We start from the raw sequence: 144179 nt of genomic DNA on the forward strand, positions 1-144179 counted from the left end.
CGCCTCCTTTTCACCCCGGGCTCCTCCCCGCGGGCGAGATCCGCCCCCTGCCTCGCTTTCCTTCTGCAGGGTTCGCGGCCCTCCGGCCCGCGGCGGCCTCCAGCCCGCCGCCTCCGCTTTTTCGTTTCGGACGGGAAGCCGAGTAACAGCCCCGCCGCAAGTGGGGAGCCCGACCTCTTTGTAAGGGGCGGGGGAAAGACGACGACGACCAGGAGGAGGAGGAGGAAGAGGAGGACGAGGAGAAGGAAGGGGGCGGGGGGAGGGGAGAGGAAGGGGGAGGAGGGTGGAGCGCCACTCCCGGGAGGAAAGTATTTCACCTACAAGGGAAAAGCTGCTGCTGCCGCCAGTTGCGTAAAAGCAGCAGCCGGAGCAGCCCCCGCCGCTCAGCTCTTGCCGCCCAGCGTTTTTCCATTGCCATGGAAAGTGGAGCCGGAGGGAGAGAGAGGAGGACAAGCCCAGCTCTTCTGGCCGCCGTTTAGACAGCCGACCGTCCCGCCACCGACTCGGGGAGGAGGAAGGTAGGGAGCTTACCCCACTCCCCTCCGGGTCTTTCCCAAGGGAGCGGTAGCGACTGCGCTCCTCCCCCCCCCCCCCAAGTCCTCCTCCTCCTCTGCGGCTCTCCCGATTACCTTCCCATCTCCAGCCCGCGATTTCCCCTCCCACTCCTCCTGGGTTCTGGAGCCCCGTCTTCTACTGTTCGCCTGCTTCTGGATTTCCCACCCCCGGCGCTGTTGTTTGTCCCCCGAAGCTGCAGTTAGTAGAGGTGCGACCGGGGCGGTGCCACCGCCCCCCCGTCTCTTCTTCCTTTCTGCATTACTAGGAAGGGCATTCCCTAGACGTACAATACGAGAGAGGCTAGTTGGTAAACCCGTCTTGGTCTCCAGTTCTCATTTGGTTTGCGGGGCAGGAAACAAAAGATCTCAAAGTTTGGGGACAAGGAGAGGGGGGAAGCCCCCCCACCCCAGGAAGCAGTCTGCACCGAAAGGCTCTGGTGGTGTGCAGTACTGAACCTCAGTCCTCTGTGTGCGTGCGTGCACATCGATCGATCGTATTTCCTGAAGGCTTGCTGTGTGCAGAGCGCTATACTGAGCGCTGGTAACAGCCTCTGACACCACCGATGAGTTTGACGTCCTTTGTTCAGTTTTAGTTAGCGAAGAAGGTAAGGTGGCCCGGGTTTTAAAGTGATCGCTGTAGCTTTAAAACTTCCAACACTTTCCCAAATTCTATAACTCAGTTTCTTTGGGGGATGTCAGCACCAAAAGGTTCTTTTGGGCCAGTCATTGGTAATTATTGACCTCTGCGTTTAGCGCTTGGGAGAGTGAGATAAAGTAGCGTTGGTAGACGTGATCCCTGCCCTCAAGGAGTTTACAGTCTAGTAGACAAGGGTGGGGACTTCCCTGTGAGGGATCCAAGGAATTACTTTCACCCAATTGCTCCCCTTCAGTGTAAACCAAGGGTCTGATATTGACCTGTACACTCAGAGCACTGGAAGTCTTGTGGGGAAATAAGTGTGTAATCATTCCACGTGCATACCACAGAGCTTCGATTTCCAAAACCCCTATTTTTGTTTGTCTCATGCGCACATGATTAGGGCAGACGTTGGCATGCACCTCAGCTCATAAATAGGGTGAGTTAAGGACAGAGTAACAGGCTTTTAAAAAAAGGGTTCTAGATCCAGTGCGCTCCTGTGCTTCCAAGCTCCATATATACTGTAGAGTACAGGTGTGCATAGGTGTGAATAACATCAGCATGATAGGCCATCGACAGTACTCTGGGGAGGAAGAGGATGGAGCACATTATGTACCCATATGGTAAATCCACTAGGTAAAAGTGAGCAATCTTATATTGCTCTTTTGCTCTGCACATAAGCGCTCAATAAATATGATTGATTCTTTTTTTACTGTGTCTTCTGGCCATTCACCAAGTAAAATGAATCACCATGCTTGTTTCTATGAAGTTTTCTGTTTTCCTTCAGCTCATGGTTCTTTATATGTTCCTTTTTGTCATAGGATAGAATGGAATTATGATTTTTTTCCCACTAACTTATGCCCCCATATTTGCCCTTTTTCAGAGTTTTGCCCCCGTCAATACCAGACTTACTCAATTTGTTTTTAAATTTGTTACCACTTAACTGTTATCGCAGTCATGCCATGTAATGGCTTTCAGAAGGTACACTTCATTTCACAAAGTTTTCTCACTGTGTATATAGCATATTTCCTGTGGTTGGTAAAAAATTTAATAAGTGTAAGGTTGTTCTTAATCTGCCTTTTTAAGGACTTTCTTGTGCTTAGCTCACATAACAGGCAAATGTTTCCCAAGATTAAGGGGGGCAAAATTGTAGTTAATAACTTAATATCTTGACCAAAGAAGTTAGTGGCAAAGGTTGGAACAGACTTGCCCACTCCAGCATCAAGTCCACTAAGGTTTTCTTTGAAACTCTTCTATGTATAGGACTAGAAACATATTTGAAGGGACCACCTGAGGTTATCTAGCCTATACACATGCACACATGACCAGTTTTTCTATCCATGACTTAGATATAGTGGTTAAAATCACCAAATCATTTGCACATGGCCAAAAACCTGTATGCCAAGAGCATCTGATTCAAATAAGAGGCTAAAAGTAAATATCAGCAGAACCCTACTTCTACTTTGTTAAATCTGATAGTACACTATGAACTTTAGGTTCAAAATCCAGAAAGGTATATTTTTCAGCCAAAGGTTTTCCAGGAAATAATGAATCAGAGTCAGTTGATAATCTCTGGGATGAAAGCTAATTTAATAAAATGTATTTTACATCCTGCATGTTTGGTTAATGTTGGAGAGGGCTTAGGCTACAGCACACTCTTGCTAAAGCCATTAATATTAGTTGTCAGTAGTTAAGTCCATTCTCCTCTGGGATGAGGTGTTATTTGTTACAAATGCCTGTTGGAAGGAGGATGATAGATCAGTTTGGGAAATAGTGTAAATTTTAAAACACAACAGTACTATACCAGTACTTTGATGGTTTGGATATCAGGTCTGTCTTTGAAGTAACTACAGTTGATGGTGCTTTGAAAGCCTTTGGATAATTCTGTAAATTCCTTCGTCACAAGGTCCCTCATTTGGTGAATGGGAAAGAAGGACAAGCTATTTTTGAATCAGGACAGGGGTGTGTCCATTTCTCAATATATCTTAGAAGAGTTGCAAATATAAAAACCGGTCTTTCAGAAGTTGAGGTCCTGGGAAGGTTGTAGCATCACTAATGTATTCAAAAGTAGCCTCAACACTGAACTCACCTCCCAGGAGGGAGTTAGGTGATTATTAAACCAGCTCAGGTATACTGGAAGGGCATAAGTCCAAAGGTTCCTCAAAGCATAATTCTACTGTTTTTGTATTTGTTTGCATAATGACCCCACTTTTGCAGATTTTGCAACCCCATAGCAGGAAAGCTATTATATGGGGAATTAAGTCCAGCCATGATTAGTCAATGGTATTTGAGCGCTTACCATGTGCTATAAGCATTAGGCAAAGTACAAATAGAACAGAGTTGGTAGACACAGTCCCTCCCCATCCATCCTGCAGATTGTAAGCTTCTTGTGGGGTAATAGTAGAGTAGAAGAATATTTTCATAAGTATTGTGAGGCTGGGGTGAATGACAAGGTGCTTAAGGAGTACATAGCCAAGATCATAGTTGGCACAGAGGGGAGGGCCCGTAGGGGAAATAAAGGGCTTAGTCTGCAAAGGCCTTTTGAAAGAAATATGATTTTAGGAGGGTTTTGAAGGTGGGGAGAGTGGTGGACTGTCAGATATGAAGGGGGAGGGAGTTCCAGGCCCGAGGGAGAACATAGGCAAGAGGTCGGTGGCGAGATAGATGTATGGAGAATAGTTGGACATTAGAGGAGCAGAGTATGTGGGTTGAGTTGTAGTAGGAAGTCAGCAAGGTTAGGCAGGAGTGAGAGAGCTGATTGAGTGTCTTAAAGATGGTAGTGAGGCGTTTCTGTTTTAATACAGAGGTGGATGGGCAACCATTGGAGGTTTTTGAAGAGTAAGGGGAGATATGGACTGAATGATATTTCAGAAAAATGATCCAGGCAACAGAGTGAAGTCGGGACTGGAGAGAGGAGAGATATCCCCCCACCTCCCCCCCCCCATCCCCCCCACCTTACCTCCTTCCCCTCCCCACAGCACCTGTATATATATGTATATATGTTTGTACATATTTATTACTCTATTTTACTTGTACATATTTATTCTATTTAGTTAATATGTTGTCTGTCTCCCCCTTCTAGACTGTGAGCCCGCTGTTGGGTAGGGACCATCTCTATATGTTGCCAACTTGTACTTCCCAAGCGCTTAGTACAGTGCTCTGCACACAGTAAGTGCTCAATAAATATGATTGAATGAATAGGATGCAGGGAGGTGAGCGAGCAGGCTGATGGGATGGCTGAGTCAAAGTGGGAAATGATGAGTGTGGTATAGTTTGGAGAGGAAAGGGCAGATTTTAGAGATGTTGTGAGGGTAGAACTGATGGGATTCTGTGACAGATTGAATGTGTGGGTTGAATGAAAGAGGTGACTTGAGGATAATGCCAGGGTTACGGGCTGGTGAGACAAGGAGGCTGGTGGTGCTGTCAACAGGGATGAGAAAATCAGGGGGTGGAGAGGGTTTGGGTGGGAAGATGAGGAGTTCTGTTTAGCACGTGTTAAATTTGAGGTGTGGGTGGGACATCCAAGTAGAGATGCCCTGAATGCAGGAGGAAATGTGAGACTGCAGAGAGGGAGAGGTCAGGGCTGGACAGGTAGATTTGGCAATCATCTGTGTAGAGATGGTAAATTGAAGCTATGGAAGTGAATGAGTTATCCAAGGGAGTTGGTGTAGATGAAGAATAGATGAGGACCCAGACCTGAGCCTTGAGGGACTCACACTGTTAAAGGGTGGGAGGCAGAGAAGGAGCCCATGAAAGAGACTGAAAAGGAGCAGTCAGCATGATAGGAGGAGAACTGGGAGAGGACAGTTTTGATGAAGCCAAGGTTAATTATGGTACTTGTTAAGTGCTTACTGTGTTCCAAGAACCATACTAAGCGCTGGGGTAGATACAAGTTAATCAGATTGGACATGATCCCTTTCACATGCTAACTAGGAGGGAGTAGGATTTAATCCTCATTTTAAATCTGAGGTAACTGAGGAAGAGAGACATTAAGTGACTTGCCCAAGGTCACACAGCAGATGTGTGGAGAGTTGGGATTAGAACCCAGGTCCTCTGACTCCCAGACACATGCTCTTTCCACGAGGCCATGCTGCTTCACTGAGGAGACTAGATTAGGTAATATTTCCAGGAGAAGGGGGTGGTCCATTGCGTTAAGGCAGCAGAAAGGTTGAGGAGGATGAGGATGGAGTAATGACCATTGGATTTGGCAAGAAGGAGGTCATTGGTGACCTTAAAGAAGGCTGTTTCTGTGGGGTGGTGGGGGCAGAAATAAGATTTGCAGGGGCTCAAGGAGAGGAGCAGGAGTAAAAAGAAGAAAGGGGAGAAGAAAGAGAAAGAAAGGTAAGGGACTTCTATGTACTCTCCCAAGTGCTCCATACAATAGGCATTCAGTGAATTATGGTAGTTCACCCCACCCCCCCAATCTCTTTTCCTTTTCCAGCTCCAGGTACACGTTTCAAAGAAGAAACTTAAGAGGCAGCCTGTACCTCTCTTTTGTGAACTGCTATCACGGTTAACAAAAGTAATCTTTTATTCCCTCCTCAAATTTTGTGGTGATGGTGTGGGGAGGAGTTTATGCAGTGGAGGGAATTATGCAAGTAAATATGGTATTTACAAATTTAAATCTGTAATCATTGTACGTTACTCATCAACTGTCTGGCTCTAATGAACCTAGACTCTTCAATATAACCTAGTTCCCACTTTCTCTACTTGCCGGATTTAAGTTAGGGTGGGAATTATTTTTGGTGGGTGTTGAGAAGAAAGGGACCAACTTGGCCACCTGTTCCATCTCTCCACCCCCTTGGTTGTGTGTCTTTTTGGACGTTGTAACTGAGGATAGGGTTTTATTGGGATATAAAACAATGTTGTGGGCTTTTTCCCTCCTGTGCTTATTCTAACTATAAAGGTAGTTTTAGGAATGCTTTGAAAGGCAGACTGGACTAAAACTTCACTAGAATTTGTTTTAAATTAACCTCCCTGGCCTATATGACTTGTTTGTTACCCCTGTCTGGGTTGTTACTCCAGCCTTCTTGGGTTAGACATGATGACTGTGAGCCCACTGTTGGGTAGGGACTGTCTCTATATGTTGCCAACTTGTACTTCCCAAGCGCTTAGTACAGTGCTCTGCACACAGTAAGTGCTCAATAAATACGATTGATTGATTGATTGAAGTGGTCATTGCAAAGTCCTAGTTGAGATTGTGGGTAAACAGTAATGAACTGCTTCAGTCAATCAAGCCATCAATTGTATTTATTGATCGCTTACTATCTCAACATTATATCACTGTAGACAGCACCACCATCCTTCCTGTCTCCCATGCCTGGAACCTTGGTGTTATCCTTGACTCCACTCTCATTCAACCCACATATTCAGTCTATTACTAAATTCTGTTGGTTCAGCCTTCACAACATAGCTAAAATCTGCCTTTTCCTCTCCATTCAAACTGCTACCAAGTTAATCCAAGCACTTATCCTATCCCGCCTTGATTACTGAATCAGCCTCCTTGCTGACCTTCCTGCCTCCCATCTCTCTCCACTCCAGTCCATATTTCCCTCTGTTGCCCAGATAATTTTTCTACAGAAACGTTCGGCCCATGTTTCCTCACTCTTCAAGAACCTCCAGTGGTTGCCCATCCACCTACGCATCAAACAGAAACTCCTTACCATTGGCTTTAAAACACTCAATCACTTTTCCCCCTCCTACCTCACCTCACTACTCTCCTACTACAACCCAACCTGCATACGTCGCTCCTCTATGCCAACCTACTCCCTGTACCACGATCTCATCTATATCACCGCCGACCTCGCCCACATCCTGCCTCTGGCCTGGAAAGCCCTCCCTCTTCATATCCAACAGACAATTACTCCCCTCTCCCAAGAGACCTTCCCTGACTAAGCCCTCATTTCCTCTTTTTCCACTCGTTCTGCGTCATCCTGACTCGCTCCTTTTATTCACCGCCCCCCAGCCCCACAGCACTTATGGATACATAAGTGCACATATCCATAATTTACTTATATTAATGTCTGTCTCCCCTTCCAGACTGTAAGCTCATTGTGGGTAAGGAATGTGCCTGTTGTTGTGTTGTACTTTCTCAAATGCTTAGTAGAGTGCTCTGCACACAGAAAGCAGTCAGTAGATATGATTGATAACAGATGGTAGACACAGTCCCTGCCTACAATGAGCTTACAGTCTAGAGGACTTCCCTCCAGTAGTAAAAGCCTCCACCAGTGAGACCAGAGTCACCCTAGATTCAAGTAAGACTATTTTGTGGCTCTCTCACTAGCATGAAGGATAAACAGGATGGCCAAACACTGTAGAGTTGGCAGGAAATAATGTTAGCTTTTCAGATGGAAAAAAAGTGATGAATTGGAGAAGTAAGAAAAACAGCTTGTTTAGTGGGACTGATAATTTTTTCAGTCAAACGGAAAAAGTGAACCTCTTTCTGATATCATGGTACCCCATCTAAAATACTCAATTTCTGTGAGGACTATAAAATATCAAGGCAAGTTATATAAGCTACTTGCATGTTTAGCATGCTTAAATAAGGGAGACGATGCTATTTATGGTTGATGGAAATTAGGATTCCTTTTTACTTTGAAGCCCATTCTCTTGCACCAGCTTCATCGGCAAATGCACTTAAAAATGTAACAGATTTCTCTCTGCTCTTCAGGAGAATATCAGCACAACCCTCTGCTCTGACCTTAGCTAAATCTGCCTTGCACAGGGCATCAGAGCTCCTGCCTTTACTTTCCTTATAGGGGCCAGCTTCAATGCTGATTAGATTCAAGAACCGACAGAGTAGGCTTCAGCATGCCCATCATTCACTGGGTTGGAGGGGGCCTCTGGAGTCATACCAACTCAGCACAGTCTGCTTTCTGTAGAGTGATTAATGAGGAGTGAGGAGTGGGGCTGGGGCGGGGGGGAGAGGAATAAGGAGGCTTGCCATGGGGGGAGCGTTGGGGGAGAGGAGGAGTGGATGAACAGAAGAAAAGAGCAGCAATTGCTCTGAAATAGAACTATGGATGGAGAGAAAGGCAAACAGAAGAAAGGGAGGGGAAAAAAGGCAGGATAAGAGAAAGATTGTCCACAAAATTCATCAAAAAGATATTCCAGGTTTTAAAAAAAATCCTACAGAAACTTTTGGTCTTAGTCTTCTTTGCCGTCTTTCCGCTTTTGGCTTTACGTGTTTTGTGTTTTTTGTTTAGGATGATGGGGCAAAAAGTTTTAGGTGTTCCTTTATTACTCAGTCTTCAGCCACTGCATTTTTTCATATGACTTTCCTTTCATTGAGAACGGTAGTGACCAGTAACCTCATATTTGACAGTGTTGGTCAGATATCTTGGCTTTTGAGCCAAGCCTGACATTTAATGCATATATTTAGGAGTGAAGGAGGAAGGAAGGTTTGGGAAATATGGTGCAAGCAGTGATCTAGTAACCAGCCTTTCTCTTCATAGGCACTTCATAAATGGGAAAGGTGTAAGAGGAGGAAATAAAACATTTCTGCAGGCCAATTACCTTGTCACTTCGAGAGGGAATGTTCAGCTTTCTCTGGGACTATCTGATGTCACTAGGTTCCGCTGATGCCTGGCTTACAGGCCTACGGTTTTAATAGGTAACACAAATATGCCTTGTATAAGCATGTCCAAAATTTTCTGAAACTGTTGCTGACATGTTGTGCTTATATCCGTTCCCTGAGGACAAGGCCACATCTGTTTAGTCTCTTCTTTTATGCCCAAGATAAGCAAAGGGGTTTGGTTTTATTGTTTGCTTCCAGGGATTTTCTTCTCAGCAAGTAATATTTATCAACAAGCACCTTTATATTTCTCTCCACCAAAGAACATGAAGTGCAACCAAAAAACATTTTCTAGCAGGAAAAACCAAATTGGGATGGTGTTATGGTGCCTTATGTACTTTTTATATGTCTTGGGTGGGCGGTCACGCTTATTTCTTTCAGCAGCGTGGATTCCTTAATTCGTTGCTGCCATTTTTTTCAGTTTGAATTTTCCATTAAAAAAAATAACATAATTTAGTAAAGTCCGAGCACATGCAGGGTGGTGTTTTATGGGGTTCTAAGACAGTAATTCTGTTCAACACCCCTTGCTCATGTGGAACATTTGAATAACTTTATGTGTATTGAGTGACCAAGAGGTTAAGTAAATTCAAACACCTAAGAAGTCTAACAACATTATGGTAGTGGCTTATTCTCTTTCCCTACCAAATGCTGTTTTAAATTCTGGTAGCATATTAGGTTTGATATTGTACCCTTGCTTTGAACATCCTGATAGAATTCTTAATCATTCTGGAACCTTACCAGATATAGGTGTTCATTTGGTTAGCAGTTCAGAAAACATCTATGTAAGATTATAAAACAGATTATGACAGTTCTTCTGACTGTAAGCTTGATATGGGCAGGGAATGTGGTAGATGGTTATATTCTTTCCCAAGCACTTAGTATAGTGCTCTGCACACAGTAAGTGCTCAATAAATACGACTGACTTACAGTTCCTCTTTTTATGGGCTGCCAGATTTCTAAGGCACTGAACTTTACAGGGTGATATGGTGATTCTGTGAAACAGAATGAGCTCTTCTGTCTTCCTTTATCAGCAGCAATCACTAATTGTAATAATACCTTACATCTATGGCTTGGGAAGCATTTTGCAAGCATTAATTAAAGCTGGTAAAGCTTTATATCTTTTTCTTGGGGTGCTAAGTGGTCTTATCCTCATTTGTACAAGTCAAGGAAATTTAGATGTGGGAAAGTAAACCTCTTGCCCAGTAGGATTAGAATTTGATGGTTCCTATTCCTTGTCTCCGTCCTGCATTCTAAATAATTTATTCCTCCAACTAGTTATTTGAAACTAGGTTTAGAAGAGGCAAATGTCTTACTGCACTTTTTGCATTCAGACTTTTTGAAAGACAAGGAAATTGCCCAAAAGACAGTAGACCAAGGCCCTCATTTTTGAATCTTTAGGGCCTAATTTATCGCAGATGAGAAATAAGGGAATTAATCAGTGCTATTTATTGAGGATGTAGTGTGCAGAGCACTGTACTAAGCACTTGGGAGAGGACAATAGAGTCAATAGGTAACAATCTCTGCCCTCAGAATCTTACAACCTAGAAGGATTGCTCAAAGTATTCTTCATCTAGCATTTTTTGAGTTTGTGGGGCATTTTATGTAGCCAGAATTTTATTGAAGTTGTTAATTGAAATAGAGGTATGATTATGTTATGCCAGGCTGGCACAAAGTAGCTGAAATATCTCAGTTCAAATTTAAAGAGGAGGATTCTTAAATGAAGGTATCAATTCTTAAAATATCAAGTCTTCAGTTGCTTTAATCCTTGCATTGGAGTGTTCTGTATAACAGTCTCAGCTATTCAGAGTTCTCCAACTTATGTCTAATTCTAAGGTATGAATTTAGAACAAAATTTACCTCCAAGCTGATTTACATAGAGTTCAGTGTTGGCTTGAAAATAATGTTTTAAAGATTTCTGGTTAGATTGGGTCTTAATGAAAAAGTGTTGATGTTACTCTTGCCTATATGCCAGTAAAGGGGCTACTTACACTTTTTTTCTCCTTTTTTTATATTCAGTAAAATCACATTAGATCAGAAAGAAACATACCACTGACTCTGATGGGATTTTGGTGAAGTTATTTAGCGTCTTGATATCTGAATTCTCCCATTTATGAAAATTACTTGTGATTGATAATTCTCCCAAAGGGATGTTGTAATTTTGATGGAACAGGCTATACCATCTTATAATTTTATTTTACATGTCAAGTTTATCTACTGACAGTCACCTCACACTTCCCTCCAGGGGGTCCATTGCCTGAAAGGAAGGAACATGGAGAGAAGCAGTATGGTATAGTGGATAGAGCATGGGCCTGGGTGTCAGAAGATCATGGGTTCTAATCCTGGCTCCACCACTTGTCTGCTGTGTGACCTTGGGCAAGTCACTTAAATTCTCTGTGCCTCAGTTGCCCCACGTGGGACAAGGGACTTTGTCCGACCCAATTTTCTTGTATCCACTCCAGTGCCTAGTACAGTGCCTGGCACATAGTAGGCACTTAACAAATACCATGATCATTATTATTATTATTATTAAGGAATTCCAGCTCTAGGAACAAGCAATTGCTTTGGCCTCCAGCTATTTGGGGCAGATTCCCAGGCTTCCCCACCCCAGGTCTCTAACAAGGCCCAGGAATTCATCACTGTTCAGGAAAAAAGTCTTCAAATTGGATCTTCCTGATCTTTTAGTTCATTCATTTTGAAGCTCCTCATCTCCCCCCACCTCCCAAATCCCTACTCAAAATGAAAAGCTGGTACCTTAGTTCCCCTCAAACCTAACACCATCTTCAAATAAGAACTACAGAAACAGAACATGTCATGGGGTTTCTTTTTGGTCTTCACAAAATTTGATTCCACCAGATGTAATGGAGTCTCCTGCTCAGAATGATTGACTGGCGTGAGACTTCAGCACCGAGAACGTGTCTGAAGGAATTGATTTGAGTTCTTTGGTGCCCCAAATATTCTCGTGCCTGCCAATCATGTTACTGCTGGTGTACGGAGTACAGCAAGTGAGTAGGTGGGAAGGCATGCAACATGTTGTAATAATTATAGTATTTGTTCAGTGCTTACTATGTGCTGAGGTAAACGCTGGGGTAGATACAAGATAGTAAGGTTGTCCCTCGTGGGGCTCACAGTTTTAATCTGAAACGAATGAGGTAACTGAGGCACAGAGAAGTTAAGCAGCTTGCCCAAGGTCACACAGCAGACAGGTGGTGGAGCCGGGGTTAGAACCCATGACCTTCTGACTCTCAGGTCTGTGCTCTATCCAGTACGCCATGCTGCTTCTGTGAAGTTTTGTAAATGATGTGAAGTGCATACAAAGTTTTTTTGTTTTGTTTTTTGTTATTTTTTATGGACCAGACCTATTTAGGTTCAAATTGACCACAGCATAGTGCTAGGAATGATAATAATTGTGTATGTTTCTGTGTTCCAAGCATTGTACTAAGTGCTGAGGTAGGTAAAAGGTAATCAGGTCAGACACAGTCCTTGTCCCTCATGGGGTTCCTTGTAGGCAGGGAATGTGTCTACCAACTTTGTTATATTCTAACAAGCACAAAGTACAGTGCTCTGCTCACAGTAAGTGCTCACTAAATATGATTGATTGGGGCTCAAAGTCCAAGTTAGGAGGGAGAGCAGATATTGATGCTGTGCCGTAGTGCCATGACCCATGGAGGCATTTGCCACAGCCTTCACCACCCCTAATAGCCAGCCATTTTTCAAGATTCCTTCTGGGCCCAGCCAACCCCGTGGAGCACCCCAAGTGGAGAACCACCTTCAATCAGTGGTATTTATTGAGTGTTTACTATGTGCAGAGCACTACTAAATACTTGGGAGAGTACAGTACAACAGAATTAGCAGACAAGGTTCCTTCAGTCAGTAACCTTCACCACTTATGGCAAAGGCCCCACAGGCATGCACCTACATGCAGAAGTGGAACTAGATTCCTCATCTCCTGAAACCCAGAGCTGTGATCCTTCCACTAGACCAACAGCAAGGCTACTAGCTATAAGGTAGTAATAGCGGTGTTTATTTAGCTTCCTCAGGGTACACTGCACTGTACTTACTGAGTAATTGGGAAAGAACAACAGAAACACAAGATAAATTCCCTGACCACATGGAGCTTGCACTGTAATGGGAGAGATGAACAGCAGGGCTATTGGATATAAGGTGTTTGTGTTTTTGGGGTTTTTTTTTTTGTTAAGCAAGAACAAAAAACAAACTGCTGTGGTATGCAATTGTTGGGAGAAAGTTTACCACCTTTATCTTTTAGCAATCTGAAATGATCAGAGAACATTTAAAATAATGTTTACTTATGTATGAATAGCAAGTACAGCTTGGAAAAGGAACATTTGAGGGCATATCCTCCACTGAACAGGGATTGTATTTCTGGTATTTTTTTTTTTTTTTTGGTCTAGACAGTATATTTCAGGGTGAGGCAATGTGGTCTGACTTCAGACAGATAATAAGTTTCAGGGATTGTATCATGTAGATATAGGATGCCATTTAAAAGGACAAAGTATTTGTACAGATCTCTGCCTTACGTTAAAAATGTCAGTGGTCTGAGAATTATATTGAGGGATAAATTAAACACAGACTTTAAAGCCAAGATTTCAGACAGGTCATCAATATTCTTCCATGTCAGCATTTGTGAAAACAGAAAGCAGCCCGAAAAATATATCTGAGCTGAAGGAACAAAACCTACCTTTCAATAGAGATTTTGAAGTAACACAGGCCATCCATATGATGCTGTAATTTTTATTGTGTGTTAAAGACAAAAAGCAAGATTATAATCAGTCTGTACCTCTCATACATGTTTATTTAGAGTTTAAATTTGTAGGGGAACATTGAATTACCAATCAATTGTATTCATTGAGTGCTTACTCTGTGCAGAGCACCGTACTAAGCGCTTGGGAGAGGACAATACAACAGAATTAGCAGACATGTTCCCTGCCCATGATGAACTTTCAGTCTAGATGGAGTGACAGATATTCATATGAATAGATAATTTATAATACATAAGGCTTTACACTTTAGTTTTTTTTAAAAGTTGGAGTTTGTGTTTTAGGTCAGAGTTTTCTTAAAATAAAGAGGAAACTAAATACATCAATTTGTCCTTGATTGTGAAACCTTTTGTTTCATTATTTGTTTTTCAAAAACCCGTAAGGCAATATGGGAAGATTTTATCCACTGATTCTTATTGCATCACACAGCATCTACTCCACCAAGACTATATAACACTCTTAGAATTTAGAAGTGTAACTGTTATCCAAAATCTACTCCCAAGCAGATGCTCTACACAGATGAGACAATTGGAAAAAGAAAATAATATTCCAATTGTGGTTGTCCCACTGAAAATTCAAAATATTACAACATAGAAAATTCCTAAGCTTTGGCTGGATCAGAGATCTTTGTGGGGGACATATCTCCCCCTCACAGCCTCTATTCTCTGCTGGCATTAGTAAGGTCTGGATCAGAATTCTCATTGTGGGAAGCTTCATGAAACTGAGGTCCCTTCAACAGGAAACGTTTTTCACTGTAATCAGTTTTAATAATAGGCAGTATTTGCACTCTGAGGCCTTTTTTTTCCCCTCACCACATCCAGAAGAGGTAGGGATGGGTTTTCTGCCTGGCTCACTGTTGAGAGCAACCACATACAGTTTTTGTAGCCTGTATTTAAAAATTGCTTATGGTGTTCTTTCTGAAAAGCAGTGCCTCAAACTATGACTACTTCCACTGAGGGAGATCGACAATATAATTATCCCTGTAGGTTGCAATGTGCATTCTGACTGAAGCCTTTATACCACTACATTTCCTGCATTGGTAAGATCTTGAACTATTGTTTCAAGTCTCCCAGGTTCTGGATATAATCAAATTCACAATTCTGTCTTCATAGACTGCAAGAAATGAATTTGGGGGAGTGAGAAGAATCTGTTTTGTCACTGCCTCAGGACCGATAAAGGCAAGAGAAAAAAGTCCCGTTGTGACGACAGTCATGTCACAATTGGGTTACTCTGTAGTGATGTTGGTCCAAGGCAAAAATACTCACTAGTCGGTTGAGACTCCATTTAGCATTTCATTGCCTTTTGCTTTGTGTGCACATCTGGTGACATATATTATCTCCAACAAAAGGCTACTCCAGTCTATTCAGTGATAACAACCGTTCTCACCAGAACAATGAGGTATCAGATTATTGCAGCCTTAGAAACAAAAGTTCCCCACTTCTTTTCAAAAGAAGATTACAGTCCCTATTTCCCTCCATCACTGGTGAGGCTGGCACTCCAGAATCTATAGTTTTGTCCCTCCTTTGTTGGCAAAGGAGAATAAAGAGTCTTTTGTTGTTGTAATTTCGTGTTTATTCTAGTAGGGCGTATTTTTATTTCTACTACTGGGCTTACAATTGTATTTCATCTTGAGGCTATGTATTGTGAGGGATCTTGAATTGTGGTTCCCCCTTGTTTTTAAATTTATATCCAGACTGATGTAGAAATAACTATTCTTGTTCAGTTTTTCAGTATAGTTAAAAGAAGTGTAATCATAGTGGTATTAAGCACTTACTATGTGCCAAACACTATACTAAGCCCTGGATAATACAAGATAACTAGGTCGCTCACAGTCTAAGGGGAAGGGTGAACAGGTATTTAATCTCCACTGTACAGGTGAGGAAACAGACGTGCAAAAGTTAAGTGACTTGCCTAAGGTCGCACAGAAGGCAAGTGGTGAAGCCAGGATTTTAATCCAGGTTCCCTGATTTCCAGGCCCATTCCTTTTGATAATAATAATAATAGTAATGATACTTGTTAAGCACTTACCACGTGCCAAGCATTGTTCAGAGCTCTGAACAAACTTGTAGATACAAGTTTGGACCCAATCCCTTTCCCACATAGGGCTCACACTCTTAATCCCCCTTTTATAGAGGAGGTAACTGAGGCACAGTGAAGTTAAGTGACTTGCCTGAGGTCACACAACACAGACATGTGGCTGAGCCAGGATTAGTTGGAACCCAGGTCCTTCTGACTCCCAGGCAGTTTAGCCTATCCACTCAACCATACTGCTTCTCAGCTTTTCTACTAGGCCATGCTGCTTTGTGGGACCAGGACTGGAAGAAGGGGAGAGGCTGCCCAGAGGAACTCGCCCCAAACAGAGCAGCGGTGATACTGCCTCTCCCCCTTCTCTACCCCACCACAGATGACCACTCTTTCTCAGACCAGGGCTTTTGCCAGTGCCCAGCTGTCAGGGCAGGGGTTGGACCTGGAGCTCTCTCCTTCCTACCTCACCTTGCTGATCTCCTACTACCACCTAACCTGCATGCTTCTTTCCTCCATCAATCAGTAGTGTTTACTGAACACTTATTGTGTGCAAAAGCACTGTACTAAGTGCTTGGAAGAGTACAATATATCAGAATTGATAGACAAATTCCCTGCCCACAAGGCGCTTTACAGTCTACAAGGAAAGACAGACATTAAAATCAATTAAAGATAGGAGAAATAGTAGAGTAACACCAACTTACTCTCTCTTACCTCAATCTCATTTCTCCCATGACTGACCCTTTGTTTATTTTCTACCTCAGGAACAGAGTGGGTTCTGGAGGTGGTGATGGTGGCCTGGTGCTGGAAGCAAAGCCTCTCCAGGGCACATGTTAATTCATTCAATTGTATTTATTGAGCGCTTACTGTGTGCAGAGCACTGTACTAAGCACTTGGGAAGCACAATTTGGTAACAGATAGAAACACTCCCTACCCAACAACGGGCTCACAGTGTAGAAGACGGGCTCACAGTCATGTGACCACAGTGTTGTGGAGTCACACCATTCTGACTGACATGGCATTTCCTCCTGCCTTCAAGGCAATTCTACTTGGATGATGTCCCACCGACACCTCAAACTTAACACATCCAAAACAGAATTTCTTATTTTCCCACCCAAACCCTGGCCTCCCCCTGACTTTCCTGTCACTGTAAAGACCTCCACCATCCTTCTTGTCTTGGCATTATTTTGGTGGTGTCTCTCTCTCTAATTCAACCCACGTATTCAATCTGTCATTAAATCCTCTCAGTTCAACCTTCACAACATCTTTAAAATCGGTCCTTTCCTTTCTATCCAAGCTGCTACCATGTTAGTCCAAGCATTTATCATATCCTGCCTTGATTTCTGCATCAGCTTCCTTGCTGACCTCCTTGCCTTCTCTCTCCCCACTCCAGTCCATACTTCACTCTGCTGCCCAGATCATTTTTCTACGAAACCACTCAGTCCCTGTTTCCTGACTCCTCAAGAACCTCCGGTTGTTGTCCGTCCACCTTGGTATCAAGCAGGAATGCCTTACCTTTGGCTTTAAGGCACTCAATCTCCTTGCCCACTCCTACCTCACCTTACTGCTCTCTTATTACAACCCTGCCCACACACTTCGCTCCTCTAATGCCAACCTACTCACCATACCTCAATTTTTTCTATCTCACCGCTGACCTTTTGCCCACGTCCTGCCTCTGGTCTCAAACATCCACCCTCTTCATATCCAACAGACATTAACTCTCTCCACCCTCAAAATCTTATTGAAGGTATACCTCCTTCAAGAGGCCTTCTCTGATTAATCCCTCATTTCATCTTTTCTCACTCTCTTCTGCATCACCCATATTTGCTTCCCTTATTCATCCGTCCCTCAGCCCTACAGCACTTATGTATATAGCTGTAATTAATCTATATTAATGTCTGTCTCCTCCTTTAGACCGTGAGCTCATTGTGAGCAGGGAATGTGTCTACCAACTCTGTTATATTGTACTCTCCCAAGTGCTTAGTACAGTGCTCGGCACACAGTAAGCACTCACTAGATACGATTGATTGGACACAGTCCATGTCCTACATCAATCTGATTTAGGTTGTGTCTACCCAGCGTTTAGTACGGTGCCTGGCACATAGTAAGCGCTTAACAAATACCATTAAAGAAAAATGACCACCGCTTTTTAATGAGGAATTTTTTTTAAAAAAAAGTTAATAAACTTAAATTGGAGAACATAATATAATGAAAAGAGCTTTCCTCTTTTTGCCCCACTATCTCCGCTCCACCCCACCTACCAGGAAAGGACGAATGTGCAGTTTGTTTTGCTTCTGCATAATGTGAGGATGAATGAGAGATCCATCACATAGTCACTCACCATTCACACGCTTTCTGTTCCTCTTTTAATCAGAAAACACAAAGTACTTGCACTAGGCCTAGCTGTTTTGGCACCAATACGTGGTTTGTAATTATTTTGAAACGTCCTTTCCGAATACCGCATACCCACCTTCTTGGTAAATTACTCCCTGTGCTTAGAAGGCAATTGGGAATAAAGGCACAGGGTTTCTCCTGTAGTCTAAACTGACCTTTGATTTTTATAGTTGTTTTTTTTCTGCTTTTCATTCCTTTTGTTTCTGTTGGCATGGGCTAGTGGAAAGAGAGCACAGGATTGGGAGTCAGGAGGCCTGGGTTCTAATCCTGGCTCTGCCAGGTGCCTGCTGTGTGACCTTGGGCAAGTTACTGGAACTTCTGTGTGCCTCACTCTCCTCATCTGTAAAATGGGGTTACAATACCTAGTTTCCTTCCTTGTTAGAATGAGGGCCCCAAGTGGGATAGGAACAGTGTCTGGTTTGATTATCTTGCTTCTACCTCAGCACTTAGCAGAGTGCTTGGCACATAGTAAGTGCTTAACAACTAGCACTGTTGCTGAACTACAATTTCTTCTTTTTCTCTCTTCCTGCAGTGCCATTGTACCATGCACGCCACGGACCCCAGGGGGAATACCCCTGCTTTCCATCAACCCCAGAATGGAAACAGCCATCGATCTTCTGGTTATGTTCCAGGGAAAGTTGTCCCATTGCGGCCACCCCCACCTCCAAAGAGCCAAGCTTCAGCCAAATTTACCTCGGTCAGACAAGAAGCCCGTGCCACATTTGCATTCTCACCTGAGGAGCAGCGCTCACAGAGAGAAGATAGAAAGCAGAAGAGGCACAAAAATACTTTCATTTGCTTTGCAATTTCTAGCTTTTCATTTTTCATTGCACTTGGCATCATTTTAGGAATATCCTCAAAATATGCACCAGATGGTAAGGTTATGGGGCAGTTTGGGTGGTTTTTTTTTTTGTGTGTGTGTGTATTGGTTAAGGGAGGGAGTCAGAAGAGATAGTAGAGAGAATTAATAAGGCTCCCTACCACTTCTGGAGGAGGGGGCCGGGGGTAGGGGGGATAAATCAAGCACTGGTCTTGATTAGCACAGGATTCTCCTTCTTCCTTTCTCCCTGCCCCTCGACTCTAGACCTGTGTAATTAGGTAGCCAAATTTTGGTCTCTGTTGTAGAAGACGGGAGCACCCTATTGGTGCCTGAGCTGCCCTATATAGGAATGCACTACTCATCCCAGTCAGTGCCCTACTGTTTTCATATATACAGGGTGGAAAAGACGATCTTTTTGGCCACTTTCACACGCTTGGATTAGATTTCACCTTCAGTAGCCTCATCTTTGAATATGAAGCATAACTAGATCTAGGAGAGAATGGAAGACACCTTTTCTTAAAAGTGAGGTATTTGGGTTTTTCAGCCCCAGCAATTTCAGGCTAATATGGTTATTCCAATCTATGCCCTCTGAAATCTGTATTTTAGGATGCATTGCTTTGTATTTTGAATCCTCTTAGTTTTCACATTGTCTGACTGACTGACTTCGGGTTCCCTCCTGTCTAATTCTGCGATTTGTTCTGCTCAGCATCAGTACTATACGTCCATCATCAACTCCCAAGCCCACAGGCCTCCCTCTGTCCTGTCGTTTCCCACTGTTCCAAACCTTTAACTCTCTCATGGAGCCTCCATTGTCCCTATCACCTCTCTTTCTAACCCTTTGACCTCACCAACAACTTTGTTGGTCAAATGAAACAGTCAGGTATGAATTCCCCAAAGAACCTCCTTTGCTTTGTCACTGCTCCCCCATCCCTTCCTCAGCTGTCCCTCCAGAAGAGGTCTCCTGACTTCTCTCATATTGTATCCCCTCTCACTTTTTAAAAACCTTGCTCCTACTTTTTCCTTATTGCCACCCTCAACCTCTGACACACTTATGGCTCCCTCCCCTCTGCCTTCAAACATAATCAAGTCTCTCCTAAACTAAAATGCCCTTCCTAGATCTCACTGCACCTTCTAGCTACTGCCCCATTTTCCTGCTCCCATTCTTGCCCTAAATCCTCCAACAAATTGTCAAAACCCACTGCCTTCACTTTCTCTCCATCAACTCTCTTGGAACACCTTACAATCTAGTTTTAGCACTCTCCATTCCCCTGAGATCAGGCTCTCAGGAGTACCCAATGATCTTTTTGCTTTTACCAATTTTATCTTGTATTTTTTTTGTATCTGTTTCCTCCCATTAGATTGTAAGCTCCCTGAGGGCAGGGACTCTGGCTTCTTGTTTTATGGTACACTTCCAAGGGCTCTGTTCGCTGTAAGCCCTCAGTAATGCCATTTGGTATTTCAGCCACCTCTGCATTGAACAGAAATTCCTTACCGTCAGCTCTAAAGCACTCGACCAACTTGCCCCCTCCTTCCTACCTTATCTCACTAATTTCCTACTACCGTCCAGCCCACACACTTGGCTTCTCTAGCACCAACCGACTCACTGTACCTCAGTCTCTCCTGTCTCACTGCCAATCCCTTGCCACATCCTCTGTCTGTCCTGTAACTCCCTTCCCCTTCATCACCAATGGACCACCGCCCTCCCTATCTTCAAAGCCTTAAATCATTTACCTTCCAGGAGGCCTTCCCCAGCTAAGCCCTCATTTCCTCTGTGTTTTCTCCCTTCTGGATCACCTGTACACTTGGATTTGTACCCTTAAATACTTGATAGTCACCCCACCCTCAGCCCCACAGCGCTTATGCACATATCTCTAATTTATTTCAGTGTCTGTCTCTAGACCAGAAGTTCCTCGTGGGCAGGGAACATGTCTACCAAGTCTGTTATATTCTCCTAAGCTGTTTCTTAGTACAGTGCTCTGCATACAGTAAGTGCTGAATAAATTCATTCAATCGTATTTATTGAGCACTTACTGTGTGCAGAGCAGCACTGTACTAAGCACTTGGGAAGTACAAGTTGGCAACATATAGAGATGGTCCCTACCCAACAGTGGGCTCACAGTCTAGAAGGGGGAGACAGAGAACAAAACAAAGCATATTAAAATAAAATAAATAGAATAAATATGTACAAATAAAATAAATAGATTAATAAATACATACAAACACATACGCACATACAGGTGCTGTGGGGAGGGGAAGGAGGTAAGGGGGAGATGGAGAGGGGGAGGAGGGGGCTCAGTCTGGGAAGGCCTCCTGGAAGAGGTGAGCTCTCAGTAGGGCCTTGAAGGGAGGAAGAGAGCCAGCTTGGCGGATGTGCGGAGGGAGGGCATTCCAGGCCAGGGGGATAATGTGGGCCGGGGGTCGATGGCGGGACAGGTGAGAACGAGGCACAGTGATGAGATTAGCGGCAGATTGATTGTTTCTGGTACTGCAGCTCTGGTCAGCACTGAGATCTCTGCCGTGGCCTCCTCTATCATGGCTGCCATAACTGTAAGCAGATCTTCTTGCACTTTCAAGCCCTGAATGCCTTCATAAGCCTGCCTCTGTGAGAGCCCATGGTGGTTACCAGTTGGCTGAAGGGGAAAGGACAATATGGCGCCTCCTCAGGACACACTAACCCAGGTCCCAGGCCTTCCAGCCAATTTTCACTTGGGAGCTGAGCCAAGAGAATTAAGAGACAGTTGCCCAGATGGTAGTTCAACGTGAGGGTCATGTTGTACTGAGACTTGTAAAACTTGCAGTGAGAGAAGGCTGTCCTCATAATAATAATGCTAATAATAGTATTTGTTAGGCACCTACTCAGTGTCAAGCACTGTACTAAACACTGGGGTAGATACAAGATAATCAGGTTGGATACAGTCCCTGACCCACGTGGGGCTCACAGTCTAAGGGGGAGAGAGAAAACAGGTATTTAATCCAAAAATCTCTGAGCAAGTCACTTACCCAAATTAAGGGTTTTAAGCCTTTTGGTGCTCACTCATGGTGGGGGTGGGTCAGTAACTCATTCAGTGTTGCTGACTCATTCTTTCCAAAATGATATAAAAGGGGTTGATGATGAGTGGTAAGGAATTAGCTGAGATCTGCACACTCTCCCTGTGGCATTTAACATTTTGTATTATATTTTGCCTGACTGGTGGCTCCACATTCTTCAGTTTTAGATTTTGGTAAAACTAATGCAGAACATGAGTGGAAAAATCTGTTAATCTGCAGCATTTCATGGTCAAATTTCTCTGGTTATTGCGATTATGAAATATTTATATTCCCTGCTATTAATCCCACTGAATGGGTGACATTGAAGTGGAGGGTCCTGTTCATTAGGTTTCCATTGGCTTCTGTGAAACATGCTTGTTTCTCCAGTAAAAGCAGCCTGCTTAATTGAGGTTTTATAGTTTATTTTTTTGCTGGTGGAGAATAATAAAAAATTGAGGATTTGGGGGAGCATTTTGATGATCAAATTGCAAATAATCAATGGTATTTATTGAGCACTTACTACGTGCAGAGCATAATACTAAGCGTTTGGGAGAGTAAAATACAACAGAGTTGGTAGACACATTCCCTGCCCTCAATGAACTTCCAATCTAGAGGGTATAATTCATGTAACATGACATGGACTCTCCTTGATCAGTGAACTCTTTGCCACTCTGCTGAATCCATTACTGTCCTTGTTGTTATCAAGGAAAAACAAATTGCAACATATTTCCCCACTGAAGAACTGAAACATTTTCTGGAACTGTTTTTGTTGCACTTCAGACATTCATGACCTTTTCTCTAGCTTTTCCTCCCATAAAATTGCCTAAACTCTTTCACCAGGCTTTTCTAGAAGCAAATCAGATCTCTGCTCTCTATATGAAATCTTGAGAAGAAGAGTTAATGTTGCAAAAACTGCCTGTGTGGTCACTTTCTGTCAACTCTGGTATGACTGCACCTATCATCACTTTTGGATAAACGGGTCTACTGCTCAGAAATGGAAGAATCTAGAATTGGTGGAATGCAAGCGTAGGGAGAAGTCAAAATGTTTTGACCATGTTTGATGATAACTCTATGCTTCACTGACTTAGAAAAATTAGAGTAATCATTGCCATTGGAATGGGGTGTAAATAAAAAAAATGGCATGGGTCAAGTAGATTTCTTGCACTCAACACTCTTTTTAATGAGCACAGAAAGCAATTATTCTTTTAAAGGAACATCTTTTGATCATTCCTCAGCCACATGTGTTTGTGTGTGTGTGTGTGTGTGTGTGTGTGTGTGTGTGTGTGTGTGTGTGTGTGTGTCTGCTGGATGAGCAAAGAATCAGTGTGGCATAATGGAAAAAGCACGGGCTTGGGAGTCAGAAGTCATGGGTTCTAATCCCAGCTCTGCCACTTGTCAGCTGTGTGACCATGGGCAAGTCACTTAACTTCTCTGCACCTCAGTTACCTCATCTGCAAAATGGGGATGAAGACTGTAAGCCCCATGTGGGACAACCTGATTACCTTGTATCTACACCAGTGCTAAAAACAGTGCTTGGCATATAGTAAGCACTTAACAAATACCAATATTATGATTATTACTATAACAGTGCTTGGCACATAGTAAGCGCTTAACAAATACCATAATTATTATTATATAGGCTACCATTATTGATACCATTTGCTTGGTTAATTTGTAGATGTTTAATTTGGCTAGTTAGGCCTTCTTACTCCCTAGAAGATTGACTCAGTTATTTTGAGAGAGTGCTGATTCTGTAATTCTTGGAAGAGGAAGGAATTGAAATGAACTAAAAGCATAGTGCAACACTGCAACTCCATTTTGTGTCATCCTCATCAGATATTGAAAAGGCAAGTGGTGCGCGGTGGAACAAATACCATTCATGGGAGCTGGAGATCCCTTCCACCATCTGGGAAATACCCAGCTCTCCCTCTAATTTTCTGAGGGAGCTTGGGCCAGAGAAGTCCATGAACTTCTCTGGGCCTCAGTTGCATCAGCTGAAAACTGTTAATGGTATTTGCCACCTGCCCTGCAGACATCTTGAGTAGTTTAGAGTGATGTCGTGAAAAGTGCTGATTAAAAGATCTGCACTCACTGCTGAATCAATCAATCAGTGGTATTTATTTAGTGCTTACTGTGGGCAGAGCAATGTATTAAGCGCTTGGGAGAGCACAGTTTAATGGAGTGGGTAGACACACTCCCTGCTCACAAGGAGCTGGAGCCTCTTCCTTTGAAACTGCTGGCAGTGAAGTCACAGCTTTTAATGATCAACTACTTTTGGAAGTAGCATGGCATAGTGGGTAGAGCACGGAGCTGGGAGTCAGAGGTTCGTGGGTTCTAATCCCGGCTCTGCCACTTGTCTGCTGTGTGACCTTGGGCAAGTCACTTCTCTGTGCCTCACTTAACTCATCTGTAAATTGGGGATTGATATTGTGAGCCCCACGTGGAACAGGGACTGTGTCCAATCTGATTTGCTTGTATCCACCTCAGCACTTAGTACAGTGCCTGGCACAAAGTAAGCACTTAAATGCCACAGTAATAATAATAATAAATAATAATATTATTATTTTTGTTCACAGGCTTTCTGTGGGAAGAGATTTGTGATGTCTTCCAATTCTCTGCGCTGGGGATTCTTGTCATGTTTTCCTTAGCATTTGTTCACTGCTTGGCTCAGTGTATTTTTTAAAGACTCAAGTAATGGAGTTTTGACCACTTCCTCGGGGAAGCTATTCAATAGTAGTAGATTTCAACGTTATAAAATGTTTCCTGATATCCAACGTAAAGGCTTTTCTAGCTTCAGTTTTGTCCTTATTTTCCTCTATCCTCTGCTAGCCCTTCAGAGCCATTTCTCTCTCTGTTGAATGTTTATATGCTTGAATTGTCTGTTGGCAGTATCACAGGCACACTTGTTATGGCTTGGTCAACTAGTAGGTGTTTTAATTTAGTCAATCATCATTTGTTAGCCATTATTCCTTTGAGATTGACTGTGGTATTTTGAGGAAGAGCATGCTGATTCTTTAGTTCCTGGAAGAGGAAGGAATTGGAATGAACCCAAACCATCGGAAACTTTAAAAAAAAAAAGTACAGCATTTCACACAAGTATCGTAATGATTGTACTGACAGAAGACAAATGTTTTTTGTTGAATGACACTTTTGATGTCTGTAGGAAGCCGTCTTCAAAAGGGATGGCTGACCACTTTGTAGTTTTAGAATCCAAACTGGTTATTTCGTGCTGTGTACTTTTATTATCTCAGACTTCATGGACTTTGCCTAGAGATTCTCTCTCTTAATGGACCTTGCTAAATGATTAGACTCTATTTGTATGGAATGCTGCCAAATCTGAACGTTGCTTTAACGGTCAGTACTGGCTTGGTGATCTTGAGGTCTTGGCATCTGTTCAGTTGTTCTATCCATTTATTTGTCCTTTTCCAGTTTGCCTCTCCCCCACAGACAGAGAAATAATTTTCACTGTCAAGGCACCTATACTGGAGCCCTAAAGTTGATTTTTATTGATAACTAGACTTTGCCCTAGAGTTCAAATTTACCCAGAGGAATTTTTAAGCACTGTGTTCATGTTAAGGGAGAGAGGACAATACAACATAGCAAATTGACTTTCTACATGTCCAAAAAAAAAAAAAAAACCATTCAGGGTATAGTCTTGTGACACATGATCATTAAAAGTGATCTAGTTGGGACTGTGATTTCAATGGAAAAGAAAAAGAAGTTTCTTGTTCCCTGTCGACTGAAGATTCCTTTTAGAAAGCCTTTCCACCCCTAAAGGCCCAAACAGGAACCAATCACACATCTTAGGTAAGATTTCCCGACTTAAACCCCGAGGTCTATGCTATTGGTAAATCAATCATTGGTATTTATTGAGCTATTACTGTGTGCTGTACACTGTACTAAGTGCTTGGGAGAGTACAATATGAAGATATAGGAAAGTTGCTAGGCATATTCCCCACCCACAATGAGCTTATAGTCTAGAGGGGGACTCTAACAACTTCGGGCCTATGGGACTGCTGGTAAACATTTGCTGTTCAAGTTGAATGAGGGGCCTAAACTGTTCCTCATAGGGAGAATCCTGCACATCAGCTACCCTGGGTAATAATAATAATAATGATCGTATTAAGCACATACTATGTGCAAAGCACCATTCTAAGCCCTGGTAGCACTTCCAACTTAGTTGTGTATTGGCCAGTACCAAGATGACCCCAGCCAGCCCTGGAAGGGCCCGCCCCAGGCTCCCAGTGTCCTGTTGGGACAAGGCTCAGCCCTGGAGTGCGTATTCCCAGTCAGAGCCCAACAAGTGCCAGCTTTGTTCACTGGTCAAACAAAATTACCCTTGTCAGATTCACTCTGTTTTTGCCCCTGAAAGCAACTTTGGCTTATCTTGTTTTAGTTTGTGTAATGTTTTATCTCGATCTGTTTCTTGTGCTAATCAACTTTGATATTTTTTTTCTATTGCTTACTAAGGAGGAGAGTATATTTGTTGAACCCCGGTTCCAGCCTATGTCATTCTTGTTGAGAATGAAAAAGATAGCACATTGGGAACAACCATTGCAATGAATGTGTGGGCAAGGCAGATAGTCAATCATATTTACTGAGCACTTACTGTGTGCAGAGCACTGTACTAAGAGCTTGGGAGAGTACAGTATAACAGACACATTCCTTGCCCACAATGAGCTTACAGTCTAGAGGGGGAGACAGACATTAATAGTTACAGATATGTACATAAGTGCTGTGGGGAAGCACCTTATTATTCTGTGGCAGCCATCTGTCCCTAGGTTGACCTCCTTTTTAGATTGTGAGCCCTCAGAGGGAAAGGAATCGTGTTTAACCCACCTGTGTATTGTTCCCCCAGCACTTAATACAGTGCTTTGTATAAGTAAGCGCTTAATACCATTTCTTCTACCAAGTCCTGTATGTGTAATAGTACGTCTCCTATATTCATTCACTGACAGACTCCCCCCGCTACATCTGGCTAAAGCCCAGTACTGACAAAACTAGAGGTTGATAATTTTCCCCCTGCCACAATTGCTAAACCTCATTAAAGAGGGGAAAACTTTTCTATGTTAACAAAGGTAAGTTCCAGGGAATGGCCTCTCCTATTTTGTGGGATGGGGTTGGCAATGTAGTGTTGTCTCTACACTGATGACACCCAGATCTACATCTCTGCCCCTGCTCTCTCCCCCTCCCTCCAGGCTCGCATCTCCTCCTGCCTTCAGGACATCTCCATCTGGATGTCCGCCCGCCACCTAAAGCTCAACATGTCGAAGACTGAGCTCCTTGTCTTCCCTCCCAAACCTTGTCCTCTCCCTGACTTTCCCATCTCTGTTGACGGCACTACCATCCTTCCCGTCTCACAAGCCCGCAACCTTGGTGTCATCCTCGACTCCGCTCTCTCATTCACCCCTCACATCCAAGCCGTCACCAAAACCTGCCGGTCTCAGCTCCGCAACATTGCCAAGATCCGCCCTTTCCTCTCCATCCAAACTGCTACCCTGCTCATTCAAGCTCTCATCCTATCCCGTCTGGACTACTGCACTAGCCTTCTCTCTGATCTCCCATCCTCGTGTCTCTCTCCACTTCAATCCATACTTCATGCTGCTGCCCGGATTATCTTTGTCCAGAAACGCTCTGGACATATTACTCCCCTCCTCAAAAACCTCCAATGGCTACCGATCAATCTGCGCATCAGGCAGAAACTCCTCACCCTGGGCTTCAAGGCTGTCCATCACCTCGCCCCCTCCTACCTCACCTCCCTTCTCTCCTTCTACTGCCCAGCCCGCACCCTCCGCTCCTCCACCACTAATCTCCTCACTGTACCTCGCTCTCGCCTGTCCCGCCATCGACCCCCGGCCCACGTCATCCCCCGGGCCTGGAATGCCCTCCCTCTGCCCATCCGCCAAGCTAGCTCTCTTCCTCCCTTCAAGGCCCTGCTGAGAGCTCACCTCCTCCAGGAGGCCTTCCCAGACTGAGCCCCTTCTTTCCTCTCCCCCTCGTCCCCCTCTCCATCCCCCCGTCTTACCTCCTTCCCTTCCCCACAGCACCTGTATATATGTATATATGGTTGTACATATTTATTACTCTATTTATTTATTTATTTATTTATTTTACTTGTACATTTCTATCCTACTTATTTTATTTTGTTGGTATGTTTGGTTCTGTTCTCTGTCTCCCCCTTTTAGACTGTGAGCCCACTGTTGGGTAGGGACTGTCTCTATGTGATGCCAATTTGTACTTCCCAAGCGCTTAGTACAGTGCTCTGCACATAGTAAGCGCTCAATAAATACGATTGATTGATTGATTGATTGATTGTTGTCCTTTAGTTTGAAGATAATGCTGCTGATGGTGAGATTATACCCATTGGTTATGAGTAGCCCCTTGAGAGTTCTTATTACTTGTTTCTTAGGCAAGTAGAAACGAGTTGTCTCCCAGGATGCACGCGTTCATCAAATTTCAAATAGTGTATTGCTGGACAAATTTGTCTCATTGTATTTTTGCATTTTGTTGATTCTTATTGGGTTTTATTGTTGAATTGTAGAGAACTGCCCAGATCAAAACCCCCGTCTCAGGAACTGGGATCCAGAACAAGATACAGAAAAACAAGTCATTATCAAGAAAGGAGATTGGCTTCGACTGAACTCGGATGTTACCGTGAATTCCATAGTCATACAGGATGGAGGTAAGGTATTGCCAAATAACCAAGATAGCACAGAAGTGATAATCTTTGATCTATTGTCTTAAGTTGATCATCTTTTGTGCCTAAAACATTTATTGAAAAAGTCAATGCACTTCTCTATCTATCCTGTGATTTTTTTTTTTTCTCTGTGTTGTTGAAAATGTCCTTTGTATGCTCTGGTTTATTGTGTAGTTGGAAGCGCACATGAACACTGACACATAGTGTAGGCTGTTCTGTATGACGCTTAGACCAATTTTTTTTTATAACTGCCTAATTTAGCAGCATAGCAGAAACATCTCAAACCCCAGAAAGGCAGATGGGACTTGAGAATGTATTACCAAATCTAAAGGGACTGTTGGCTGTTAGTGAAGATGAAAAGGGCTGTATCTAGGCACTGATTATTATTATTTTATTATTATTATTATTGTGTTTAAGTGCTTACTATGTGCCAAACACTGTTCTGAGTACTAGGATAGATACAAGATCATCAGGTCGGACAGTCCCCATCCCACATGGGGCTCACAGTCCAAGTGGGAGGGCAAATGAGTATTGAATCTCCATTTTACAGATGAAGAAACTGAGGGCCAAAGTGAAGTGACTTGCCAGAGGTCATACAGCAGGCAAGTGGCAGAACCAGAATTAGAACCCAGGTCCCCTGACTCCCTGGCCCATAGTCTTTTTCCCTAGGTCATGCTCCTACTCTTTGCCTCTCTTTAGAACAATGATAGCAGAAGAGCCTTTTTATACCATAAAGCGAGTGGCTAACATCACTTTTGCCATATCATCAGGGAGGCTGACAGAAAAACATTAGAAATGTGGGTTTGAAAGGGACTTGAAAACGGGAAGAGAAAAATAAGCAGTAGTATATTATGAAAGACTAAGGATGAGTTCTAAACCATAACATTGTGAAAGGGAGGAAAAAAGATTTTTAATATATGTTCTTTAAAGAAACTATGTAAAACAAATGAAGAGATAAAATTATTGTCACCCAAATGGCCCTGAGTAGAGCTACATTAAAATCAGGCCCTGGGTTTTAGAATATCTCTAAATGGTGGGTTTTTACCCAACTCTTATCTTCCAAATTCCATACCGTGTTTCTCATTTCTTTAAAGTGAGTGTTAGGATGTCTGACTCCTTGCCGCTATCTCTGGGATATATCAATATTACATTTAAAAGAATTGTATCTTGGGGAATGCCTGCTTTCTCCTCAGCTCAAAGCCATTTTCTTGGGAGTGGCAATCATTTTTTTTTTTTAATTTTGCAGTTGCTCTTTATTACCCTGGTAAGTCTGAACCTGCTGCAAGTTCCCTGGACTTGCTTGCAATTACTATCAAAGAGATCCCCATGGTGTTTCGTCATTCTGACAGGCAGGAAGCAGAGAAGTCTCAAAGGTTAGGTCTTTGTTGGAATCTGTGATGTAGCTAATGGATTGGAATGAGATCAGGCCTGTAGGACCATGCAATGGAAAAGTACAGTATGTATGGGTGTATCAAAATAACTTTCAAGAGATTTGGAATTAGCCTCGAGGATTGAAGGAACACTGTAAACTCTTCTCCAATTAAGGCAATTTCAATTCATGCAAAAACCTCATTATACAGGTTCACAAAACACGGTTATCTACTTTGTGAGAATCCCTATTAAAGGTGAGTAACCAGAGTATATCTGAACATTACTTGAACTGAATGCCTATCTACATTGGTCAGTTGACCTTTTTTCTATATGTTCATGGGAAGCCTGGTTTAAAATTTCAAACCTATTTCTTGTAGCAGCTTTACCCTTCTTCCTCCCTCCCAAAATGTGGAAGTGGCTTTGTTGTATTTTTCCCCACTCTTAAAGGTAAAATCCATGTCCTTACGGCTCGGAGAGGTACCTTGCCAGTTGCTTCATAGAAGTGTGATTCCTTACAGGATTACTTGTCTTTGGAGATGAAAAAGATGGATCCAGAAATATTACTCTAAGAACTCGTTACATCCTGATCAAGGATGGTGGAGCGCTTCATATTGGAGCAGACAAATGCCGCTACAGATCCAAAGCGACGATTGCCTTGTATGGCAAGTCAGATGAAGGTGACAGTAGGCCAACATTTGGCAAAAAGTTTATTGGCGTGGAGGCTGGGGGGTCGCTGGAACTGCATGGGGCTTGGAAAATGTCTTGGACCTTCTTGGCAAAGACGCTGCATTCCTCAGGGCTGGCCTCTGGTTCTTACACCTTCGAAAAGCCTTTTCTCCGTGGCCTCAACTTGAGAGTGATCGATCAAGACACGGCAGAAGTTTTGGTGATTGATAGGTTTGATACACACGAGTACCAGAATGAGAGCAGGCGACTTCAAGATTTTTTAAAAGCCCAAGATCCTGGTCGTATCATTGCTATAGCTGTAGGAGATTCAGCGGTCAAAAACTTACAGATTGAAACCAAGCAAACCATCCAGAATCTTCTGGGAAGTAATCTGATCGAAGGATTGAGTTACAGGTAAAAACAACTTGGTTCTAAGCTCCTTCTCTTTGATTTAGACTATGAGCCCCATGTAGGGCAGGGACTGTGTCCAGCCTATCTTGTGTTCACCCCAGTGCTTAGTACTATGCTTGGCACAGAATAAGCACTTAACAAATGCCACAGTTCTCATTCTTCCTCATCTCCTCCCTCGCCCCTCTTTCCGGCCCCCCTCATCCTGAATCCTCCTGTCTTCAAAACTTCCAGGTGCAGATTGACAACTGTCCTGTGAGGGGCAAGAGGGGAGGGGCCGGGGTCATACAGTTTCACAGAAAAGATCCTGTGAGAGCGAGCCACCCTTATCCACTGGAACAGAATAAAAAATCACACTTGAGTCATCTTTGGGTAATTTGTGAGTGGAAAGGTCAGAGGAGTGTTTCTATTGAAATCTATTTTTACTTTTCAGGCTGAGCTAGGTAAAGTCATCTTGAAAGCAACACAGTTTATCAGAGTGGTCTAAAGGGGTGGGGAGAAGGGTGTGCAAGGAAAGGGAATGTAATTTTGTTTTTGAACTCTTACATTCTGCAAGTACTTCTTGCCTCAAACCTCCCAAAACAGAAACAGGTACTTGGCTCTGGTTCTTATTAATGCTGGCATCTTTGGGGGTAGGAAGTGACAGTAAACCTGAAACTTCAGCCAGTAAATGGGGTCCAACTCATTGGGGGAATGAGGATTGAAGTGGGGGTAGGGGGGAAGTGGACACATGATATCGATCTTATGACACGACCTAATTAGCCACGATCGAATGTCTGTGTGCAAACCGAAGCTGGGAATCACTCTGGCTACTTGGCTCAATGTTGGTCAAAAATTTAACCGATAGATCTGGCAAATTCCTTTCATGTCAGGGTAGAGAAGCACCCTTGGTTCGGGAAGGCTGAAAATGGCCAGTATTTCTTTCCCGAGTGGGGCCATGGTACCAAATTATCCGTTGGAAGCTTAAAGTGAATAATACATAGTGGCAAAGTAGTGCAAGTAACATTTCTATAGCTCCTTCCAGTTGGAAAGGTGTAATGACTATTTTCTTATCCCACAATTTGGCTGCAGCTCTGAAACTTCTGCTTACTGACTCTGTTTCTTGAAATCAATTACTTTGAGGTGTCTGAAACCGTGTAATCCAACAGTAATGCCTTTTTGGTGTAATAACTGGATTGTGACATTCCCCCGCCCTCTGAACATCCACTCATTTTCCAGAATTGATGGAGAAATAGAACAGTCATGAACCGTTGCCAGTGTTCCATTCCATTGGCATTATCTCCAACACACATAAACACTCCCTTTTTTGAAGATAATGTTATCTTCCATTGAAATTTTCTTCCAGAGGAGGAGGAAAGTGGGAGGGGGTGATGGAGATAATGCCAGTGGAATAGAACATTGTCACTGCTAATTGCTGAGGCAGTTCTGGTAAATAAGTGGAAGTTCTTTCATTGCTTTCCTCTTCCTTCCTTCCAATCAGGAGGCCTTAATTCTGGAACAATTTTCTCTTGATTCTTCTTATTGCATCGTGATATAAATAGAAATATGGTCCTTTGCCAGCCAAAGACCAGTTAATCCAGGGTAGGAGAGTGTGGGTGTGGTGTGTATATGGTTATGCATGCCTGTGCTTTTTTTTTTTTTCACTTTTATCAGTGAATAGTAAGCCATCTGGCTGGCACAGACAAATTCTGTTTGGCCTCTTATTAATAGGAAGTGATCTTTTTCTTTTCAATCATTGACTGGGTTGTCTTTACTTTTTCTTGTTCCCTGCTTGAGTGAACTGCAGCTGAGATATTTGTTACCAGTTATGTGTTCAAGAACTCTGAGATTAATGCTAAAACACTCACTTATATTGAAAGAATAGTAACTGTGAAGCTGAGAAGCAGCATGGCTCAGTGGAAAGAGCACGGGCTTTGGAGTCAGAGGTCAGGGCTTCAAATCCCGGCTCCACCAATTGTCAGCTGTGTGACTTTGGGCAAGTCACTTAACTTCTCTGTGCCTCAATTCCCTCATTTGTAAAATGGGGATTAAGACTGTGAGCCCCACGTGGGACAACCTGATCACCTTGTATTCCCCCAGTGCTTAGAACAGTTCTTTGCACATAGTAAGCGCTTAATAAATACCATTAAAAAAAACTGTGCTTAAACAAACCTTCATTATTAGCATTTTAACATCTTTTTTAGCTATTTTGGAGACTACAAAGAGGAAAATGATTAGAATGACCCAAAACCTCTAATCTGCAGGTAAAAGAGTCTAAAACTTACTTTTAGTAAAAAGGTGAGAACCACTTCATTTGAAAAGGGGGAAAAAAGTTAACTTACTTCCAGAAGAGGGTTTGTTTGGGTGTGGATAGGTGTGTCTGAGGACAGGAAAAATTCATTAATTTAGGGGAAAATGCCCAGGGTGTCTCACCTCCTGCAGAGCTGGATGGACAAGTAACTTGCTCAAGTGTGTATTTTCTTCCATGAGACATTTCTTTTCTTTAATTACAGTTTGGAATTACAACCCCAAGGGAGTTTGGAAGAAGCATGAAGACTTGGGTGGTGAATTTTTTTTAAGAGGGTTAAAATGGCTCAGAGTAAACAGTCCCAATAAAGGACATGGTTCATTTGGGATGACAAAGGTTCAAAGCATGCTTTTCTCTTTCTAGGCAAGCTTGGGCTCTAGTTGGTGTCATTGGAACTGCTTCTTGCAACGAATCAGTGAGAAACTATGAAAACCACAGTACCGGAGGGAAAGCCTTGGCTCAAAGAGAATTTTCCACAGTGGATGGTCAGAGGTTTTCTGTGACCGCTTGTAGCGAATGGAATGAAGGTAGGAATGTGCATCTCAAAAGTATTAACACTGCATCACTCATTTGAAAGTCAGGGCCATTTTCTTAGTTGGATGCTTCAAGGTTCTGTTCTTGTAGGGTGCTTTCAGTAATAGTATTGTGTAAGCACTTACTGTGCACAGAGCATTGTGCTTAGTGCTGGGAGGGAATAAACAGGTGGGATTTAGACTTGGTCCCTGTCCTTTGGGGGGCTCACAATCTGAGTATAAGTGGGGAGAAGGAACTGGAGACAGACACATCAAGAGTGATAAAACACTGACACAACCCAGACAAAAGCACAGTGATGGTCAGCAGGGTGCCGTGACTAGAGGAGCAGAATTTCAGGCTCCTCCCCGTTCGGAGTCCCAGGTGTACCTGTAGCTACAGCAACTGCTACGGCAGCCTCCAGCTTCCCCGAGATTATGTGGCCTCATGCCCTCATGCAGTAGGTGCTGTTCTCTTTCCCACTGGGTGGGGGAAGACAGGATGGGCTGGAATCTCCTCGATGATGTGGAGGAAGAGAGCCGGTGGTGGTTCTCGGGGAGGCAGCGTGGTTGACTGTCGTGTGTGGGCGGGGGGGCGGTGTAGCAGGAGGGGGTTGTTGAGAATGGCAGCAGCTTTTGTTCCCATTTAGTCCAGTGGAGCAGGGACCTTCAGCGGAAAGGAAGGCTGCAGTTACCGTGGAAGCTTTTTTCAGACACAGTGGAGGGGTCTGAGAACATACAGCAAAAAATGCTATCATTATACAGCAGCAGTAACAAAGGACTGAAGTACAATTGTGTGGCTGGTTAGTATAGGATTCTGGGACCCAGAAGAACTCATGGGATCAGGCCTGGCTCTCCTAGTCGGGTTAGGATCTTGAAACATAGTAGGTCATGATAAGTAAATGGAAATATAATACACCTGATGGCAAGATCTGATTTTTTGAGTTCCAAATCCTCTTCCAGTCTGTAAGGTTTTTACCAGCCCTACCTTAAGACCCCAAATTTTGCACCAGGGCTAAGATCCAGAACAGCATCTCAATCTTCAACCTAAACTTACTGAAGGTAAACTGATGACAGATTGTAATTGTTCATTTAATAATAAGTAATAACAATGGTATTTGTTAAGCGCTTACTATGTGCAAAGCAGTGTTCTAAGCGCTGGGGGGGAATACAAGGTGATCAGGTTGTCCCACATGGGGCTCACAGTCTTAATCTCCATTTTACAGATGAGGTAACTGAGGCACAGAGAAGTTAAGTGACTTGCCCAAAGTCAACAGCTGACAAGCAGGGGTGCCGGGATTAGAACCCATGACCTCTGACTTCCAAACCCGTGCTGTTTCCACTGGGCCACACTGCTAATTATTTATTTATCTATCTATCTCCATCCACTTGCTCATGCCACTTTCCAGGCCTGGAACTCTTTCTCCCCCGACCCCTCCAGTCCAAATCTGCCAGAGTAGCCCTCCTCCCCATCTTCCAAGCCCTCCTGAAATCACATCTCCAGGAAGACTTTCCTAATTGATTCCAACACCTCAAGTCACATCAAGCCAGTAGCCACCTTTAGCAATTATTCTGTATTTATACCCATCCTCAGCACTTATGGATGTAGCTTCTTTGGTTCTGCTGTTTCATCCTGACATAGTCATATTACTGCCTAGTGTATCTTTTTAATTCCTCTGGCTCCCACTATTTGTAAATGCTTCTTGTCTGTATCTTCCTCCTCACAACACCCATTACACTTTAAGCTCTTTGAGGGAGGAGAATGTGTATTCTGCTTCTGATGTACTATCCCAAGAGCTTAATATAATGCTCTGCACTCAGTATGGGCTCCACAACACCATTGATTGATTGCTTTTATTTAAGTATATCAGAAAATGATATTGCAAAGCATGAGTTCTACTTTTTTTCTTCCCTAAAATCAGATGAAGGCAAAGTGGAGTAAAAATGTACTAGCCCCAATTTTTTAGGCCCCAAGGAGGGTGAATTCCTGCTTCTTTACAAGGCCAGGTCACCATGCCTAGTATGAAATTGAGCCTTGATTTTTGAGGAATTTAACTAGGGAAGGCATTTCAACACACTTAATTGGGATGTAGCAATTACTCTAGTGGGTCTGAAGAGATACTTCAGATGGGGTGGCAATCCCAAAGTGGCTTGGTTTTCTCAAAGGGGACGTATGCATCTCCCTGTGAAACCAGTACTACTACTTCTGATTAAAAATAGATTTGAATGAACAGGGAGACAATCATGAAAGTTCAGCCTCGGGATATGTGACTGTGTGGTAGGTCGAAGCATCCTAACTGTTATTTAGAGAGTTCAGTCCCAAAGTGAAAGCTGAAGCAATACCTCCTCTTGTCTAAGCAGCTACTCTAGGATATTGCTTGTTTTTCACATTTTCTGGAATACCACCTCTCTGGAAAGAATGGAAGTTCTTTTCAGAGAGGAAGTAGAGAGGATGACTTGATTTCCTTTCTTCCTTCCTCTGTTGTGCTGCTTATTGGAGATAATAACCCAGCACTGGGTTGCGTTTTCTCCAGAGGGAAGAAGAGTGAAGAATTAAGGAATCAAACTCTGTCGTCTTCTGGGCTTAGTTTCTGAACATTTTCCTTCTTCCCAAATGCCTGTTCAAGTGTGGTTACTCACCCGGAGGTTGTAAAATGTAGAGCCTCGTTGAAATTGGGGGAGATGTCACGTGTAACTCCATGAATCTTGGAAAGTTTCCAGTTCCTAGTCTGGATATAAAGCTGTTGAGATTTTTGCAGCTGCTGGTGATGTTATCATTGAGCTTCTAACCACCTTTTTGTTTTTATCTTATACTTGAGGCATATAGCAGCGTGACTCAGTGGAAAGAGCCTGGGCTTTGGAGTCAGTGGTCATGGGTTCAAATCCCAGCTCCACCAATTGTCAGCTATGTGACTTGGGGCAAGTCACTTAACTTCTCTGTGCCTCAGTTGCCTCATTTGTAAAATGGGGATTGACTGTGAGCCTACCGTGGGACAACCTGATCACCTTGTTGCCTCCCCAGCGCTTAGAACAGTGCTTTGCACATAGTAAGCACTTAATAAATGCCATCATTATTATTATTATTATTATTATTGTTGAGGGGTGGCAGGAGAGCATTCTGAATTTTGTTTACCTGATGAGAAGCAGATAAATAGAATAATGTGAATCCCCAAACTGAGCTTAAATGTGAGGAATCATGGAGACCTTTGATTCAAGAATACCTAGTACAACATTTATGTCTTATCAAGTGGTTTCCATTGTTTCAGTAAATTTGCCCTGATGATGATAATTATGGTATTTAAGTGCTTACTATGTGCCAGGCTATAATAATAGTAATAATAATAATAATGGTATTTGTTAAGCACTTACTATGTGCCAAGCAGTATTCTAAGCGCTCGGGTAGATACAAGTTCATCAGGTTGTCCCACGTGGGGCTCACAGTCTTCATCCCCATTTTACAGATGAGGGAACTGAGGCACAGAGAAGTGAAGTGACTTGCCCACAGTCACACAGCTGACAAGTGGCGGAGCCGGGATTAGAACCCACAACCTCTGACTCCCAAGCCTGGGCTCTTTCCTCTAAGCCACACTGCTTCTCAGGCTATATTGTACTAAGCACTAGGGTGAATACAAGCAAATCGGGTTGGACACAGTCCCTGTCGCACATTGGGCTCACAGTCTCATTCCCCATTTTACAAATGAGGTAACTGAGGCACCGAGAGGTGAAGTGACTTGCCCAAGGTCACACAGCAGACAAGTAGTGGAACCAGGATTAGAACCCATGACCTTCTGACTCCCAGGGCCATGGTCTATCCATTATGCCATGTGATCCAGAAAATGTGAGAAGGAGAGAGATGCAGAAGTTTTGGAAAAAATCAATCAATCAATCAATTGTATTTATTGAGCACTTACTGTGTGCAGAGCACTGTACTAAGCGTTTGGGAAGTACAAGTTGGCAACATATAGAGACAGTCCCTACCCAACAGTGGGCTCACAGTCTAGAAGGGGGAGACAGAGAACAAAACCAAACATATTAACAAAATAAAATAAATAGAGTAGATATGTACAAGTAAAATAAATAAATAAATAGAGTAATAAATATGTACAAACATATATACATATATACAGGTGCTGTGGGGAAGGGAAGGAGGTAAGACGGGGGGATGGAGATGGGGACGAGGGGGAGAGGAGGGAGGGGGCTCAGTCTGGGAAGGCCTCCTGGAGGAGGTGAGCTCTCAGTAGGGCCTTGAAGGGAGGAAGAGAGCTAGCTTGGTGGATGTTTGGAGCAAGGGCATTCCAGGCCAGGGGGATGACGTGGGCCGGGGGTCGATGGCGGGACAGGCGAGAACGAGGCACGGTGAGGAGATTAGCGGCAGAGGAGTGGAGGGTGCGGGCTGGGCTGTAGAAGGATAGAAGGGAGGTGAGGTAGGAGGGGGGAGGTGATGGAGAGCCTTGAAGCCGAGGGTGAGGAGTTTCTGCCGGATGCGCAGGTTGATTGGTAGCCACTGGAGATTTTTGAGGAGGGGAGTAACATGCCCAGAGCGTTTCTGGACAAAGACAATCTGGGCAGCGGCATGAAGTATGGATTGACGTGGGGAGAGACACGAGGATGGGAGATCGGAGAGGAGGCTGATGCAGCCCAGACGGGATAGGATGAGAGCTTGAATGAGCAGGGTAGCAGTTTGGATGGAGAGGAAAGGGCTGATCTTGGCAATGTTGCGGAGCTGAGACCGGCAGGTTTTGGTGACGGCTTGGATGTGAGGGGTGAATGAGAGAGCGGAGTCGAGGATGACACCAAGGTTGCGGGCTTGTGAGATGGGAAGGAAGGATGGTAGCGCCATCAACAGTGATGGGAAAGTCAGGGAGAGGGCAGGGTTTAGGAGGGAAGACAAGGAGTTCAGTCTTGGACATGTTGAGTTTTAGGTGGCGGGCAGACATCCAGATGGAGATGTCTTGAAGGCAGGAGGAGATGCAAGCCTGGAGGGAGGGGGAGAGAGCAGGGGCAGAGATGTAGATTTGGGTGTCATCAGCATAGAGATGATAGTTGAAGCCGTGGGAGCGAATGAGGTCACCAAGGGAGTGAGTGTAAAAATCCCCCATCAATGACAGCAGCAGCAGCATCTATGCCTTTGATAGAGATTTCTTAATACACCAGTTACACTAGAGCTCCAGCCCCATCAGGTCTGCAATTGTAGTGTAATCAGCTAGTAATATGTAGAGGTGCCAGCTTCATATTTGGGGTGCTGGGGCAAAAAGAGGGAAGGGATTTAAGGGATGAAGGGAGCCCACAGGACTAGCAAGCCAAAATGCCATTACTGGGGGATTAGTTCAAGCCCCACTGGAAAACTTGCAAGTCATTAGAAACCTGGGATGAATGAGGCTGAGTCCAGCTCAGAAAGCTGTGGGGGCCTTTGCCTCTGAGGAGTGGGCACTTATGGTAGCGCAACAGGTTCAGTTGGGGGATCAGCTGCCACTTTCAGACTATTGGGGACATGAAGTGTTCCCGATTCAAGGTTAAGCTGACAAATCTTCCTAGGGGTTTGATCCACGTTTTAGTGCCTAAGCTACATGGTGAAGAACAAACTTTTTTGTTTTATAAGGAAGGAGCAGATATCCCATGAAGCCAGAACCTCCCAGCAATTGGCTCACATTCTCTGAGTCTCCAGGAGGGTAGGGTGTCTGGGCCCAGACGCACAGCTGTCACGTCTGCCTTGCCACAGTGAACATTCTGGTAGATCGTAGCAGATGGTGGTATCTGAGGAGGGTGTGGTTCAAAAAATCAAGATACATTTCAGGATTCTGTTGATAGATAGGGATATCTGACCGTCAAACAGAACGTCCTCACCATTGGTTTTAAGGCACTTCATCAGTTCTCACCCTTGTATCTACCCTTGCTCATCTCCTGCTACAACCCAGCCCACACACTCTGTCATGTAAAGCTAACAATCTCATCTCGTTCATTGCCCACTCCCAGCTCCCATCCTCCCTCTGGCCTGACACTCCCTCCTACTTTATATGTGGCGGACCACCCTTCAAAGCCTTTCTAAAATCACATCTCCTCCAAGAGGCCTTCCTTGACTGACCCCTCATTTCCCCAGCCTATTCACCCTCCCTTCTGCATAGCCTCTGCATTTGGGTCTGAATGCGTTAAGCACTTTGATTCTTTCCCCACCCCCAGCCACATATCACCTTTAAGCACATTGATACTCACCCCACCCCACAGCACATTTACCCTCTTTGTAATGTATTTTAATGTCTTCCCCACTAGACTGTAAGCTCCTCGAGGGCAGGGATTGTGTCTAGGGAATGGTATTCTCCCAAGCGCTTAGTACAGTACTCTGCACAAGCACAGTAAACTGGCAAATACCATTGATTGATTGTCCCTTGCGTCCAGTGGGTTCAATCACATCATTAGAAATCAGCTGATTCAATCTTTATTTAGAATTTCAGTTGAGGTCAGAAAAGGAATTTAAAATATCCTAACTGCAAGCTTCTTATAGGCAGGGATTGTGTCTTTTTACCTGTTCTCCAAATTCCTATTATGGGGCTGTTGATAGCAAAAGATGTTGATTTAGTGGGGTTGTGGATTTGTTAGAGTTTCCCTTGGTTGGATCACTTTTGCCTCCTAGTTTTAAGGTAACATTTTGGGAGGTATTTTAGTGTGCAGAATAGGGCTGTTTACCAACTAGCAGATGGCTTGTCTGTTCAATCAGAGCGTTCAGAATATTTGGAAAGAATTTATGAAGCCTAGTCTACCCTAATTTCAGAGCCTAAGTACCAGCCATTAGAGTCCCAATTGCGTACAACAGTACAACAGCATTTAAATTGACAGGTGACTTTTGTTTGACTGTTTAGGGGTGCCTCTTTCGAGCTTTCAAGTAGAGGCCATAGATGGAGTGAAGTTGCATCTGGTGGATGATGCGAGTGGCTGGAAACCTGGAGACCAGATTGTGGTTGCCAGCACAGACTACTCAATGTACCAAGCGGAGGAATTTACTCTCCTTCCCTGCCCTGAATGCAACAATTATCAGGTCAAAGTCAAAGGTACCGAATTGATGCTTTGTCTTTGTAAATGTATTCTCACTACTTTGTAACTGAAGGCTTTCTTGGTAACAAGAACTCCCATCTTCGCCACTTGATAATAATAGCAATAATAGTTATGGTATTGATTAAGCACTATGTGCTAAACTCTGGGGTGGAGGCAAGGCTATAAGATTGGATACGGTAACTGTGCCACACATGCTCACAATTTATTTTATCCCTATTTTGCAAAAGAGGAAACTGAGGCCCAGAGAGGTTGTGACTTGCCCAAGATCACACAGCAGGCCAGTGGCCAAGCTGGGACTCTACACTCACTCCCTTGGTGACCTCATTCGCTCCCACGGCTTCAACTATCATCTCTACGCTGATGACACCCAAATCTACATCTCTGCCCCTGCTCTCTCCCCCTCCCTCCAGGCTCGCATCTCCTCCTGCCTTCAGGACATCTCCATCTGGATGTCTGCCCGCTACCTAAAACTCAACATGTCCAAGACTGAACTCCTTGTCTTCCCTCCTAAACCCTGCCCTCTCCCTGACTTTCCCATCACTGTTGACGGCGCTACCATCCTTTCTTCCCATCTCACAAGCCCGCAACCTTGGTGTCATCCTCGACTCCGCTCTCTCATTCACCCCTCACATCCAAGCTGTCACCAAAACCTGCCGGTCTCAGCTCCGCAGCATTGCCAAGATCAGCCCTTTCCTCTCCATCCAAACTGCTACCCTGCTCGTTCAAGCTCTCCTATCCCGTCTGGGCTGCATCAGCCTCCTCTCCGATCTCCCATCCTCGTGTCTCTCCCCACGTCAATCCATACTTCATGCCGCTGCCCGGATTGTCTTTGTCCAGAAACGCTCTGGGCATGTTACTCCCCTCCTCAAAAATCTCCAGTGGCTACCAATCAACCTGCGCATCAGGCAGAAACTCCTCACCCTCGGCTTCAAGACTCTCCATCACCTCGCCCCCTCCTACCTCACCTCCCTTCTCTCCTTCTACAGCCCAGCCCGCACCCTCCACTCCTTTGCCGCTAATCTCCTCACCGTGCCTCGCTTTCGCCTGTCCCGCCGTCGACCCCCAGCCCACGTCATCCCCCTGGCCTGGAATGCCCTCCCTCCAAACATCCGCCAAGCTAGCTCTCTTCCTCCCTTCAAGGCCCTACTGAGAGCTCACCTCCTCCAGGAGGCCTTCCCAGACTGAGCCCCCTTTTTCCTCTCCCCCTCATCCCCCTCTCCATCCCCCCGTCTTACCTCCTTCCCTTCCCCACAGCACCTGTATATATGTATATATGTTTGTACGTATTTATTACTCTATTTTACTTGTACATATCTATTCTATTTATTTTATTTTGTTAATATGTTTGGTTTTGTTCTCTGTCTCCCCCTTCTAGACTGTGAGCCCACTGTTGAGTAGGGACTGTCTCTATATTTTGCCAACTTGTACTTCTGAAGCGCTTAGTACAGTGCTCTGCACACAGTAAGCGCTCAATAAATATGATTGATTGATTGACTCAAACCCCAATCTCCTGATTCCCAGTCAGATGCTCTTTCCACTGGGACCTGCTGACACCTGTGGGGAGAGTCTTAAAAGCAGAGCACATCGAGGTCTAATGTCACAAACAGTCCTCTCCAGTTCTAAGATACCCTATAAAATGAAAGCAAACCAAACTGGTCAGCACCAGTGTGTTTTGTGTTGGTAGCCTCCATTTTTTTTTAACTGTTTCTGATTCAGCTCCAGCTCTTTAGCCTTCTAAGAAGAGGAAATTCAAATTGGTTTTCCTTCTTGAAATGTGCTGAAAGTGAATTTCCATAAACTAAGCCTGCTTTCTGAGAGGGATTCTTACTTAGGCTGTTTTGTAGAGAAAGCAATACATAACAGGTTGTGTTTTTTTGAAATCGGCTTCATTTTACATTATAAAGATTCATTCATTCAATTGTATGTATTGAGCGCTTACTATGTGCAGAGCACTGTACTAAGCACTTGGGAAGTACAAATCGGCAACATATAGAGATGGTCCGTACCCAACAATGGGCTCACAGTCTAGAAGGGGGAGACAGACAACAAAACAAGTAGACAGGTATCAATACCATCAGAATAGATAAATAGAATTATAGCACTATACACATCATTAATAAAAAATAAAGAGTAATAAATATGTACAAATATACACAAGTGCTGTGGGGGGGGGGAAGGGCAGAGGGAGGGAGTGGGGGTGATGGGGAGGGGAAGAAGAGCAGAGGAAAAAGGAGGGGGGCTCAGTCTGGGAAGGCCTCCTGGAGGAGGTGAGCTCTCAGCAGGGCTTTGAAGGGAGGAAGAGAGCTAGTTTGGCAGATGTGTGGAGGGAGGGCATTCCAGGCCAGGGGTCGACGGCAGGACAGGCAAGAACAAGGCACAGTGAGGAGGTTAGCACAGAGAAGCAGAGTGTGCGGGCTGGGCTGTAGAAGGAGAGAAGGGAGGTGAGTTAGGAGGGGGCGAGGTGATGAAGAGCTTTGAAGCTGATAGTGGGGAGTTTTTGCTTCATGCGAAGGTTGATAGGCAACCACTGAAGATTTTTGAGTAGGGGAGTGACATGCCCAGAGCATTTCTATACAAAGATAATCCAGGCAGCAGAGTGAAGAATAGACTGAAGCGAGGAGAGACAGGAGGATGGGAGATCAGGAAGAAGGCCGATGCAGTAATACAGTCGGGATAGGACGAGAGACTGAACCAACAAAGTAGCGGTTTGGATGGAGAATCTCTTAGCTGTATGAGTAGCTCCTTCTATAGTTCAGGTTATTCGTTGGTGAACTCAGAGTGCAGTGTGCACTTATTTGGAAAGAAGGGGGATTGAAACCTTAAGGTGATCTGAAGTCCTCCTGCTAGTTTTTGAAAAAAGAAAAATAAAATCACCAAACCATGAATGGGTGAATCCCTGCATTTTTAACATGTTGTACATCAACGTGTTGATATACAACAAAAGAGTTGTACTTTTCCTACTTTTTTGCTTCAAGCAGGACAGAGTACACAAAGAGAGATTTAACCAGGCCATTGGGCATGGATTCTCTGGAAATTCCCACTCATTAACGAGTCAGAGTCTTTCCAACTTCATATGATTTATATTCTTCCTTCCTGGTTTTGAAAAATGAACAGTGCAAGTTAACCCCTTAGTAAAAATGATTTAGGAGCCAAATTAAGGATGCATTAAAAGCACGAGCAGATGGCCGGGGACCATACATGCCTGGTATAGGTAGGTGCCTTTTCCCAGAGCAGAACTAGGTGGCAGAAATGCAATGATATGTGAGTTTAACGGGCAGATGGAAACACAAACAACTTCTGGCTATAGAGTCTGAGAGAATTTCTGTCATGCTGAAATCACCTTGCCTCTGGCCTTCTGCCTCTCCATATAACTGGTGTAGTGTTAGAGAAGTGGGGGAGGGAGGGGAGGACAAGGAATGTGTGTGGTGTTGCTGAGTACTTTGGATTATATAAGGGAAAGAGCTACATTTGTTGATTTGTCCATGATAAATTTCAGGTTTACTTGTTTTCTCTTGAATTTTTTTTTGTTTTTTTCCTCTACAGAAACCCCTCAGTTCCTTCACATGGGAGAGATCGTGGACGGTGTGGACATGAGGGCAGAAGTTGGGGTTCTAACCCGGAATGTCATAATCAAGGGAGAGATGGAAACAGCTTGCTATGGTGACAACCAATGTCAGTTCTTCAATTATGACACCTTTGGGGGACACATCATGGTATGCACAGTATTGAAGTATTTTCTAAAATACTTTCCTGCTACGTAAAGGCAGGTTGGTTGATAGACCCAGTTCTTCCATAAGAAATGTTTTCACCACACATTTTGGATAGAATATTTTTCTGGCTGTCATCTATTAGGAAAGAATGCGATGCAGTGTTAGATGCATGTCCTTGACATGCCAACTATAACACATATTTCCCTCATTGTGAGGTGCATCAATCAATCATATTGAGGACTTACTATGTACAGAGCACTGTACTGAACCCTTGGGTGAGTACAATACAAGAGTTGGTAGACATTTCCTGCCCACAAGGAGCTTATAGTTTAGAGGGGGAGACAGAACTAAAATAAATTACAGATATCAATCAATCGTATTTGAGAGTGTACTGTGTGCAGAGCACTGTACTAAGCACTTGGGAGAGTACAATATAAGAGTTGGTAGATGTGTTCCCTGCTCACAGTGAGCTTACAGTCTAGAGGGCGAGATAGATGTTACTATATAAATAAATTTACAGATATATACATAAGTGCTGTGGGGCTAAAGTTGGGGTGAATAAAGGGTACAAATCAAAATGCAAGGGTGACATAGAAGGGAGAGGAAATAGGGGGAAGGAGGGCTTAGTTGGGGCAAGCCTCTTGGAAGAGATGTGATTTTAATCAAGAACACACTCCTCTTCCCCCACGTTTTAAGGAGAATGACTTAATGCCATCTCTTTACCATCCATCATACTTTAAGCTCCTAAAGGACAGAGCTTATGTCTACCAGCTCTGTTGTATTATATTCTACTGAGAACTTAGTACAATGCTGTGCACACAGTAAACACTCAATAAATACCATTTATTGACCACTCCATTAAAATGATGGAGAAATAGGTGTTCAAGCCCCTGGAATAGGAGTCATTTCCACCTGACCTCTTCTTGGGAATTTAAACTACTATCAGTACTGCTACTACTACTAATAATAATGGTATTTGCTAAGCACTTACTATGTGCCAAGCACTGTTCTAAGTACTGGGGTAGATAGATACATGGTAATCAGGTTGTCCCACATGGGACAGTCCCCATTTTACAGATGAGATAACTGAGGCCCAGAGAAGTGAAGTGACTTGTCCAAAGTCACACAGCTGATAAGTGGCAGAGCCGGATTAGAACCCACGACCTCCTACTCCCAAACCTGTGTTCTTTCCACTAAGCCACGTGAGGCATTAGGAACAAGTTGTCCATGCTAGAGAATAAGTAGTTCTGAGGTTTTTGGGTTTTTTTTCTTTCTAAGCATGAAATCCTATAATCATTTGACTAGGTACAGAACAATTTGTATTTGGTTGTACTAATAGATAATGCATTGGGTTCATGGGTGAGTAGAAATGTACTGGGAAGGCAGTGGAGTTTTTATACACTCCACTGAACAAGCCCTAGTGTTTTGGATATTGTTCTTCCACTCCATTCTGAAGTCTTGGTCAATTTTATTTTGTTAGTGTGATAACTGACGCAGACCTCCCTAACATTCATGAATGAAAGGGTATGTTAGGGGAATATTTGGGTTGTAATTGATTCAAGAGCTGGTAAAAAGGATTTTTTGGAGGGCTCTGTAATACGGTGAAGGCAAAAGTAATTTTCAGATATTAAAAAACATAGCAGCATGACCTAGTGGAAAGAACATGGGCCTTGGAGTCAGAGGACCTGGGTTCTAATTCTAGCTCCACCACTTGTTTGCTATGTGATTTTGGGCAAGTCACTTGACTTCTCTAAGTCTCAGGTTCCTCATCTGTAAAATAGGGATTAAACCCCACTCTGAACTACTCAGACTGTTAGTCCCACGTTTGGACAGGGAGTGTATCCAACCTGATTATCTGTACCCCAGTGCTTTAGTACAGTGCTCAGCACACAGTAGGCACTTAGTGAGTGCCATAATCATCATCATCATCATTGTAAAATATTCTGATTATTACCTGTCGACTTTTGTGTAAGTGTGGCCGTGGAAACCAACTGGTACTGAAACAGAAAGGATTAACTGATTACAACTGATGTACTGGAAGGAGTAATTTCTGTGTCATTCCACAGTTACTAGGGTAGAGTAGATTTTCAATCAACTGGCAAGGACTCTTGAGTCTTACTATCCTGCATCTATGAAATTATGACAAGAAGTGGTCTGCATAGTTACTAAGCAGGCCTGTGATCCAGAGAAACGAAATGTGAATTGGGTGTATTTGCAAATGCCCTAAGTGATATATTTTGGTTCTGGCAATAAGGAATCAATTAACTGTGGATGCTTTGTGTTACAGATAAAGAAAAATTTCTCCTCTGTCCATCTTTCTCATGTGGAACTGAAGCATATGGGCCAGCAGCAGACTGGTAGCTACCCTGTTCATTTTCACCACTGTGGAGATGTGGATGACAAAGGAGGGTACAGACCCCAGACATATGTGGACGGCCTCTCTATCCATCACTGCTTTTCTCGATGCATTTCTATTCATGCCACTAACGGTTTGCTGGTAGGTAGTCTCAAATTAGTGTTCAAAAGTGGAGGCCCGGGCCCATTATCAAATCAATTTCCTTTGTGCCCTGTTTTGTTGATGACCTTTTAATCATGCTTAAATAGTTGGTTTCGCACTACGTGTCTGCCTGTTTTCGGTGTAACGAGCCTTCAAATAAACTTCTCTTACTGCATTTAGCCAAATCCTCCGGCCAAGGAAATGACATTACCGGGGGATAAATAAAACTTGACATTTGACTTTGCCATCACGGCTAAGGCAGAGACTTCCTTTTGCAATTGTGTCGAGCATGTTAAACTGAATAGCACTTGTTGCTTGAATCTCAATAAATCCTCTTACTAATGACATAATGAACTTTCTACAGATAAAAGACACCATTGGCTTTGACACACTAGGTCATTGTTTCTTCTTGGAAGATGGTATTGAACAGAGGAATATTCTGTTTCGCAACCTTGGACTTGTCACCAAACCAGGCACTCTCCTTCCCACTGACAGAAATAATACCATGTGCACTGCCATTAGAGATAAAGTGTTTGGAAGTTACATTCCCGTGCCTGCCACAGATTGCATGTGAGTACTGGGCCAACATGCTAACTGATTTGGGGTGGGTTGCCATTTTGAAGCAGCTTTTGGAGTGTATGTGATGAGCAAAATCCTTTAGACAGCCTGGATTTCCCTAAGGTATTTGTTCTATGGTATAAGGTCAACCACTTGACTTAATAACCTCTTCTGCCAAACAACCATGCTAAGACACGTTTTTGTGTGTTTTAAAGGAATGTATGCAGTGTTCTTTGGTATCCTGTCAGGTATCTTAATATAAGCAAACAGTGGGTTTTTTTTGTGTAAACCAGATCTCTCAGTCAGCTACTTTGGCACTCTCCAGATTACTCACCTGTGTATTCCAATTTTAGATTTCATTGACCAGCCATTTGGCCAAACCTGGATTTATTGCTGTTACTGTAACTCAGAAGGCCAATTTTCTTTTACAGAAACTCACTGGGGATCTAGGAGCTAGTAGAGCTTGGGTTGCTCAGCTGCCTGAAATTTGGGGAGGTCTACCACAGGTGCACCTCCCCCCCCCCCAACACACATACCTAAGTCTAGAAAAACCCACAGCTGTCCTTTTTAGCTTGCCACCCAAGTGGACACACCCTCTGCCACATTTTAAAAACCTAAAAAGAGGACACGGAGCTTCTCTCTCCCTTCTCTCTCTCCCCTCTCTCCCCTCTCTCCCCTCTCTCCCCTCTCTCCCCTCTCTCCCCTCTCTCCCTCTCCCCCTCTCCCTCTCCCTCTCCCTCTCCCTCTCCCCCCCCTCTCCCCCTCTCCCCCCTCCCCCTCTCTCCCTCCCTCCCTCCCTCTCTCCCTCCCTCTCTCCCTCTCTCTCTCCCTCCCTCTCTCCCTCCCTCTCTCCCTCCCTCTCTCCCTCTCCCCCTCCCTCTCTCTCTCCCTCTCTCTCTCCCCCTCCCTCTCTCTCTCCCCCTCCCTCTCTCTCTCCCCCTCCCTCTCTCTCTCTCTCCCTCCCCTTGGAGGCCATGGCTAAACCAATTAGACAAGAGATAGTTGGTCTTTGTTTAGAATATCCTGTTTTAACCTATCATATACTTGGGGCATGCTATAGTTTTGTAGAGACTTTTAGAGTGTTTTTAAAGAGCAACTCTTTAGATAGCCTATGGAAATGCAGGCATATATGGGATCCATCACACACAAATGCAGTGGTTTCAGAGTTATCACAGGGTTGTTGGCAAAAATATAATCTCAAATGGAAGATTCACATTTCTCCTCAGAAGCACTAACTTCATGACCAGAGGGAAGAAACTGGATAAACCAGTTCAGCACACCACCTTGACCCTTCCTAATGATGGGCTGAGTAATGATGATTTGCCATTCAAATAGGAAGGCTATGAAGTCATGACTTTATTTTTGAACAATGCATTGCAGGGCTGTTTCAACTTTCTGGATTGCTCACCCCAACAATCATCTGATTAATAATGCAGCTGCAGGCTCACAGGTGAGTCACATGCTTGCTCCCCCTTTCTCCTCCCTTCCCCCTCCCCCAATCATCTTGCCAAATAATGCATGCTATAAATCCCAGTTGTACTTTTATGTAGACGATCTCTTCTGTGTCCTGGGTTGGTATGAATACCAACTGCCTCCAGAATACTGAGCTGCTTTGTTCAGGCAAGAACAGAAGATAATTCTTGACTTATTTCTAGATCATTAATCCCTATATAAGGATTAGTGTATATAATAAGTCAGCTGTGAACAATAGGTCTTCGGAGCACAGCCATACTGATATCAAGACTTCTTTTGACCCTCCTCCAGTGTGTATTGTTAGTGTGCTGTGTCCAGGATTTCTTACAGCTTCCCTGGTTTTAACTGTCACATTTGAGTCTCGAGTTTGGATCAAAATGGGTCAAAAGCTTGAGCAGGGAGGCCGAGTAGTAGTATTACCATTTATTGGACACCCATTTGGTGTGGTGCACTGTACTAGGTGCTTAGGAAGTACAGAATAATGAAGTGCTATGTTCTCTGTCCACAAGGAGCTTAACTTTTCTTTCTTGAACAGATTGACTTATAAAATGCCGTCACAAATGTCAGCTCTGCTAGTGTTGCACCTTTGTTTCTTTGTTTAGGAAATGGTTTTCCAAATCTCTACAACCCAATACAGAGTTCATAAATCTTAAGCTATGTTTGGTCAGTGTAGATATCGTCTGATTGGCACAGGACCTCTAATATGCCCTTTTAACATTTCCTCATTTTTCCCAAAGAGAAGGGCAGGGTCCAGTTTTTAAAAAATGAAAGAAAAGGGTGGGGAAGAGCACTACAAAGAAGGGAAAAGCCTTGTTTCCCCCCCCCCCCCCCAGAAGATTTAAATATATCTTAAAATATTCTAGCTTACTATAAAAGGTCAACTAAAGAGCAGAGTCATCTTTGGCAAACTAACAGCACAAAGAGAATGTCTGTAGTTCCTCTTATAAAGATAATGTCACTCAAGAAAATCAATTTTAAGTAAATCTCAGGCATTCTGTAGAATAATTGAATTTGCTAATATGGCAACAAGATCCTGTTTCTTTTTGTTGTGCCTAGTAGCATCTTAAACCCTGAACTGTCTACAGGGAAGATACATCTCTCTCCATAGATGAAATAAAAAGTCTAAAGGCACCTATCTTTTGACCTACCTCACTTCTGGGTAAAATAATTTTTCATATGTGTTTGGAGAACCATGGAGGAGAGTGCACAACCCATTGGAAACAGTTCTTGAAAATTGTGAGGAAAGGTTATATATATTGTGATATGGGGTGCGTTCACCTGGGGTAAATGTAATACAAGTATTTTATGGTATTTAAGTGCCTACTATGTGCAGGGCACTGTACATAGGGGTACATTGGGGTAGGTACAGGCTGATCAGGTTGGACACAGTTCATGTCCCACATTTGGATCACAATCTCAATCCCCATTTTACAGATGAGGTAACTCAGGCATAGAGAAGTGAAATGACTTGCCCAAGGTCACACAGCAGTAAGTAACAGAGACAGGATTGGAACCCAGGTCCTTCCAACTTCCAGACCTATGCTCTACCCAGCAGGCCATGCTCTTCTCTGGCTCTTTCATTCTTGTGCCACTGTGCTTTTCTCTCTCCCTAGAGAAACCATTCCAGAAAAGGCAGTTTTTCAGCAGAATCTTTATTAGCAAAAGTAAATGAAGCCCTTTCTTCGTTGTGCACCTTTTCACTGACCTTGTACGAAGTTCCCCTTTACCTGTTATAGAGCGACAGGAAACAGCTGTGGGCTACTGAATCCCAGCTTGCTACAGTTGCTCCTCTTGGTTTTTTCAGTCTACAAGATCTGCCTGCAGCTGTATAAAGCTCCACCTCCTCCCACTGCTCCCCTCAAATGTCCTTTTTCTGTACTACCAACTTTGTACTTCCAAACAGGATTAAAGACAAACATTTCCCAAAATAAACTATCAGCAAAGTCTAATTTGGGGCTTTTCAAATGGAAAACTATGCCTACTTTCTCCATTTGCTTTCCAGATTCTTCAGGACAATATTCTTAAATTTCCTCTTTTTTTTCCCAAACTTGGATTATAAATGTTCTCTCCTGCACATCAATGGTAAATAAATAAGGCCATGGCTTTCTTCCAAGAGTAAATGATTTCCTTTGTCACACATGATATTTATCATTTTCTGCACTCAAAATTCTCCAGCTCCTGTTAGAGACAGTTACTCTCTTCTTAAATGAATAAGATTTCAAGGCCAGCTAAGATCTAACTGGTGGTTTTACTTGAGGGAAGATTTTCTTTCAGGCAGGAAGGACATCAGGGTTGTAGTGAAACAAGGGATTAGAGGGCACACTGCTTGTCAGAACAACAGCCAATAGGACTTGAACATCCACTGATATTGCATCATTCATTTTTGGTGCCCTGATTGTTGTTGTGGGAAGAATTATTTTCAGATTTTAAAATGTAGGGGAAAAATGGTATTGCTCAAATGCAAAGAGTAAAGGTCCACTCCTTCCTTTCCACTGAAACAGCTGTCACCTTACTTCAGTTGCTCTCCTCATATCCCAACTAAAGCACAGCCTCAGCCTCCTTACTAGTCTGCCAGCCTTGTGCCTCTCCCACTTCAGTCTGTACTGCTCAGCTGGCCGGACCACCTTTCTAACATATGGCTTGGCACACATCTCTTCTCTCCTCCAAAGCCTCCAGTGGCCACATATTTCCCTCCTAATCAAGCAGAAACTCCTTACCATGGACCTCAAGGATTTCTGCTAGCTTTCTCTATCTTACATTTCAGCCTCTCTTCACCCGCTACTCCCCAGCTTGCACCCTTCGTTCCTCCCAAGCTCACCTTCCAACCGGTCTCCGTCTTGACTTTCCCTCCTTCGACCCTTTGCTCACTCTGTCCCCCCACATCTGCAGCGCCTTTCCCCTTCAAATCCATCATACTGTAGCTCTTGCCATCTTCAAAACCCTCTTAAAAAAAATCCCACCCCCTTCAAGAGGTTTTCTCCTGGTTTAATTCCCAGCACCCAAATTGCGTCACCGCAATGGCCTCCCTCAAGCACTTTTGTGTATATGTTCCACATTGTGCACCAACGGGAATGTGACTGGTAGGGAAGAGAGAGAGCATGTGTGGCACAGCGCAAACAACTAGCACTACTAGCACATCAGTTCCTGTCCTGAAGGCTCAGGGCCTGGGTTCTAATCCCATCTCCACCACTTGTCTGCTCTGTGACCTTGTGCACGTCATTTAACTTCTCTAGGCCTCAGTTACTGCATCTGTGAAATGGGGATTAATATTGTGAATCCCAAGTGGGACATGGACTGCACTGAACCTGATTAGCTTGTATCTACCCCAGTACTTAGTACAGTGCCTGGCACACAGTAAGTGCTTAACAAATGCCATAAAAATAAAGATTCAGAACTGAGGCTCATCCATTGTTCCTGACAGGGAAAAGCCATCATCATAATATATGTAGAAACATTTGTACATTCAGTTCAGCTGTTTCGTCCTGATAGGTTCATGCTACCTGTAATAGTCTTGTTCTTTCTCCTGCTCCCTCATTTTGTCAGTAAATTATGTCTCCTTGACTCTCCCACTAGACAGAGACCATAACTTTGGACTTCTGGTGTACTCACCCAAGTGCTTAATAGAGTGCCATGGTGGTTATTGAATACCGTTGATTTGACATTTATAACCGTCTAGGTGAAATGATCCTTTCCTAAATGTGCCAGAGAGAGGTACTACGTTAGAGTGATGAGTAAACATTTTGGTAGCATAATCCAACCATTTCCCTCTTCCCCATTTCAGAGCCCAAAATGACATTCATTTTAATAGTCTGGTGTAACTAATTAAATGTGCTATGAGTTTTTTCCCCCACCCCCTCACCTTTTCTTACACCGAATCATAAATTTTTAAAAAATCGTTTAACAAAGTAGACAATGTCTTGAGGAAATGTCACATGAAGCCAAGCCAAAAAGGAATAATATTTTAATGATCTCTTCCTTTGATTATAGGATGCTGGAATATGGTATTTATTCCACAAGGTACCTACAGGAGAATCCAGTAAACTGCTTGGACTGACCAAAGCTGAGCTTACACCTTTAGGCATTTTTTATAACAACAGAGTTCATTCAAATTTTAAGGTAGGCCCTACTGTTTTCAATACCAAGACTACATTTTGCAGAAGAACAGGTGAATTCATGTGAGGAACGCAATTCAGAAAATGGGATAAAGTTTACCTTTAAATGTCTCATTGTGTATATTTTGCATGAAGAAGGAACAATCATGAGAAAAGAATGATCTATAGAGAGGTCTAGATGCCACCAAAATACTACCCAACCACTGTCTTCCTTCCCTGGTGTGTGGTTCTGTATTTAGTCAGTACTGTGCTTTGACTACTTCATCCTCTTACTGTTTGTTGTCTGCCAGTCGTCTCTGATTAGGTCATAAGCATCTTGACGAGAGTGAACATGCCATCTTTAGTTTTTATGATGCCACTTAATCTAGTGCCTTGAAAATTTATTAATATTTGAATGAAAGACTGAATGAATAAAGTATTGCCTTGGCAATTTTGACCTGGAAAATTTTTGTCTCATAGATTAAAAAGTGTTTACCAGGCCCGTCAATTTTATAGGCATTTGAATTGCCACAGTCTTTCACAAATCATATGCTGATACATAAATCTGCTTGCAATCAATATTCATCCCCGTGGCTTTCAAAAATACTGCCTTGTGGTGGGGACTTCTGTCTGCCTGTGTATAATGGACATGAATGGTAGTTCTTTAGGCTTTAAGCTCCTTGTGAGCAGGGCATGTGTCTAGCAACTCTGTTATATTGTACTCTCCCAAGCACTTAGTATGCAGTAAGTACTCAATAAATACCATTGATGGATTGTTTTAAAATTGTATTTGTGTTGAATTATTCAGAGCACCCATTAAAATTCACAGCATGTTGCAATTTGAACTGTTTATCCTCATCACTCAGGGGAAAAAAAGCAATTGGAGAAAAGCAATTGCCTCCAGATATGAAGTTCTGTTGCATCTTTGTGAGGTGAATGTTGATCAAGTTAATAGCATTTGAAAGTAGCTGTTCAAAGTGGAAATCCTCAGGTTCCCAATTGTGTGGCAGGGCAAAAAATGGCATTTGTTGATAAGGCACTCTGAAAGTTCATTGGCGTGATACTATGCCCTGGGTATTTATCCCTTTTAAAGTTTTCATTCTCTAAAATCTAGGATTATATTTTTTGAGGTAAAATGATTGGAATGATTGAGTAGGTTTCATTTTGGCATATTTATAGAATGGCAGTCTCCAAAATTAGTTAATTGAGCCTATGGTGGGTAGAAATCACAAATAGTCTATTTTCCACTGAGGGTAATGTCAATAGAAATGTGTACTGCTTTCAGGGGACTCCTGAGTGGAGCAAAAACTCTGGGCCTTTCCATTTGTGTACTATAGAGTCTTATTTCCTTTTCTAAAAGCTACAGCTGAACCCTCCGTCAATCAGATACTGAGCCCACTGTTGGGTAGGGACTGTCTCTGTATGTTGCCAACTTGTACTTCCTAAGCGCTTAGTACAGTGCTCTGCACACAGTAAACGCTCAATAAATATGATTGATTGATTAGTGATTACAGTCAGTTAGGACTACAGTTCTTAGAAGAAAAAAGAACTACACACATACCAAGCCCTTATGTATGTCTGCATCAAACACTGTTTAGGGACTAAGTGAGCTTTCCCAGGTTCTATCTTTTTGGGCCTCCTTGGAAAAAAAGGCATTGAAATTTCAGGGAATGAAGGGCTAAATTAGATTAAAATACCAAACCCCGAAAAAGCACAAAAGTCTTTTCAGAGTACCCCTGGGAGTTCTAGGATTATTGTGGAAAAAAAGCTGGGCTAGAATTTTGCTTGTTTGGATTTATATGTGTGTCGGCATGGATTTTTATGCTCATGAATCTTAATTATGTCTTCTAGGCTGGATTATTTGTGGACAAAGGTGTGAAAACATCCAATGCTAGCGCTTCTGATCCCAGGGAATATCTCTGTTTGGATAACAGTGCAAGGTAGATCGCAGAACTCATCTGTTTAGTCATGTTTCATGTATGTTAAGCAAAGGAAAAGGCACTTTCCAAATTAGGCCAACGAGTTCTCTCTGGGTTTTAAGAAGTCTTGAGTTCCTTATTTTTATCAGGGAAACACGAGACCTTCTACCTAACAGCTGTCTGGTGCCATGCATCCTGTTCAGATGTGGCTTTCACATACTTCACTCACAGCCTGTGATGCTAAATCGACGTTTTAAAATGCCCTTGTTTTTATCTGGTTCGGTGTACATTGAAAAACACCAGTGAACTCTTAACAGTGCATCAGGAATTGCCAACTTACTGACTTAGAATGGTACAAATATTTTTGACATTTCTTGAGTGTAATAACCCTTACAATCCCAATCATATATGGGGCCCTTAGTATAGCATGGCCTCATGAAGAGAGCATGGGCCTGGGAGTTGGGGCCCTGGGTTCTGATCCCACCTTTGCCTCTTACCTACTGTGTGTGACTTTGGGCAAGTGACTTCACTTCTCTGTGCCTCAGTTCCCTCATCTGCAAAATGGGGATTCAATATCTGTTCTCTGACTTACACTGGAGATGATCATGTTTCTACTCCAGCGCTTAATACAGTGCTTGGCACGTAGTAAGTGCTTAACACATACCACAATTAATTATCATTATTATTATAGATGTGTTGACTGAGTCACAGAAAGACTAAGTGATTTGCCTTAGGTCCATACACATGGCAAGTGCCAGAGGTAGAACCTGGGTTTTCTGACTCTCACTAAACCACATTTACTTCATGCCAAACACTGTACTAAACCCAGGAGGGCTCATAATCTAAAAGGGTTGGAAGACATACATATAAAGAAAGAAATACAGGTGAAATCCAGTAAGAAATTCAATTTTTAAAAAAAAAGTAGTTCACTGCTAGGAGTCAGTAGTCCAAAGCCTCTTCTCCACTTGTGGTTTAAACCATCTCAACCCTCCCAGTGTTCCAAATTTTGGGGAGGTAGCTTAAGCAAGCAATCAATCAGTCAATCAAACAATGGTATTTATTGAGCATTTACTGTGTGCAGAGCGCTGTACTAAGTGCTTGGGAGAGTAAAATACAACTGAGTTGGTAGATACGTTCCCTGCCTACAATGAGTTTACAATCTAGATAGGGAGATAGACATTACTATAAATAATTAAATTACAGATATGTACGTAAGTAAGTGGAGCTGAGGGCGGGGTGACTATCAAGTGCCCGAAGAGAAGTACGTAGATGATGCAGTTGGAAAATCTAGTTTAATATGGTTCAGTGTCTTCCCCCCACCGCCCCTCACGGTTTAGGATGAAGTCTGGGAAGTGGAGCTGGGATTGGGGTGAGAACATGAAGAGGAAATTAAAAGATTTCAACTCTGGAAATGAGTGTACTGCTTAGAAATGATTACAGGAGGTGAAGGGTCAGACTAAGGAGGATGACTAAGAATGTTCAAAAAGTTGAGGCTGAAAGTATATGACCTTTTTCTAGAACTGTGGAATGAATTATGAAAACTTTCTTAGCTCTGTGTCATGTGAAAACTGGCGATTCTAGGTGAACATTGTTTCCCTCGCTCAATTAGACCTGCTTGGACACGGTTAACTATGAGTTAAAGGCAAGGGCCCACCATCTTAATGTCCAGAACGGCCCAGGCCACTTCCCAAGGAACAGTCCACCCCACCTAACTTAAGATGGCTGTCCTCTAACTAGCCAGCCTCCTCCTCCTTTTCCCTACTGCCCTTCTCTGATTTTCTTCCAGGTGATGGTGTCCTTGGGTAAGTGAATGAGTTTCCCTTTGGGAGGGAGTATTCATTCACTCAATTATATTTATTGAGCGCTTACTGTGCGCAGAGCACTATACTGGGGGACTTGCTATCTCCTGTGTGTGGGGCCAGCTATAGGTTGACAAGACACACAAGTTCTTCAGTGTTGATCAATAATATCTATAATAAGATACCAAAAATAGGGAAAGCATTTCTGAGGAGAGTGAAAAAATTAAGAGGTTGTCCAGTTATGTTTGAGGTTTTCTGCAGAGCACTTTGAGATGTGTTGATTTTTCTCCTAAAGGTTGCTTTTTTTTTTAAATGGCATTCTTAAGTGCTTACTATGTGTCAAGCATTGTTTTAAGCGCTGGGGTAGTTTGAAGTTTATCAGGTCAGACATAGTCTCTGGTCCCTATAGGACTCATAGTCTAAGTAGGAAGGAGTAGGATTTAATCTTCATTTTACAGTTGAGGAAACTGAGGCACAGAGAAGTTAAGTAACTTGCCCAGGATCACACAGCAGGTAAGTGACAGAACTGTGCTCGTTCCACTAGACTATGCTGCTTTTAAAGGATGTTGTTGTTTGACAGACTTGCAAGAAAGCAAACCTGTCCCTTCAGTGCTGGAATTAAGCAGGAACTAGGCAGTAAATCAGGAAGTCTGACTAATATGTGAGGGAAGGTCCTGGAGACAATAAAGCATAAAGCATGAGATCAAATGGCAGTTGGGAAGTATGAATTGGTAAAATTAGTCAGCAACATTCCATTCAGGTCACATCTAGGCTAGAAAATACTTTGAAGAAATGATCAAGTAGGGATATACAGGAATACATGATCAAAAGCATAAGTTCGTTGAGAATCACACAGATGATCTTAATTTAAGACCAGCAGGTATGGTATAGCATAATTTCAAAAAAATGCAGTGGTGGCAACAAAGAAGTCAAAAGAAGAGTGTTCTAGCTGGGTTGTCAAGGATTTTGTACTTTTTTTTGAACTTCTAAATAATTTATTACTAAAAGAGATAGCAGTCTCTGTGTTACTAGGAGAAAGACCCAAAACCAGTAAAACCACAGCAAACAATTAATAGAGGTGACAAGGAAAAGGTATTAAATTCAGAGAAGTTTTCTATAGATCTGGAAAAATGAAGTCATGTCACCTCATGAGAACATCTTATTTGCCCAGGTGATTTGGTGACAAAGGAAGGGTTATGGATTCTTTATTGTCCTTATCCCCTTTTATTTTGCCCTTGCACAGGTTTGGAATTGACCAGTGGTAAGCCTATGTAGAAATAGCAAATACAGCAACTGAGGTCAAGTGGTTTTGGGATGAGACATCCATCACACAAAGCCAAAGGCAGAGAGCATCTGACAAGTAGCATTTTTGTTTGCCTGGTAATCTAAACCAACATTTGTTGAGCCCTGCATATGTATACACGCACACTGGTAATATATAAGTGATGGAATGGGCTTCCATTTGGAAGTAATTATTGAGTGTAACAGATTGTAGAAGAAAAGTTACAACATGTTTGGACCACTGCCAGTGCATTTCATTTTACACAAACTAATGTTCATATGCACCCACAAACATCATGTTCAAGCACAGACATGTACAAATGAGGAAAAGTACAACATAAATGAGTAATGTGCCAAGTCCAGGATTAAGCATCAGGTACATAAATTCCAGAAGATGCTTAATATGTTCATCAAAAGTTAGTCACTTAACAGTAAATGTGAGGATTTGCTGTGCGTCAATGGAATCCCAAGGTGGATACTTCCAAATTGAAAAGTCTTCAGGATTGATGAAGACTTTTTGTTTGTTTTAAACCTGAGAAGACATTAAATGAACAAGTTCTATATGTGTAGCAAGAATTAAGGGAGAAAAAGGGTTGGCGATTCTGTCCTTGCTCCAAAAATGCTCTTCTAGATGACCTGGGCAAGATGCCCAAAAAGGGAGAACAAGAATATGTGACTAAATTCTGAACGGGTTCTGAAAGAAAACAGCAGCAGATTCCACCGTATGCTCACAGAGTCTTGAATTGGTGGGGCATCTCATAGGCAGCAGAGGAATCGACTTGCATAAATAACCACGTTTCAGAAAGGTCCAGAGAGATACTCACCAGGATAATATGTTGTGTTAGTGGGGGTGCTTTCCCCCCCCTTCTACTTTATTGGCTTTCCATAAAAACATTGCCATTTCCTTTCCAGGAATCCTCCATCTGCTTGATATTATGTGACTGGGAGGCTGTTCAGCTAGAATCATGAGCCAGAGTGGGTTTTGAAGAGGCAGCATATGTATATTGAAGAGCTCTGGTCTGGGTTGGGGTTTGCAGAAGGAGATGAGGGCAATAAGTCTGAATTAATGCCTATCTCAGGAAGAAGCCAGCAATCAGGTATACAGAGTGAAAATGTAACCATTGTCAGGACACAGTTGAGAAGAGAGGTAAAGACATTTGCAGAGAATAGATTTTGTGCAAATGAAGAGGAGGAGAAAGATAGATCAAGAGAAATTAGAAACTCAAACTGTTTTTTTTCCCCTGGAGTGAACTACGAACTGTTGAAAATTGTATTTGGCCTCTTAGCACCATGTCCTGAGGATGTTTTGGTCCCTAGTGCTCTCAGGCTATCTCTTTCTTGCCTGTCACATAGTTAAACAAAATTCTTTTTGACACAAGAAAAGAAGGACATACTTTTGCTGTCTGGCAGATGACTGTGCCTCACAAACTCTTGCAATCAAATGAGGATTCAGCGACATTTACCGTGGAATATGGAATAGGTCTCTCTTCTGGCCACCATAGCTGAGATGGGGAAAGGGGGTGTGGGACATGTGAGGAAGGCAAGAAAGAAGACAGATCTCCTCTGAAGGTGGTGCTGGGAACGGTAGTCTGCCCAAGTGTTGACCAGGAGATGGAGATTTTCGAGAGGCATATTGATGAGGTTGTGAGTGCTGTCTGAACACGGGCTGGGGGGCTGTTTGAATGATTGGGAGGACTAGTGCCCAGGTATGGGGTGGAGAAAAGTGGCAGCACTCATTGATGTTTGGGAAAACTATTCATTTGGGATGGGGTTTGGGGGTGATTCCTTGCCTCAGATCTCTGCCACCTCCAGGCTGTGCCCAATGCTGCTCCCAAACTTGGAGCTTCATGACATTACCTGGATCCTCTGCCTCTAAATCCACTCCTGGTTTTGGGTTGAAGCTACTGTATTTAAGGTTTATATGGAAGGGGCTTAGCACAGTGCTTTGCACACAGTAATCACTCAATAAATACGATTGAATGAATGAAAGGGACCCGGACAGTTTCTCGGCCTTGATTATGGTATTTGTTAAGCATTTACTATGTGCCAAGCACTGTTCTAAGTACTGGGGTAGATACAAATGAATCAGGTCAGACACAGTCCCTGTCCCATGTGGGGCTCACAGTCTAAATAGGAGGTAGTAGGATTTAATCCCAATTTTACAGTTGAGGAAACTGAGGCACAGAGAAGTCAAGTGACTTGCACAAGGGCACACAACAGGCAAGTGGTAATGTTGGGATTAGAACCCAGGTCCTCTGACTCTTGCCCATGCTTTTTCCACTAGGCCATGCTGCCTTCATTAAAGCCCATTTGGGTAGTTTTGTTGGGGAGTTATGGAAAAGAGAAAGATATGGAAAAGAGGAAGTGGCTCATACGTAATGCATAAAGAAAACAATTACAGTCCCCTTTCATATCTAGGCTTTTCAGGGCAATGAAAACAGTTTGGTCCCTGAATTATAGAACATTTCCCTAAATCAAGTCAGCCAAATAAAAATACCAATTCAAACCTATGTAGACACTTTTCATTTTATTCTATTTTGATTGATTGCACTTTCAGTTTAAGTATTAGTTATATGGGATATTCTTTGTTTTCTCTCTTTTTTCCCCCCCGTTGTTTTTCCTGTCTTGTACTTTTCTGGTAAAAAATGTGTAAATAAGTTGAATGTTTTTATTTTTGAAATGAGATGTTTGAAATAGGATAAGGTTTTTGAAAATGCACTCATTCATTCATTCAATCGTATTTATTGAGTGCTTACTGTGTGCAGAGCACTGTACTAAGCTCAGTGCTTAGAACAGTACTTTGCACATAGTAAGCGCTTAATAAATGCCATTATTATTATAATTCAGCATCCTCAGAGAAAATGGAACTCGGGAGGGTGGGAAGGGAGTTGTGCAGATGAGGATGAAGTGCCTGTTCTTCCTCCCCTTTAGACTGTGTGCTCCATGTGGGACAGGGACTGTGTCCAATCTGATTATCCTGTATCTATCCTGGGGCTTAGCATAGTGCTTGGCACATAGTAAGTGCTTAACAAACACCACAGTACTTACCACTCTCAAATGCAAATAACTTTCCAAAACATAGCTATGACCCTGTCACTTGGCTATTCCCAGCCCACTGGTGGTTGCTGACAGCGACTTTCAAACACCTCCAACAACTGCATCTATCTTACTTAACTATTCTCAGCTCTCACTGGATCTTGGCCTCTGTCTTCCAATTCTGCATACCATGCAGACCTCTCTCATGCTCTCCTCAAAGAGAATATTCTTTTTGAGGGCAGAGACCAATCCTGTTCTTCCCACTGTACCCCAAGAACTTAAAACAGGTAAGGCGCCTGTGGGTGTCCAATCAATAATTGTTGACTATTGAGTAATTGAGCCAACAAGTATATTGTAGATGAATGCTCACGGTTTGTATCTATGATAAGCAATCCATTTAAGTGGCATTTTTAGTAATTTGATTTTGTCTTTTTTTTTCTCTTTTTCCTCAAGGTTTCGACCTCACCAGGATGCAGACCCTGAGAAGCCCCGCGTTGCTGCTCTTATGGACAGACTTATCACTTTTAAAAATAACGATCATGGAGCTTGGGTCAGAGGAGGAGACATTATCATTAAGAATTCAGCGTAGGTTCCCCTAATCAGTCTAATTGATAACAAAGATGTTTCTGTGTTTCATGATGAGTGAAATGGTAGTGTAATATCCTGGATCAATGGTGTAATATTTGTTCTTCAGAATACACGGAGAATGGGGTTATTAGGAAGCATGTTAGAGTTAGTGTACTGTGAGTTTTAATAGCTGTCTCATTCTGCTGCTTGTATTGGAACTGAATTTGTCTGGTCTAAAATTGAGCTAAAATTGGAGAGAAACTGGGAACCAATTCTGACTCATAAACAGATCCATATCCAAAACCTGGCTTTTTCTCTTGACTTTTGTGAAGCTGTTGCTTTGCCTGTTGAAAACCAACAGCAATGTGCAACATCATATTTACAATTTTTAGTGTATTTTAACTTGGAGCAATATTGTAATTTGGAGTAATAGGCAAATTCATTTTCCCCAGTGCTTTTTAATTTTATTTGTAAAAAGAGAAGTTGAGTCCAGGACTGAGTACAGAATTCTTGACTCTGACCTTGATTTTTCTCCATAGTTTTAGGCAAACCAAATACCTTTCTCACTTATTTTTTTATATATTATCAAGAACGAAAGAGGTTTAGCGATGATAGTGCTTAACCCAGCAACTGTGATGTGAAGATTAATATGAAATTCTAGTTCTTAGAATTCTTAATTCCAAACAGAAGCAATATTCTTTGAAAGATGAATCCAAGTGAAATCTCAGCTGCATTTATTTATTTTAAAGAATAAGTTTTTTATGTAGTTGGGTGAATTTTGATGGGTTCCATCCTTACTGTTTTCTCTTGCAGATTTGCTGACAATGGAGTAGGTTTGACATTTGCCAGGTGAGAACATTTAATTGACTGAAAGTTTTTCCGTCTGCAGATATGTCAATTATTTTCTAAAACAAATACAAAGTTGGAGAGTAATTGCATGAGTGCTGCTCATCAAAATGCCTAGTGAAAGTCAGAATATGTTGGGCTGAATGCAAGTCACTTCCCTGTGCCTCAGTTTCCTCATCTATAAAATGGAGATAAAATAACTGTCTTTCCTCCCCCATAGATTCTGGAACTTGTGTGGGCAAGGGACTGTACCCAATCTGATTATCTTGTATCTACCTTACTGCTTAGCATGGCACTTGGCACATACTAAGCACCTGAATAAGTACTGTCTTTATTATTATCTCTGTGGAGAAAGTGTTGCATCACTATATTACCTTTGCTAGATTCACCATGTATCCCATTTTAACCAGGACAGTCCTGGCTTTTGGTAGACTGTCCTGGACAATTTTAGAAAAACATACATATGTCCTGGAATTGGGATTGTGTCTACTAACTCTGCTGTATTGTCCTTTCTCCAGCGCTTACTATTGGGTTCCACACACAGTAAGCTCTCATTGAATACCATTAATTGATTGATTATCAAAATGCTTAAGGGATGCAGACCTAAATGCATAGGCAAAGCAGAGGGGAAGGTGAATAATAATAATAATGGCATTTGTTAAGCGCTTACTATGTGCAAAGCACTGTTCTAAGTGCTGGGGAGGACACAAGGTGATCAGGTTATTCCACAATCTTCATCCCCATTTTACAGATGAGGTAACTGAAGCACAGAAAGTTAAGTGACTTGCCCAAAGTCACACAGCTGACAGTTGGCGGAGCCGGGATTTGAACCCATGACCTCTGACTCCCAAGCCCATGCTCTTTCCACTGAGCCATGATGCTTCTCTTAGGCAGGGGCTGGGGAAATGTAGGCCTAGTCAGGGAAGGCCTCCTGGAGGAGGTATTTGGCAGTCCTTCAGTGAGCTGGAAATACTCTCAATTAGAGCTTTAAAAAGGAAGGACAGAAGACCAAAAAGAAAGAATTTGTTAATTTTTAACAATCTAGCCTTGCTTAGAAGCTCCCCTCACTTAATGGCTTCACCTATTGTGGGTATTACTTCCAATAAAAGTTACTCTGGAAACTTTAATTTAATTTGGTACACCACCGAATAATTAATTTTAATGGAATTTGATTTTCTCACTTTGGTGTAGGGAGTTAAATGTGTTTGGGGCAGGGAGAATCAGAATGAAGCTGTTGTAGTAGTTGAACCTGTTTTTATTTATAATACTTTACATTTCCATATCTTAAGTTTTCAAGTCTTGAAGTGTTTTTCTATTTTAAAAAGAAGTGAATCCTTGTACTTTGAAGTAATGCATTTCAATATAAGACATCCTTGGCTATAGTTTAATTTGATGGATTTTCATTTTTTTCTCCTCATTTAACGTTTCCTAGATATCCAGGCCTAACAACTGGTCTCCTTTTCTTTCAATATACTGACAATGCCCAACTTCCTTTTGACAGTGATGGAAGCTTCCCCAAAGATGAAGGCTCCAGCCAGGAAGTATCAGAATCCCTCTTTGTTGGAGAGAGCAGAAACTATGGCTTCCAGGGGGGTCAAAACAAGTACATGGGCACAGGAGGGGTAGACAAGAAGCTTCGCACTTTGCCTCGGAACCGGTAAGAATTGTTCTATACAAATACAGGGAGGCCCAAGATTGAGACCTCATTTGGTTTATCATTGCCTAGTGGTCAGCTACACAGTGAAACAAATACAACCCAGAAAAATGCCAAGTACCAGGTTTCCAACTGTCTAGACTTCTTAAAGCAGTTTGCCTTAGTTCAGCACTTAATAAATGCCATAATTAGTTTAAACTTCATATTTTTGTTTTTTTAAAAAAAACTGAATGAGGCCTCAGTCTTGAGTCACTCTACATCTCACTCAATTTATAGAATTCATTTTATAGAATCATGTTAGTATCGAATTTTTAAAAGAGGACTACCTCAGAAGTCTTCCATAGCATTTCAAATAAGGGGAAATGTTAATTTCCTACTACTATGTTATTCTGTTTTCTCCTCTGATTCCTTTTTACTGTCTCCTAACAAAGAAAAAGTATTGGAGTACTGCATACAATTCATAAATGACAAAGTTTCATTAAACTACATCGAGGGAGAAGTTTTTACCATTCCTGTGTGGATTCTTGGGTGTTTTTTTCCTGAGTTTTTGAAAAGCTTTAAAAGCCTTAGCATTATATTAGTTCTCTCTCTTTGTATGGAGAGAGGTGGCAACAGAGAAAACTGAGCCCTTAGGGGAGAGTACAATACAATAGCATTGGTAGTCATGATACCTGTCCTCAGAGTTTACAGTATAGTGGTAACAGAGAAAACTGAGCCCTTAGGGGAGAGTACAATACAATAGCATTGGTAGTCATGATACCTGTCCTCAGAGTTTACAGTATAGTGGTAAACTTTTCCATCAGTGCTGTCTTTAAATATCTCTAATTCTATTTATCTATTTTGATGCTATTGATGCCTGTCTATTTGTTTTGTTGTCTGTCTCCCCCTTCTAGACTGTGAGCCCGTTGTTGGGTAGGGATTGTCTCTGTTGCCAAATTGTACTTTCCAAGTGTTTAGTACAGTGCTCTGCGCACAGTAAGTGCTCAATAAATACAATTGAATGCATGAATGATTGAAGGACAACTATATAATTTTCTCTTGGTTTTAATGGTCAGACTTTAGAAAGTGCTGGTTTTAAAAAATATGAGAAAAGGAGAAGAAATTGATATGGTGTATGATTTTTATAAAGCATCTCTCAGCAATTAGGTTCCTATTGTGGAATTTTTTTTCTTTTATAATCACATAATTATAAATGTAGCTGTCCTGCATTTGTGAAGGTGATACCACTGATGATGAAGTTTACCTGTAGGTGCAGATAAGGCTGCAATGGCCATTTTGGAACTGACAGTCCTAAACACACAGTATACACAAAAAATTTCTTTGCTGTCATGTCACGTTTGTTGTAGCCAGCCCCTGATACTTTTGTGTCTTGGTCTCACAAACCCCTCAAAGTTGCTCCATTATTGATCATAGCATGCTCTGCACAGTTATTTTTGAACTTTCATCTGAGCAGGGAATGTGTCCACCAACTCTGTGTTGCACTCTCCCAAGCACAGTGCTCAGCATACAGTAAGTGCTCAATAAAAAATGATAAATTGATTTCAGCTGTGACTCCCTATGTTCAGGCATGCATTATACTGTTTTCTCAGAATGTCTCTTCTGTCACCCTTATTGTTGGCCGCCTAAATTTCAACACACTGTACGGCAGCTGTTTCGGTATCCTACAGTCATTCATTCTCCTCACGTCTCCCCGCCCCCCCCCACCCCTCCCCAGCACAACTGTGTTGAAGTAAGCATAGTTTTAATGTTAGGAAACTGAGTTCAGTCCAGGACTTCCTTGTTCATGTTCCTGTCTTGATTCTTGATGTTGCTTATGGTCTGTTAGTGATAAGGAGTCTCATGTGACATTTGTGCTAGTTCCAGGTTTCATGGTTATCAGTATTCAAGCGCCTGCCATGTGCAGAGCACTGTAGCCTGTTGAATTGGAAGAGTTTCATGGAAGTTTTGGGTTTTTTTTTTAAGGTATTAAGCACTTCCAGTCAATCATATTTATTGAGCGCTTACTGTGTTTTGAGCACTGTGCTAAGTGCCTTGGGAGAGAAGCAGTGTAGCTCAGTGGAAAGAGCACGGGCTCTGGAGTCAGCGGTCACGGGTTCAAATCCCGGCTCTGCCAATTGCCAGCTGTGTGACTTTGGGCAAGTCGCTTAACTTCTCTGTTCCTCAGTTACCTCATCTGTAAAATGGGGATTAAGATTGTGAGCTCCCCATGGGACAACCTGATCACCTTGTAACCTCCCCAGTGCTTAGAACAGTGCTTTGCACATAGTAAGTGCTTAATAAATGCCATCATTATTATTATTATTACAGTATACACATTCCCTGCCTACAACGAACTTACACTCTAGAGGAGTTAAGTGATTTGCCCAAAGTCACACAGCAAGCAATTGGTAGAGCTGGGATTAGAACCTAGATCCTTCTGACTCCGAAGCCCATCTCTCTCCACTAGGCTATGCTGCTTTTTGTTCAGGAGCATATTCTAATGCTAGTCCCTTTTATCCTCTAGCATGGTCATATGGAATAAATTGAAATGGCCTAAACCTACTATGTGACCCTGCTTTACCTCTCTGGAAATGGGGAATGGATCAAGCAAGGCACCCCCAGCTTTGCCACGGCTAGCCATGTCACTGTGGTGAAAGCTCAGAATCTTGTTAAATTTCTCAGGGCAACAACATTTACTAAGCAATTGCCGGAATCCAAATTGACTGACAGAGTGTGACTCTCTTTGTGATCTATGAAAATTGCCTGGAGATCTTGGTGCTGCTTACCGCACTTCTCTTACCTTGCACTCTGCAAAAATCATTTCTGCTATGCCACACTGTGGTCTTAAACTACATTGCTGTTTAGGGAATACGTGGGCAACAGTATTCTACTAAGTACTCTGGGGATGATTTTGTCAGCAGTGGAGAACCATGAGATGTTATGACAGTTGCTGCAGTTTGATCATTCACCTTCCTTGAAGATTTTGATGATAGTGGCATCTTTGCGATCTGTAGCATGTCTTGAGCATTCCATATGTTGAGGAAGAGGTTGTGGAAATGTCCCCTCCATTTTTTTTTGTTTGTATGGTATTTGTTAAGCGCTTATTATGTGCCAAGCACTGTTCTAACCGCTGGGGTAGATACAAGGTAGCCAGTTTGGACACAGTCCCGGTCCCACATGGGGCTCACAGCCTAAGTAGGAGGGAGAACAGGTACTTAATACACGTTTTGCAGGTGAGGAAACTGAAGCACAGAAAAGTTAAGTGACTTGCTCAAGGTCCCACAGCAGACAAGTAGCAGAGCTGGGATTTCAGCAGGTATGTCAGTAACTCAAATGCTCTGCATACAATAAGTGCTCAATATGATTGACTGACTGACTCTGCCAGTTTTCATGGTGACTTCCTCAATAGTTGAGACAAATACCATGCCTTTGCACATTACTCGTTTTTGTTTTCTAAGCTTTGCAGGGTCTCATCTTCAGGAGGCAATGGTGTGTTCAGGAGAATAAGGAAGCTTTGTTGCTATCTCCTCATGATTCCTTCCTCACATGCGATGATGCTTCACTTTGAAGCATCACTTATGATGGTGCCTGTGGGGCCAGAACTTCCTTAGTGAATACATAGTTATAGTCACACTATTTAGCACATCTTCAAAGATTCCATGAAAATTAATCCACAACCTCAGTCTTGAAAGGCAGGCTGGAACTTCTTTATGTGTAAAGAAACCAGCTGTGGAGAAGCAATGTAGGCTTCCCAGTAGAGCCTGGAGCAGAACTCGGCAGCAGGATCTCCTCAGTACAAAGTGAAGTGGAAAGTTTTCATTTAGTACGATCAACATATTCCATTTAGACAGCCCAAACAGATCGTTCAAGCTCCAGGGGAGGTTGTTTTGGCTTGGATGACCTGGTTGTGGTGTCTGCATAGAGCAAGTGCACCAGATATTTGACAGTCCTCCACTAAACATTGTGCTGTGTCAACCCAGCACAACACATTTCAACACTCACTGAGGCTATGCTACCCCTCCAGATCAGGAGCTAGGAACTATGCATTCATTCATTCATTCATTCATTCGTATTTTATTGAGCGCATACTATGTGCAGAGCACTGCACTAAGCACTTGGAAAGTACAATTCGGCAACATGTAGAGACAGTCCGTACCCAACAATGGGCTAACAGTCTAGAAGGGAAAGGTCATTCTGGCATCAAAAGGTCAAATTTCCCACTCCCTTCCCTCCTCCGACAGCTTTCAACTTTCCAGAACCCAGAAATGGCTGGAGAGATGATGGCATTTTCAAGTGTTTACTGTGTGCTGAATATTGTGCTAAGAGCTGGGATCTATACAAATAAAAAGTGCCGACTCTAGGGGTCAGTCATCGAAGTGGAGGCAGACAGGCATGTAGAAAAACCAGAGTATCTGGGAAACAATGTGGAAATCAAGTCCGTAACATGGGAAAACCATCTGTGGAGGAGGATCTTCAGGAGCCTCACCACCGTAAGCCATAGTCAACTTTTGTTGCCAGCTTGTACTTCCCAAGCGCTTAGTACAGTGCTCTGCACACAGTAAGCGCTCAATAAATACGATTGATTGATTGATAGTCTTTGGTCAGTCAGTCAAATTTATTGAGCGCTTAATGTGTGCAGAGCACGGTACTAAGCACTTGAGAGAGTGCAATACAACAATAAACAGATACATTCCCTGCCCACAACAAGTTTACAGTCTAGAGCGGGAAATGAATGACTCAGCCTTACCAACATTCTATCAGTTACCGCTCTTCTCAAAGTGGCATCAAATAGTAAACAATCTTATGTGAAGAGCGTTGTACCGGGCACTCTTTGGCCAGATAGCTAAAATACCTCAAGGAGAAAGGAGACACATCATGGCTATTGCCTGTATCAAATTTGAGATCTGAATATTGCATTACCCAGTGACCTTTTCTTGCTGGTAAGTGTCTTTAAATTCAGAAGTGGGAAGTGATTTTTACGTGTTCCCAGTAAAGTAGCAAATTAGTTCATAGAAGGAAAAAAAAATACAGACTCTTCCATTTTTCAAAAATCATTGATGATTAAAATGCATATTTATATCCATTTACTATATAAAGGGTTCTGGATTTCTTTCTCGGGGAGAGAAACCTTCAGTGTTTTACAATGTAGAGCCGGGCACAATTTCAGGATTGTTGAATCTTGTATAGGAAGTAACCTCACTTGACCTTTCTGGCCCAGTTTCCTCATCTATATCATGGGGATAAAATATTTGCTCTCCAACCTTTAGATGATGAGTCTGTGTGGAACAGGAGCTCTGTCTGATCTCGACTGTCTGGCATCTACCACAATATTTAGCACAGTGCTTGACACATAGTAGGTGCTTAATAAATATGGTAATTGTCAGCTTGAAGTTCAAAAGGAAACCCTTTCACCTCAAGGTTTCTCTTCAAGGATATTATGGATGCTCTACCAACTCTGCTATATTGCACTCTCCCAAGTGCTTAGTACAGTGCTCTGAACACAGTAATAGCTCAATAAATAAAATTAATTATAGTTTTATTTTTTAAAAATCAAAGGGTTTGGCTTTGTGTGAACTTTCCTTCTTCACATATTCTTTTCTGGAAGTTCAGATATTTTTGTACTGGTCTTTCTTAGATGTAAACCCCCTTAAGATTTGGGAATTATTTGAGGAATCTGCAGTGCCCACAGGTGAAGACCCATGTCTTATTAAACTGGGATTTGTGTTTCAACAGGACATATCCTATCCGAGGTTTTCAGATTTATGATGGACCTATTCACCTCACCAAGAGTACGTTTAAAAACTTCATGCCAACGCCAGATAGGTACAGCAGTGCTGTTGGATTCCTCTTGAAGAACTCCTGGCAGATAACACCTAAGAATAACATTTCCCTTGTGAAGTTTGGGGCACATGTAAGTGTATTCTCATAGTTCTCATTTAGTGCCTTGCACGGGAGAAAAACGAAAAAGCATCTTGGAGATGGGGTGGGGAGGAGGAGAGAAATGAGAACCAAGCCAAGTTGTGGCTGGGGGGGAAAAAAGACACACAAAATGAGCTTCTGATTTCATAGACCTCTGTCCTGAACTTTGGCTGAGAGCAGAAGTGTCAAAGGCCTTATAGTATTTTTGACATCCAACTGAATTTCTAGAAGAGGACGGGATCCTTTTCTTAAATTTCCAACACAAAAAGAGGTTTGGATATTTTGGCTTTTATATCTGAATGTGGATGTTTTAGCCAACGCACTGGGCTAGTCGGTTCATGGAGAGTTGCTATAAGCTCTCTTTCATTCGATGAAAGGTGCAAGAGTCACTTGGCTTTTTATTGGTTTGGAAATTCTTTTCCTTCGTTAGAGAAGTGGAAGTGTGGAGAAGAAAGAAAGGACAATAGAGGGAATCCTATTTGTGTTTTTTTTTTTTTTGCTTTTTTTCCTTTGGTGGGAAAGAGGAGTGTTTTTTGGGTTTGTTTGTTTTTTTTTTTTTTTTTTTTTTTTTTTTACTAAAGACAGCTTCATTATTTCCGATTTCAAACATTACCTCCGTTTCTGAAATGGCACGACATATAAGTCTTGGAAATCATTTCTTTGTAATGTTCCCCACAATTTTTTATAATTCTTTCACAATCTTGTGTTATAGTAAAAGAAGTAATGGTGTCTATTGAGCACCTACTGGGTGCAGAGCACTGTTTCAAGCACTTGGTAAAATATAACAGAAGGCCAGGATACATGCCCTGTCCACAAGGAGCTTCCACTCTAATGGGCTTCTACACATCCTCTCCCTCCCATGCTCATCCAGGCACCTGCCTTCATATACATTGATTCTCACTTCCTCTCACTTCCTCATCTGTTCTGTGTCAAGCGCTTAAAACTGTGCTCCACACACAGCCATTTGCTCAATAAATACCACTGCATGATTGCTTGCAGTAATGGACTGAGACAGCAGTGGACCTGTTAGGCCAGGGTGGCCCTTTGGTTACTGAAGGAGAATGGCAGGGGCGGAGCTGGATATCGTGGGCCTGGACCAGGCACCGGTAGCCCTGTTTTCAACCCTTTGGAACTCTAGAAGCCTGGACTGGTCACTTGGGCATGGTGCCGGAAGTGCATTGTTCCTTGGCACTCAGTAAAAATGGGAGGTGTCGGGACACCATTGAAGGAGATGGACTTACCTAAGCACCCACTCACTAGTTGCCCAGGCTACTTGACACCCTGCGGGCCATAATTGGCATTATGCGTGAACATCTTTTAGGTTAGATGGCTGTTGGGAATAAACCATCTAACCTGGAGTAACTTCAGGAAGCACAGAGTCATATCCTTTTTCCTCTCCTCCTCCCCATCCCCCCCCACCCTACCTCCTTCCCCTCCCCACAGCACCTGTATATATGTTTGTACAGATTTATTACTCTGTTTATTTTACTTGTACATATTTACTATTCTATTTGTTTTGTTAATGATGTACATCTAGCTTTACTTCTATTTATTCTGATGACTTGACACCTGTCCACATGTTTTGTTGTCTGTCTCCCCCTTCTAGACTGTGAGCCCATTGTTGCATAGGGACCATCTCTATATGTTGCCAACTTGTACTTCCCAAGCACTTAGTACAGTGCTCTGCACACAGTAAGCACTTAATAAATATGACTGAATGAATGAATACCCCAAATCCCAACACAGTCTATAGCTGATCAACTCCTCATAAGCTCTACCTGCTAAACTTGTGAGTCTGATACCAATTTGAAGGTTACAGACTTCCTTTGTTGTTTAAGCATTTTAATGTGGTTGAGTAATTTAGTAATTTGAGATGTACCCATGTGGGGTTTACTTTATATAAAAAAAAAACTAGGCAAATACTGAAGACTTAGATTCCCTGAACATAGCCCTTGGTCTCTATTAAATCCAGAAGCCACAGTGCCTGTTCAAACCCAGTGCTTAGAACAGTGCTTGTCACACAGTAAGCGCTTAACAAATACCATTATTATGATAACATGGGCTAAGAGAAGACTAGGGAGTGGTGGAACCTCAAGATTTTGTTGCTTGGACTAGAATTTGATTCTGGAGAGGGAAAGAGGAGCTGAAGTGAGAAGAGACAGGTGGTGTCTTTAGCTGAAGTTTCCACTACAGCTGTGAAAATTGTTAGAAGACTTAGGTTTCACTTTGCTTTGAATACATAAGCAGATAAGTTACTGGATCATTTGATAGGGAAGGAAAGTTTAGATTTTATTCCTGGAGATGGGTCAGATCACAGTTTCTCAGAGCAAAAATAACTGAAGTGAAAGTCGAAAGCATTTGGTACTTTGACTAAGTGGTGCTTAGGGGTTAAAAGCAAAGATGCTCTCAACTGTGATGAATTTCTTTTCTCTAGCTCCCGTGACCTTACTAAAAAGATGGGGCAGCTAAAGCTCTTGCTTTGTTCTTTTATACATTAGAGCACATTTTCATCAGAATGCAATGGGATCAGCTTGGGATGGAATGAAGTGGAGATGAGAGCCGCAGTTGAGATGTCTCTTTCTCCTTTCTGCCCCCAGGTTTCCCTTAATGTCTTCTTTGGTAAACCTGGCCCCTGGTTTGAAGACAGTGACCTGGATGGTGACAAGAACTCCATATTCCATGACGTGGATGGGTCTTTGACGGGATACAAGGACACTTATGTGGGCAGAATGGACAACTACCTGATCAGACACCCAGAATGCATTAACGTTACCAAATGGAACGGCGTGGTCTGCAGTGGCACCTATGCCCAGGTTAGATTTGCATATACGGTTGTCTTTAGGTTTTTAATCACTGCTGGTTCAAGCTGCTGGTGTGCGTTTTTTCAGTGCAGTCCATCAATTGGTAAATATTTACTGATGATGACCCACGCATATTGCGTTGAGCACTGCCTCGAATGCAGATGGCTCCGTCCCTATTTCACACTTGTACAAATCTGTGCCAAGGAAGTAGATAAATTTCACACAGTGTCTCTGAGTGATAGACAGCTGGTATCCATCCCAATTTACAGATGAAGAAAGGAATGGATTAAATAATCCAAAGCTCCATGGCACCTAAAACCTGAGCTCTGGTGTCTTGGTGACTTTTTTTTTTTAACATTACAGCTGGCAGAAATGACATTGTGGAATAAATTCCAGACTTTAAATCTTTTCCCAGTTTAGTATTTCCATCAGTGATTTGTAGTGACTTGTTCCTTTCATGGCCCAGTGCCTGTCCATTTTGCCAAAATGTACAAGACAGGCTTAAGCGATTTGTTTAATGTACATCCAGAAAATGGTACAATGAATAAGTCCTTCCATCAGGTGCTGTGCCTAAGCAGTAATGCAATATTCAAGTTACAGCAGGTCTTTCTAATTCTCAACCTAAAACTTCCTTCCCCCAAAGTATAACTTACAGACATAAACACTGGGAGCTGGTCTATCCTATTCGCTCTCTCTCGGCCTTCTCAGGATATTTGGTTGGTCCTGGTGCTTTCAATCATGTGATCAGGCATCCCACATGAGAGGGGAACCATCGCAAATCTTTGTTCTTTCCCCACCAATGCTGGAAGTCCCAAAAGACCTGCTTTTAGCTGGGAGCTGTGGTGGACAGGAGTGGCTCTGAGCAAAAGTGGCAGAGAGCTGTAGCCACGGCAGGTAAGGAGACGCAGTGGCCAATTTGGTCCAGTTTCCATGGCAACAATGGCAATTAGGAATGTGTTCGCCAACTCTTTTACATTGTACTTTCCCAAGTGCTTAGCATAGTGCTCTACACAGTAAGCACTTGGTAAATAGTATTAATTGATTGTTTGGAGGTGAGCATGGCAGGGCAGTCACGAGCCCCTGCTTCCCTCTGTCCCTGCTGTTGCAGCCAGAGTGGTTGATATGATGCTGCTGCCACTACAGCGGCTGTCACTATTTCCACTCTTTTAAGCCTTAATAACTGTCATGAGGATTGTAGTGACAGAGGTGGGGGCAGTACCTTATTAGCTGCCCCTGCCTCTTTGCTCTTGCTGTTTTCCACCTGGCACCGAGGATGTCTTCTTTTTAGTTAATCTTTCTCAGTGTGAGTATGAGGGTGCGTTGGTGTATGTCCCTGTCATTTTACCTCTCTCACTGACCTGTTGTTTTCTGGGGGGTTTTTTGTCCCTGCCTCTCTGTCTTTCTCTCTGTTTTTGTGTCGTCTTTTCTTGCCTTCCTCCAGCTCGTGGGCAGGAAACATGTTTGCCAACTCTATTGTGCACTCCTAAGCACTTAATACAGTGCTCTACACATAGAAAGAATTCAATAAATGTCATGGATGATGACACTGATGACAGTGGTCTTCAGCTCCAACCGTATCCCACTTTGAGCACTTGAAAATAGGGTCACCTTGTCTTTCAAGCACAGTGGAGAAGTATTTACAACCCATCCACCTGGGTTGTGGTGTCTCTCACCTCTCCTGGCTTCTGTAGCTGACAGCTACTTCAACCAGACCTGTCCCTATTCCCTTTCAATTGAAAAGTCTAGCCTCCTGGGTGCTTCATCCCCAGAGTTCCTCAACCTACCTTTCTTCTGTAAATGTGGGAGTGTAATCCTGCCTTTAACTAATGGCCTAGTTCTTGGGATCAGAATCACAATTCCTCCACAGTGGTTTAAAGTAAAACTATAAGAAAAAATAGATTGCTATTTTTTCCAGACTGATTTTACTATGGTACATTGAAGCAGAAAGCGCAAAGATAATACGAAGTAGTGTCAAACTATCTCTTTCAGCATTTGGTTGGAAGGTATCTATTTCACACTTAATTGTTCATTTCTTCTTGGTTTTTAAATTTAGCAGAGGTTTCTTTGTTGGATTATATGAACCAATGTAGATTTTACATTATGGTGACTAAATCGTCCCCTGGCACAGATCAGACCAGAAAGACGCTAGCCAATTCGGCACTGTCTTTTATTTTCTCTTCTCCTTAAATGTAGTCTACTTTGCACAGCAGTCTGATTTTTTTCCCCCCTTCTGTTTCTCTAGGGTCTCTTCTTTCAAAGTAGAGATGTTTGCCTCTTAAAGTGCTGAAGATTTAGCAATTTACATACTTTCTCAAACCATTTTTAACATTTCTTTCTTTCCTTTTCACTGAAAAAAATGATCTTTTGAAGGTTTATGTGCAGACATGGAGCACCCAGAATCTTACCATGACCATCACCCGGGACGAATACCCATCCAACTCTATGGCCCTGCGGGGACTTAACCAGCGAGCTGCTTTTCAGCAGTACCAGCCCGTGGTCATGCTTGGAAAGGGATACACAGTTCACTGGAATGGACCAGCCCCACGAACCACAATTCTTTACCTCATAAATTTTAACAAGTAAGCTTCCTAGTATCCAAGACAGCCTGCAACCTAGGAAATAGTTACTCATTCAGGGCAGGGCTGGGGAAAAGCAGGGATGAGGAGGGCACAAGTGCCCTTCGTTAAGAGGTCCATTACATGAGGGTGGGGGATGTGTGTCTTGATTCTAGACTGTGAGCCTGTTGTTGGGTAGGGACCGTCTCTATATATTGTTGACTTGTACTTCCCAAGCGCTTAGTACAGTGTTCTGCACATAGCGCTCAATAAATATGAATGAATGAATGAATTCTGTTGTACTCTCCCAAACTGGGCTCTGCACACAGTAGGTGCTCAGTAAGTATTCCTCATTCATTGAGTAGGTAGTCTCTCCTCAGCCCACCTGCACGCAGGACACTGGAGCAGAGGGGTTACTACTGTTGGCAAGCTGATGGAGAGGAGAATCAGAGTTAAAAGCACCCCCACCCCACCACCCTATCCTTGAGCCTGCTCTGATCCATGGCAAATAATGATTTTTGCCAAGCAAGAATGCTGATTTCATGTATTTTCCTACCTGTGCACTGTACTTCATGGGTGGGCTGGCAAACCTTTGGTTCTTCTTGCCAAGCTTGGTTTAAGAGATGGCAGAATACAATCCTCCCATTTCAGTAGTAACTCTGTGGGGAGCAAAAATATGAACAACATTTGATGGTCATTTTGGGGGTTTGCTGCAGTTCAGCCTAGAATGCTTCCCATTTCCCAAAGTTCAAAGTGATTCTTACTATCTGCTCGTCCCCATGTACCTCCTGTCATTGCCACCTCTGGTCCCCAAAACCTCTCTGGAACAATTCACAGTCCCCAAACTCTGAGCAGGGCGGCAATGACGTTCCAACTATGGTTGAGTTCGGGAGGAAGAGTCTGGTTGAAAATGATTTTCAGCATTCGGTGAATACCAGAGTTAACGTTGAGCAAATAGAGAGAGGGAGACTTACTGGAATACAAAGTTGACTTTTGAATAAATTCAGGAGTTGTAGCTTGTGAGGTCTGCCAGGTGTAAAAAGCAGCCAGGCTCTGCTGAGCTGTTAATGTTAAACACAACCTAACTGGATATGTGAACCCAGATCAACAGCCTCATGGCAACGTAATCTTTTTGTCATTTGAAAGCTGTGAACATCCAGCAATTGAGCCTGCTCCTGTTGGGAGGGAATGTGCAAGTGGGACTCAAGAGGGGAAAAAGTAAGAAAAACAGCTTGCAAGAGGATGTTAATGTTGTGAAGGGGAGCGGAGATGGATGACTCAGCACCTGGGTTTCAGTACTTCCATTGTTTAAAAACCAGAAACTGCAGTGCAAAAAATCCAAAGCAAATCAAGTTTAAGAGTGGGCCAGGGCTCAAAAAAGCATATGGACTACTAGTACGGTTGGAATCAAACTGGCCAAAGTGCCGATTAAACCTATTTTGTTTTATTGTTTGGTATTTACAGGAATGACTGGATTCGAGTTGGCCTCTGCTACCCATCAAACACCACTTTTCAAGTTACATTTGTCATTTTCCAGAGGCAAAACAATGCTTTCTTTAGTACGGAGGAATATGAGCCTGTCTTCTCAATGGAAGAACTTCAGAGGAAGCGGGCTGAGAGAAAGTTCTATTTTGACTACAGCACTGGGTAATTCTGTGGAGTTGGAGAATGAGAATTATTACTGGTTTTTTTGTGTTTTTATTTTAATGGAGAAATTACCCGTTCTGCGAGTGGCTGAGAATAGGTTATAATGTCTGTTTAGAAAAGCAGCTGCAGTGGAGTAATTCTTCACATGTCACTATTAGAGGTTTAGAAGAGGAACCAAAATACGTATAATTATAGTTGGCAGCAGGAGCCAAGTGGAAATGTTTGCCTAGCACCTATTAGTGCCAGTTGTAGAAAAGGAAAAAATTATCTTTGCCCCAGAAAGAACCAAAAAACCAATTTGTTTTGAACCGGAGTGTCTGACGTAATGACTCTCTTCCCACAGATAACTTTACAGACCTGGCCATGTACTTTTAATGAGACAATTGAAACCAGCAGGCGTGATCTCCCTCAAATCTCTCCTGCTCCTCTCCAGTGCTGTGCTCTCTACCCACAGTGGGGAATAAATATTGATGACTGGTTTGGATAGCCGTATCTGGTTCCTTCCAGTCCAGCTTCTCGGCGCCTACTCCTATACTTCCACTTCTGTCTCTCATTATCCTCATTGCCCCAAACCGCCTATGTTCAATCCCTCCAGGAGCCGGGGTCCTTATGGGAAATACTTTCTGCTCAGATTGATCCCTAATATCGACAAATACAATTTACATTTTAACGTTTCCTCTGTCGCACTCTTTTCTGTACCTAATCCAGTCATCCAGATCTTTATTTACATTTCCTCAACAAATGCCATTATTATTATTATTGTTATTATTATCTTCTCTTCCTCAGCTCCCTCATCTGCAAAGTGGGGATTCAGTAACAGTTCTCCCTCCTACTTAGACCGTGAGCCCCCTGTGGGACCTGATTATCTTGTATCTATCCCAGCACTTAGTACAGTGCCTGGCACATAGTAAATGGTTAACAAAAACATGTATATGTATACATATATGTGTATAGATGTATATACTTATGTTATTTTTATTATCAAGTGCTATTTGTCATCCACTATTCTAAACACTGGGGCCTTGTCTTGTCATATGCCATCGAGTCGTTTCCGAACCATAATGATACCATGGACACATCTCTCCCAGGACGCCCTGCTCTCCATCTGCAATTGTTCTGGTAGTGCATTCATAGAGTTTTCTTGGTAAAAATACGGAAGTGGTTTACCATTGCCTCCTTCCGCGCAGTAAACTTGCGTCTCTGCCCTCGACTCTTTCCCATGCCACTGCTGCCCAGCACAGGTGAGTTTTTACTTGTAGCAGACTGCCTTCCACTCGCTAGCCTCTGCCCAAGCTAGGAATGGAATGTGTATGCCTCTGCTTGACTCTCCCTCCCATAGCTGAGACTCGTAGAGTATTGGAAACTCTCTGGGTGCGACCCTGAGAAGGGTAGCACTGGGGTAGATACAAGATAATCAGGTTAGACACAATCTCTAACATGGGTCTCACAGTTTAAGTAGAAGGGAGAACAGGAACTTAATCCCCATTTTACAGATGAGGAAATTGAAGGCTGGAGAAGTAAAGTGATTTGCCCAGGGTCACACAGCAGGAAAATGACAAAGCTGGGATTAGAACCCAGGTCCCCTGACTCCCAGGCCTTTCCGCTCTTTCTACTAGGCCACACTGTTTTCCCTTAGAAAGGAAAGACCAGAGAGACAAACTGATTGGGAATTGCTTTTAGTCATATTAAAATCTGTGGGAGTTAGCAGTTTCCTCTGAAGATTAAAAATTTATTCACAATTTATTCCAAATCCTGCTCCCTTCCTACGTCGATGTCTTGAATGTCTGCTGTCAGTATTTGCTAACAATGCCCAATCTGGCAGCCAGTGTAGCTCTTAACATTTCTCTGCAAACTTGGGCTACAAAGACAGTGGAGATTTGCGCAACTGTGCACCTCTCTTTGGATTCAGACAGTGGGTCTCTCAACTACTCTACTGCTGGCCTTTTGGAAAGATTACAGAAGCTGATTCAGCCCACAGCTGTATTTGCTCAAATATGATTTAGACAGTGGATGAAGTTCAGGCTTTTCCATTGGTCTCCATTGGCAGTGTCCAATGTGGGAGTGCCTGTCAGTATAGCACACCCTTGAAGCAGTGCCATCAGAAAGACCCTGGCCATGTGGGTTATCAGGGTATTCAGCTGAGGGCAAATCCTGTAATTCGAGTACCTGCTCAAACTGTGCCTAACTTCTTGCCTCACTGGATCTGTTTTGGTGCCACCTTACAAGAGTTGAAATCAACCCATTGTCTCAGCAACGCTACTTGGATCTTATACTGTTTTGGGAAGGAGAGCAACAAGTACTACAAGTACTGCAGTCACTACAGCTTTGGGTCTTTGTTCAGGTGAGAGGGAGGTGGAGAAATTTGCCCAGTTTAAGTTGTTGCTAGGCAGTGTGGCCTAATGGAAAGTGCAGGGGCTGGGAGCCAGACATCCTGGGTGCTATTCCTGACTCTGGCACTTGCCTGCTGTATGATCTGGGACCAGTCTTAATAACTTCTCAGTGCTTGTTTCCTTACCGGATAAATGAATAAAAATACTTGTTCTCCCAGTCTTGGACTGTGAGCCCTCTGTGAAACAGGGAAGTGCCCCACCGAACTGCAGCACTAAGAACAGTGCTTGGCACATAGTTAGCACTTCCTAAATGCCCTTTACTAACACTACATGTTTCTGTTTTGTATAGATTGCTGTTTTTATATCTCAAAGCCAAACACAACAGGGATGGTCACAGCTACTGTTCATCTCAGGGATGTGAAAGGGTCAAAATCCAGGCAACAACGGGATCAAAGGACATCAGTTACTGTATGGCTTCTGCATATTCAAAATACTATGAAACGCCTTCAGTCATCAAGCAAATGCCAACCAAACTGACCGGACCGTGTCGCGGCTGTGGCACCCAACAGGTAAAATCTAAAGGGGAAAGAACCAATGGGCAGTGAACTTATTCTGAGGTGGGCTCTGTGCGATGTCTCCCACCCTCTCTCACTCCCTCCCAATCCGTATGCTAGCCACGGTATGGAAAGAGTTAAGGACAGGTATGGAAAGAGTTAAGGACCTAAGAGCTACTAAGATCAAGTGGGATTCCTATACATTACCCCGGGTCAGAAAAAAGGATTGTGCCTCAGGGATATGGAAATGTATGGTATTCTTAGCAAGTGGAATTTAAAGTAGTTTCTTTGAAGAAGCAAATAGTAAGGCAATTACAAAATCAAGGCTGATTGGGGAGAATTTCTGGGGGTGGGGGGAGAAAAGGAGAGGGTGAGGGGTGTCTTTTCTCCTGGCAAGGCATCATGGCTGCTTCATGTGAGAAAAGAAGTGGGAAGCAGTGCGGTCTAGTGGAAAGAACATGGGCATGGGAGTCAAAAGATTCATTCATTCATTGTCGTATTTATTGAGCGCTTACTGTGTGCAGACCACTGTACTAAGCGCTTGGGAAATATGGGTTTTAATCCCAGCTCTGCCAACTCATCTGCTGTGTGACCTTGAGCAAATCACTTAACTTCTCTGTGCCTGTTTCCTCAGCTGTAGAATGAGGATTCAATGCCTGTTCTTCCCTCCTCCTTAGATTGTGTGCCCCATGTGGGACAGGGACTGTGTCCAACCTGATTAACTTGCGTCTACCCCAGTGCTTAGAACCGTGCTTGACACATAGTAAGCACTTTACAAATGCCATAATTACTAGTGATTTTAACAGTTTAAATTAGGAGCTTCCTGATTTTTGTAGCCTAATGAAACCTCTAAATTTGTTGAAAGGGAAGTATGAGAAGGGAAGAAGCGAGGGACATATAAAGCTAATCTGGGTGAACCACTGAACATGGATAGTATGGAATATTCTGTAATCGGTAGAATGGGGTGTCTGGTGCACTGGATCTTTTATGTCCTTAAAATATGATTTAAGTCAATTCTAGCTCTCTAGCCAAATTTTTTTTCCATTTCAAGTAGTTGGCAAAATAGCCTTTATGGCTTTCATTTGGAAGAATTCTCTAATAATAATAATAATAATAATGATGGCATTTATTAAGCGCTTACTATGTGCAAAGCACTGTTCTAAGCGCTGGGGAGGTAACAAGGTGATCAGGTTGTCCCACGGGGGGCTCACAGTCTTCATCCCCATTTTACAGATGAGGTAACTGAGGCTCAGAGAAGTGAAGTACTTCCAATTTGTACTTCCCAAGCGCTTAGTACAGTGCTCTGCACATAGTAAGCGCTCAATAAATACGATTGATTGATTGATTGATTGAAGTGACTTGCCAAAAGTCAAACAGCTGACAAGTGGTGGAGCCGGGATTTGAACCCATGACCTCTGACTCCAAAGCCCGGGCTCTTTCCACTGAGCCACGCTGCTTCTCTAGCGCAGCTTTGGCTAAACATGTTGCTTAATTTTCTGATTTAAGGGTCCAGTTAATTTTCAAAGCCTGTGTAATTATGTTCATCTATAATTAAGAGTGTAATATGAGTCTAGTAAAAACTGAAGACACTTTTCCAGACTCATCAGATTTGAGTGTCTTCCTTCAGGCTCTTGCTAGGAGAATATGCACAGATGGGAGGAAGTCCCAGGTAGAAATAAAGATTTAGCCCAGTGCCGACCCACAGGTAGAACCAAGCATAGTGTGTGATGTGAATGATGATGATCTGGACGTACAGGAGAGTTCTTTAATCCTGAGGGCCAGACCGTTGGTGCAAAACAAAGAGCAGAATCGCAGCAAATATGCGGTTAATTCAGCTTCCCCCAACCCTATTCTTGCCTCAGTTATCTGAGTTATCCAAATAGTCTGGAGAGCTGCTTCATTTGCCTGATTTCTTTTGCTGGTGGAGGTCACCAAGAAGTGCTTTCCTCAACCTTTCTGTCTGGGGTCAGGCCCAAGGTCATTGAGTATTTAGTAAGTCAAAGCTATGAAACCAAGATTTTGCAAGCAAATGTCAAAGATCACTAAAGTGCAGGGTCATGCAGCAGGAGTGTGTGGGGCCCGTAACCCAGAGGTCAAAGGATCGGAACTGTCCCCTGCTTAGTTACTTTTGAGAAGCAGCATGGCCTAATGGAAAGAACCAGGTCCTGGGTTCTATTCCTGGCTCTGCCAATTACTAGCTCTGTGACCTTGGGCAAGGCACTTAACTTCTCTGGGCCTTATTACCTCATTTCTGAAATGGGGATTGAATCCTACTCCCTCCTACTTAGACTGTGAGCCCCATGTGGGACAGGGACTTTGTCCGGCCTGATTAACTTGTCCTTGTGGGCAGGGAACGTGTCAGTTCATTGTTGTATTGTACTCTCCCAAGTGCTTTGTACAATGTTGTGAATGCAGTAAGTGCTCAGTAAGTACAGTTGAATGAGTGACTCTACCCCAGTGCTTTAGTAGAATGCTTGGTGTATAGTAAGTCCCATGCAAACAGGGACTGTGTCTGACCTAATTAATTTGTACCTACCCCAGCGCTTAGAACAGTGTTTGACACATAATAAGCACTTAACAAATACCATAAAAAATCCAAGTACCGTAATTATTTATTATTATTATTGTTATAGATAGAATAAACAGGTAAATGGGAGTGGTGAAGAGGTTGGTGACTTGCTACTGTTTCTCTGGCTTTTGTTCTGAATTTCCTTGTGTTTGACTTCCATTCCTGTTCAGGGATTTTTTAAAATTCCAGTGCTGAATAGATTTCCAGACTGAATTCTCATCAAAAGCACACCACCCCATACATGTAAAATACCATTTTATTTTAGGACAGATAACTTACGCAACTCCTCAGCTTTCTTTTCTTTCCCTCCCCCAGCTCCCTCCTCGATATGCATATGGTATCCCATTGCATATTAGTATCTGTAAATAATATGAAATGATAAACACAATCTTCCCATGCCACTAAATTCAAGTTAGCCATCATTAGTAGTAACAGCCTCATTTTGTCTGCAAACTTGCTTGTTCTACAATGCTTTTCTTGGGTAGTGAAATTAGATCCCACTTCTTCAGCTGAAACAAAAAACAAAACCCACTCATCCACGCTATCCAACCTTGGCTTCACAGACTCCGTCCTCTCCTAGTTCTCCTCTTATCTCTTCGGTCATTCATTCTCAGTCTCTTTTGCAGGCTCCTCCTCCCCCTCCCATCCCCTTACTGTGGGGGTTCCCCAAGGTTCAGTTCTCGGTCCCCTTCTGTTCCCTATCTACACTCACTCCCTTGGTGACCTCATTCGCTCCCACGGCTTCAACTATCATCTCTACGCTGATGACACCCAAATCTACATCTCTGCCCCTGCTCTCTCTCCCTCCCTCCAGGCTCGCATCTCCTTCTGCCTTCAGGACATCTCCATCTGGATGTCTGCCCGCCACCTAAAACTCAGCATGTCCAAGACTGAACTCCTTGTCTTCCCTCCCAAACCCTGCCCTCTCCCTGTCTTTCCCATCACTGTTGGCAGCACTACCATCCTTCCCGTCTCACAAGCCCGCAACCTTGGTGTCATTCTCGACTCCGCTCTCTCATTCACACCTCACATCCAAGCCGTCACCAAAACCTGCCGGTCTCAGCTCCGCAACATTGCCAAGATCAGCCCTTTCCTCTCCATCCAAACCGCTACCCTGCTTGTTCAAGCTCTCATCCTATCCCATCTGGACTACTGCATCAGCCTTCTCTCTGATCTCCCATCCTCAAGTCTCTCCCCACTTCAATCCATACTTCATGCCGCTGCCCGGATTGTCTTTGTCCAGAAACGCTCTGCGCATGTTACTCCCCTCCTCAAAAATCTCCATTGGCTACCAATCAATCTGCGCATCAGGCAGAAACTCCTCACCCTGGGCTTCAAGGCTGTCCATCACCTCGCCCCCTCCTACCTCACCTCCCTTCTCTCCTTCTACAGCCCAGCCCGCACCCTCCGCTCCTCTGCCGCTAATCTCCTCACCGTGCTTCGTTCTCACCTGTCCCGCCGTCGACCCTCGGCCCACGTCATCCCCCTGGCCTGGAATGCCCTCCCTCTGCCCATCCGCCAAGCTAGCTCTCTTCCTCCCTTCAAGGCCCTACTGAGAGCTCACCTCCTCCAGGAGGCCTTCCCAGACTGAGCCCCCTCCTTCCTCTCCCCCTCGTCCCCCTCTCCATCCCCCCGTCTTACCTCCTTCCCTTCCCCACAGCACCTGTATATATGTATATATGTTTGTACATACTTATTACTCTATTTTACTTGTAAATATCTATTCTATTTATTTCATTTTGTTAATATGTTTGGTTTTGTTCTCTGTCTTCCCCCTTCTAGACTGTGAGCCCACTGTTGGGTACGGACTGTCTCTATATATTGCCAACTTGTACTTCCCAAGCGCTTAGTACAGTGCTCTGCACAAAGTAAGCACTCAATAAATGCGATTGATTGATGCCATCCCTTCATCCTTCCCAGCCTTATTGGTGGCAATAAACAAAAACTGTAGGTGGGAAAGATGGAATTTGGTCTTCTCTTATCTTCGTAACAGGCATTCCATGGCAAAACACTATGCTTTAAGAAAAAGCAGTTGACTTAATTTATCTTCATCCAGTTTTCTGGTTTGAGGATTGAAACCACAGCAGTAACCAGAGATCAGTAACCACACCTAAGTGTGCATAGTTCCTATCCTCATCTTGACAGGTCTTCTCTGAGGCTGCTGGGTTCCTGGAACAGCGAACACTCTGTAACTGACACCGTGTCTTAGTGGCCAGGGGAATCCCAGCCAGGGTACCTCACTATGGTGGAATGAATTGGGATGTAACTAACTTAGCGGACAAAGCCAAACAAACCTTTCTCTAAAAGGCACCTATTCTGGAGCCGTGCAGGTTTCATGTACATTTATTTCTTCTCGCTTTCTAGACGGTGTTCACAAGCGATCCACATAAAACCTACCTCCCTGTATATATCCTGTCACCCAGTAAAGCTGAGATTCAGCGTGGAAATCAGTCTTTCATCTTGGTAAGTCACATTAATTTGTTGCTAGTGGCAGTTACCATGTATCATATTGAGAGCTAAAAATATGCCCGTGTAAGGACTTACTCAAAAAAGGAGGCAAATATAGGGAATGACTTGTTTTGCATTTGTTGCAGCATCCTTACATTAATACCATGTTGGCTGGTTACATCTTTGGTGACGTAAATTAGCACTGCCTCCATTTTAAAGCTGGAAGTACCGGGGTCCCGAAGAAAATGAGTTTCCTAAATTCACAGAATGGCACAGCTGAGGTTCAGTCTGAGAGTCCATTTCATAGAGATGGGAGAACCTGGTGCTCACTCACCCTGAGCCCACTGGAGTTTGTGTAGCCCAGTTGAGGCTGAGCTTGGGGTGACCACCCTTCCCTATCCCTGACCACCAGTGCCTCCCCAACTCCCCCTTTCCCATTATACCCTTCTCTCTTCTACATTTTTAGCCTTTTCAGGCTGTCATCGAAGTGCCCTGGCTGCAGATCCCTGAGGGGACTGAGGATTGTTTGGGTCTTTGACAGACTCTTCCAAGTGCTTAGTACAGTGCTCTGCACATGGTTAAGCGCTCAATAAATGTGATTGACTGATTGAAAATGCTTGACAATGATCCTATCTTTGACTGCAGGCAAAACCGGCTATAGTTGAATTGCATGGTGTCATATTTGAGGAGTTGTATTGTGACCAGGCCAAGGGTCACCAAATGAATTTCAAACCAAGGCCCCAGCCTAAGTGCTTTTAAATCTCTTCTGAAGTGAACACCCAAGGTGCTAACCACATCTCCGTGCAGTGAGAGCCACCCATAAGGTCACAGGTTTCCTTGTGAGGTGTCACCTGAAGGGTTTGGATTCATTTGCACTTCCAAAAAGTGTGACTATCATTTTACCCTTTAGATGGCCCCACTGACTGTTTGGTGGTTGGTAATCTCCACATTATTCCATTACTTTTGAGTCAAGATTTTTAAATTTCAATTTGCTTTCTATATTGCTTTTTAGTTATCGTCTTTTTAAAATACACCTAATTCTTAATTTCCCTTTTTTTGGGGCGAAAAACCCCAACCCAAAAAACATGCAAAAACCCCTCCAAGCTTATAATGTATTCTTGAATATCCTTGATTTTTTTGTTTTTGTAATGTAAAAGTCATAATACCCCAGAGGCTGTGCCCAGTCAGAGTGTCTTGCAACCACAGCAGGGAACATCACTCTAAGCAAAGAGAAATGTTTGAACAGCTAAAGCTCTTTTGAATTCCTGCGAGTTTTGGAACAAAATATGAAGTGTCTCCTGAAAAAAAAAAAAATCCAAAACAAACCCAGCACAACAGAACATTTTGTGGAGTGGCTAAATGAAGCAGCCAGAGTGTTGGAGAAGTTCTCAATGTTTTTCCGTTGTAGTCATTTTGATCTTCCACCATGACATCTGTTGACAAGATCTAGCGGGAAGTCCAGTTGCCTGTGTGTGAAGTTCAATCAAATAACTTGTTGACCTGCACGTGTTCTTTTGGGCGAGTTGATGGTATTGGAGTACTATTCCATATAGCCGACCTTCGTTATTTTTGAAGGTGGAAGTAGTGCTGGGGAGATCATAACCGTACGTGCAAGTGTGGCAGAAAAGATCAGTGCGTGGGACTAACAGTCCTTCCCTAGGCCCTTGCTGCACTAAAGGATTTGTCCTATACAGGCCTGTGCCGTTTTCAAGCTTGCCTCTTGGTATCCCAGACTTCCCAAAGCCTTGCTCAAGGAGAAGCAAGGTTGCTGCCTTCCAGACCGATCACTGCTGGATCACATTGTCTGAGACTGTGCTTCACCATGTCTTTCAATCATTTATTTTGCCCTCCCGGGTTGCACGTGACCCTTTTCAGTTCACTGAACAGCAGCTGCTTGTATATCTTGCTGCAGTCCCTTCTCCTCACGTGTCCCACCCAGCGGAACTATGTTCCAGTGAGCATTGCTTCGGTGCTGGTGAGCTGACTGCATTCCAGGACCTCATTGTTGGTAATCTTCTGCCGTTTGATGTTGCTTGTGGTTTGTAGGTGGCGCTGATAGAGATGCTCAAGGTATTGGTTGCATCTTCTAGTCATAGAGAAAGTTGGATACCACCACGGCCTTATTCGTGTAGAGGTTTCCTCCGGTTCTAAGATGGCACTGCTGGAAATACAGTAGTGCATTTTTTTCCAGCTCCTCTCCACTTGGGTGAGCATTGCCCAGTGGTTAAGAGGAGAAAAGGATATCTTAACCCAGCAGGACATTATTGCCACATTCTATCTTACAGTCTGCCATAAGGCATATTGGCCTTTTGACTCTTTATCCTTGCATCATTGGATAGTGTACTGCTTGGGTTACAGAATTTGGGGTCAGTATTATTCGACGTTGCCGATTAAAAAAAAAACCTTTGGTTGTGTATGGGGTTTCCCCTATATATGGTACACAACTTCAGTTCTCTTCAGACTTATTGTCTGTCCTTGACACTGTGTTGCACCTGCAAAGTGATAAATCATTTGGTTGCCTTCTTGAGTACGTACCTCACACAGTCACTTGCAGGTAGCATTTTCTGGACCATTATCTCAAAAGACTTTTGATGTTCACAGCCTGCTGAGCTGGAAGAGTTTTCTGGTGGCTTGGAAACATATCTTAACTCCAGCTTTCCGATCCCTCATTGGGCCCTCGAGCATGGCCGCATAGGGTAGATTGAAAAGAATCTCTGCTTCACTCTGATGGTGATGGAGTCACAATACCATCATGGAGTAATCTTGGTGAACTTCTTAGGGTGATTGGCCTGAAACTTTTACTCCTCAGAAGCAGTTGACTCTGTTCTCATGAGGGAAAAACATACAGGATGTTTTGCTAATGCTCTTTCTCCAGTCAGAGGAGAGGAGCCCCACGTGGAAGCAGAATCCATGTTACAACACCAAGGAGCCCTTAGGACATTCGGGCTCAGTAGAAGGCCAACGGGGTATAATTTGGACTCCTACTGCCCCCAGTTCTCGCTCTACCAAGCAGGGAGAGCAGGCGGTAACCAAGTCTGTGGGATAGCAGGGACCACATGCAGGGCCCGCTCCCTAGGGCACCGTTTGGGTGTGGGCCATGCAAGGGCCATCTGGGCACTGCCGCCGCCCTCAGGGTTGCAGCCGTGGCACCGTTCCCCTCCGTCAGCTCCATTGGAGTAGAGCGGGCGGTCGGTGGAAGCCGCTGCCGCCCGACCATCCATTCTTTACCCGTTTGAAATGGAGAGGGAGCTGGCTCTCCGTCCTGTGATTCCTGAGTGCACTGCCGCACCCTCCATAGCCTGAGATGGGCCAGTCGGACCCCGTGCCTTCTCTAGGCTTCCTAAGAGACACAGGAGACCGAGATAACGACTGGGGGCATTTTTGTACTTTCAGGTCAATGGCACTACCTTTCCTTTCAAAGATGTGGGTGTGTTCCTTCTCCTTGTGGACGCCTGTGGTGCCGTGGGCCGGGTGACTGAAAACCGATTCTTTCCTCTTGCCGATGTTAAACACTTGGAAGAGCATTTAAAAACGGCCATTCCTCCAAGGTATTTGACCGCTCCGGAAGCCATCCGAGGATGCTGAATGCTCAGGGCAGCAGCCAACGTACGGGCTGTTCCGGGATCTTTACTCGACCCACTGCTAAAGTCCCTGCTCAGGCCGTGCCACGTTTAGTGTGCCCTCCCCCGGCCCCCCTCTCCGTCCCCTCCCCCCCACCAATTGGCTGGTGCCCTGGGCAGTGAGCCCTCTTATCCACCCCTGGATCGGTCCTGTGGGGCTCTTAGGGCTCTTGTTCGTCAGTGCATTGCAGAAGAGCATTGGCTGCCTTCTTGCCAGAGTCTGTTTCATATTGAGGGCTGGAATACTGCTGTGGAAGCCTTTAGAAACAGAAGAGCAGGATTGAGCAGAGCAGAGCAAAACAGCTTGAAAAAATAAGCGGCTGTCTGTGTTGTCCAAGGCAGTGGCCAGATGGGTTTTTTTTTTTTTCTCCTAAGCAGCTAGGTCCAGGATAGACAGTTACCTTTCTGAGCTGGTTTGTGTGTGCAGCCCTGAACAACTTCCCCTTTTTGCCACTGTTGGGAATTGCACTGCCTTGCTTAAATCCGTGTCAATGAGAAAACAATAAGGAGAATAAAATCTTTAATTCTAAGTAGTCTATTGATTTGACACTGTCGGTTTTAAGTAGGCACCACAGACTAATCAATCGTCCTCTGTACCAACCCTAAGCAACTGACACCAATTATTTTGGGCCCAGTCTTCACATATGTTGCTAGCACTCCTCTCTGGATCTGGGCAGTTGTTCAAGGCACTTCTGAAGGGTTAATCTCCCTTCCTAGTTTTACCATGCTAGCTGAAGTCTTGAGCTAGCATAGGTATCCAGGCCATTTCGTCAGGGTTCAGAAACACTAAGCAAAGCGACGATTATACTAATCATGGAAGGGGAGTGAGGTGCACTGCGAACCCCTTCTCCCTCCACCCTCCTTCCCCCACTTTGGCACTACTATGAAGAGGCTCCTGTGCTGGGCTAGCACTGGGGCATTTCAACTTGGAAGAGCTGAAATTCTCTAAAGGAAACCACACCAGTTGGATGGTTTGGGCTGAGGCTCTTTGACAGTTTAAATATTTCTGCTCTGGGTTTAGCCTGTAAGCCAGATCCCCATACAGGGTGGCCCACGCTCCCCAAGTGTAGGGGCTCCTCCAGGCTGGGTTGTCAGCAGGGAGAGAGGTGATATAACGCCCGAAAAAGTGGTACAGTCGTTGTGCTTCCCTAGTGCTTCACATGCGGGGAGAATCTGCGTGTCTGCTGGGACCACTAATCCCGGCAACATATATGGACAACCATGTGAGCATGCCACCCCCCCAGCCCCACACACTCCTACCAATCCTCCCAAAGTGACACTGCATCCTACCGTATAGGGCAAGTGTGTTTGACTGGGGTCGGGATGAGTTTAACCCAGCAAAGGGGCTAGGGAAGGGCTTGGGTTTTTTTGTTTTTGTTTTGTTTTGTTTTTGACTTAGGGTTCTTACCAGAAATCCCTTCAGACTCTTCCTCAGGAATCCCTCAGTAACTTTTTGCTGCTGGGTTGCCTTCAATATAGCTAGCTACTGAGGTGAATCATGAGACTCCTTCCTGGAGTGGGGGGTAGAAAGGGATATGGAGGAGAAGATTAAGTGAGGTGGAGGAAGAGAGAAAGGAAGGGGAAATGGCTCTAGAGAGGGAGGAGGAATAATTGGGTTTGAAAAATGTATTTCCATGTAATAACCCTACTGTTGCGTGCATGTGTGTGTGTGTATGTGTGTTTTTAATAGGTCAATTGTTCTGCTGAGCACAAGAGGTGAAATAAAAAATCTGAATATTTCAGAAGCATTAATTCCTCTAGGATTAGCCAAACCAGCCCATCTCCAAAACAAAGGTTTGTATTGGCCATGTGTGCTTGGTTTCTACAGAGCAGAGGATTGGGTCATTTTCATGGTTTCATGGAAGAAAGTTTCCCTAGGCTGTTTTCCTGAGCTATAAGTCTCAATTGGGTGCCATTAAAGCATACTGTAATAAAGAGGACAATGGCAGACTTTAAATGGGAAGTTAAAGCACATGTGAAAGAACGTTTTAAGGGGTGTGGCTTGTTGTTTTGGGAAAGAAATGGGTGGCGAGTTCATTTGCCATCAAATGGGACTATTGCTTATATTGCTATTATATTATATATAATATATAATATATATATTATATATATAATATATTATATTATATTGACTATTGCTATCTCGATTTCTTCCTAGTCTGGCCCAAACCCTCTATCTGTCCTTATGCTGAAATTTCAAAGCTAATAACAGGAACATTTTGTTGCAGGGAGCATAGCATTCCTGGGATTCAGTGGAAACTTCAAACCATCTTGGTCTAAGTTGTTTACCAGTCCTGCTGGACAGGGCCTAGGCCTGCTTGAAAGGTATATACCATTACAACTGGAGGCGTATGGCTGTGATAGAGTCAACAGTATCCGAAGAAGGGACTTAGAACTTTTAAAGCAAGCTTCAAGAGCACATTAGAGACTAAGATGTAGCTTGAGTGCTGGAAAAAAAATGTGAACTAACTTATTTAATTTATGGCATTTTAAATGACACTGTTAACCCACGAAAATCATTTTCCTGTTAAGACTTATTTCTGTATCAAAATTGACAGCTTGAATGCCAGTTCGCGCACCTTGTAGTTGTACAAAATATTAAAGATTTTATACCTATTTGTAAAGCCGGGTTTTTGCAGAGATTTTCCCCTCACCCTGAAGTTTGTATTCACTGTAAACAGTTTTCTTGGTTTTATACCTTTTGTATTGTGGGGAAATGTGGGATGTCCCTAAGGGCTTGGGACTTGTTTGAGAGTAAATTTTAGATTGCACCTTGGATTACTTGAAATCTAGCATTGAATTGTATGTCTTGTAGCAATTTGAACAGGCCATTTGGCTGATTTCAATGACTCCTTTGCCCCTGATTTTAGGCAGCCCATTTCTGAGGATTTTATATGTAGCTGACTTTTTTTTAAATTCCCCTTAAGTGGCAGCTCAGGTGTGGCTCCTGCCCTTTTTCTGTAATGTGCTACTTTATTCAGTACACTGATCTGGGTCCTTTTTTTTAAAAAAAAAGTGTTTGGTTTTCAACAATAAAATGAATTGGGAAGCAGTGGCTTTGTAGGTAAAACTTATTTTAAACCTGGGAGCAACAGGTGAAATGTTATTCTAGTAACCAGGGTTTGAAGTTGGTTGGGACTATTCTGCAGCTTTAATTCTTAGACTGTTCTGACTGTATATTTGTATTTCAAGTGCAGTGCTAAGATGTATATTTACATGTGTTACTTATTTTAATAATCTGGCTGTTCCCCCCAACCTATAACTCTGTCTCTTTTTAATATGCACAAAAGGGGCCTGTTTGTTGGGTTACATTGGCTCTCATGGGCAGGTAAGAGGTACCCAAGGCAGGTGGCTGAATCTCGTTACCAAGGTTTTTGTACTTTATCAAATGAGCAAGAGGGGCTGGAGGGGAGGGCTATGAACACTCGTCATTTTGCTCGATCAAATCCAAAGGTGACTAGATTGTGCCTTTGAGTCGATAGGAAATTCAGCTCTGTGACTTAGAAAGTATGCTACCTCAGAGTGCTACCAATAAACCTTTCTGATTGTAATCTCCATGCTCGTGTGTGCTACCTTATTGGGATTCATCATGAGGGGAATAGAAAGCAACGGATGACTCAGAGTCCTTATTGGCTCAGTTGTTTCCACCCTTTCTCCCCCAGCAGATGTGCAAACGAGGAGTCAAGACTGACAGATTGAAGACTTTCCTCTTCTTTCCCCTTGCCCACCCTTGCTCAGCGAGGTGCTAACAAGGTAGAAATGGAAAGAGTGCTCATTAGCCTCCATCAACTAGTTAATGGAAAAGAGCCCTTCTTGTGATGGGCTCTAGTTCGGTTCCACTTGCCAAATTTAAGACTATTGAAGTTGTATTTTGACATTGCACCTTTTATCCTAGAACCGGGCACCTAAGGGCAGGAAAACAAACTGGAGCCGAATACTTGATTACTCTGCGATTCCGGGTCCTGTTTCTTTGCCACAGGGAATTGTCCTTTGCACACACGGCAGCAATCTCTGCCTCTCTTTGGGAAGTCGTGTTCTGGAAAATCGGTTTCATACACAATTTCTTGCACTTACGTAACGTATCCTAATCCTCCTTCTATCCTAATCCTCCTCGACCTCTTAGCTGCCTTCGACACTGTGGACCACCCCCTTCTCCTCAACACGCTATCCAACCTTGGCTTCACAGACTCCGTCCTCTCCTGGTTCTCCTCTTATCTCTCTGGTCGTTCATTCTCAGACTCTTTTGCAGGCTCCTCCTCCCCCTGCCAACCCCTTACTGTGGGGGTTCCCCAAGGTTCAATTCTTGGTCCCCTTCTGTTCTCGATCTACACTCTCTCCCTTGGTAACCTCATTCGCTCCCATGGCTTCAACTATCATCTCTATGCTGATGACACCCAAATCTACATCTTTGCCCCTGCTCTGTCCCCCTCCCTCCAGGCTCGCATTTCCTCCTGCCTTCAGGACATCTCCATCTGGATGTCTGCCCGCCACCTAAAACTCACATGTCCAAGACTGAACTCCTTGTCTTCCCTCCCAAACCCTGCCCTCTCCCTGACTTTCCCATCACTGTTGACGTCACTACCATCCTTCCCGTCTCACAAGCCTGCAACCTTGGTGTCATCCCCGACTCCGCTCTCTCATTCACCCCTCACATCCAAGCTGTCACCAAAACCTGCCGGTCTCAGCTCCGCAACATTGCCAAGATCCGCCCTTTCCTCTCCATCCAAACCGCTACCCTGCTTGTTCAAGCTCTCATCCTATCCCATCTGGACTACTGCATCAGCCTTCTCTCTGATCTCCCATCCTCGTGTCTCTCCCCACTTCAATCCATACTTCACGTCGCTGCCCGGATTGTCTTTGTCCAGAAACGCTCTGGGCATATTACTCCCCTCCTCCAAAATCTCCAGTGGCTAGCAATCAACCTGCGCATCAGGCAGAAACTCCTCACCCTGGGCTTCAAGGCTCTCCATCACCTCGCCCCCTCCTACCTCACCTCCCTTCTCTCCTTCTATAGCCCAACCCGCACCCTCCGCTCTTCTGCCGCTAATCTCCTCACCGTACCTCGCTCTCGCCTGTCCCGCCATCGACCCCCGGCCCACGTCCTCCCCCGGGCCTGGAATGCCCTCCCTCTGCCCATCCGCCAAGCTAGCTCTCTTCCTCCCTTCAAGGCCCTGCTGAGAGCTCACCTCTTCCAGGAGGCCTTCCCAGACTGAGCCCCTTCCTTCCTCTCCCCCTCGTCCCCCTCTTCATCCCCCCCATCTTACCTCCTTCCCTTCCCCACAGCACCTGTATATATGTATATATGTTTGTACATATTTATTACTCTATTTTATTTGTACATATCTATTCTATTCATTTTATTTTGTTAGTATGTTTGGTTTTGTTCTCTGTCTCCCCCTTTTAGACTGTGAGCCCACTGTTGGGTAGGGACTGTCTCTATATGTTGCCAATTTGTACTTCCCAAGCGCTTAGTACAGTACTCTGCACATAGTAAGCGCTCAATAAATACGATTGATGAATAAATACCATTGATTGATTGAAGGAATCTGTAGGAATGCTTAATTGTCACTACTTTACCCAAGAGCACCTGTGTGTTTCCTTTAAAAAGTCTAGAAACTAGTGAGATATATGCTACCAGTGCATTTCAGTGGTGGTAAGTAGAAAGAAAACAAAATCTACCCTTATTAAATGCTAGTTTTACTGGATTCTTCAATCAATCAACCTTGGTATTGAGTGCTTACTGTGTGCAGAGCATTGTACTAAGTGCTTGGGAGAGTTGGTAGACATGTTCCCTGCCCCCAAGGATCTTACAATCTAGAGGGAGAGACAGACAAAATAAATTAGTGATATGTTCGTAAATGTTGTGGGGCTGAGGGTGGGGTGATAAATGTCATTATTATTATTATTATATCAAATGCTTAAAGGGTACAGATGCAAATGTATAGGTGATGTGAAAGGGAGAAGGAGAAGGGGAATTGAGGGCTTAGTTGGAGAAGGCCTCCTGGAGTCACTTTACTTCTCTGTGCCCCAGTTCTCCCTCCTACTTAGTGAGCCCCATGTGGGACAGGAACTGTGTCCAACCTAATTGATTTCATTCAATTGTATTTATTGAGCACTTACTGTGTACTAAGTGTATCTACCCCAGAGGTTAGAGGAGATTTTGACACAGTAAGCACTGAACAAATACTATAAAACAGAACAAACTATATTAATGCCCTTATAGTACTCACCTATAGTCAAGTGAACAATCTGGGTAATTTGGGTTAAAAAGAGGGTTATCTGGCCTTGGTTCAGGAACCAATCCTCCTTTCACAGCATAGTGAGAAAATGGATCCCAATTTATAATACTTTGACTTAATACACAGATTTTAGGACTCAATTATGTTGTAAATCTGAGGTTTATCTGTATTGAAGGTAAGGGTCTTAACCAGGGCTGCTTAGTATTTTTTTTTTAATATTCCATTTGGGAAATCATTTCATTCCTACCACTGCTGAATAATTGAGCTGCTTGCATGGCAGTGGCATGATTTCACCTTTCTGAAAAGCTTTAGGTTGTTGAAACTTTTCTTGACCCATATGGAAGGGGAATATAGTCTTCTAATATGATACAAATGTGCTTCCTGGAATGTAGTCTGTTCTTCTCAGTGATGTTTGCTAAGTCACTGCTTTTAGCTGTCCTCCTTCAGTCACACTTCATTACTTTACTCTTCTTTCCATTTTTCTATGGTATTAAGCACTTACTAGGTCCCAGGCACTGTAATAACAGCTGGGGGTAGATACATGGTGCTCTCAGTCTTAATCCCCATATTGCAGATGAGGTAGCTGAGGCACAGAGAAATTAAGTGATTTGCCCAAGGTCCCACAGCAGACATGTGGCAGAGCTGGGATTAGAGCCCAAGTCTTTCTAACGCCTAGGCTTGTGCTCTTTCCACTAAGCCACACTGCTTCTTTATTCTGCCACCTTTTCTGGTGTTTCTTTGGCTGCCTATGCAAATCCCTCATTTTCCTTGGGGACGATGTGTTCCGTGTCCTGGTGTTTCTCCTGCATTTGTAGATGTCACCTCAGTTGATCCTCAATTCTGATTCCAAACACAAAAGATAGGAAAGTTGATGCCTTTATCCATTTGAGGACAGCATCTGAGAAGCAGTGTGGCTCAGTGGAAAGAGCACGGGCTTTGGAGTCAGAGATCATGGGTTCAAATCCCGGCTCTGCCACTTGTCAGCTGTGTGACTTTGGGAAAGTCACTTAACTTCTCTGTGCTTCAGTTACCTCATCTGTAAAATGGGGATTAAGACTGTGAGCCCCCCATGGGATAACCTGGTCACCTTGTAACCTCCTTAGCGCTTAGAACAGTGCTTTGCACATAGTAAGTGCTTAATAAATGCCATCATCATCACCTGTTAATCTGGTTCCTAAATGGGGCTGATTCCTAAGGGCCCAGACTACTAGGCTAAACCACACAAGTCTAACCTCATATTGAGGTCAGACTCTGTTGGATTTAAAGTACGTCTAAGCCCTCAGTAAGTAGGTATGTAGGAAATAGGAGGGCCTGTGCTCAGAGTGGAAGCAAGCACTAAGCACTAAGCATTTGGAAAAGTACAATATAGTAGAGGTGATCCCTCAGTCCTGCAGCACTTATGTACATATCCATAATTTATTTATTTCTATTAATGCTGTCTCCCCCTCTATAATGTGAGCTCGTTGCGGGCTGGGAACATGTCTACCAACTTTGTTATATTGTACTCACCCAAGTGCTTAGTACAGTGCTCTGCACACAGTAAGTGCTCAATAAAGACAATTGATTGAGTGAGTGATCCAGCCACTAGGGCCCTGACTGGGACCCCACAAGAGATTCCTGCTTCCTTTTTGGCTGGTGGCAGCAGCTCTGTCCCCCGGAGTCCCTTGGTTTACAAAAAAAATACTGGATGAGGTGGAAGAGCTAGGCAGAAAGGGGTACAGGGAGCCATGTTTGAGGAAAATGAGTCTAGACTGTCCCTAGGGATGTGGGGTGGGGTACGATCTGCAGAAGCAGTGTGGCTTGGAAAGAGCATGGGCTTGGAGTCAGAGGTCATGGGTTCAAATCCCACTCCGCCACTTAGCTGTGTGACTTTGGGCAAGTCACTTCACTTCTCTGTGCCTCAGTTACCTCATCTGTAAAATGGGGATTAAGACTGTGAGCCCCACGTGGGACAACCTGATCACCTTGTAACTTCGCCAGCACTTAGAACAGTGCTTTGCACATAGTAAGTGCTTAATAAATGCCATTATTATTGCTATTATTACTCCAGTGAAAAATGCTGAGTGTTTTTAAGGCTCCGTAGAATAAATGCCTCACTCCAACAAAGAGTCTGACCTCAATATGAGGTTAGATTTGTGTGGCTTAGCCTAGTAGTCTGGGCCCTTAGGAATCAGCCCCATTTAGGAACCAGATTAACAGGTGTTGATGATGATGATGGCATTTATTAATGGTGATGGCATTTATTCCTCACTGTGCCTCATTCTCCTCACTGTGCCTCGTTCTCGCCTGTTCCGCCATCGACCCCCGGCTCACGTCCTCCCCTGGGCCTGGAATGCCCTCCTTCTGCACATCCACCAAGCTAGCTCTCTTCCTCCCTTCAAAGCCCTACTGAGAGCTCACCTCCTCCAGGAGGCCTTCCCAGACTGAGTCCCCTCCTTCCTCTCCCCATCCTCCTGCCTTACCTCCTTCCCCTCCCCACAGCACCTGTATATATGTATATATGTTTGTACATATTTATTACTCTATTTTACTTGTACATATTTATTCTATTTATTTTATTTTGTTAATATGTTTTGTTTTGTTGTCTGTCTCCCCCTTCTAGACTGTGAGCCCGCTGTTGGGTAGGGACTGTTTCTATATGTTGCCAACTTGTACTTCCCAAACGCTTAGTACAGTGCTCTGCACACAGTAAGCACTCAATAAATATGATTGATTGATTGATATATGTTTGTACATATTTATTACTCTATTTTACTTGTACATATTTATTCTATTTATTTTGTTAATATGTTTTGTTTTGCTGTCTGTCTCCCCCTTCTAGACTGTGAGCCCGCTGTTGGGTAGGGACTGTCTCTATATGTTGCCAACTTGTACTTCCCAAGCGCTTACTATAGTGCTCTGCACACAGTAAGTGCTCAATAAATATGATTGAATGAATGAATGAATAGAAAGGGTCCCTTTCTCTCCCTCTGAACATAGTTTGCAAACATCAACATCTCTACAGCAAAGAGACGGAAGGCTGAATCACCCTGGACGTCCTGTGGTGTTTAGCTCTCCAACAGCCTCAGACCCAGTGGTCTCTGTGGTTCCTTCATACTCTGACCTCATCAGAAGTAACACCATGATGACCTAACTTGATGTAGCTATTGGACAGTGGGGAGCCCTACTTGACTGACAGTGAGAAATATCTCAATGTCCAGTAAGAGATGAAGAAATAGATCGACTGTTCCAGCTGAAAGGCAATCAATGATTTGGGATTATTGGTTTAGTTGACATTAATAGCAATGATGATTGTGGTGTTCGTTAAGCACTTCCTATGTGCCTAGCCCTGTTCTAAGCACTAGGATGGATACAAGGAAATCGGGCTGGACACAGTCCCTGTCCCACATGGCGCTCACAGGCTCAACCCCCATTTTACAGATGAGGTAACTGAGGCACAGAGAAGTGAAATGATTTGCCCAAGGTCACACAGCAGAAGTGGCAGAGCTAGGATTAGAACTCAGGTCCTTCTGACTCCTGGGCTCTATCCATTAGGTCACACTGCTTCTCGCGGATGAATGTTATTCTTGTTTCCGTGTGTCTAGCCAGGCCTCGTTGGTACCTGCTCTCCGTTCAGTAGAGACAAAGCATACAGTTAAAGTTATGCAGAGTTGGACTTAAAACTCCAAAATGTTCAGCATGCTGCTAAAGTTCCCGCATTTAAAGTGGCCTGAGGAAAATAGCAGTCAATCCTGGAAGATTAAGGCATTTAAGGGGAGTAGGGTGGATTTTGAAATTCTACCATTATCTTTAAAGATCATGTCATTTGCTCTTGATGGATGCTGGCCTAAACCACTCATCCTGCCAGAAATATGAGCTGATACCACAAGCTGGGGTTCTTTTTTAACTAAGGAGCTGAGGGACAAAAAACAAAGGCAGTCATCTTAGGTCTCTCCTCCCAGAAAAACAAAATGCACTTTAAAACTTGCCATCCCATTTGCTAACAATTTAGTAATTTGGAACTGGAAAGGCTTTCCCTCTGTATTCATTTTCACTCGGGGGAAACCAAAGACCAAGCCTTTCACATTGGGCCCCAGACAGAAGACTCACTAAGGGCTCGGTCTTGGGAGGAATCAAATCGGAGAATGGCTGACTTTCCACTGGAATGTGACATTTTCATTTCAAGAGTTCTGCTCCAGAACCCCGGGCTTCCAGGAGAACAGTTCATCTTAACCCACAGCACCTGAATGGGTTAATTAAGAGAAAATGTCACTCGAAAAGAAGAGAATACTCACATTACAGTCTCCCCGCTTAGGAGCATTCAAAAGACTTTTCAGTTGGCAAGTGACAGTGTTCAATTACATTGGCTCAGGGAAGCAGCGTGGCGTAGTGGATACAACACGGGCCTGGGAGTCAGAGGTCATGGGTTCTAATCTTGGCTCTGCCACTTGTCTGCTGTGTGGTCTTGGGCAAGTCACTTCACTTCTCTGTGCCTCAGTTACCTCGTTTGTAAAATGAGGATTGAGACTGTGAGGTCCACGTGGGATGGGGACTGTGTCCAACTGTCCACATAGCAAGCACTTAAATACCATAAATTATTATTATTAACTCAGAAACATGAAAGAATGACCATCTACTCTATCAATCCATGGTATTTACTGACTATTTCCTGCATGCAGAGCACTGTACTAAGCGCTTGGGAGAGAATCAGCATGGCCTAAGGGATAGAGCACAGGCCTGGGAATCAGAAGGACCTGGGTTCTAATCCCAGCTTTGCCACTTGTCTGTCATGTGACCTTGGCAAGTCACTTCACTTCTCTGTGCCTCAGTTACCTCATCTGTAAAACAGGGATTAAGGCTGAGAGCCTTACGTGAGACAGGGACTGTGTCCAACCTGATTGCCTTGTTTCTACCTCAGCGCTTAGTACAGTGCCTGGAACGTAGTAAGCCCTTAATAAATACTTCAATTATTATTATTACAATACAATAGAGTTGGTAGGGCCTTCCTGAGATATGATACAGCCAACTCTATTATCCGTGCTAAGGAGGGAAGTCACCCACCTCCTGCAGCCCTCTGATCTCAACACAACTCAGGAGTTCTGACCTCCGGCCCCTCCCCTGCACTCTGGGCTGAATATTTTCAGTTCTTTCATCCCATCTGGCTGGGCAAGAGACAATTGCTGAAAAGGTTGTTCTTTGTCCATCCTGGCGCTCTGACAGACTTTGAGGAAAATTTCCATAGGAATTCTAAGGAGAGGAATAAACTGCTTAGAGTGGATGTTCTTTCTATTAAACATTCCACTAGGGTCTGTGGTCATCAGGGCCAGCCAAGCCTGAGGAATTCCAAACACAGCACTTTTTGTGAATGCAAAGCCTCTGTCTGCCCACAATGTTAATTGTTTCCCATCAGCAACTTGATATATTGTGCTTGAGGGGCTGGGTTTAAGGCTTCAATGCCTTGTTTGTGAAACCAGACTGACTCCAGTGCTTATTCTACAGAGGTTACAATTAGGAAGGAGGCCTGGGAGCTTGAGAAAGTAAACATGGTCACCAGGCTCCCTCTGTATTGTAGATCACATCCTGTTCCCTGGCATCATTCTTGTCGGATGCTGAACCTGAGTAATTCACTGAGCTGTGCTTTATTTTCCTGTGATTGTGGGATGGCAGACATCCTAACACCACTGTTCAAACAGATGGTAAGGGAATGGATGTGGATGCCAAGATGGGTGAGTTAAGCAAAATACAAATCGATCTGGAGTCAACCTGATATTCAGAAGGCAGTGTAATCTGGAGGAACCCCAAACCCCCAAGTCTTTGTTTTACAAGATTAGATGATGAGGACAGCTCTAAATGTCCTTGTCCTCCAGGATTTCAAGAAGTAAAATGCACTATCCCACAAAAGGCTCTTCCAGTCTGTTCCATAGCTCAGTTTGGGGGCTCTGTGGGAGAAAGGATGGATTTCTGATTTCATTAGAGACAGGAAAAACAAGGCAGATCAGTGAAGCAGCAAAACAGTGTGGCCGAGTGGAAAGAACATGGGCCTGAGAGTCAGAGGATCTGGGTTCTAATGCTGGCTCTGCCACATGTCAGCTGTGTGACCTTGAGCAAGTCACTTAACTTCTCTGTGCCTCAGTTACCCCATCTGTTAAATGGGGATTCAGTGCTACTCCCTCCAACTTAGATTGTGAGCCCCATGCAGGGCAGGAACCGTGTCCAACCTGATTAACTTGTATCTACCCCAGTACTTAGAACAGTGCTTGGCACTTAGTAAGCACTTAACCAGTACCATAATTATTATTATTATTATTAGCCAAAGCAGTTGCTTCAGACCACCCAGTTTTTATCTCTGGATGCTACTCCCTTCGATTCATTCCTTTTACTCAAGAAGCTCAAAGTGCCTGACCAACTCATGCCTTTCATTCTCCCCAAATCCTTGCTGCATTTTACTGTTTGAGTCCCATTATGTGCTGGATGATTTAGTCACAGCATTGTCCCTCCCTTCTAGAGACCTAGAAATGTTGCATCGCCCATAGTTTACTGCCATTTTTGCCTTCCGTCTTTCTCCTTCTGTTTCTCATCGGGCTATTTTGGTAGCTTTCGTGTAGACTTGTGAGCAAAAGCCATTCCTGGACACCAGTGCTGAAGGGAAGTGAGACTCCTTTGCCCACCCACCTACTTGGGGAAATTGAATGATGAGTATCATCTTGCTTTTTTATTATTATTAATAATAATAATAATAATAATGGTATTTGTTAAGTGCTTACTATGTGCCAAGCACTGTTCTAAGCACTGGGGGTAAATACAAGGTAATCAGATTGTCCCACGTGGGGCTCACAGCCTTAATCCCCATTTTACAGATGAGGTAACAGGCACAAAGAAGTTAAGTGACTTGCCCAAGGTTGCACAGCAAAGTGGCAGAGCTGGGATTAGAACCCACGTCCCCTGACTCCCAAGCCCATGCTCAAGCTGATGAAATGAGTTGCCAGAAATCTCAAGAGGAGTCACGGTTGAAGCTGGTCATTGGGTGCAGGCTTCTGCTCTGTCCACCAGCCTTAAATTGGGAGTGGAGGAAAGGATGTGTGTGTGTGTGTGTATGTGTGTGGGGTGGACCCTGGTTACTGGGGTGCGACTAAGACAAATATATTGTTGATAGGGCATAGCGGGCATGGGGTGGGGATGCCAGGGAGTGGGGCAGTAGCAGCCTTAGGAGAATGTAAACCAAGCAGCCATCTAGGGCCCTGCACTTTTGGCACAACAAACCTAGAATCAAGTGCAAAAGGAACAAACCCTTTTCTTCAACGTATTAAAAACTTTACTGTGCCTTAAATATTCAGAGAGGGCAAAGGGCAAAGTGAATTGAAATGGAAAATGTCTGATTTGCTCAGAGGTTATTAAAAATATGTCCCTAAGGGCTTTTACCCAGAGCTCCAGTGACCCTAAGGTCAATACTGAGTAGGCTTTCCCAGGAGGCTCAAGAATGTGGAGTCGAGGGGGAAGGGAAGGCAGGAAAGAGAGGGCAGAATAATGGAAACAGAGACACAGAGAAACCAACATAGATAAGAGACACAGAGTGAAACACAGACCGAGACCTAGAGACAAAGACAAAGAAGGACAGAGGCATAGGGACCAGCGAGGCAGAAAAAGATACAGAGAAAGAGAAAGAGAAACACAGGCACACAAAGATAGAGACAGAAAAGAAACAGCAATCAATCAGTGGTATTAATCGAGCACTTACTATATGCAGAGTACTGTACTAAGCGCTTGAAAGAGTACAATATTGATAGACTGGGTAGGCATGATCCCCGCTCTCAAATTCCAGGCTCTAATTCAAATTCTAATTTTGTGAATTTGCCTGGAAAGTAGCCTGGCCCATCCTTCCTATCCCAGTCACCTCCATTCCCACAGGATTCCTGAACCCAGCCTGCATCCTGGGCTTGTCCTACTAGCTCCTTGTTTTCCCTTGTCACCGCTCTGTTCTGTTTTTTGGCTCCAGTGTGGTGGACCTTGTTACTACCACTGCTGCTACTGCTGTCACTGCTACTGCCGCTGCTCCTGCCACAGCCCTTTCCTCATCCGGAAGTCCTCACCCCACCAAGGCCCCAGAATCAGGGGGTCCGAGGCTAGGTGGGCCATCGCTAGAGTAAATGGTGGAGGAGGAGGAGGGGGCTTGGAGTAGAAGATTGTAAGCTCCTGGAGGATAGGGATCATGTCTACTACCTCTATTGTACTCTCCCAAGTTCTTTGTGAAGTGCTGTATGTACAGTTAAGCTCTCAATAGATACCAATGATTGATAAGGTCTGAGACTCTTCTCCACATCACCTCCTTCTTCCTCCATGGCTACCTACTCTTTCCCCATCCAGCCTGTCTGGCTCAATGCTAGCCTCTGCATCACACTGGACACTTTGGAGGGAGAAAAGAAATTTAGAAGGATTTAGAGTCCAAGGGGTAAGTGGAAAGACTGGGCAGGGACTGGCAGGCCAGGATGGGGAGTTTGGGATCTGGTGAGCTGAGGAATGCTTAGGTATGAGGTTGGGGTGGGAGGCAGGGTATGTTTGAGCGTGGGATGCTAGCTTTACTTAGGAATGAAGTTGAAGATGAGGTTGAAGAGCAGTGCTTGGCACATAATAGGCACTTAACAAATACCATTATTATTATTATTATTATTATTCATAAGAATAACTTCAGAGACTTCTAAGGGAGCACAAGCCATTCCTCTCTGATGGCTAACTGTCTCCAGGATAGGGTCATAAAGAACAGCATACATTGCTGCTGCCACTTCTGCAAGTTGCTTCCTGAAAGTTTCTGTTTCAGCTGCCTTGCAAACTCTTAAAGATTGTGAACATGGCAGCTGCAGTGGAAATAGAAGTAGTCACAACAGCTGTGATTAAGGTGATGGCAACAGCCAGAAAGTAGGGGACATCCTGAACGATTTTTCCTTTGAACTCACTGCTACCATCACTGAATGCCTTGAGTTTGAGACCCACCACCACTGCTAGCACTGTAGTCAACCCGAAGCCCAAAGTAAGACTTTTGGGGGACCAGTTGGCCATTTTTCAGGTATATGGGACAGATGATCAAATTCCTGACTGTCCTTTGAGAGCCTTCTTATTACCTTTGATAAACCAGGGTTGGAAAGTGAACTGTCATTTGGCATTGAGGGAGTGATAATAATGCTAATAGTTGTGGTATTTGTTAAGCACTTACTGTAAACTAAGTACTATGTACTGTACTAAGTGCTGGTGTTGATACAAGATAATCAGGTTGGACACAGCCCCACATGGGGCGTCTAAGGGTAAGGAGAAGAGGTATTGAATCACCATTTTACAGATGAGGAAACTGGAGCTCAGGGAAGTGAAGTGATTTGCCCAAGGTCACACAGCAGAAAAATGGTGAAGCTGGGATTAGAACTCAGGTCCTCAGACTCCCAGGCTTGTACTCTTTCCACTAGGCCACACTGCTTCTCTAAGTGGTGAAGAAAATACATTTTAAAAACCATTAACCCACTGCTCACACTGCCACTGAGAAAGGCAAAATTGGTGCAGAAACAATTGAGGTTTCTACTCCAGTTTGGGGAAACTTTGCCTCACTTTTGTCTTCTTCCCTTCCCTCCTGCTTTCGGCCATTTCCTCGTTCACTGGCATCTCTGCCGAAGGATGAATGAGGGCGGGAAAGATGATGAAACTAACATCTCTTTGGTAAAATGATTGGGTGGAAGAGAATGTACTAAGCACTTGAGAGAGTATAGTAGAATAAGAAGATGCGATCTCTGCTCTCAAGGAGTCTACAGTCTAGCAGGGCAGACCATCACAAAATAATCGACAGATAGAGGAGAAAGGAAAAATGGGTATGTAAATAAGGAAGTGCTTAAATAATAGAGCACATAAGTTGCTATGTTCAGAAATGGTATGGGTGCGTGTGAGTGTATAGGTGGGTGTGAGTTGAAAAGAGATCTTGGACTCTCCTTGATTTTGAATTATCCAGATTATCAAAATCATCTATAAACATGGATGATGGCAGATGGGTTCTGGCAATGCTTTCGTGTAGCCTTGTCCATTTACGAACAGTTCCGTCTAAAGGCTCAATGCTTTAGATAGGCTTGCTTTTTGTTATGGGATACTTTGCAGTGATTCAATACCTTTTGTCTGAGTATCTCCAAACAAAAATAATTCTGGCAGTATTCAAAGGGGAAACCCTATTAAAATATGTATTTCCTTAGCTGGGTGTGGGTCTGCCCTCATTCTGGGGCTGATTTCCTCAGCTTTCCTCATTTTTCTAAAGCTTTGCCAGTTAATCTTGAAGCCAAAGGCTTGACTCCTTCCAGTTTTCCCTTCATTGGGGAGGAAGTAATAGGAAAGATGCAACCCATGCACAATGACTCACACCCAGCAACGGGAAATAAAGCTGGCTCTGATGACGTCTTATGGTTTGTGCCTGCCTAGGAGGGGTAAGAGAACTTGTTTTTTCCCAGGCACAGTATGTCACAAACAGGAATGGGCTATCGTGTAGGAAATGGCTCTACTGCCAACAAGGGCAGCAGAGTACATTTATTGAGAGCTTATGACTAGGGTGCAAACGCACGTTGAGGACAACCAGTTAAATTGATTTCCTTCCTTTGTTATGCCACAGTATAATTTATTACCGCCTCTCTGAGAAATGATAAGCTCATTCTTCACTGTGAGTTTTCTCTGGTGCAGAAACACATATTCCCCGCCTGACACATACAAAGCCGGTAATCACGGGGGATTGCTCAAGTACCTTGAAGGTGAAACTTGAGCTTAATTTGCTTTGGGGTGAGGGGCTACCCCAGGTCATTTGTTCATTCTGCCTGGAAACTCTTTTCAATATCCCAGTCTTATCTAGAATTCCATAGTAACCAGTGAAATTGAAGAGACCCAGTGAACTCAAGAAGTTTTCCTGCACTGAACATTTTCCTTCTTAGTTTATATTCATTTTTTGGTTTCCTTGAGAAGTAATGTGAGCTCTTTCACTGGACTGAAGTTGACATACAAACTAGGAAGAAAACATTGTGAACTCTGTAGATAGATTTCAAGCCTCATTGCTGGACAGTGTTTGGGTCTGATTTTAAAATCTTGTAACTGTCCCAGCATTTAGCTCACAGTAAGTGTTCAATAATGTCATGATTAAATATATAAAGGACAAGCAACATGATTCCAACCTGTTCTAAATGTTAAATAAAGAACAGGTCTTTATTGCAAAGAATCAGTTGTTCTCCTTAGCAGGAACTGCTGCATGTAGGAAAACCAAGGAAGTGGCCGAGTGAGTATTTCCTTTCATGATCTGCTTAAGTAGAGAAGGAAGTCATCCTGAGGAGTGTTTGAGAGACTGGCTCAACTGACTACAAATCTCTGGAGGGCCAGACCCAGGCTGAGAGAGCACCAGATTGGGAGTGTCGCATGTGCAGTTTGGAGCAGGTGGCCATGTGTGGGCAATGGCAAAAGCAAAATCCTCTTAAAAGGACTCTCTGGATCCCAAGCTAAAAATAGCTGCTTTCTCCATTGAGGAGGCTCCTTGGGTTCTAAAGCACCATTCTTCTTGCAAAGATGTATTTTGAGGATGGGGAGGCAGTGTGCTGTAGTGGAAAACCAGAGGGAGCCAAGAGACCTGGGTTCTTGTTCTGGCTCTGCCACTAGACTGCTGTGTGAACTGGGGCAAGTCACTTAACTTTGCTGGGCTTTAGTTTACTCTCCTGTCAAAATGGGGATTAAATAGATTGTGAGCCCCTGGTGGGATAGAGACTGTGTCCAATCTCATATCCTTTTATCTATCTAAATGCTTAACTCACAATAGGGCAGGGAATGTGTTCATTGTTGAGTCATACTATCCCAAGCACTTAGTACAGTGCTCTGCACACAGTAAGTGCTCAATAAATATGATTGACTGACAATAAGTATTTAATAAATGCCATAATTATTATTATGTACCAGAAACAAAGGAAACTAAATCTTCAATAAATGCTTCCATGATCTTCCAGTTCATCAGCCAATAGCATTTATTGGACACTGGCTGGATAATAATAACATTAATAATAATAATAATAATAATAATAATAATAATAATAATAATTGTGGCATTTTTAAGCACTTATTATGTACCAGACACTGTACTAAGCGCTGGGGTACATATAAACAAAGCAGGTTGGACACAGTCCCTGTCCTTCATCAGGCTCACAGTCTTAATTGCCATTTTACAGATGAGGTAACAGGCACAGAGAAGTAAAGCGACTTTCCCAAAGTCACACAGCAGACAAGTGATGGAGCTGGGAATAGAACCCAGATCCTTCTGGCTCCCAGGCCCATGCTCTATCCAGTAGGCCATGCTGGATACATGGTGCTACAAGGTGCTATAAAAAAAGTCATATAAAACCTAATTTGAAGAAATGGAAAACTAATTGGCAGAACAGGAAAAACACAAATGAGGCATAGAAACACCTGCACATGTACACGTGTGCTCACGCATGCACACACACGCACACACACATAGAGATACACATGTAATAGAGAAGCAGGGTAGTCTAGTGGAAAGAGCACAGGCCTTGGAGTTTGAAGACCTGGGTTTTAATCCAGTCTCGGTGATTTACCTGTTGTGTGACCTTGGGCAAGTTGTGGTGAGGCTGGGCAGCCAGATGGCTATGGTTGTCATGGGACTGGGACACAGTGGAAGGAGGTAGCATCATCAGTAGAAAATGAGAAGGAATGAAATACTCTCACACCACCTTGTTCCTAATGCTCCTCTCCCCATTTCCCCTCTCTTTTGCTTGCCATTCTTTCCCCTCTCCTCCCCTCCTTTCTCTCTTTTTCTTCATCCATTTATCTTTCTTCCTTTCCCCTCTTCCCTCTCTTTCCCCTCTAATAGCAATAATAGTAGTATTTGTTAAGCGCTTACTATGTGCCAAGCACCGTACTAAGCTCTAGAGTAGATACAAGATAATCAGGAGGGACACAGTCCCTGTCCTACATGAGGCTCACAGTCTAAGAAAGAGGGAGGACTGGTATTGAATCCCCATTTTACAGATGAGACAATTCAGACCCAGAGAAGTTAAGCAATTTGCCCAAGGCCACAGAGCAGGCAAGTGGCAGAGGTAGGACTAGAACCCAGGTCTTCTGATTTTCAGGCCTGTGCTCTTTCCATGAGGTCATACTGACCTCTCCCTTCTATCTTCCTTTCTTTTTTTCTCTCCCCCCTTTCCCTCTCTCCTCCATTCCATTTCCCCTGTCTCCCCCTTTCCTCCTTTTCCTCTCCTTTTCCCCATTTTCCTCTATCCTCTTTCCCTTTCTTTCTCTCCCTTTGTTCTCCTCCCTTTCCTATGCTCCCAAATCTTGTACCAGCGAGGATGACCAGAAACCTGGTCATTATCCCTTTGTTGAGCAGGGACTGTCTCTATATGTTGCTGACTAGTACTTCCCAAGCGCTTAGTACAGTACTCTGCACACAATAAGAGCTCAATAAATATGATTGAATGAATGAATGGTTTGGTTCAGGGGGAAGGTAAAGGGGGGGAAGAAATTCCATGTGCAGAAATAGCATAACATAATGCTTGAGAGTGAGGGGAAAATGGGGGCTGAGACTGGGGATGGAAAGTAGGGTTTTTTGACTAGAGCAGAAAGAGCAAGTGCTCTGCACAGAGTAAGCACTCAATAAATACCATTATTGATTGAATAGCAAGGACATTGCAATATATGAAGGCAGTTAGGAAGTGAGGGAGCTTACTGGTGGGAGCCTTGAAGTTTGTGATTTACTGTTGTTTTCATTTGAATTTGAGAGGGAAACATTAGCCATTGCTAGCTTCCCTGATGGAAACAATGCTGTTTGCAGCTATGAGACATTCTAGACAGGAATTAAATCTCCAAGGGACAAGGTGGTTTCTAAAGCTCCCTTCAGCCGGAAGAATTCCTCATCATTTCCCCAACTTCCCTTTGGCCAGCAGAAGCCTCCATCAGAAGGGTGGGCTGAGAAGAAAAATGACAGTCACTGTCACATTAACTAAATTAAGATGAAAGAGCGCTCAGAAGAGGTCACTTTAATTATGGCATTAATGTGCACCAATAAATTGAAACTAGGAGGAAGGAATTGGAAAGACCTTTGGTTGACCTGCATTCAATTACCATTTTGCAGAATTGCACCTTAAAGAAATGCCAAGTGCTGTTGCCATGGGCACCAGTGAGGGATTTTTGCCTGGGGTGTGGAGGGAGGGATTAAAGGAGGCCCTGAAAATTGCTTTGAACAGAAAAGAGATTTTCCACACATGGAGCTTCTACTGCATGCAGAGAATTAATTTCCAGATGTTCACTGCCAGCAAAATCTCTAACAGATGTCCAAACTCGTGGGGTTTGGATGTTTACTGCAATACAAACATTAGGCACCTGTTCCATACAGGCCATGGCTCTCCATTTTAATCAACATCAGCCAGTTAATCTTGCAGCAGAGCTCACACAAACTATACCTACAGTTCACTTGCTAATTAAAGACAATGGGAAAGTTCTGAAAACCACTAATTATTTTACTTTGCCCAATGTGAGGAAGATGCAAGTTACATAACATAGCAAATCCTAAAAGGATTCCTCTCATATTATTTCTGTGGAGTTGTAGACCTGAGTAGGTTTGTAGATTCTGATCCAGGTATTTTTTTTCTTTATGATATTTGGTAAGTACTTACTACGTGCCAAGCACTGTGCTATGTGCTGGGGTAGATACTATTTTTTTTAATGGCATTTGTTGAGCACTTACTATGTGCCAGGCACTGTTCTAGGTGCTGGGGTAGATACAAGATAATCAGATTGGATACAGTCCATGTCTCACATGGGACTCACGGTCATAATCCCCATTTTACAGATGAGGTAATTGAGGCAGAGAGAAGTGAAGCGACTTGTCCAAGGTCACACAGCAGATAAGTGGCAGAAGTGGGACTAGAACCCAGGTCCTTCTGACTCCTGGGCCTTTTGTATACCCAGTAGGCCACACTACATCCCTTGCTAGATCAGGGCTAGAGCAGGGCTCACCACCTAATTAGGAAGAACAGGTTTTGAATCCCCACTTTACAGATGAGGAAACTGAGGTTAAGAGAAGTGAAGTGACTTGTCCAAATCCACACAGCTGACAAGTGGCAGAGCTGGGATTAAAACCCAGGTCCTCTGACTCCCAAGCCCATGCTCTTTCCGCTAGGCCTAGCTAATCCCCTAAATATGTGAGTCAGAGGTCCCAGTTGGCGTCACCATCTCTCTGGGTCCACGCCAGCAAGCCAATGCATAAGGATAGATAAGGCTGCTCCTGAGGGGGGCAAAGCTGGGGGGCAAGTGGGTGCGGTGGAAAGCCTTCATTCATTCATTCAGTGGTATTTATTGAGCACTTACGGTGTGCAGAGCACTATACTAAGCACTTACAAAACAACAATATTGAGTACAACACAACAGTAAACAGACACATTCCTTTCCCTGCTCAGGTGCAATCATATTTCAAGTCCTGTGAGTGGGTGGAGAATCATTTTTTCACCTTCCCCTTATCAACTTAGCATTGCAGTTGAACCTATATGTTCCTGGGGCTGATCTAATATGCCACCAGGATGACTCTGTGTTCTCGCTCTCTTTTTTTTAATATGGTTTTTGTTAAGCACTTACTATGGGTCAAGCACTGTTATAAACACTGGGGTGGATACAAGCTCATTGGGTTGGACACAGTCCATGTCCCCCATGGGGCTCACAGTCTTAATCCCCATTTTACAGATGAGGTAACAATCAATCAAGCAATCAATCAATCATATTTATTGAGTGCTTACTGTGTGCAGAGCACTGTACTAAGCACTTGGGAAGTACAAGCTGGCAACATATAGAGACAGTCCCTACCCAACTGTGGGCTCACAGTCTAGAAGGGGGAGACAGAGAACAAAACCAAACATATTAACAAAATAAAATAAATAGAATAGCTATGTACAAGGAAGATTAATAAATAAATAGAGTAATAAATATGTACAAACATATATACATATATACAGGTGCTGTGGGGAAGGGAAGGAGGTAAGGCGGGGGGGATGGAGAAGGTGAGGAGGGGGAGAGGAAGGAGGGGGCTCAGTCTGGGAAGGCCTCCTGGAGGAGGTGAGCTCTCAGTAGGGCCTTGAATGGAGGAAGAGAGCTAGCTTGGCGGATGTGGGGAGGGAGGGCATTCCAGGCCAGGGGGAGGACGTGGGCCAGGGGTCGACGGCGGGACAGGCGAGAACGAGGCACGGTGAGGAGATTAGTGGCAGAGGAGAGGAGGGTGCAGGCTGGGCTGTAGAAGGAGAGAAGGGAGGTGAGGTAGGAGGGGGTGAGGTGATGGAGAGCCTTGAAGCCAAGGGTGAGGAGTTTCTGCCTGATGCGTAGGTTGATTGGTAGCCAATGGAGATTTTTGAGGAGGGGAGTAACATGCCCAGAGCGTTTCTGGACAAAGACAATCCGGGCAGCGACGTGAAGTATGGATTGAAGTGGGGAGAGACAAGAGGATGGGAGCTCGGAGAGGAGGCTGATACAGTAGTCAATATGGGATAGGATGAGAGCTTGAACGAGCAGGGTAGCGGTTTGGATGGAGAGGAAAGGGCGGATCTTGGCAATGTTGCGGAGCTGAGACTGGCAGGTTTTGGTGACGGCTTGGAAGTGAGGGGTGAATGAGAGAGCGGAGTCGAGGATGACACCAAGGTTGTAGGCTTGTGAGACGGGAAGGATGGTAGTGCCGTCAACAGTGATAGAAAAGTCAGGGAGAGGATAGGGTTTGGGAAGGAAGACAAGGAGTTCAGTCTTGGACATGTTGAGTTTGAGGTGGCGGGCAGACATCCAGATGGAGATGTCCTGAAGGCAGGAGGAGATGCGAGCCTGGAGGGAGGGGGAGAGAGCAGGGGCAGAGATGTATATTTGAGTGTCATCAGTGTAGAGATGATAGTTGAAGCTGTGGGAGTGAATGAGGTCACCAAGGGAGTGAGTGTAGATCGAGAACAGAAGGGGATCAAGAACTAAACCTTGAGGAACCCCCACAGTAAGGGGATGGGAGGGGGAGGAGGAGCCTGCAAAGGAAACTGAGAATGAATGACCGGAGAGTTAAGAGGAGAACCAGGAGAGGATGGAGTCTGTGAAGCCAAGGTTGGATAGCGTATTGAGGAGAAGGGGGTGGTCCACAGTGTCAAAGGCAGCTGAGAGGTCGAGGAGGATTAGGACAGAGTATGAGCCATTGGATTTGGCAAGCAGGAGGTCATTGGTGACCTTTGAGAGGGCAGTTTCCGTGGAATGTAGGGGATGGAAGCCAGACTAGAGGGGGTTGAGGAGGGAGTTGGTGTTGAGGAATTCGAGGCAGCGCGTGTAGATGACTCATTCAAGGAGTTTGGAAAGGAATGGTAGGAGGGAGATGGGGCAATAACTAGAAGGTAAGGTGAGGTCAAGAGATGGTTTTTTTAGGATGGGAGAGACATGGGCATGTTTGAAGGCAGAGGGGAAGGAACCAGTGGAGAGTGAGTGGTTGAAGATGGAAGTTAAGTAGGGGAGAAGGGACGGAGCGAGAGATTTCATGAGATGAGAGGGAATGGGGTCAGAAGCACAGGTGGCCAGAGTAGCACTTGAGAGGAGGGAGGAGAGCTCCTCTAAGGATACTGCTGGGAAGGATGGGAGAGTAGCAGAGAGTGTTGAGAGCTGGGGGGTTGGAGAAGGGGTGGGGGAGTGACTTTGGGGAGGTCAGACATGAGGGATTTAATTTTATTAATGAAGTAGGAGTAACAGACCCAGAGAAGTGAAGTGACTTGTCCAAGGTCACACTGGAGTCAGGTGGCAGAACTGGGATTAGACCTCAGATCCTTCTGACTCCCAGGCTCATGTTTGATCCACTAAGATACCCTGCTTCCCTTGGCAGGGTCAATATAAATTGGCTCAGGGAAGACCACTGGTCCCTCTCCGGCAGCCCCACCTGTCTTGTGGGGCTGTTTGACACAAACAAGAGTCCACTTTGGTCTGATCTAACAGTTCCCTTATGGGGGCATCCACTTCTTGGTAAGGTGCCACTGGGGAGGTTGGGACAACTGAACCCTCTACTCCCTATTCCTGTCCCCTCCCCCTTGGTGCCTTACTAGCTAGTGATTCTGTACCAGAAAGTGTCACTGAGTGTTTCCCTGCTAGTCATTGCCATGCCGGTGGGGACCATGGGGATTGTGGAGACCTGACTCTCTTCTAATTCAACCAATTGATGGGTGGCATTCAGGGTCACACATAAGGAGGTCCCTGGCTTCTTCTGGAACCTCCTCCAATAGCGTGACCTAGTGGAAAGAGCACAGGCCTGGGAGTCAGAGGACCTGGGTTCTAATCCCAGCTCTGCCACTTGTCTGCTGAGTGACCTTGGGCATGTCACTTCACTTCTCTGTTCCTCTGTTACCTCATCTGCAAAATGGGGATTAAGACTGTGAGCCCCATGTGGAACATGGACTGTGTCTTACTTGATTAGCTTGTATCTACCCCAGTACTTAGTACAGTGCTTGCGGCTTAGTAAGTGCTTAACAAATACCAAACCTGGCCCCCCCTGAAAAAAACATTTCTTTTTTGGATAGTGTCCCACCTGCACCTATGCTCTCTACCCTGCCCCCTCAGTCCACTGATCTTCTGTCCACATTATGTACCAAATGTGCATTATTTTAATGTTTCTCTCCCCCTTTAGACTCTAACGCTCCTTGTGAGCAGGGATCACATCTACCAACTTTATTATATTTTATTTTCCCAAGTGCTTAATACAGGGCTCTGAACACACTAAAAACTTAGTAAATACCACTGACTGATTGATTGACCACTAGCAAAACATGGATGTAAGTGTTCTTTGACCTGAACTGATCTGGTGGTTCCCTTTCCAGAGCACACAAATAAGATGGGAACAGGGAAAAGAAATGTGTCTATGTGCCACTCATCTTCATTGCTGTCCCCTTTCTCCATCTGTTGGGGCTGTGCTTTCAATGCTGGCACAGATGTACTGGCTAGGTGAGAAATGGCATGGGGTAGTGGAAAAAGCATGGTTCTGGGAATCAGAGAAGCTGGGTTCTAATTCCTTTTCGCCATTTGCCAGTTGTTTGACCTTGGGCAAGTCTCTTAACATCTCTGTGCCTCCGTTATCTATCTGTAAATGGGGATTCAATCCTACTCCCTCCTACTAAGACTTTGAGCCCCATGTAAGACAGGGACTGTGTCCAACCTGGTTAACTCATATCTACCTCAGTGCTTAGAACAGTGTTTGGCACAGATAAATGCTTAACAAGTAGCATAGTTATTATTGTTGCTCTTATTATTATTAGGTGGTGATGGGAGGCAGGCAGTGTGAAAGAGTGAGAAACATAGTGACAGATCAAAGAAGATAGGGAGACTTGGGGAAAGAGGGACATGGAGTAACAGACAAACCTAACTATAATGAGTAGAGAGAGCAGCAACATTTTTTGAAAGGAAAATGGGATAAGGAAGGAGGACAAGGAGGATAATGTCATGTGTGAACTTTATGTGGAGAATAGGCATTTCTGATGATGTTCAGTACAGCAAGTGTCAAGAAGTGTTGAGAAGCTCAATTATCCAAAGTGAAAGGGCAGACTAGAAACTTAGAGTTCAGTTCAGTTCAGGAGAGCTGGTTGATATTGTAGAGTTAACACTGTCTCATGGCAGGATAGCATAGCTTTTCCAAATACATAATAGGGTTCAGATATTCTGCTGTTTTTCCTTTTATTATCTATTCACATAGCAAAGACGTTGGTTGCGAGAAACTATTCATTCATGCATTCATTCAATGAGCGTTTACTGTGTGCAGAGCACTGTGCTAAGCACTTTGGGAGAGTATGACAATAAACAGATGCATTCCCTGCCCACAAGCTTACATTCTAGAGGGGGAGACAGACATCAATATAAATAAATAAATTACAGATATGTACAGAAGTGTAGTGAGGCTGGGACAGGGGGATGAATGAAAGGAGCAAGTCAGGGTGATGCAGAAGGGAGAGGGAGAAGAGGAAAGGAGGACTCGGTCAGTGAAGATCTCTTGGAAGAGATGTGCCTTCAATAAGGCTTTGAAAGAGGAGAAAGTAATTGTCAGATTTGAGGAGGGAGGGCATTCCAGGCCAGAGGTAGGGCATGGGTGAGAGGTAGGCAGCAGGATAGACGAGATTGAGGCACAATGAGCAAGTTACCACTAGAAGAGCAAAGTATGTGGGCTGGGTTACAGTAGGAGAGTAGCAAGGAGAGGTAGGAGGAGGTAAGGAGATGGAGAGTTTTAAAGCCAGCAGTGAGGAGTTTTTGTTTGCTGCGGAGGTGGATGTGCAACCACTGGAGTTTCTTGAAGAGAGGGGAAACGTGGCCTGAATGTTTTTGCAGAAAAATGATCTGGACAGCAGAGTGAAGTATGGACTGGAGTGGGGAGAGACAGGAGGCAGGGAGGTCAGCAAGGAGGTTGATACAGTAATCAAGGCGGGGTAGGATCAATGGCTGGATTAATGTGGTAGCAGTCTGGACAGAGAGCGAAGGGCAGATTTTATTATTATTAATATTACTATGCTATTTGTTAAGCACTTCTATGTGCCAAGCACTATTCTAAGCCCTGGGGTAGATACAAGGTAATTAGGTTGTCCCATGTGGGGCTCACAGTCTTAATTCCCATTTTAAAGATGAGGTAACTGAAGCACCAAGAAGTTAAGTGGCTTGTCCAAGGTTACACAGCAGACAAGTGGCGAAGCCGGGATTAGAACCCACGTCCTCTGACTCCCAAGCCCATGCTCTTTCCACTAAGCCATAATTTTAGCAATGTTTAGCGATTGAAACTACTGCTCACATATCAGGAGTGCCAACAAGTCAACATCCATCCCACCCCTCGCATCAAGGAGTAGCAGGGAGGCCCATGGACTCCCTAGTGGCACCAGCTTCCTCATGTCTGGGCCGCTCCCTCCCTTCCTCTTTCCCTTCCTCCCTGAGTCCCTTGGCCCATGCTTCCCTGGATCAGTCCTCCTCCACCTACCTCACCCGCCTCTCCATTTGCAGCTGCCACTGCACCTGCCCCTCCTGCCATGTGCTTGGGGATGTGCCATGGCTTCCCCACACCACTACCACTCCCCTTGTCATTTCATAAGCAACTTTCTTTGAAGTGGCTCAAAGGGCTTTGGAAACCAGACCTCTTGCGAAAATGGCCAATGCATTAGGCGGATGCTTGGGTTTTCTTCTGAGCTGTGCCACTGACTTAAATATGTGACCTTGAGCAAAGCACTTCACCTCTCTGTGTCTCAATTTCCTTATTTGTTCAGTATTGTGAAGCTTAGCCAACTTGTATATAAAGCACTTATGCTCTTCCAGGCACATGGCATGCTAAAATTCTATATTAGAGATTACTGATGTATATTTATTTATATTAATATCTGTCTCCCCCTCTAGACTGTAAACCTTGATGTCAGCAGGGAACGTGTCCGCTAACTCTGTTGTATTCTCCCAAGCACTTAGTACTGTGCTCTGCACACAGTGAGCACTCAATAAATGATTGATTGATTACTCCCCCAAGCACTGAGTACAGTGCTCTGCACAAAGTAAGCATCTAATAAATACCATTTATTGATCGATTGATTTAAAAGGGAGAAGGCATAATAATGTTCCACTGCCAACTTCATTCAGAGTTCAGAAGTTTACACCTAAACAAAATTTTTTTCCCCTTATTTTTTATGGTATTTGTTAAGCACTTACTTATGTGCCAGGCACTTTTCTGCTTCTTTTGATCAGTGCTTAGATGTGAGAAGAGAAAAGTTCAAACAATTTTCACTCCTAAAGCTCAGAGGACGATAAGCTCAGCTGGTTGCTTATGTGGGAGTTCTCTCCCTTTCCTTTTGCTTCCCTCACATACATTCTTTTTTATTTAACTGTTCTCAGAAGGCTTATTTTTTTCATTCCCACTAGTAAAAAATAAATTTCCAACAGGTGTCAGCAAAAGCCTGTTTTTCCTCAAGGGAAGCCATATTTCATTTGGTTTTAGATAGCCTGTTTTCAAAATGGAATTCAGACTGTCTTAATAGTTATGGTGGAGTCAAAGGGATCAAGCCTTTGCTCAATTCTTTACCTAAAAACAACCATCCAGATCCCCAGGACAAGAGTACATTTTTAATAAATTGTGATCTCACAATAAAACCATCCTCTTGCTAGGACAGAGCCAGTTCTACCTGGTATTTTTGTGCCCTGGCAGGTTAATCAGGTTATAATTGGTGATTTCAGACCTTCCCATCAGCTGCACACAAAAAAGCAAGAGAATCTTTTGAGTGCTTTTCCATGGGACTTTTACAGCTGAATAGATTTGTAGGACACACATTAGGTCATCCTCTGGATCATAAGCTCATCCTCTAGACTATAAGTTCATTGTGTCTGCCAACTCTGTTGAACTGTACTCTCCCAAGTGCTTACAGTGCTCTGCACTTAGTAAGTGCTCAATAAATACTATTGATCCACTTCTGTCAGTGAAAATTGGAAACAACCTGAACAAGCATGACTTGATTAATTGAAATGGGTAATTGTGGCTAAGCTCTGGGAGGGCTGGGATGATCAAGAGTATATACTAAATACCTACTGAGTGTAGAGCAATGTACTAAGCTCTTGAAAAAACAATTGAATTAATAGCTGTGACCTCTGCCCTCAAGGAGTTTGCAACATAGCCGGGAAGACAGATGCTAACATAAATTCAGAAGGTATCTGATTATCTTGTATCTATCTCAGCACTTAGTACAGTGCTTGGCACAGAGTAAGCACTTAACAAATGCCACCATAGGAGGAAGAAATAGAATGTCAGGCATACATCAGAAGAGCTACAAGGGAAGGATAGGGAGGAATTGTGAGTGTTTAAGCCCTTAGGTAGCGCTGATGCAAAAGTGGGAATTTGGAGACATACAGTGAGATTAGAAATTTATTGGGGAGGGGAGGGTGGAAGCAAGAAGTAACATGGTCTAGTGGAAAAGGCACAAGCCTTGGAGTCAGAAGGACTTGGGTTCTACTTCCAGTACCACACTTGACTGCTGTGTGACCTTGGACAAGTCCCTTCACTTCTCTCTGCTTCAGTTATCTGGAAAATGGGGATTTAGATTGAGCCTTGTGTGGGACAGACAACAAAACAAAACATATTAACAAAATAAAATAAATAGAATAAATATGTACAAATAAAATAAATAAATAAATAAGTAAATAGAGTAATAAATACGTACAAACATATACACATATATACAGATGCTGTGGGGAGGAGAAGGAGGTAAGGCTGGGGGGATGGGGAGGGGGAGGAGAGGGAGAGGAAGGAGGGGGTTCAGTCTGGGAAGGCCTCCTGGAGGAGGTGAGCTCTCAGTAGGGCTTTGAAGGGAGGAAGAGAGCTAGCTTGGCGGATGTGCAGAGGGAGGGCATTCCAGGCCAGGGGGATGATGTGGGCTGGGGGTCGACGGCAGGCCAGGCGAGAATGAGGCACAGTGAGGAGATTAGTGGAGGAGGGTGCGGGCTGGGCTGTAGAAGGAGAAAAGGGAGGTGAGGTAGGACGGGGCGAGGTGATGGAGAGCCTTGAAGCCGAGGGTGAGGAGTTTTTGCCTGATGCGTAGGTTGATTAGTAGCCATTGGAGATTTTTGAGGAGAGGAGTAACATGCCCAGAGCGTTTCTGCACAAAGACGATCCGGGCAGCGCCTTGAAACATGGATTGAAGTGGGGAGAGACAGGAGGATGGGAGATCGGAGAGGAGGCTGATACAGTAATCCAGTCGGGATAGGTTGAGAGATTGAACGAGTAGGGTAGCGGTTTGGATGGAGAGGAAAGGGTGGATCTTGGCAATGTTGTGGAGATGAGACCAGCAGGTCTTGGTGATGGATTGGATGTGAGGGATGAACGAGAGAGCGGAGTCGAGGATGACACCAAGGTTGTGGGCTTGTGAGACGGGAAGGATGGTAGTGCTGTCAACAGTGATGGGAAAGTCAGGGAGAGGGTAGGGTTTGGGAGGGAAGATAAAGAGTTCAGTATTGGACGTGAGTTTTAGATGGCGGGCCGACATCCAGATGGAGATGTCCTGAAGGCAGGAGGAGATGCGAGCTTGGAGGAAGGGAGAGAGAGCAGGGGCAGAGGTGTAGATTTGGGTGTCATCAGCGTAGAGATGATAGTTGAAGCCGTGGGAGCAAATGAGGTCACCAAGGGAGTGAGTGTAGATCGAGAACAGAAGGGGACCAAGAACTGACCCTTGAGGAACCCCTACAGTAAGGGGATGGGTAGGGGAGGAGGAGCCCGCAAAAGAGACTGAGAATGAATGGCCAGAGAGATAAGAGGAGAACCCGGAGAGTACAGAGTCTGTGAAGCCAAGGTTGGATAGCGTGTTGAGGAGAAGGGGGTGGTCCACAGTGTCAAAGGCAGCTGAGAGGTCGAGGAGGATTAGGATAGAGTAGGAACCATTGGATTTGGCAAGCAGGAGGTCATTGGTGACCTTTGAGAGGGCAGTTTCCGTGGAATGTAGGGGACGGAAGCCAGATTGGAGGGGGTCGAGGAGTGAGTTGGCGTTGATGAATTCGAATGAGAGCTGGGGTGTAATGGAAGGAGAAAGTGGATAAGTAGGAGGGAGAGTGAGTGTGGATTGAGTGGCTTCGAGCCCATAGTCAGAAGTTTTTGCTTGGTGCAGAGAGAATTCTGACTGTTTATGCTTTGTCTTGAATAGCACCAATGCCCAAGAGAATGTTCAAGCAATGTTCGTAAATGATGGTGGCTGTGGTCTTGCAAGAACCTTGCTAAAAATCCCCCTTGCCATGGGTGTTTGTATATTTATGTGCGTGTGTATGTATGTGTAGCTGCCCAACTTTGGACATGATTCTAATAAGGGAGATTTAAATCATGTTAGAATCAAAGTTGAGGACTGATGAATGACTGACAGTCCCTTTCACACTGTGCACATGGAAAGATAACTTCCTTCATCGGGAGGAGTTGTCTACCTTTTAATTGCCTGGTACAGTTCTTGGTCTGATCTCTCACCACAGTGGTCTTCTCAGAGATACTGTTTAGAAGTGACACCCTATTTCTGATCATCACTCTCCTTTATTAGATCCCAAACCCCCATAGTACCCGGGTAGTGTCTAATTCCCACCTCTGTATTCTTTCCCAGAGCATACTACAGTTCTCTGCACACAGTAAGTGCTTATTAAATATTATTTTTACTTCTACTGGCTGGCTTAAACAATGCCGCAGCATCAGATATTGTGCTTCACTGTCTCTTTAAAGCAATTCCATGGCTAGAGTTGGTAAAGAATTATTCTTGGAAATAACTATCACACCTCAGCCAACCAAATCAGTTGGAAAGCTCACTTCTCATCAACTGAACGAGCCAGTTACAAGCAATATAATATACGGAAATATCCTGCTGGGCCAGATCATAATCTAGTCAAACCATCTCCTTAACCCTTCAAAGAGTTGTCTTTGATTATAAAAACCCTGCAGTCCCAAATTGCATTATTGTAAAGAAGAAACTTTTTTCCTTTCTTGAGATCATTTCATGATTTCCACATGCAAAACCACCTGTAGTATTACCACTTTCAATGTGACTTTCTATAGACTGAATATTTAATATCAAACTCTGGCTCATATTTCAGCAGAGGGCACTCTGACCTTACTTTCAGACCATGTTTGAATTAGTCTTCTTCCAGGAAGAATTGTAACATTTTCAGTCTTAAAATCAAATATTCTGTGTACACAGAAATTTATCCTTTTGCAATTAAAACTCTCTCATGAAATCTTATAAAGGGAGAAAAAATATTCCAACATTTGTGGAATGAATATGTATGTCTTGACACATGCCCATATTAAAAGGAAAGCCGGTGAAACAGAAGTTTAGCCTTTTCATTGGGGAAATGTAACTTTGGACTGTGCAGTCAGAAATGGAAGTTGATATATCAAATATTTTCACAGGGATTGGTTAAATTAAAAACTGACTGGGCAAACTTAGCCTCACCTAGTTATGGATCCAAGAAGTACAGAGATGTTTCACTTTTCCAGTTTAAGCTTTCTGATTATGATCTCAATGCATCTAAGTGATCTCTCTGTCAATTAGGCCATCTTGGAGAGATCATTTCATTCTCCACACCTTTTGATTTCAGGAAAAGGGATAATGAAAATCATCTCTTTTTAAAAATGGTATTTGCCAATCACCGTACTAAGCACTGGGATAGATAATAATAATACTACTAATGATGGCATTTGTTAAGCGCTTACTATGTACCAAGCACAGTTCTAAGCGCTGGGGAATACAAGGTCATCAGGTTGTCCCATGTGGGGCTCACAATCTTAATCCCCATTTTACAGATGAGGTAACTGAGACACAGATAAATTAAGTGATTTGCCCAAAGTCTCACACCTGATAAGTGGCGGAGCCAGGATTAGAACCCATGACATCCAACTCCCAAGCCCAGGCTCTTTCCACTGAGCCATGCTGCTTCTCTAGATGCAAGTTAATGAGATCAGACACACTCCCTGTCCCACATGGGGCTCTCAGTCTAGAGGAAAAGGAGAGTAGATATTGACTCCCCATTTTACGGATGATGAAACTGCGGCCCAGAGAAATTAAGTGATTTGCCCTAGATCACAGAGCAGGCAAGTGGCAGAGCTGGGATTAGAACCCAGGTTCTCTGATACTCAGGCCCAAGCTCTTTCCACTAGAAAGAGCACCTCACTGCTCCTCTCCTAGGTCTGTGCTTCAAGAGCCTGAGAATACACACTCTGGCCTGTTTTATATTTATTTGCATTTTCTGAGTGTCCATAGTGGACTGGATGTGGTACTCCTTTAGGATTGACAGGAGCTTTCAATCCAAAGGCACCATGCTTAGGAAGGAGAAAATCAGTGTGAGTAAGGATGGGGAAAGCTTTCTAATTATGATCTTAACACACCTAAGTGATCTCTTCTGTTGATTAGGCCATGTTGAGACTCTTGACTCTCCTCGCTGTCCTGTCCTGTAAGTCTTTTGTTAGAGGGAAAGGTTTGCTGAGGTACCAGTACCCACACCTGCTTTGTCTGCAGCACACAAGCAGCCAAAGAACAGGGCTGGGTGGCCTCGCTTTCTCATCATACATGCATAGTGTGTTTTGCCCTTTGCTTAATGAATATAAATGACACTAATATCATGCCACTAATGTTGAAATCTATGTTCTGTTTGGCAATAATCATCACTATGATTTAATCAATCAGCTGTTTGCAGAGCACTATACTAAAGCCTTGGGAGAGTAATAATAATAGGAGTAATTAGAGAGTAATAATAATAGGAGGCCTTCCCAGACTGAACCCCCCTTTTCCTCTGCTCCTCCTCCCTTTCCCATCGGCCCAACTCCCTTCCTCTGGTCTACCCCCCTCCCCACCCCACAGCACTTGTAAATATATGTACATATTTATTATTCTATTATTTTATTAATGATATTTATCTATCTGCAATTCTACTTAATAATAACGATGATGATGGCATTTATTAAGCACTTACTATGTACAAAGTACTGTTCTAAGCACTGGGGAGATTACAAGGTGATCAGGTTGTCCCATGGGAGGCTCACAGTCTTCATCCCCATTTTTACAGCTGAGGGAACTGAGGCACAGAGAAGTTAAGTGACTTGCCCAAAGTCACATAGCTGACAATTGGTGGAGCCGGAATTTGAACCCATGACCTATGACTCCAAAGCTTGGGCTCTTTCCATTGAGCCATGCTGCTTCTACTTATTTATATTGATGCTATTGATGCCTGTCTACTTATTTTGTTTTGTTTTGTTGTCTGTCTCCCCCCTTCTATACATGAGCCCGTTGTTGGGTAGGAATTGTCTGTATTTATTGCTAAATTGTACTTTCCAAGTGTTTAGTGCAGTGCTGTGCACACAGTAAGTGCTCAATAAATAAAACTGAATGAATGCATAATAATAATGATGATGATGATGGAATTTGTTAAGCACTTACTATGTGCCAGGCACTGTACTAAGCTCTGGGATAGATACAGAATAATTGGGTTGGACACAGTGCCTGTCCTACATGGGACTCCCAGTCTTAATCTCCATTTTACAGATGAGGTAACTGAGGCACAAGGAAGTTAAGTGACCTGCCCAAAGTCATACAGCAGACATGTGGCAGAGGTGGGATTATAACCCAGGTCCTTCTGACTCCCAGGCCCGTGCTCCAGCCATTAGGACATGCTGCTTCCCACAGCATGTATAATATATGTACAATGTATGGCAGAGTACAATATAATAGAGCTGGTAGACATGTTCCCTTTAGTTTAATGTATAGATACAGGGATCACGCGACATGCTATTATTGCCTTAAATTACATCATGATTTGGAAAAGGCCAGCCCATCAAAAACTTGCATAAAGGTCCCTGTGAGGCATGGCACGCTCCTGGCCTCAAGAAGGTCAGCTCGGGCCTGCCAACGTTAATCCAGTGCCTGGTGAGCGAGCTGGCATGAATGATCAGTAGTACTCCTCAGGAGGAGACTTGATGGGTATTTTGAGGCGTCATTCACTTCATCTTCCTCCCCTGCCTGGACCCTGCAAGTATAAGTTGCAGAGTGTTAATGGCAGGGTATGGCTCAGTGGAAGAAACATTTTAACAATTTTTTTTTAAACAAAACAACTCGACATAAGGTAAGGATGTCCATCAAAACAGTCCATTATCCATCAATCAGTCAATCAATGGTATTTATTGAGTGTTTACTGTGTGCAGAGCACTGTACTAAGTGCTTGGGAGAGTAGGATACATCCAGAATTGGTAGACACATTCACCGCTCACAACGAGCGTATACAGTCTAGATGGGAAGACAGACATTAATATAAATAAAGAAATAAATTACGGGAATATTCTGTGGGTTTATAGAATCTTGTATCTACCCCAGCGCTTCGAACTGTGCAGTACCTGGCACATAGTAAGTGCTTAACAAACACCATTAAAACAAAAACAAAAACAAAACTCATTTGCTCCTCAGGTTTCCCCCTTCCCTGTTTAGGCAATTAAGGCTGCTTATAATAATAATAATAATAATGGTATTTGTTAAGCACTTACTATGTTGAAAGCACAGTTCTAAGTGCTGGGGAGGTTACAAGGTGATCAGGTTGTCCCACAGGGGGCTCACAGTTTTAATCCCCATTTTACAGATGAGGTAACTGAGGCACAGAGAAGTGAAGTGACTTGCCCAAAGTCACACAGCTGACTTTGGCGGAGCCGGGATTATCTACTTTAGGCCATGCACTCTGTTGAAAGCTCAGAAGGAGGGGAGTAATGATCATTCTCAGCCTAACCAGAGGAGAGGCCAAAGGGGGAGTCTGGGGCATGGAAGTCATTGAGTTCATTGACTGCATTCCTCAAATGGCCCTACCATTTAGGACAAAGCAGCCATTCTCAGCCATAATATCAGGCTGCCCCACTGTGGAACACCCCACTGCCAAATATGAGGCAAATGTCTTATTTAAAAGGGATTGGGAAAACAAAAGGCAATTAGAAACACCGAGGAAGTCAGAGGAGAGAGAAAATGTGAAGGCCGGCATTTGTGCCGTGTTGGAACAATCTGGAGGCTTTGAAAAGCAAAGCCAGACAGCCAATTTTCTGGGAGGCCTGATTTCCAGAGGGTGGTCTGCCTCAGAGGGGAGGAACAGATACCCTCTCCCTTAGGGCAGGGGGCGTGTCTGCCAACTCTCTTGTACTGTACTCTCCCAAATGCTTAGTACAATCCCCTGTACATAATAAGTGCTCAATAAATGCCAGTGATGATTGACATGATGCTACTCTGGCATCAGAGAAAGTCTTAATCCACTCTCCCTCAACCTCTGCATTTCCCCTGGGCTGCCAGGAGCAGCAAAATGTCATTGGTGGGAGGGTTAGCTACCCACTCCCCCTTCCCTCATGGTGCCACCAGACTTCAAGGAAGTTGTCAGGATCTGGGGAGCTAGGGGGCAACCACAGCCACCTTGTGGTCTGCTCTGGCCTGGACCACTCCTCATGAGAGCAGGGACTGTGTTCCTTACCTCCATTATACTTTCCCAAGCGCTTATGACAGTTATGGTAATTATTAAATGCTTACTAAGTGCTATGTCCTGAGGTAGATATAAGATAATTAGACCAGGCACACATGGGGCTCATAATCTAAGAAGTAGGGAGAGGAACTAGCATGTCTTCATTTCAATAGATGAGGAAACTGAGAGGAACTAGCATGTCTTCATTTTAATAGATGAGGAAATTGAGGCTCAGAGAGGTTAAATGATTTGCCCAAGGTCACACACTAGGCCAGAGGCTGAGCTGGGTTTAGAACCTGGGTCTCCTGATTTTCTATAGCCCATGAATTTTTCAACAGGCCACACTGATTTATTAAGCCATAGAGTCTTGTGGCAAGAGCTTGAGGGGCATTATGTTTTTGCTTAGGGAATTCTAATTGGATCAAGGTTATTTGGAAGGAACCTGTATTTCTCCCAGGATTCATTCACCTCCCCTCCCTCCCTTGGACTTTCCCTATTTCTAAGAAGACTGGGAGAGGATCCTCTCAGTATCAAATATTATATGATATATATTTGCCCTTCACAGACTCTCTTTGCAAAATGACATCCCTTAGATGCCTTGTCACACTCATGCTTAGTCACCCCTGATGGACACCATTTTGAATTCAGGCTTGAATCTGAAGACTCTCTTTCTCCAGCAAATCGGATGTAAATGTAGTAGTAGTAGTAGTAGTAGTAGTAGTAGTAGTAGTAGTAGTAGTAGTAGTAGTAGTAGTGCTCAATTACATGGTGAGCTTGCAGCAGTCAAACTTTCCAGGCATGATTTTGACCAGAGTGATTCAAAGGCCAGTTAAAGCACATGGGGAGCAAGAGATCATTTACCTGATCCATTTGGACTGTGGAAGTAGTCCAAGTTAGAGCATATGATAGTTTTCAGTTTAGCTTGAAAAGAGACTGCCCGATTCACGTATTGTGTTCTGAATCATAATGATTACTGCTATGGTGTTTAAGTGCTTACTATGGGTCTAACACTGGAGTAGATACCAATTAAAGGCTGGACATAGTCCCTGTCCTACAGGGTGCTCACAGTCCAAGTAGGAGGGAGAACAGGTGTTGGATCCTCATTTTCAGATAAGGAATCTGAGTCCCAGAGAAGTTAAGTGACTTGCCATCAGGCAAGTGACAGAACTGGGATTAGAACCCAGGTCCTCTGATTCTAGGACTGTGCTCTTATCCAATATGCAGTGGTGCTTCCCTGATGAACATATCAGGCTTTACCACTCAACTCCAAGTCAAGCACATTAACCTTTGTAACAGACCTCTACACAACAACAATTATCTGGGTCACTCAGAGAAAAAGAGCAAAGCTAGCTTTAATTTTGCTTTTCCTAATGAAACACAACAATCCTATCTATTTGGATAGAAAGACAGTGAGTGGGGACAAAAGTACTGAAAAAGCTGAATATTCTCTCATCCTCCTCCCCTCTTCATCGGTCCCCTCCCTCCCTCTGCCTTACCCCCTTCCCCTCTCCACAGCACTTGTGTATATTTGTACATATACAAATATGTACAATATGTACATATAAATATGCATATTTATATATACATATGTACATGTAAATATGTCTTTATGCTGTAGAGAAGCAGCGTGGCTCAGTAGAAAGAGCCCGGGCTTTGGAGTCAGAGGTCATGGGTTCAAATCCCAACTCCGCCAACTGTCAGCTGTGTGACTTTGGGCAAGTCACTTAACTTCTCTGTGCCTCAGTTACCTCATCTGTAAAATGGGGATGAAGACTGTGAGCTCCCTGGGACAACCTGATCACCTTGTAACCTCCCCAGCGCTTAGAACAGTGCTTTGCACGTAGTAAGCACTTAATAAATGCCGTTATTATTATTGTTATTACATATGTCTTACTCTATTTTATTAATGATGTGTATCTAGCTACAATTCTATTTATTTTAATGGTATTGACACCTGTCTACTGGTTTTGTTTTGTTGTCTGTCTCCCCCTTCTAGACTGTGAGCCCATTGTTGGGTAGGGACAGTCTCTATATGTTGCCGATTTGTACTTCCCAAGTGCTTAGTATGGTGCTGTGCACACAGTAAGCGCTCAATAAATACGATTGAATGAATGAATGAATATCACTGTGGACCAGAGCAGACACCACGGCCCTTTTCCCCCGATCCTGCCACTGCTGCCGGTGCCCATCCTAGACCCTAGTTGTCCTCCAAGGGTCTTTTAGCTCCCTCCACCAAATTGCCTTAAAGTTCCTACACTTCAGGCCATGTCCTGATCAGAGATTCTAGGTGCTAGACTGGCCTGTAATGGAGTCCCCAAAGCCTGACCCACCTTTCCCATAGTGGGGTGTGCGTAAAACAGCCAGAGGATGAGAAATGCCCACTTGGGGCCAGGCCACCACAGGCAAAAGTCTCTGACTAAAGCACCAGGACTTCTCAGAGCCCCCCAGACCCATCAGAGAAGCACTGTGGCCTAGAGAAGCAGTATGGCCTAGTGAAAAGAACACGGGTCTGGGAGTCAGATGGCCTGGTTCTAACCCCGGCTCTGCCAATTGCTCTGCCAATTGCTCTGCCAATTGCTTGCTGTATGACCTTGGGCAAGTCTCTTAACTTCTCTGTGCCTCAGTTTCCTCATCTGCAAAATGGGGAATCAATACCTATTCTCTCTCCTACTCAAGACTTCGAGCCCCCATGTGGGACAAGGACCTTATCTGACCTAATTAACTTGTAATGATAATAATGATAATGATGGGATTTGTTAAGCACTTCATTCATTCATTCATTCATATTTATTGAGCATTTACTGTGTGCAGAGCACTGTACTAAGCGCTTGGGAAGTACAAGTTGGCAACATATAGAGACAGTCCCTACCCAACAACGAGCTCACAGGCTAGAAGGGGGAGACAGAAGACAAAACAAAACACATGGTGACAGGTGTCAAGCCATCAGAACAAATAGAATAAAACTAGATGCACATCATTAACAAAATAAATAGAATAGTAAATATGTACAAGTAAAATAAATAAATAAATAAGCACTTACTGTGTGCCAGGCACTGTACTAAGCCCTGGGGTGGATACGAGCAAATCGAGTTGGACATAGTCCCTTGTCCCACATGGGGCTCACAGTCTCAATCCCCATTTTACAGATGAGGTAACTGAGGCACAGAGAAGTGAAGTGATTTGCCCAAGGTCACACAGCAGATGAGTGGCAGAGCCGGGAATAGAACCCATGACTTTTTGACTCCCAGGCCCGTGCTCTAACTACCCCAGCTCTTAGAACAGTGTTTGACACATAGTAAGCGCTTATTGAGTACCATAAAACAAACACACAAGCACCAGCTAAGATAGACATGCCCAGCAGGAATCTTGAAAATAGCTGGTGATGGTGGCCAGCGGCCAAAGCAACCCCCTCCTAGTCTGTGGCACTCCGGAGCAGCATCGGTACTTTGCTCTGGTCACTTTGGTGGTCACTAGGTTTTGTACTTAAAATCCTTCTGGCCACTTAGCAATGTGCTGCCCATCTACTCACTAGTTGAATTCTGTGCTCCAGGAGAAACACAATTAGCAGGGGCAAGAGAGCATTAAGTGGTGCCGCACAAATCGCTAGCACTAAAATAATTTCCTTCACACAGGTTCTATGACTCTCAAGTCTCTGTGCCCTCCCCAAGGCCTTCGATACCGTGGACCACCCCCTTCTCCTCAACACGCTATCCAACCTTGGGTTCACAGACTCTGTACTCTCCTAGTTCTCCTCTTATCTCTCCGGCCATTCATTTTCAGTCTCTTTTGCGGGCTTCTCCTCCCCCTCCCATCCCCTTACTGTAGGGGTTCCTCAAGGGTCAGTTCTTGGTCCCCTTCTGTTCTCTAGCTACACTCACTCCCTTGGTGAACTCATTCGCTCCCACAGCTTCAACTATCATCTCTATGCTGATGGCACCCAAATCTATATCTCTGCCCCTGCTCTCTCTCCCTCCCTCCAGGCTTGCATCTCCTCCTGCCTTCAGGACATCTCCATCTGGATGTCTGCCCGCCATCTAAAACTCAATATGTCCAAGACTGAACTCCTTATTTTCCCTCCCAAACCTTGCCCTCTCCCTGACTTTCCCATCACTGTTGACAGCAGTACCATCCTTCCTGTCTCACAAGCCTGCAACCTTGGTGTCATCCTCGACTCGCTCTCTCGTTCACCCCTCACATCCAATCTGTCACCAAAATCTGCCGGTCTCACCTCCGCAACATCGCCAAGATCCACCCTTTCCTTTCCATCCAAACCGCTACCCTGCTCATTCAATCTCTCATCCTATCCCGACTGGATTACTGCATCAGTCTCCTCTCTGATCTCCCATCCTTCTGTCTCTCCCCACTTCAATCTATACTTCATGCTGCTGCCCAGACCATCTTTGTGCAGAAACGCTCTGGGCATGTTTCTCATGTGGCTACCAATCAACCTACACATCAGGCAAAAACTCCTCACTTTCGGCTTCAAGGCTCTCCATCACCTTGCCCCCTACTACCTCACCTCCCTTTTTTCCTTCTACAGCCCAGCCCGCACCCTCTGCTCCTCTGCCGCTAATCTCCTCACCGTGCCTCGTTCTCACCTGTCCCGCCATCAACCCCCGGCCCACGTCCTCCCCCTGGCCTGGAATGCCCTCCCTCCGCACATCTGTCAAGCTAGGTCTCTTCCTCCCTTCAAAGCCCTACTGAGAGCTCAACTCCTCCAGCAGGCCTTCCCAGACTAAGCCCCCTCCTTTCTCTCCCCCTCCTCCCCCTCCCCATCCCCCCCGCCTTACCTCCTTCCCCTCCCCACGGCACCTGTATATACGTATATATGTTTGTACATATTTATTACTCTATTTTACTTGTACATATTTATTCTATTTATTTTATTTTGTTAATATGTTTTGTTTTGTTGTCTGTCTCCCCCTTCTAGACTGTGAGCCCACTGTTGGGTAGGGACCGTCTCTATATGTTGCCAACTTGTACTTCCCAAGCACTTAGTACAGTGCTCTGCACACAGTAAGCACTTAATAAATACGATTGAATGAATGAATGAATCTGTCATTTACCATGGGAGACTCCATTTGAAATGAATCAGCATATGGCCAATGGTCCATGCCTATATGGATGGTAGAATGTGTGTTGAGGGGGCGGCGGCGGGGGGCAAGGGCAAGGGGAGATGAGAAGAGTGGAGTGTACAGGTAACATGAGGAGGAAGGACATGTTCAGTATTTCATCACTCAGCTGGGGATATTGCCTTTCAAAAAAACACCGTGTGGACAAGGTGAGAACATTAAGGAAGTTCCCTGAGTGCACAGTTTAGTTAAAAGACTAAGCCAGCTCTGCCTACCTTAGCCTGGAGTTGATCCAGAAATATAATCCTGGAGTAGCCCAGTTCACTCATCATTAGAGCACACTAACCTAGCACATTTCCCTGACCTTGCAGTGAAATGGGAGAAAATAAACCTGTTCCTGGTAGCTACATTTAATAATCACCCATCCTCATAATAACAAGGCATCTGGTATATACAGATATGACTACATGACTCACGAAAAGAGCTATTATTATTTAAGACCCCTGACCTTTCCCCACCCTTGGGCTCCATCACAGTACCACTAGATTTGATCAGTCTCTGTACACCTAGAAATGAGTAAGCACCAGAAAACGAAAACAGGTACTTAGAGGCTTTATTCCTTGCCTCTCGCTTGTGATTGGAACATATTTTTCTCCCTTGGTTTTCGTAGCTGCTGCTGCCATGTAATTTGGGAGCCTGCTCTACTTCGGTCCTAATGAAAATAGCTCCTTGTTCTTCAGCAGCATCTAATTGCAAACTGCAGGCACACACGGATAGCCAGGCACCCACTCCTTAAATAATTGGGACACGCTTTGCCCACAGGTGACTCGGCTCAGCGGACTGAGGCCCCCTCAGTGCCTCTCTGATTTGCCGCTGACCGGCTTTGGGATGGGGCGATTCCCTTTGCCTCAGTTTTTTTCCCTCCATGAAAGGAGGTAACCCAGGGAGCTTGGCTAGCTGATTCATTAGCACAGGATTTTATTAAGCACCTAGTTTGTGTGGAGCAGTACATTGCCTGCTGGGGAAATTACACATCAGGCCAAAATGATTCAGTCCTGGCCCTCGACAGGCTTGGGATCCAAGGGTGGGTAGACAAACACTTAAGAGAGGAGGACAAAGGTTGAACGGTGAACAGTAATAAAAGAATGAGAATGAAAAAAGTGACTGTCCAGACAAGTAGCATCTGCAGACAGTGGGGCTTCCTGCCACGTGGGGAACAGTTGGATCTTTTAGAATATTCTAGACACATTTCTTCCAGCATCCAGTAGTAGTAGTAGAGGGGGAGACAGACATCAAAATAAATTACAGACAGGGAAATGGTGGTGTGGAGCGATATGTTCATAAGTGCTGTGGTAGTGTACACTCCCAAGTGCTTAGTACAATGCTCTGCACACAGTAAGCGCTCAATAAATGCCATTCACTGATTGATTGATTGAGAACCCACTTGGTGAGTATTAGTGAGGTATTCTGTCTGTACTAGATGTTTGGGAAGAACAGAGTTAAGTGACACATTCTTGGCTCTCAAGGACCTTACAATGTAACGGAGGAGACAGACACGAAAACATTTACAACCAGAGAGGTTGGAAGTAAGTGAATAAAGCAGCGGTATACATGAGTGCTAAGGAAAGTGAAAAGAGTAAAGGTAAGTTTCCCTCCACGTCTTGGGGGTTGGGCAACTGCAGCTACTTGCGCACATAAGCCGCATTTGGGACAGGGGCTAACCTGCTTATCTTGTATCTACCGCAGTGCACAGCACAGTGCTTGGCACCCAGTAAGAGCATAAGAAACATCACAATTACTATCATCCATTTAGTACATTTACAACTTCTAACCTCAGCAAGACAATTAGATCCTAAGCTCCTTGTGGGCCGGGATCATGTCTACCAACTCTGTTGTATTGTAATACCATGCCAGACACCATATTAAGTGGTTGGGGGGGATACAAGCAAATCGATTTGGACAAAGTCCCTTGTACCCCATGGGGCTCACAGTCTCAATCCCCATTTTACAGATGAGGTAACTGAGGCACAGAGAAATGTAGCGACATGCCCAAGGTCATACAACATACAAGTGGTGGAGCTGGGTTTCGAACCCGTGACCTTACCGACTCCCAGGCCTGCACTCTATCCACTGTGCCATGCTGCTTTTGTACAGGACAGCATGTTTTGTCCTATTTTGCTTAGGACAGTGCTCCACACACAGAAAGCACTCAATAAATACTATTGATTGAGCCTACTGCTGTCATTGGTGGAAGATTATACCCATTTCGATCTCGGGTACTGAGAGAAACGCTGATCTATGCTAATGGTGAAGGCACATTTTGGGAGGGGAAAATTCCTCTTGTGACCTAGAATTAACCTTGTGCTAAGGTTAGTTGGGGGTATGATTTGGGAGCCATGTATCATTAAACCCACTCGACAGCCTGCCTGAGGAATTCAAACAAAATACTTCTGCCAGCTTGACAGGCTCCAATGCAAGCTTTTCCAGCCTCCACCAGCCCTGTCCCAACACTAGGGAGGAGACTCATGGCATGTCTTAGTATCCAGGAAGGCTACCAACAGGGTGAGAGGAGATGCCAACTGGACTCTCTCAAAGGCCAGTCAGGAGTTACAAAACAAGGGCATAATCACAAGGGCAAAATCAAACAGGAGCTTTGTGCCAGTTCCAAGCTGATCACAAGACAAGCAATCAATCGGTCAATGACAGTTATTGAGCATTTACTATGTGCAGAGCACTGTACTAAGTGCTTGGGAGAGGACAATACAACAGAGTTGGTAGATACGTGCCCTGCCCCAGTGAGAAGCAGCTTGGCCTAGTGGTTAGGGCACAGGCTTGGGAGTCAGAAGGACTTCTAGACTGTGAGCCCACTGTTGGGTAGGGACTGTCTCTATATGTTGCCAACTTGTACTTCCCAAGCACTTAGTACAGTGCTCTGCACATAGTAAGCACTCAATAAATATGATTGATTGATTGATTGATTGATTGACCTGTGTTCTAATCCTGGCTCTGCCACTTGTCTGCTGTACGACTTTGGGCAAGTCATTTCACTTCTCTATGCCTCAGTTACCTCATCTGTAAAATGAATATTAGGACAGTGAGCCCTATTTGGGACTATGACCATAAAAAAAAAATGAGTTTACTATATAGAGGGGGAGTTTACAAATCTAATTATTTTCCAGTGTCCTTTTTGGTTGAAGTGAAAAGGGAGCATGACCTACTTGTCCTGTTAAGGAATATGAAGACATGGGCGGGATCACTTTGATCTGTGCACATGGTTTACAGCAAAACCATACGCTTCTTTCATGGGGTTCCAGAATATATGCTCTGGATTTGGGATTACCTCAAAAAAAATTGGGAGGAAATTCTAGCAAACTTGCCATACTAATGAGGACTAGGAAAATGTTGGTAAGAAGGTAGGGTGAAAATTTTGAGTTTATCAATCAATGTGCGCATAACATTCATTCATTCATTCAATCATATTTATTGAGCACATACTGTGTGCAGAGCACTGTACTAAATGCTTGGGAGAGAACATTACAACAATAAACAGACATATTCCCTGCCCAAAAAGAGCTTATAGCCTAGAGGCGAGGAGACAGACATCAATACAAATAAATAAATTACAGATATGTACATAACTGCTATGGGGCTGGGAGTGGGGAAGAACCAAGGGAGCAAGTCAGAGCTACGCAGAGGGAGTGGGAGAAGATGAAATGGGGGCTTAGTCTGGGAAGGACTCTTGGAGGAGATGGGCCTTCGATTAGGCTTTGAAGGGGGTGGACAGTAATTGTCTGTCAGATTTGAGGAGGGAGGGCATTCTAGGCCCCGGGCAGGATGTGGACTAGGGGTCAGCAGAGAGATAAGTGAGAGCGAGTCCCAGTGAGAAAGATGACATAACTGAAGTGTGCCGGCTGGGTTGTAGAAGGAGAGAAGTGAGGTGAGGTAGGAGGAGGCAAGGTACTGAAATAAGCACTTGGGAGAGTACAATGCAACAGAATTGGTAGACATGATCCCTGCCCTCAAGGAGTTTACAGTCTACAGTCTATTTATTTATTTTACTTGTACATATCTATTCTATTTATTTTATTTTGTTAGTATGTTTGGTTTTGTTCTCTGTCTCCCCCTTTTAGACTGTGAGCCCACTGTTGGGTAGGGACTGTCTCTACATGTTGCCAACTTGTACTTCCCAAGCGCTTAGTACAGTGCTCTGCACACAGTAAGCGCTCAATAAATATGATTGATTGATTGATTGATTGACAGGCATTAAATTATGGCTATATACATAAGCGTTGTGGGACTGAGGGGATGGTGAATATCAAATGCTTGAAGGGACAGGGACTAGGTCGCTAGAGCACAGGCCTGGGAGTCAGAAGGACCTGGGTTCTAATCTCAGCTCCACCACATGCCTGCTGTGTGACCTTGGGCAAGTCACTTCACTTCTCGGGGCCTCAGTTACCCCATCTGTAAATGGGGATTAAGAGTGTGAGCCCCATGTGGGACAGGGACTGTGTTCAATCTGCTTAACTTGCTTAGAACAATGTTTGGCACATATTAAATGCTTAACAAGTACTATTATTATTATTATTGTTAAATGAGGGCTTAGTCAGGGTGTAGGAAATGTGATTTTAATAAGGCTTCAAAGATGGGAGAGTGGTGGTCTGTCATATATGGAGGGAGAGGGAGTTCCAGGCCAGAGGGAAGATGTGGGCAAGGGGTTGGAGGTGAGACAGATGAGATCAAAGTACTGCGAGTAGGTTGGTGTTAGAGGAATGGAGTGTGTGGGTTGAGCTGTAATAGGAAATAATAATAATAATAATGATGATGGCATTTATTAAGCGCAAAGTACTGTTCTAAGCACTGGGGAGGTTACAAAGTGATCAGGTTGTACCACGGAGGGCTCACAGTCTTAATCCCCATTTTACATATTAGGTAACTGAGGCCCAGAGAAGTTGAGTGACTCGCCCAAAGTCACACAGCTGACAAGTGGTGGAGCTGGGATTTGAACCCACGACCTCTGACTCCAAAGCCTGGGCTCTTTCCACTGAGCCACGCTGCCTCTATGAGAAATCCATAAGCAGGGTGGCCTAATGGAAAGAGAGCGGACCCGGGAGTCAGAGGACCTGGGCTCTAATCCAAGCTCCACCACTTGTCTGCTGTGTGACCTTGGGCAAGTCACTTCACTTCCCTGTGCCTCAGTTATCTCATCTGTAAAATGGAGATTAAGACTGTGAGCTTCACATGGGACAGAGATTGTAACCAACCTGATTATCTTGTATCTACTCCAGCACTTAGTGCCTGCCACATACTTACTATGTGCCTGCTACAAAGTTAGCATTTAACAAAACTCATAAAAAAAAGGAAATCAGGGAGGTAAATTAGGAGGGAGAGCTCATTGAATGCTTGAAAACTGATGATAAGGAGTTTCTGTTTGATGCAATCTTGAGTGGGGTGATGGGCATCATCCAAACTGTTAGAGATTCAAGTAGTCTTTGACGAAACCAGACAACACTTATCCTCTTCAATTGAGAGTTTTTGGTCACAGAAACAAGGATCAGGAAGTGAATCAAAAAATATACAATGGAAATGGCCCTATTTTGCTCTGTTCCATTGCTGCTCTCTGGTGGCTAGCTCGGAAAGAACATTCCTAAAAGAAACAAGCCAAGGCAAAATATTATCGTAGGATAGCTTCTGTTAACTTCCCATCAGGATGACTATCATAATCTTTTAGTCAGTCATTTAAAATGCTCACCACCTTCCCGTTGGTTTTTCGGAAAATTTGATCTGTGGAAAATGTTTAAATTTGGGTGTTTAAAACCTCGAATAGTTGAGTCTAGGTAAGTGTTACTGAAATCACAGGCTTCTATCTCCCAGTCAGGATGTTTAAAGGTCATAATTGTTGTGCTACTGAATGAAGATGGGGCTATAATTGTGATTCAGCAGCAGCAGATGCAGGATTGTTATGGAAAGCAATAGGCCTAGGGGAAAGAGCACGGACTTGGGAGTCAGATATCCTGCGTTCTAATTCTGGCTCTGCCACCTGCCTGCTGTGTGATTTAGTGCAAGTCACTTGATTTATCTGGGCCTCAGTTTCTTCATCTGAAAAATGGAAATTCGATTCCTGGTCTCCCTCCTACTTAGACTATGAGCTCCATGTGGACAGGGATTGTGCCTGATCCGATGATCTTGTGTCTACTCCAGCACTTAGTACAGCACTTGGCACACAGTAAATGCTTAGCAAATACCATGATTACTATTAGGGGAGGCCAGTAATGTAACATCTCCCTCTCTCCTCCACCCCTTTACTAGTATATGTGTCATAAAGGTTGAAAGAGTAGGGAAAATTCTAAGCCTTCTGACTGGAGTTTGCAACAATAAATTCTAGCTGGGTATGCAACTGCTTTGTTTGCCAAAGTGATCCTTTAGCTTTGACAGATCAACCTCTGCTCTCTCTATTATTCTCCCAGTAGCTTTGGTATCTGCTGAAGTTGAAACCATTCCCCATCCCATGGAACATGGGTTCTAGTCTCGGCTCAGCCACTTGTCCGCTGTGTAACCTTGGGCAAGTCCTTCACTTCTCTTTGCCTTAGTTACCTCATCTGTAAAATGGGGATTAAGACTGCGAGCCCACGTGGGACACTGACTGTGTCCAATCTGATTACCCTGTATCTACTCCAGCATTTAGAACAGTGCTTGGCACATAGTAAGTGCTTAACAAATATCCTGAAAAAAAAAGAGAGCAAGCTGGGAAGTAGTACACAAAGCCCAGTTATCAGAGGCTAGAATAAGCTCCTTGAGGCAGGGATCCATCTACTAACTCTATTGTACTGCAGTCTCCTAAGTGCTTAACACAGTGCTCTGCACACAGTAAGCACTCAGTAAACACCATTGGTTGATTGATCGACTGTCACCACTGAGCAGTTCAGCAACATTTTCTCTTAGGGAGAGGCTGACGGCCAGAAAGAAGGATTAACACACTTTGTTTCCAACTCATCAAGATTCATCTCACTAGAGAACTGGTGTTATCTCTACAGTGTTCTGTCAGGACCACCACCTGTGACACTGACTGTCATATGATGCCTCCCATACCATAACCCTCCAGGCACTTCTGAACAGCTCCATTTTTAGTGGTTTCTGATGTAGGAAATATTTACTTTCCCCCACTTCTTTCCAAAGTTGCCACCTGAAGGGAATGAGAATAGTTTGGCCACAAAGTGAGAATATGTTCTTTGCTTTGTTTCCTTCCCATTTCCATGGCATTGCTAACTAGCTCACCAACCCATTCCACAGAGAAGGGACACCCTGCTGATGATATTAACAGAAAGTCAGATGTGTGCTTGACTGATGTGGAGAGGAGATATGATTGGATTGATGGTCAAGAAAAGATTGCTCAAAATATGCTTGAAAAACCTTAAGTGATTCAAGTGCTCTGCATCTGAAATCATCATTTGGGTGGGTGATTTTTTTTTTCCTTTCTTGATTTGAAGTTCCTTGCAGTTAAAGTACAGTGATTATCTAACATATCTGTTATATAGGCCATGCTTCCCAAAACTTATTTGCTCTCCAGAGACTAAATAACCAGCACACCCTTAAGAAAGCCTCCTTAGAGGGAACTCTTCAAGCCTGAGTTCCAGGGTGGGATAATAAACAATGATAATCTGTAATTAATATTTATTAAGTGCCTACAAGTTCCTTGAGGCCAGGGATTGGGTCTACACCCTCTATTATACTCTCCCAAGGGCTTAGTACAGTGTTCTGCATGCAGTAAACAGTCTCTAAATAGTGTCAATCAATTGATTGATTGAGTGTTGTAAAGAGCACTGTACTAAACACTCAGATATAACAGAGAAGAAGTCACAAATGCTGTCCAGTGTAGAACTTCTTGGTGTAATCAATCAATCAATCAATGGTATTTATTGAGGGATTGCTTTGTGCAGAGCACTGTGCTAAGTACTTGGGAGAATACAATAGAGTTGGTAGACACGATCGCTGCCCAAAAGGATCTTACAAACTAGTGGGGCAAGTGGACATTAAAATAAATTACACTAGGAGAAACAAGAGGGTATAAGGATATGTACATAATTGCCATAGTGGTGGAGATGGGGTGAATATCAAAGTGCTTGTGGGGTATGGACCCAAATGCCTAGGCAATACAGAAAAAAGGGTGAATAGGGTGGGGAGAGAAAAAGTTAGTCAGGATGGCTTTTTGGATGAATGGCTGCCTCAGTTCATGTAGAATGAGGATTCAATATCTGTCCTCCCTCCTACTTAGACAGTGAGCCCCATGTAGCACATGGACTGTGTCCAACCTGATTAACTTCTGTGTACCCCAGCACTTAGCACAGTGCTTGATGCATAGTAAACACTTAACAAATATCATAATAGTAATAATAATGATAATAGTAATAATAATGTCCTTTAATTGAGTAGATATGATATGTATGATAGGCTGGAATACTGTACAAAGATGCCCTACGTACTTTACCATTAAGCAAAAGACACCACCAGGCGGCCACATTCCTCATCTTTTTGGTGTGTTTGTTTTTAAATGGTATTTGTTCAGCACTTACTGTGTTCCAGGCACTGTACTAAGCCCTAGAGTAGACACAGGTTAAGCAGGTTGGACACAGTCCATGTCCCACAGTCTTAATCCCCATTTTACAGATGAGATAACTGAGACACAGAGAAGCAAATTGACTTGCCCACGGTCACAGAGCAGACAAGTGGCAGAGTCATGATTGGAACCCAGGTCAATCAATCAATCAATCAATCAATCGTATTTATTGAGCGCTTACTGTGTGCAGAGCACTGTACTAAGCGTTTGGGAAGTACAAGTTGGCAACATATAGAGATGGTCCCTACCCAACAGTGGGCTCACAGTCTAGAAGGGGGAGACAGAGAACAAAACAAAACATATTAACAAAATAAAATAAATAGAATAGATATGTACAGCTAAAATAAATAGAGTAATAAATACATACAAACATATATACATATATACAGGTGCTGTGGGGAAGGGAAGGAGGTAAGGCGGGGGGGATGGAGAGAGGGAGGAGGGGGAGGAGGAGAGGAAGGAGGGGGCTCAGTCTGGGAAGGCCTTCTGGAGGAGGTGAGCTCTCAGTAGGGCCTTGAAGGAAGGAAGAGAGCTAGCTTGGCAGATGTGCGGAGGGAGGGTATTCCAGGCCAGGGGGATGACGTGGGCCGGGGGTCAATGGCGGGACAGGCAAGAACGAGGCATGGTGAGGAGATTAGCGGCAGAGGAGCGGAGGGTGCGGGCTGGGCTGTAGAAGGAGAGAAGGGAGGTGAGGTGGGGGGTGGGGGGTGAGGTGATAGAGAGCCTTGAAGCCGAGGGTGAGGAGTTTCTGCCTGATGCGTAGGTTGATTGGTAGCCACTGGAGATTTTTGAGGTCCTTCTTGTGGTGAGCCCACAACAAGCTGCCTTTTTAGTGACTGTTCGTGATCCCGTGAACAACAACAACAACAAGGAAGAGACTCATGAGGCACTGATGAGTTTTACTGGTGGCAGGTGACTGTGGGCCTGTAGGGGGGTGGAGCATGGAGGGAGGCGGGGCTTTCTGTCCCTGTTCTACCCAGTAATGGGCCTAGACCAATCAATGACTGCTAGCTACATAGCCAGAGCTGTGACACCTAAGGCAGACAAAAGGCGGTTGTTTTGAATTGTGAGGGGGCACCAGGAGCAAAAGCAGGGCATACCAAGATTCAGAGTAAAACATACCTGGGGCATGCTGAAGAGGCACAGGAGCATGCTGAAGAAGCAGAAGCAGCAGGAGAGCAGCATTTGGAAGCATAAAGATGCAGGATTGGCAGGAGAGGCTCCTTTGACCACAGACTGGTATTGGACCCTTGGGTAGTGGAGTGAATGTATGTATGTGTCACTCCCTTGCACGTTGGTAAAACTAAGTAAAAAACTTTCCACAGTAAACTTGGTGATCAGAGATGTAGTTTGAACTCTGCTACATGTCACTGAGACTCCCCTGCTCCAGGAAGGTCCTGGTTGGCACGAACTGGCAGGTCGTGACACTCCTGACTCCCAAGCCCATGTTCTATCTGCTAGGCTATGCTGCTTCTCACCTTCTCCACCATCATTTCCTGTTAGTATTACTACAGGAGAACTAGGGGCACATGTGTGCATCATGATTACACTGTACTAGCTAGTTGAAGCCTTCTTATATTCAAAACACAGTGACTTATGGGAGGAAGCAGGTGGGGGTGATTACAAAAAGACATCATATAACTTCAAAATGAGAGAGTTTGGCTTCATTGCTTCACAGTTCATAGATTTGCGTCAGTGTGAATTGAACTCTACAGTTTGTTGACAAAATTTCTGCAAATTCAGGCTGGCAGTCCTCATGAAAAGGCAGATTCTCCTCTTGACAGAGAAAATGGTACATTTGTCATCCCCCTATAGTCATCTCATTCTCAAATGAAAGAAAATGATTTTCCACACAACAATTTTCTTTGAAGGATTTCCCAGTAACATCTACAATTAAACTATAGCATAGCCCTGATATCCAAAGTGTATTTTCTATCGATTAGTATAATGCACTGCCTTAAATGTGTGCTCAATACAATACCATACTGCAGCTACTGTTACTACCACTACCTAAAGAAGAGAGATGACAGGTTTTGAAGCATTTCCTTGTTTGTTATGGCTAACAAGCTGAAATAGAGCTCTGGACCAACTCCTGAAGAATATCATTGAAATTGCAGTGTGGGTTCAGACCACAGTGTGGCACAGCAGCCATAATCTTTGCAACATTACAGATGCAGAAGAAGTCCCAGGAGCAGCAACAACGCCTCTGTATAATTTTCATAAATCTTCCAAAAAGCACTTGATATCATCAGTAGATCTGGGCTCTGTCATTTACCACGTCCATCTGACTGCATGAAATCTTTATCAGGATTCTGAGATTGGGTCACGATAGCATGGCCAAGCTGGTGGGGGCCCTCTCTGATCGGTTTCCTATCGCAATGGAATAAGTCTGGGTTGGATAGTAGGTAGGTCCACTCCTGTTCAGTGTATTTTATTCAGTCATTCTGGCAAATGCAACAAAAGACCTGGTCACTGATATTTCCAATCCTCTGGGCAACTTTCAATTTAGTAGGATATGAGCCTCATGAAAAGGACTAAGAAGTACTAGATTATCATCAAAAATGCAGTCATTCAAGAATTTTTATATGTGAATGACTGTGCCCTAGAAGGACACATCCATTCTACAGGCAGAGTCAGTCCCACCCTGTGGATTGGCAATACGTCTGCCACTTGTCTGTTGTGTGACCTTGGGCAAGTCACTTCTTTGAGCCTCAGTTTTCTCAACTGTAAAAAGGGTATTCAATACCTTTTCTCCCTCCTACTTAGCCTGTGAAGGACTGTGCCTGACCTCATTTACTTTATGTACCACAATGCTTAGAACAGTGACACGTATAGTAAGTGCTTAACAAATACAACAGTAGTAATAATAATGGTAACAACTATAATAAGTTCAAAGAAATCAGAGGTAATAGCCTGCACCAGAAAACCCTACACACAACCAAAGATCTTCACTGGCAACATGGAACTGAATGTTGTCACAAAATTCTGTTACCTTGGCAGCACACAGTTCAACAATGTGATAGACATGGAATTAGAAAATTGAATTAAAACAATCAACTTATCTTGTAGAAGACTCTCAGAGAGCGTGGGGCTGCAACATGGCCTAGGGCTTCAGACCCAGCTGAAGGTCTACAGAGCTTTAGTGCTATACAAACTTCTACATGCTTCTGAGTCTTGAGTCCAGCCTAAACATCACATCTAGCTCCTCTGAGTGTTACTTACAGGATCACAGAAAAGTCCTGGAATGAAGCCAATCTACTAATATTAAAGCTAGGCCCATTCTCAACATCACTTCATTGGGTGGTACATGTGATGAGAATGGTTGACAGTAGAATATTCAGATAGCCGCTGGTCAGTTGAAATGGAGCAACCAAAAAGCAAGGGGCAGAAGAATCATTTCAAGGATGCCATCAAGAGCAGTCTCAGACAATATGGCATCTCATCTGAAGGCTGCGACATCACCATGGCAATCAATCAATCAATCAATCAATCGTATTTATTGAGCACTTACTGTGTGCAGAGCACTGTACTAAGTGCTTGGGAAGTACAAGTTGGCAACATATAGAGACAGTCCCTACCCAACAGTGGGCTCACAGTCTAAAAGGGGGAGACAGAGAACAAAACCAATCATACTAACAAAATAAAATAAATAGAATAGATATGTACAAGTAAAATAAATAGAGTAATAAATATGTACAAACATATATACATATATACAGGTGCTGTGGGGAAGGGAAGGAGGTAAGATGGGGGGATGGAGAGGGGGGCAAGGATGATGATGATGAGAGGAAGGAACGGGCTCAGTCTGGGAAGGCCTCCTGGAGGAGGTGAGCTCTCAGTAGGTCCTTGAAGGGAGGAAGAGAGCTAGCTTAGCAGATGGGCGGAGGGAGGGCATTCCAGGCCCTGGGGATGACGTGGGTTGGGGGTCGATGGCGGGACAGGCGAGAACGAGGTACGGTGAGGAGATTAGCAGCAGAGAAGCGGAGGGTGTGGGCGGGGCTGTAGAAGGAGAGAAGGGAGGTGAGGTAGGAGGGGGCGAGGTGATGGAGAGCCTTGAAGCCCAAGGTGAGGAGTTTCTGCCTGATGCGCAAATTGATGGGTAGCCACTGGAGATTTTTGAGGAGGGGAGTAACATGCCCAGAGCGTTTCTGGACAAAGACAATCTGGGCAGCGGCATGAAGTATGGATTGAAGTGGGGAGAGACACGAGGATGGGAGATCAGAGAGAAGGCTGATGCAGTAGTCCAGACGGGATAGGATGAGAGCTTGAACGAGCAGGGTAGCGGTATGGATGGAGAGGAAAGGGCGGATCTTGGCAATGTTGCGGAGCTGAGACCGGCAGGTTTTGGTGACAGCTTGGATGTGAGGTGTGAATGAAAGAGCGGAGTAGAGGATGACACCAAGGTTGCGGGCTTGTGAGACGGGAAAGATGGTAGTGCCGTCAACATTGATGGGAAAGTCAGGGAGAGGGCAGGGTTTGGGAGGGAAGACAAGGAGTTCAGTCTTGGACATGTTGAGTTTGAAGTGGCGGGCAGACATCCAGATGGAGATGTCCTGAAGGCAGGAGGAGATGAGAGCCTGGAGGGAGGGGGAGAGGGCAGGGGCAGATATGTAGATTTGGGTGTCATCAGCGTAGAGATGATAGCTGAAGCCGTGGGAGCAAATGAGGTCACCAAGGGAGTGAGTGTAGATCGAGAACAGAAGGGGACCAAGCACTGAACCTTGGCAGACAGATAAGCATGGTGAAGTAGAGCAACCGAAAGATGGGGGTGGGAGGGACAGAAGAAACATTTCAAGGGTGCAATCAAGGGCAGGCTCAGACAATATGGCAACTCATCTGAAGGCCATGACATAACCAAGGCAGACAGACAAGCATGGAACACTGCAGTCGAGAGGGAAGAAATTATTTTTGAGTAGTAGCTTGAGAGATTCATGAGACAGAGGTGCAGAAGTGAAAACAGGAACAGGCACTGCAAATGGCAAATGTAATCTTTGGACGAAGGACGATCTGTGCGCAAGTAGTGGTTGGGACTATCAGTCCCAAAGTATAGCCTTTTCAGCTTCACTTGCACCCATGTGTAAACATCATCCTCAGTGACATCATCTTTGAATAAAAGGGTCAATCTCTTTATATTCTATCAGCTGGGTGTTAACTCTCTCCAATGAGGATATGCAAAGTTGTAGCCATACCCAAGTCTTCTTTAAGGTTGTGAGAACAACATCCTCCACAGAATCCATTTTTGGCTTCTTGATCAGTTCCATCAGTTTCTCCTACATTCCTAAGTCAACATCAAGTGAAAATACAGTCAGATGACCATAGTTCAGTGGGATGGAGGTGGGGCCTAAAAGGGAATGGGTCAGGTAAGCCAGATGGGGTTGGAGAGAGGGAGAGGGACAGAGAAGAAGAGGGAGAAAGCTGGGGGGGCAAAGCAGGAGAGGAAGAAGGGTGGAGAGAAAAAAGGAAATGAGAGGTGGGGAAAGGAGGGTGAAAAGGAGAAGGGAGAAAGGTAGGGAGTGCTTATCCTTCACTGCTGCTACTAGCACCCAAGTGCTGTAGGCTTGGTGACCAAACTAGGACAAGCCCAGTTGCACCAAGGCAGCAGCTAGGGATGTTGCTGTTTTGCTCAGGTGGCTATAGTAACAGCAGCAGC

The 144179-nt window shown here is 43.9% G+C and overlaps 1 protein-coding gene and 1 non-coding gene across 4 annotated transcripts; one reads left to right on the top strand and one right to left on the bottom strand.

The window, feature by feature from the left end:
• The first annotated feature begins 393 nt into the window (after positions 1-393).
• Positions 394-92192, top strand: CEMIP2 (cell migration inducing hyaluronidase 2). Of its 3 annotated transcripts, XM_038769658.1 has the most exons (24): positions 394-518; positions 18485-18827; positions 28341-28481; positions 30386-30947; positions 33592-33755; positions 40592-40780; positions 44328-44497; positions 46782-46991; positions 47356-47561; positions 48930-48999; positions 53010-53138; positions 54965-55053; positions 61602-61733; positions 62529-62564; positions 64063-64218; positions 69928-70105; positions 72711-72926; positions 75285-75493; positions 76934-77116; positions 79796-80015; positions 84934-85032; positions 88411-88565; positions 90328-90431; positions 90866-92192. In XM_038769658.1, exons 2-24 carry the CDS (start codon positions 18497-18499, stop codon positions 91060-91062), a joined length of 4146 nt encoding a protein of 1381 aa, XP_038625586.1. In that variant the 5' UTR covers positions 394-518; positions 18485-18496; the 3' UTR covers positions 91063-92192. The 3 variants fall into 3 exon arrangements, with proteins under 3 accessions (XP_038625586.1, XP_038625588.1, XP_038625587.1); XM_038769660.1 differs by lacking the exon at positions 18485-18827; XM_038769659.1 differs by lacking the exons at positions 88411-88565; positions 90866-92192 and having other exon boundaries at positions 90328-90426.
• On the bottom strand, positions 78368-78505 carry LOC119948575. Its single transcript, XR_005456962.1, has one exon. It is a non-coding gene; the product is annotated as a small nucleolar RNA SNORA7 (small nucleolar RNA).
• Positions 92193-144179: the final 51987 nt, after the last annotated feature.

Source organism: Tachyglossus aculeatus, chromosome X4 (assembly GCF_015852505.1).
Source record: "Tachyglossus aculeatus isolate mTacAcu1 chromosome X4, mTacAcu1.pri, whole genome shotgun sequence".
Classification (NCBI taxonomy): Eukaryota; Metazoa; Chordata; class Mammalia; order Monotremata; family Tachyglossidae; genus Tachyglossus; species Tachyglossus aculeatus.

Bases quoted from the DNA above. Each gene is read 5' to 3' on its own strand.
- CEMIP2 (XM_038769658.1), top strand. From the start codon at position 18,497: ATGCACGCCACGGACCCCAGGGGGAATACCCCTGCTTTCCATCAACCC. The intron at 55,054-61,601 runs GTAGATCGCAGA...TTTTTCCTCAAG, and splicing joins TGTTTGGATAACAGTGCAAG to GTTTCGACCTCACCAGGATG. The intron at 88,566-90,327 runs GTATTTGACCGC...TGTTTTTAATAG, and splicing joins AAAACGGCCATTCCTCCAAG to GTCAATTGTTCTGCTGAGCA.